This window comes from Xiphophorus maculatus, chromosome 1 (assembly GCF_002775205.1).
Source record: "Xiphophorus maculatus strain JP 163 A chromosome 1, X_maculatus-5.0-male, whole genome shotgun sequence".
Lineage (NCBI taxonomy): Eukaryota > Metazoa > Chordata > Actinopteri > Cyprinodontiformes > Poeciliidae > Xiphophorus > Xiphophorus maculatus.
The window spans coordinates 18,390,123-18,515,694 of NC_036443.1; the positions used below are offsets into that span (position 1 = coordinate 18,390,123).

The 125,572-nt window shown below is 36.1% G+C and overlaps 1 protein-coding gene across 2 annotated transcripts; it reads right to left on the minus strand.

Annotated features, from left to right (window-relative positions):
- Positions 1-34,439: 34,439 nt before the first annotated feature.
- On the minus strand, positions 34,440-92,650 carry LOC102218276 (opsin-5-like). Of its 2 annotated transcripts, XM_023330969.1 has the most exons (7): positions 92,343-92,650; positions 56,754-56,925; positions 45,787-45,874; positions 45,530-45,692; positions 43,414-43,541; positions 35,927-36,261; positions 34,440-35,824 (listed from the first exon to the last, which is right to left on the minus strand). In XM_023330969.1, the coding sequence occupies exons 2-7, from the start codon at positions 56,778-56,780 to the stop codon at positions 35,324-35,326; spliced, it is 1,242 nt and encodes a 413-aa protein (XP_023186737.1). In that variant the 5' UTR covers positions 56,781-56,925; positions 92,343-92,650; the 3' UTR covers positions 34,440-35,323. The 2 variants fall into 2 exon arrangements, with proteins under 2 accessions (XP_023186737.1, XP_014325237.1); XM_014469751.2 differs by lacking the exon at positions 56,754-56,925.
- Between the last annotated feature and the right edge of the window lie 32,922 nt (positions 92,651-125,572).

Genomic DNA, 125,572 nt, shown 5'->3' on the forward strand with positions numbered 1-125,572 from the left:
AAGCCCTTTGTGTTGCGAGACATCATTCTCCTGCTTCCCTATGGACTTCTTAATCTCCTGCCAGCTTTAAGATGATGTTGCTCCAGTGAATCAAGAACAGCCAGAATGTGCTGTTCTCATTCAGCTGGCAGTAAGTTAACCTCTTAGTAACATGTATGCATTTGTTCTCTTTTGTGTCCTCATTTGGAAAAGTAACTGTTTAATTTGAATATGTGAAACCAAATACAGAGCTGTAATATGAAGTATTTTCAAGGAAACATACATTTTTAAAACATAAATTTTTTATGTAAAGTGCTATCCAGTTTTTTAAAATGCATCTGGTTTATAGAAGCAAAAAGTAATTGTGCAAAATATACAGAAAAAGTAGAAAAGTTGAAACGTTTCTATGATTTAATAGAAGAAAAGAAGGACGTGTTCTTTTTAAGGTGAACATCTGTGCAGTTTGTCGATGCTTCATTTTCTGGAATAAGGATTGTACTTCTCTGACCCTGAAAGATGTTTGTCACATCTTGTTGTTACAGATATTGTGATTCTTAACCCACCAAAAAGAAAAAGAGACTTTGTCATTGGACTGTTGTGAAGTTAATAAAGTGCAATACTTAAGTTTGAAGGTTCTTTAATTTGCTTACAAAGAAAGTTTTCACTTAATGGACTACAGTTGGATAACTGCATCATTACTGGACTCTTAGTAAACAGATTGAATTATTTAGGTGTTCTTTCTGTGTTTCTCTAAAGGAATGATTCAGTAAGTTGCTCAATAAAAACACATTACAATAAAAACTTCTTTACTCTTACCCAAAAATCTGCAATTCATATCCATAATTTAAAGGGACAGTATTATATTTTCCAGGCAGATAGTGCCATTTTGTAGCACAATTAAGTAACTACCTTACCTTCAGCTGTTACAAAAATGCTCTCTATGTAAAATATCACATAAAATACATTTAACTTTGTAATTTAAAGCCTTGAAATCGGGCCTCTGTCTTTTTAAAATCTCCTGTTCTTTCTGAAACTCCGCTTACGGGAAATAATCTCAACAGTGCTCCACTATTAACCCTTTAAAAACATTTTTTTTTTCTGTCTTACCAGCATTGCAGATGCGCAGTTCCAACAGATATTTGCTAATTGCTGCTGGCTAGTCTGAAGGAGCTGAGTGGGGGAGTGGCGTGGGAGGGGCGGTCTGTGAGGTGAAAGCGCTGTAATTGTATCACCAATGATTTAATGAAAAAATACGTCACCTCCCTAATTGGTTATTAATTTTACCATCTCCCTATTTTCCTTCGTGGCTCCCCCACTGGTTATTTCTTCTTGGACTGCTTTCACAAGTCTGCCAATGCAAACGGCAGCATTTCCCCTTCGCACATGGCCTGCCAAGGTCAACTGAATCATCACTTCATGCAGCCTCGACATTCCCTTTTCTCTTCCCTCCCTGATAAATCAAATGAGTCAACTCACTCTCAGCAGCAATCATGGACAGGATTTAGTAAATATGTTCCAATAATTCAGTGCATTAATTAATATTTATTGTGCATATTTTTTTCTTAGCATTTCATAGGTCAACAAAATCAGTGGGGGAAGTAAACTAATAAGAGTAAAAAAAGAACTATATTTTTATGCAGTGAATCATATTCTAGATTTGAGAAGCATTGCAAGAAGAGACATTATGGAAATCTATTGCAAGTCAGCAATTTAGAAACATTGCTAAAATCAACCACAGTAGCCAAATTGTTACATTGAAACAATCACTGTGTTAATTTTTTGACAGGTGTTATTTTATACGCACTTCATGAAGTGAGAAACAGTACGCTTGTAGTTTTTGACATGGATTTTCTTTATTTTCAGCGTCGCTGGCAGCTGTTCAAAATGTAGGGTTGCAATTTTTATTTATTTTGGTTAACTATTTTTTTTTAAATAACTTTTTTTCAGATATGCATCATCAGGTTATTTAAAAATGTTTTATCTAAAATGACTAAAAGTGTGTGACATACATGGAATATGAATCCTGACATTTGTATCTGGGATCCCGTAGGTCACTGGTGCTCATCTGGCCAGACACAAGGAAGATTAATAAGCCAAGTGTGGGAGATTTAATCAAACAATCTATTTGAAGCTGCTATTACATTTTCTCTTATCTTACCATGGATGTCAACTCATCTAAAAACGTGGGTACAAAATTCTCTGCGGCCTGGTATGGATGGGCATGACATTTCTTACGCCACAGTATCAGATGTATAAAAAGGTGATGGCGGAATATGGTTTTCTTAGAGCTGTGTACCTTTATTTCCAATTGGCAAGGAAGGCAGGTACACAATCATGTGATATGTGATTTGAGGTGAAAAGAATACTATGTGCTTCTGTAATGATGAGATACAGTGCCTATAAAATGTATTCACCTCATTGGATGTTTTACACTTTTTATTGCTGTTGCAAATCAACCATGATCAGCAAAATCATCATGAAAACTGATCTAAACAAATTAATGATGATCAAATAAAAATATTTAGCTGAAATAAGTGACTTTAAGGCATTAATAAGCTGACTCTAGGTTCTCATTTTTTGGGACAGGCCAAACTTAACACTTCTTTTTCTCTATGACTAAATAAAGAAAAATTCAACCTGAAAACCATGACTGATCTGCACTCAAGATGAGCTCTGTAGTGGTGTTAAAATCTCTACAACTCATTAAAGCCTGTGGAGTTTTAAGACTAGGAGATTTAGTGTAAAGACACTCGTTAGATCTCTGTAGTTCCAATACTCTTGGCTTCACCAATTTAGTCTTACCCTCCGCTGTGCTCTCGGGTTTGACTGTCTGGTTCATTTTCATATTCTACACACTGCCAACTTCTCTTTTCCCACAGGAGGCTTGTGCTTACATTCCATTTCATCCTGAGCAGTTCCACCAATCTGTAACCCAGCAGGTGTAGACGGGTTACTTGGATGATGAACATTGGTTGGATCTGAACTACTCAATGGGTTTATAGTGTTGGCACATTCTCAAAACACCCGCACCACTGCAAGTTCTTATTCCAAGCTTCCGAGAATACACAGGAGTAAATGCTGCATCTTCTTTGTTTGGTCAGTCCATTTTATCTCATATAGTCACTTACATCTATACAGTTTGGTTCTCCAGCAGTGATGTAACCCAATATCTGCTTGGCTCAATGTGTCCTTTCCATGCATCAGTATCAGGGCGGCTCTGAAACACAACACCTTGTTTTCTTAAAGAAATATTATAACTTGCTGATTGTGGCCTTGTCCTTTAAATTTTACTCACTTGACCCAAATGACTTAGATGTTGTTCATCACAGGCAGACATAATAAGTATTGAAGACGCATCTGTATGATTGTACATGAAGATAAGTGAGCTTCAGAAAACAGTGGGTGTATTACCTTGAACACACTGATATGTATAGTGTTATTCAATGTTTATACAATGTGTAGTACATCAACATTAAGGTTGACCCTTTTATGAAATCTGTGTAGTGGTTCATTCTCTGACTTAAGTTGCACTTGACTGTGACATGCTTAATTTTATAAGCATGTCACATGTCTAAATATTTAGGCCAAATGTTTAGGCCTAAAACTCTAAAACATTTGGACTCTTTTTATATTTTCTGCCATTTAGTTTTATTTTTTTTTATTACAATTTTCTTTGGCACTAGTGGCCTTTATGTGACAGTAGTCTGAAAGGAAAAAAGCAAAGAAAGCAAGGATAGGAGTTGAACTCGGGCCTACCGCGTCTGGGTCTAAAACCATGATTTAATATTTCCTTTTTTTTGACAAGTTTGAGTTTATAGTTAATTCTTGCAATCTGCCTGGTTTGTTTTTCTCAGTGGATTCCTTGTTTTTTCCATGTCCCATATTTACAATGATTTTCAGTGTCATCTTGTGAAATCTTGATCAGTTAGCTTCGGTACTAGGTTGCACACGCTAACATGGGATCAAAATTTGTCAAATTAGTGACAGGCAGCCACATATTGGATCACTGCATAACTCATAAATAAAGTCCAGCTTGAGGACTTCTCTGCATATGTTCCCCTTCAACATTTTCCTTTTGCTGTCAAATAAGAAACACTTGTGCATTAAAATCATTTGAAAAAATGCATTGCACTGAAAATATGTGTGTTTTTCTCATGCATCCAGATTTATATCACACATTGTAACCTATATTTGCAATATGAAGACCATTGAAGAATAGTAATTTAGCTACACAATTGCATTTAATGAGGTTAGCTGTCTCAAATGTGTAAAGTTCATAACTATTATTATTATTTTGAGCGGTTTGAAAATACTTATTTTATGTGTCCTGATAACTGCCGCAGGAAAGAAAGTTAAGTTAAAATTCCTCTTATCCGCTGCTAATCCTTGGCATCGGAACTTAGCTGCAGTGCACAGTTTTGTGGATGATGACACAATTACTTCTCTTCATCTCATTTCAAGAAGTGAGCTCCGTTCAAGACATTCCATTGCTTGCTCAAGTCCTCAAATGAACCTCTGTAGGCCATAACAACCATAATGTAAATAATTTGGCTGTTTTACCTTGAAATCATGTTTATAAATGGTTTTACAATCTCTTTCTTTGACTAATTTTCAAATACACACTTATTCAAGACGAGAAAAAGAGAGAAACAAAATCCTCATAAGCTCTCAGGGCTATTTGACCTAGTTTTTTATGTATTTTTTGGACTCCCTGCTACCTCCCCACCCCATGGAGGAAAATAAAAAGAGACAAAGTGTTGTTGACAGGAGGATTTAAAGAGGAGAAATCATCCGGGGTGTGATTTTATGTGCTAAATATTAGAGAAGCCACAGCCGGCTGTGTAACTGTGACTGCTTATTTAGAAAGAATGCTGGGCCTTAAAACTAAAGCATGCTTGCTATCATCCTGTCCTGAGACTCCACATTAAACCAGTCAGTGCACTGGACATGAATACCTTATGCGAAGCTGCTAGTACTGTAATGTACAGAAAAAATACCTAAAGAAATGCACCTATCCAGCATGATAATAAAAATAGAATAGTCAAACATTCATTTATACATAAAATTGCAGAAGTGAAGCAAGCATTTAATTTTAACTCAGATTTAAAGTTTTGTTCCTGACATATGTCCTTTTTTGACTTATTTACAGCAGAGTTTTCCAGCCAGGTTTTAAGCAATCGTATTAGCCAAAATGTCAAATGACGCCTGAAATGTCAACTTTTTTATAGACTAAAACCTGGATTCAAGAAAACAGGAGATAATCCTTGTTATATAAATGATATTTGACTGGAGCTTTGTTGTTTTCAGCCAAGGTAACACAGGGTGAGTCTGTTTGTCTCACATTCTTCAAATATGGGCATTCTGACAAGCCTCTGTTTCCCTGTGCTTCTTTTTTGGCAATAAAAAGAAGGTAGTTTTATGGTTGAATATATTTCTTTTTTTTTTTTTTTTTTTTTTTTTTTGAGTAAAATATTCTGACTGGATGCTGCACACCAGCTCCCAGTCGAAGGCTGACGACCTGGACTCTCTACCGGAGAAACTGCGTGTGTATGAGAAGAACATTGATGAATAAATCTCTTTCCCACTTTTAAGCATTTTTACCCCTCATTTAATACACTTTAAATGGGAATTCATATTTTAGAGCAACAAAACCTAAAAATCTTGAAATTGTGAAGCTTCCATAAATTACAATACATACTTTAGAACATACTTTTCTGATACAAAATGGGCCTTTGGAGTCAAGCTCTATAAAACAGGAAAGCATTATCATACAGTATGTGAAAAATGAATTTGCATGTATTAAGGCTTAGTCTTAAAGAACGTTGCTCACTAAACTGTAAAAATAATACATTTTCTTAAAAAAATAAGACCATTTAAAAATCTGTTTGACAGATATATGGTGGCTTACCGAAGACACTAAAAATGGGCATAATGAGTACCTGCTTGGAAAACCTTTTGCCTAAGTTTATTTAACAAATGGATTATTGAATTTAATGGAAGGACAACCCAGAGTTGACAACACAGTTTATGATTTCTTTGACAGATAGCAGTCAACAGCATTGGTGAACATATGGAAAAATGTAAAAGCAAAAATTTATATTATGCGGAGACTCTCTGAATCTGGCCACATACCGTTGGCATTTCCTTTTTCTTTTGTTCTCAATCCAGCGTGGACTTTTTTCCCATACGTTATGATCTACTTATAAATGTTTATGAAAATGCTATAAAAACAACAAGAAAAAATTGTTAAGTGAACCTAATAGAGCCTATCATGCATGTGTTCTCTACCTCACCACAAAAGGTCAAGCCAATTACTGTCAGCTAAATTTAAAAATGGAAATAATGAAACACGAATTTTATTTAACATAAAAAGCGACGTTGCATAAAAATGTACTTAATAACATTTACAATGCAAAAGTCCTGTTCTTTTTGCTTACTTCAGAGGACTGTTGAATAACAAGCAGCTCCCACTCCGCTATTTTGCCTTTGATTTGCATTCAGCAGGTTTCTTTGTTCACTGCTAATTGCTTTCCACAGTGTCATTTTCCAGGAGAAATCTATAAACAACACAACATTTCAACACTTTTCAAAAACTAATTTATTTTGTCATCATCAATCTACAGTACTTGTCTGTTTAATAAGGGAATTCGATTCATCATCCTTTACACATGCAGCACCAAAAAGATTCCTGTTCACCTTCTGATGCTTACCGAAGGATGGAATAGATCTTTTGTAGCTACTGATTACATTCAGTGGATACAGTAAAGGGAAAATTAAATCAATTAGAGTAACTTTACTGGTACAATGGAAACATCATTTTTAGTTCGTCAAAGTGTGTGGTAATGTAGGTTCTAGGAGTTGGATGTGCAAACTCTTTCAAATGTTTATCAGGACTTTTCAAATCAGCACAGGGTCATGGCACTTCTCTTTCATACTTTCATGAAGTGATCAATAGAAGAGATCAGTTTTTGATCAATTAATGTCCCAACTATGTGAGTGAATGTAAAAGGTAATTTATTTTATATTTAGACACTCATTATGTAAGTTTTTCTGAGATGGTGATGTGTGTCAGTTTGAGCCTTTGTGAATACACAAGTGTGAAGAAAAATCCTGATTAGTTAAAGAAGAGTAAAGTGTGTAAAGAATAAACACTGGAGTGACTTTTATGAACTTTTGTGTATATATTTATATCCAACACTGACACAGAGTAGGGTTTTAGATTTACTGATAGGTAAAGAGCTAAAGAGAGACATTTGCAGATGAGAATGAAGTGATGGGAAATAAAAAGATTAATGAAATTCAGCGGTGCAGTGGAGAGAAAATGGAACTTGAGGAGTACTCAGGGAAATGAGACAGATGAGAGAGAAGGCGAGCTGGAAGGAGATGACGATCAGTGAGAGCAGTCAGTAGAAGAGCTTAAAGGAATAAGAAATCTGCTGATATGAAATGATGACGGACAGATGTGTTGACAGAGAGAGAGAGAGAGAGAGAGAGAAAGAGAGAGACACGAGATGACAGTGGAAATGCCTGAAGTAAGAAGAGCAAGAGATTGAGGGGCAGGAAGAGAATCGTGGTGGAAAGATGGAGGTACAAAACTGGTGGCTAATTCTTGGTGCATGAAACTATTATTCTGTATAACAAATGATAGCCCAGATCTATTCTCTAGACAAAACAGAGATGGTAATTCCTGTTGTGCTCCCTATTTATGCAAGCTATAATTTAGGCAATCCTGCTTAAGGGAATATACAGCAAACATGACTGAGTGTTAATAGCTTCACAGCACACGCACAAAAAAACCTTTCTGACAATTATCTTTCAGCAGCTATAGCTTTACCAAAAAATTAATAAAAGACATAATTTTTTGGGGGGATTTTTTTTTTTTTTTACTTTTTAAAAAATGTGATATTAGTTCAAAGTGAAAGGTTTAAACTGCAAGTATTTTTGCTAATGTTTACACTTATGAAGCCTAGGCCCAAATTCAAACTGGAAGACTCTTTTATCCCCACCGGGACCCGTTAATTGAAGCGACCTGCCCACAATCGTCGACCTATCAACGCCGGACCAAGCCACGTCACGTCCAATCATCAACCAAGTCCCAGCTGATAAGGACCTTCATTCATGGCGTCCTTCGCTCTCCAGCCGAGCTCAACCCACCACCACCCCTTCTCCTCCATTCGCCCGGTCCTGAGGCCCGCACCCCTCTTCAACCTCCACCACCAGTGCCGGGCCCTGGGGGATGACGTTCCTAACAGCATCGGGGATGCTCATCTGAAGCCTATCGCTAACGCTGCGATAACCATTATCCCCAGCCGGGGCCCGAGCGCCAAAGACTTTAAATTCTGTTTGTCAATAAACTCTTCTAATTGTCTTCTTAGTGGAAAGAATATCATGAAAAACATGCAGTAGATTTTATATAGATTCTAGATAATAATATATTAAATTTGCACATTTTTTTCAATACTTTAGCAATTGGATTATTTAAGACCTGAGTGGCATTTGATTGAGAGACAGGATAATTATTTACTATTTATTTCTTCATTATTGCAATGACTTTTCCTGCAGGTTATTAGAGAAAGAACTCATCACCTATTAAAGGCTGACAGCAATTCTGTTTGTTTATTTTCTGTCTCGAGTTTAACCAGTTTAACCTGAAAGCAATGTGTTTCAGTTGACTGCTCTAACAAGCTATTATAACTCTGTGGTCATTACTTCCTTGGTTTGACAGATATTTTATTTTTTTTAAATATGTATTTCTACACTTTAATTTGATACAAACTTACATCAGAAATCCCTAAATTTGCACATCTGTAAACTACTCAGTATTCATACATCTGTATAACGAAGGCCTCTTTGGGTTTGTAAGAGGATATTAGTAAACAAAGTGCCTCATGAATACAAAGCAACACAGCAGACAGGTCAGGGATGAAGTTTTGGAGCAGGGTTAGATTATTTCCTTATGTGCTGTCACAAATGTATAATGAACTGATTAGCAATTTATATTGCATGAGTTTACCACACTGATAAATGCTATAAAATGTCCTAGACAGAAAGAACTCTGTTCAAGTTCTTCCAGCCTTGAGTAAAAGAACACATTTCTCTGTTCTTGGGATATGAATGCATACTGTACGTTGCTGTTGCTACACATGTTGTCTTCTGTGAGGGATTTACCCCCCCTCAACAGGTGTTGTTTTTTTTGTGCTTCCTGTATTGTTGCTTTATTTAATATTTTGTTTTGATCATCCTCTATTTCCTTTGAGGTCATGTGCTGCCATGGAGGCGCGCCCATGAGCAGTGATGCCTAGGACCTGGTGTTTCCAATTTACCTTACTGGGAAGGTCCATTGTTTGAGAAGGAGAGATGTTTGTTTTATTTTTTGTTTGGTACCAGCTTATTTTTGTTCGTGTTAAATTGTTAGTTGTAATTCTGTGAATATCTGTTTAGGAATATTGTTTAGCACAAATGTTTGTTCTTTTGTTTACCTGGAAATGTAATTGTTGTCTCTGCCCCTTAATTAGTCCTGGCCATGCTTTAAAAGCCAGGTGGTTTGAATCAGAGTGGTGGCTCCCTCTTGTTTGGAATGTTTGTCAGTTTGAAAATGGTCATGTAATGTGCAATGAACGGATATAAAGAAAAGTTTAGAGCTCTATAATGGCTGGACTTGTCTGATTTTGGATCGCAAACCAACATCTTCAAAACAACTTTTTCTAAGACCTGCAAAGTTTTGGCCTCTGATTTTAGTTGACACATATTTTTTTCAATATTCTTTTACTTTTATAATTTCTCCAACAGAAAAAGTTCAGGGAAGGTTACGTGAAGTGCATGATAATAAGAGCTAATTAAACATATCAGTAACCATTCTTTCCCCTTGTTGTTGTGGGCAAAATGAAGATGCAGGAGTTTCATTAATTCAGCTTTAAACAATTGTTAACTTCTATACAAAGTCACATCTTTTTAATGGTGCTGGAACACAACTGCTTAATCCCTTAAAATTGCTGCGATGTTTTATATGTGTGAATACATTATAGCAGGGGCATCAAACTCATTTTCATTTTGGGCCTTATCAAAAATTTGAATGTTCTTAAAGGGCCAGTTGTGCCAGAATATATTGATAAAATCAGTAAATAGCTGTTTCCTCTGGATTATGAGATTGTTTTAGTGTACTTTTTGCAATCAAAATTACAGATTTTGTGATACCAATCTAGAAATGTTTGTAAGGAATTTTAAGATATTCACGCTAATGTACGATGTTAAATGTGACTTTTTATTCTATCGATTACGGACTATAAAATCAAATAAGGCTGAGGCAGCAGTCACTTATACTCAATGTTTTTGACCAGTTTGCAGTAAAATCAGAAAAAAATATTGAGATTTTTTTGATTTTGTATGAATTTTGCATATTTGTGAAAAACTGGAAGGGTTTATTGATGTAATTTGGAGTCCAGAGGGCCACATAAAAAGCTATGGTGGGCCAGATTTAGTCCCCTGGTCTTGAGTTTGACACCTGTGCATTATAGGAACGCTGTTAAAATGATCAGCAACAATGACTGAAGTGAAAATAAATGGGTAAAGGAGCAAAGAAAAACTTTGAAAGACTTTCAGAAAACCTTAAGAACTGCAATTGCAACGTCACTTTATAGGAAAGAAAGGGAAGTAAAATGTGTGTTAAGACCTTCCCTATATGGTGGGTAAGAAATAGATGAAAGGCAAAAAGTGAACTATTTTCTTGAATTATTAGGCTATTCTTTGAAATATCTTTTACTGTGTCATTAAACGAATTTCACTTAATCATAAACTTTTTTTTAAAATCAAATTATCTAGACATCATGCTGAGAGAAGGCTCTGCAATGCATTGCAAAGAGGCATGTACTGAATCCTAAGCTTAGTAATTGCAATGCATTTTTTGTTTCAAATCAGAACCTTTTTTTATTTCCAGTCTTCATCTAATACCTTAGATCTGTTCACAGTAAAATATATTTCTTCCTTCTCTATCTATATATTCTTAATAGTTTTCAAAAACTGTTTAGGAGAGAGGGGAAGAATAATATTAAATAGCTTATGGGTGTTTTGATGCCATCCAGTTTTGCAACACTGAACACAAACTAATGCACTAGCTGTTGAACAGCCCGACAACTGCCTGAGAAAACAAAAAGAGCAAATATATCTTCTCAGCATGTATTCATACAAGAATATAGTTTTTATTCAGCCCAATCTGTCATCATGCCATCTTTTTTCTCTCCAGCAGATTTTGTGAAGTGAATGGATGAACCTAAGAGTAACAGTCTGAGAGGAGCTGCTTTAAGTTAATACCCTTACTGACACCTTGTGACTACTAATGAGCGTCATGATGTAACACTCAGAGTGACAGACAAGTATTTCCTCGCTGGAATGGTGGAAGCTTTACTTGGTGTCATTATCGTCTCTTCAGTAGCTGCTGTTGCATGACTGCTGTTAGTTCCCAGCAGGACAATTCAGGTCAGTCAGGTTTACAGATAATTTAAAGGCATTACTCAGTGTAAATGTCTGCATTCACTACTTTGCAAAGGGCAGAGAATTACTTTACTTTGGAAGTTTCTATTTTTATTCTCTGTGAAAGTTCGGGGTGTGATTTTGCATGCCAATTGGCTTGGATGCTTGTTTGTTTCTTTGATATTTTACTAATCAAAAAAACATCAAGTCATACTGCTACCATTGTCTATAAAATAAATATTAATTTTATCAATAAATACTCTTCCGGAAGGATTGCAGAAAATGAAAAAATAAACTTAGTAAGCACAGAAATAAAAACAATGTCAACACATTAATAATTTATTTACCTTCTTGCTTTGTCATGCATACATTATGTTTGGGCTGACGCAAATTCACTCACCTCGACATGCTGGATGCTAGGAGGAGCTACAGTTTCCACAGTTCAACCCACTGTCTGATATACAGAGGACCCTAACTATTCACGGTTCAGAATTCTCTCATTCATCTTTTTGCTGATTTTCCTTTGGAACGTGATTCCAAATTATTTGTGGAAAATTAACCTGTTTATATATATATATATATATATATATATATATATATATATATATATATATATATATTGTGAAGTACTTATACAAATTTGAAAGAAAATGCAACTCAGCAAGCTAAAATACCTAGCCGCAAAGCTACTTGACAGGTGTTTGGCATCAATTAACCTTACCCACAAGACTGGAAATAAGAAAGACTGTAAATAATAGCTGTAAATAATAGCCACAACCCCTGAGTTAGGTGATAACTATAAAACAACCCTGCAATGTGAATCACAGCATAGAAATGATGCAAAATTTTGTCTAAATTTCCTTGCATTAAACAAATAAGTTTGATATGTTTAACTTTCCTCTGTTTTCCCCACTTTCAATCATAGAGGTCCTGTTTTCCCCTTAACATGTCAGTCATGTCTCGTGTCTGCCTGAGTAGCTCAGTCAGATGTAATGATGGATGTTGGCATCTGGAATTAGGCAATACTAAGATAAGCTTTATCTTGATAAGTGAGTAAAGAGATTAGGGGCAGGAATCCCTTCACCGTGAAGCTGTAGATCCGAGTCTGGGAGATTAGCTACAGTCTGTCTGACAGACAGATGGAAATCCTATCATATCAATGTTGCATAATAATGACAGGAGAGTTTTCCAAGTCTACATGAAGGCTGAAAATGCTTTTCCTTTGAGAATTTTCAGTCTAATTTTAGTATAAATAACAGTTTCTCCTTATTATGCTCCTACACCTAATTTGTTGTCAGGAAAAGTGCTTGGACAGCATCTCTGGAAAGAGGCCTGTGCTGAATACTAAAGTTCACTAATTGGGTATTTCTTGTTGGATTGCACAATATTATTTGAGCTTGAGTCTAAATGTTCAGGTTTATAGACAGGTAATGACTTTTTAAAAATCTATTTTGCAGTTCAAACTGAAAGTAAAAAAAAAAAAAAAAAAAAAAAAAAAATATATATATATATATATATATATATACAGTATATATATATATTTAAAAAGAATAAGCAATAAGCACCTAAAGGTCTGAGGCACCCCACTTCTCTCTCTTCAGCCTCATCTGAATTTCTTTGCTACACATCTCACAAAATGATGTAATAGATTTCATTGCACTGATTATGATCTTTTTTAAACTTTTAACATTGTGAAATACCCCAGTTTGTAAAGGTTTTAAACCACTCCAAATGGTCAAATGCATTAGATTTGTTTTTAAGTTGTCTTGATCAATAGTTCTCCTGGCTTCTTGTAGGATTGTCTAAAATTTCTGTTTAGTTGCTCTTTCACTTTTCTTCAGTGTATAGATTTATCATTTTAAGATAAATGATTTATTGTTTGTAATTTTATTAAGCTAATTCGCTCTGTGTGAATTGTTGAGGCAGAAATAGTGTTGGCCATAATGTTGTGGTGGTGCACCATAAACAAAAATTAAGAATAAGTTAAGTTGGTTTTATACTTTCCCCTTCATAAATAGATGCAGGGACACATTTTCAGACATAATTCTGATGGAAAAGCTCCATGCTAGTCATTGGCCTGACCTTCAAAATGAATTCAATGTTTTTATCAAGGACATTTTGATGCCTGGATCAGAAGAGGGATTAATTAAACTGTCAATAAATAGAAAATGATTAATGTTGTGGTGCACTTAAACTTAAATCAGTTTAAGTGCAGTGAGTTAGCTGTATATAGGAAACCTTCAACCACTTCATTCTTGAAGAGTGTGTCCAGGTTTTCTTTTGTCTAGGTTTTCCACTGAACCTAAGGCAGGATAGGCAAGTCAAATTATCTGTATAAAATAAATAAGGCTTGATCATAATAGAAAAATCAAGAAATTTAAAACAAGGATTTGCAATGTAACTAATAGTGTTTTATATCAATCCTATGACAATTTACACATGCGAGCAAAAGTAGATCAAAACTAGCTAGCATCCTAAAATTGATTTAAGATCATTGCACTGTTTGAAGTTGTAGATATAGAATGGAGGGTGGATAAAAATTATCAAAAAGAGTCAAATGATGCTGTGCAAATAACAGAAGGGAAAGAGGGCTCTATGTTAATACGGGGACATTCACAAAATTCATGCTCAGCAGCTGACACCAAAAATATAGTGAAAGAGAAAATACCCTTCTTGCTTACAAACTCTAGAAGACAAACTCCTATTGATTTCATAAGCTTGCATTAATTTGAAAGAATCATTGTCATTTTGCTGTGAGATACTAGCCAAATGAATGTGCAACTATTTTAATTTTTCAATCTGTAGTCAGGGCTCTTCTTATAAAAATCCTCTTTCAGCTGTGACGTAAGTAAGGAAAAGTGGTGATAAAGAGATTAGCAGGCAGCTCATCTATCTTCACGTCTTTAATAAAGAGGACTCTCCCACCCTCACCAGAACGAATCTTCTACACTGATATGTTAACCTATTGTGGTCATATTTCTACTCTTATTAACTATGAAATGTCATTTATTTTAGTAATTAAATGCACAAAGAGAAACTCACATTTTAAAGGCTGTCTACATAAAGCATGATACCATTAAAAACAGAAACATAGTTGATCCTCACAGTATTTTACTGAGATTGTTTTGATCATTCTCTGAGCTTCAATACATTGAAAGTTTTGAAATACATCAAATATATCTGCCCTCAAATTCACAAGTCATGTTATTCACAAGAAATATTTTATATTCATTGTAAAGTATTTAGTATCTGCATATATATTTATTCTGTATGCAATATTTAAACTTTCAGACTCTTGTTTTACAAAACTTGCTTATAATATTTTTAGATTGTATTTTTATTTCTGTTTGGCCAATATTTGTCTTCATGTTAAGTATATTTTTATGATCTCAGACAGTTGCTTTTCAGTTGCCCTGTTTGAGTCTCATTCACTAACTGTACAACTTCACTCTTCAGCTCCCTCCGCACATTTAATCTGGGATTTTCAGTTGCCCTTTGTCAGATATTCGTCTGTGTTTTTGTCTGCACCCCCCATGTTGGTGCTTTATAGTCCTCCATTGTTCTCGTGTTTGTTCAAGTTCCATTCACTTCTAAAAATATTTTCATTTTCCTCATTGTTCACCTGCTCATGTGTCTCTGGACTCTGTCTGAAATTTAATAGCTATATAGCAATACTGACTCCTAATGTCCGAAGGAAGCGTACATGTAAAAAAAAAAGACACTGCAATTACCAATTACTTCTGTTGTATCAGGTAAGTTATATATGTGTAAGATAATTTTTTATTTTAGCCATTAACCTTCTGTCCATAGTGAAGTTGGTATGTCTAGAAAACCAAAATCAAACCAAACTGCTGATCTGTACTGCAAATGGAAACTAGAAAATTTCGGAAGAAATTTAGCCGGGGCCTGCCGAGGCGCGCCCGTGGGGTTTGGGCACGGCGTCGTCGCTACAAATCGGCATCGACGCTAAAGAACGCCGCGACGTAATCAGTGGCACGCGGAGAACCGCAAGAACGTTAAGCGAGGTGGACGTGCACCATTCGGTACGATTTAAAATGTTGTCAAGGCTTTTATTTTGGAAGTTTTGTTAAACTTCATTTCAAAGGGACAAACTAATCCCATGCGTAATAGTCCTTGGGTGAAAATAGTTATATAATGCTCAAAACACAAGTAGCTGATGTAAAAATATTCAAGGCTTTTATTTTGAAATTTTCAGTATGCTTCATTTTAAAGTTCCGAACTAATACCACGTGTAAGAGTGCTTTGGATGAAAAAGTCAAATAAAGCCAAAAAGAGCAATTACGTCATGTAAAAATATTCAAGGCTTTTATTTTGAAATTGATGAAAAAGTCAAATAAAGCCAAAAAGAGCAATTACATGATGTAAAAATATTCAAGGCTTTTATTTTTGGAAGTTTTGTTAAACTTCATTTCAAAGGGCCAAACTAATCCCATGTGTAATAGTCCTTGGGTTAAAATAGTTATATAATGCTCAAAACACAAGTAGCTGATGTAAAAATATTAAAGGCTTTTATTTTGAAATTTGCAGTATGCTTTATTTTAAAGTTCTGAACTAATACCACGTGTAAGAGTGCTTTGGATGAAAAAGTCAAATAAAGCCAAAAAGAGCAATTACGTCATGTAAAAATATGCAAGGCTTTTATTTTGAAATTTTCAGTATGCTTCATTACGTCATGTAAAAATATTCAAGGCTTTTATTTTGAAATTGATGAAAAAGTCAAATAAAGCCAAAAAGAGCAATTACATGATGTAAAAATATTCAAGGCTTTTATTTTGAAATTATTATTATGCTCCATTTTAAAGTTCCAAACTAATCCCATGTGTAACAGTGCTTTGTATGAAAAAGTCATATACGGCCAAAAAAAGCAATTACATGATGTAAAAATATGCAAGGCTTTTATTTTGAAATTTTCAGTATGCTTCATTTCAGAGGGCCAAACTAATACCACGTGTAACAGTGCTTTGGATGAAAAAGTCACATAAAGCCAAAAACAGCAATTAGCTGATGTAAAAATATTCAAGGCTTTTATTTTGAAATTATTATTATGCTCCATTTTAAAGTTCCGAACTAATCCCATGTGTAACATTGCTTTGGATGAAAAAGTCATATACGGCCAAAAAGAGCAATTACGTCATGTAAAATATTCAAGGCTTTTATTTTGAAATTTTCAATATGCTTAATTTTAAAGTTCCGAACTAATCCCATGTGTAACAGTGCTTTGGATGGAAAAGTAAAATAAAGCCAAAAAGAGCAATTACGTCATGTAAAAATATTCAGGGCTTTTATTTTGAAATTTTCAATATGCTTAATTTTAAAGTTCCAAACTAATCCCATGTGTAACAGTTACTGAGTTAAATCAGTTATATACAGCCCATAGCAGCAGGTAGTTCTAAAGGCCAGTTCTCAGTCCTGATCTGTTTCAACTGAGGATAGATAGAACTACAGCGATGCGAATTTGTAGTCCTGACCACCAGCCAATAGCCTCTTGAGTTCCGTTGCCATGGTAAATAATGGTCTCAGCAGGTGTGAGCTGTGAGTCATACATGCTCAAACACACCATTGTGTGTTTGAGCCTACACGTTTTACTGAAAAAAAGCATTGGAAACAAATCCTTCGTGTTCGGGAACCGTAATACATATTCGAAAAGCGTTTCGAGCGTATGAGAGGTCAATGTGTCTTCTGCGATAGTCCCGAGATTCATATCTGTACCTCAGTCAGAGCATTTACAGTGATGAGAGAAAGAAATGTTGTGCCCAGATCTGAAATTCTATTCAAATACATGGGAGAGAGCCTCAGACAGCCTCAGAAAATCCTGTCGCATGACTTTGCTCTGAAGCACCGTGACAGAAAACCGTACGGTCTAGATAAATTTCGAAAACATTTTACCGGAGCAGACAGGCGTATCAATGTCAGGACCGATTTTGATACTAATCGTGCGATATTTGTGGGCGTGATGGCGATTTCAAAAATGATTTGGGCTGAAAAAGTTGTCTTCATCTCTCACTCTAAGCAGCCAGAGACGCACTCTAACTTTAGGAAAAATGAGAAACTTTGGGTCGCTTAGAGGCAAATTGTGGACAAACCGTAACTGGTATCGACGAGCCGTCTTCACTTTCGAAGAGATCACAGACGTATCTACAAAATGAAATTTGAATGGCATTTCTAGGTGAAATTGTGACGACACAGAAAATCCTCAAAAATAGGGTATTTCTAGGATTTTTCCCATTGACTTATAATGGGGTTTTTTTCGTAGTTTTTTGCGAATTATGTCGCCACGTTAAGCCCAAATCCCACCAAAAGTAATAGCTGGAATGGCGTGAATTTTCTGCACGTTTTGATACCTCATTTGTAGGTGTGCACCCAGCGGTACGAGCCGCATTAACGGTTACGGAAGAAAAATAAAGAAGAAGAAAGAAACACTTTCTCCGACAATAGTAATAGGTTCCTGCCATTGCTTTGCATGGCAGGCCCCAACGAGGCATTTTTTTGTCCAGTAGAGGAGAGATGATCTGTCCAACATGTAATGACTGCTGGAGATAGGCATCAGCCACATTTGTTCCCAGTTTTTGGACCATATTTTCCATTGTAAAACAAGGTGCAAATAAATGCAATCCTTTTGATTGCTTAGCTTAATTTTTAAGTGAAAACCAGCAGGATGGGCAACTTTATGGAATTAATGTCTTGGGAAACATACGTGCACCCTCTGTGAATATTTGTATGCAATGCAGGACAGCTAAAAGGCATTACATAAACTACATAAACTGTTCCTTTGAAAACATAACCTTTGAATTCCCATAATCTAACAGTACATAGCACTTTTTATCAAACATGTGGTTTTATGAAAAATATTCTAAAGTTGGTTTGACTGTGAAATTGCTGTTCCAAAGGAAGACTTAGCTGTTTTCTGAAAAAGAAAGAAGAAATGTCGGATGAAGTTAGCTGCTGCCTTTCCAGCCCTGCTGCTCTCACACAGGAAGAACTAATGGAGAGATGGATGCTGCTGACATTGCCAGTGGGAAGCCTGATATATAAGCATGTCAGTGTCACATCACAGGAGACACCACAGTCTCCCCAAGCTCGCTTCAGGCATGTCTCCAGCAACAGCTGCCAAACATGTACATCAGTTTAAAAAATATTTGTTGTTTTTGTCCACACTTTGTTAGCCAGTGTAGAGTGGGCGACCCTTGTTTCCCTTGTGATTACAATCTCTATCACAATATTATTTTCTCTGAGATATATCCAAATAAGGGCATCAAGAAAGACTTTTGGCTTCCTATGGTCATTAAGAGCTGTAAATACTACCCAAGCTGAAGAAAATAAACTTCAATAAGTGTTTTTTTTTTCTTGGAGAGCCCCAAGTGCTGATTAAAACATATAAAATCTTTCAAGTAGTTCCTGTCCCTGAAAGACAGCAATTTCAGCAGAGTGAGGCATAAACCCTCTGTACACTTTGTTTTCATCCATTTATCTTCACTAGGCTGAGATAAATGCTAACTGCTCATTTGGAAAACACCACTATGGCAACAGTAAATTACATTTGAGCAGTATAAAACAGTTTCTTGTTTCATATCCTGGCACGCACGTAAGTTTTGTTCTGTCAGTTTAGCTCAACTGCATTTACTCAAGTACTTAAAGCAGCTGCTGATGGAAAACTGATAGCTGGGAGTCATCTGATTTCTGTGAGTGTCTGGCAACTAAAGTGGACACATTCCCTATCCATGAGTTGGCTTTTCGGCTATCCACTGGCACTTGTTTGATCTGTAGGTTAAAACTGACCAACTTCTATTTAAGGAATAACAACCCTAACCCAAATAACAAGCAGGTCTTTTTTCCATTGTGTGGTATTAAGTGGTGCAAACACTTGGCAGCTAAGCTTAGCCTAAGTAAAGGTAAGAAACTCATAAAAATATTTCTAAGAACTTTGGGGATTTTGTTTACTAAAGTTAATTATCAGATGGAAAACTAACATTTAAAAGCTGTGTTCAAGTGAAGCTTAAGAGAAAAGGGGATTACTCGTGATAGCTTAGTCATGAATGTGAGATTTTAAAACCTGTTAAGAGATCAACCATCTGAAGCATTGGTGATTAAAAGGATTATCATTTTGCAATAACAAATTATACTAATTAGAAATGTACATAACAAAAGCCATTTAGGAGGATTTCAGCAGCAGAGGATAAACAAAAGATTATTGCACTAAAAGCAATAACCTTGAATCAATTCTTGAAAGAAATAAACAAAAAACATGAGGTTAATGAAAAAACGTAATTTATGAGAACAACTATTTACAAGTGTGTGTGTGTGTTTATGCAGGCATGTGGAAGGTGTTGTTTATTTTTGAGACAAAGAAGAAAAACAGAAGGCATCAGGTGCTGACCTGTGGAGGTGGTGATGAGGCTGTGTAGGTGTAAAAGCGAGGAGACAGGTTTTCTGTTTGTTTTGTTTTTTTGACTAGGTGGCAACTTTCAAGTCATTTTGTTTGAGTTTGTTTCAGATTTAGTTTAACACCACAGCTGAATTGCCTGAGTACAAATAAATGGTGTACTTTAGAAAAATAAGGAGTTGATGCAGAGAAATGAAAAGTTAGTTTTAGGTGAAAATAAACCTTTTTTATTATTATTTTATTTGGAAAAGTCAATTATCGTCTTGTTGATCCTCTCAAACACATCAAGAAGATCAATAAAATCATCAGGAAGGCCAGGTGTGTCGTAGGAGAGGAACTGGACTCTCTAGTTGGAGAAGAGATTCCATTAATTTCAATCTTTATTAAAGATGCAGTAACCTGGTCAATAGTAGAGATAAAAGAATTACCAAAATGAGGACAATGTTAATTAAAGAGTATTCTTCACTACCTCTCCATTATATGATGGACAGGTGTGGGAGCTCATTGAGCAGCAGACTGACTGCCACAACGTTGGAAATCATTCCTGTTAATCACTGTCAAACAACTTTTCCACACTAATGAATTACTTTAACTTGAAAATCCATTTTTAAAGAAATTTTCAATCTTTTTCTGGTTGTCAGGTGTTTTGATTTTGTAATTTTGAGAATTTCCCCATAAGGATTTATGTAATGTCACTGAATAAGAATCTAACATCGCAGAATACCAACCCTCAAGGATTGACCTTTGACACCTCTGTAGAGCCTTGAATTTTTCAAAGTGAATATTTCAGACATGCTTTTGTATGTAAAATGCAACAAAAACAGTTTCTGTTTTTGTGAAAATGTATGGCACATTGGCGTATCATGCTTTGACATACATCTCTGTCCTTTCCAGTCAGAAGAGACATGTTGGTAAATTTAAATGGCTGAGTGAAGATAGATTTCAGATAGATTCTGAGCAGAGGATGAAATCAAGAGAAATATTTGGATCAAAAGCAATTTGTTCTACCTCTACAGAATATGTAAGAAAAGAAGTTCATCTCTGGCGATTTGATCAAGCTATATGCAATGCACATTTAATAATTCAAACACATGAACTACATTGTGCCTATAATAGGGTAAGATTGTGAATTAGTTGGCTTCAGATAAAGCCAGATTTATATGAAAATTTAGCTTTGTTGATATGCTTTAGACAATAGTATTACAATTTCATTTTATTTAAAACTTTATATGAAATGACAAATCACCTACAGTGACACTGAACCAGAGTAGAACTTAATACATTTGGTTAGAGTAAATTTAGATTTTCTTATGGTGACTTCCATTTACTTAATTTCGGTAGCTCAGTTAATGATCACCTTGTTAGGTTTGTTTGGTCAAATCCTTATTTTCTATATTTTTTAATCATAATTTCTAATGCTCTTCTGTGTGACAAACTTAAACATCCCCATAACTTGAGTGCAGATTGTCATGTCTTCACAGTATGCCTTTTCTTTCTCATTTATCTCCCTTCACCTACTTGCTTAATCGTTCCACCCTGCCTCCATGCTCTTTTGGTTTCTATTGATCAATGTCAGATACTTAATTGCAGTGAGGTGTGACAATGTTCTCAATTTTCATTATCTACGTGTCTTCAGCATGCTTGTTCTTGTATGTGTGCCCTCCATTCACCAGAGAGTGTGACAGTCTTGTGTACATATTCAGGAAACCTAAAAAGATACAACAAAAGGTACTGAAGCAAAACCAAATGTGTAATAGTCTCAGTGGAACCAAACAACAGCATGAAAAACTGTTTTCCACTGCCCTTTTCAGCAGCTCACACCATCTGAGAGGGCAAACTCAATTATTCAAAAAAAAAAAATAAAGTCATGTCATTCTGTATGAACTGCATAATTTTCTTTGCAGCTGCAAAGTAGTTTGTCACTTGAAACAAAATGTTCTCATTTCAGTTGACTCCAGGAACAGAGTGTAGCCATTTTTATTTCTAACAGCCCTCAGGGAGACATCCACTGCAATTAATTTCTACAGTGCATAGAATATTTTACATTTATGTAAAGCTTCCATCAGTTTATACAACTTTTCACACCAGGACATCAAATTCTAAAGTATTTCAGGAATGTCTTTTTTTGTTGCGCCTACAGAAATCTTTGATATTGTTCAACATCAGCATTGTCACAGTGTTCTCATAAAAATATCTTCAGCCAATATTTCTTGTCATTGCAGTCAGGTCCATGTATTCTTTGTAGATGTTGATTTTGCAGTGTCATTACGTAAACTATGTTTGACCTTTGCCGGTTATTACCTTATTTTAACCGCTAAGCTCCTACAGGAAAAATTACATTCACAATTTATTTTCTCTCTGTACAACATATTTAACTCTTGATTAAAATATGCTTAACAGTTCTTTTTCTAAACTTGTGTCATGTTTTCCTGAAATGGCATTTGCTGATAATTTGACTAATTAATCTTAACCTCTGTGCTGAGCTCATTTCACTCATTTATTAATACACAACTCTGGTCTGAGTGAATTCTCAGTTCTGATTGGCTGCCGGGTGCTCCATTAATTCCTTGTAAAGTGCACCAACTGACTAGCTTAAATTAAAATGTCTGTTCACCATTTAAATGAATATGTTGGCTCAGTCTGCATATAAAAGCCTGGGATGGTAATTTGGATGGAGGAAAAGCATTGATCTATGCTTTCCAGTGCTATTCCATTTTAACACTTAAATATTTAGATTTATTTCTATTGCTTCAAAGAGCAATGGTCCTATGTATTTAGATTATTGCATCTAAATAAACCTCATTCGCATTGCATTTAGGTAGTTTCAGCAGAAAAGTTCATGAATAAATAACTAACTTCACCTGAAGGCCTTTTCAATAGCTTTGGTCAAGAAAGTTAAGTGGTTGGTTCAGTAGGTCAAAGATAGTTTTTTTGTGCATTTCACACATAAGAATAGGTATGTTAGGATTATTTACAAATAATTTAATTATGTGATATGCATGTGAGGTTTCATTTGAACTACTGAAGTGTACAGGTTTAGGGAGAAGAGTAAGGAGAAATACATGGATGTAAAGAAACTGAGTAATTGCTGGATTCAGTAGAAAAAACCCCTCAACATTATAAAGTGAAGTGACAAGATAAAAGCAAAAAATATTTCATCAATGACATAGCCATACATAGTTCCCAGCAAAGAAGTCTGTACCTTCATCAGTCATTTTTCCAAGCTCTCTCTTTCAGTCCTCTGGTGATTTACGTCACAGATTTATGTCCACTCAAAAAGAGTTACACAAGTAAACATTCAGACATTTGTTTGAGTTCACGAGTCTCTGTTTTGAGATGCCTCAAGGGTTTAATCCAGTTAAATGTGCACTTCTTAGATTATTAAATCCACCATGAGGAATGTCAGCTGAGAGTACAAGGTCAGCAAAATGTAAAAAACAGTCACAGAAGAGCTACATTTCTGCCCAAAGGAATGGATCACTTTCTAAATTTAGGATTTTTCAGTGTCCCAGTATAGCTCTTACAAAAAGCCGTGTGTCAGTAGGAAATGAAAACCTGCAGAGGCAGAAGGTTAATCATTTGATTAAAAACATGAAGTGGTTTGTATGCAAAGTATTTTATTTAAAAAAATCTGCCAAGTAATTTCTTACTTGGCCACACGAAAACAAGCTTCCTTTCCCCTGGCATTTATGTATTCTTCACTTTACAGAAAAAATAATGTCAACAGTATATGATAGTATATGATAGTATTACAATTTGAAAAATGTATTAAACTTAACTTCTTTTTAAACCAAGTGCTGAAAAAAAATGCTCATTATATGATAACAATGTCATTGCACCATTTCATTTAATAAACAAACCAATTATCAATGAAATTGTATTAATAATTTTAGTGTTTATAGCAGAACTATACAATTGAATGCATTTGCTAAATGCATTTATTTCACTCAGTAGCTATCTCAACAGGACTTGGAAAATAACCCAAACCAACAAAACCAGTGGCAGGTAGAAGTCTTTTACTGACTTGTTTTTATAAGAAAGTAATATTTTGTTAGGTGTTTGTGGCAAAACTTGCTACATCCTTCCTGATTATTTTCTCACAACAAGTTGAATCCACCAGGCCCCTGAGCTTCAACCAGGAGATGAAGCAGGGTATTTGTTTCTGACAGAAATACCCCTGGACAGATTGTGCTGGTAACCCATTCATTCATTTACTTTTTTTTTTCTTTTTTCTTTTTTGGAGAAAGTAACCAGAAAAGGCAAGATTAAAAGGGTTGTTCCACTATATAAAAAATTGACAAAAACAAACAAAAACGACAACTAAGAGAACAATAGATGATTCACGTAAGGACTTAAGAAAACAACAATAAGAAAGTTTGTATTACACAAATACACTGCAGTTGTGTGACACTAGAAATAATACCTCAGAGGTGAAGGTTGAATAATAAATCCACAGTGAACAGGAAAACCTTCAGTAATTGCTTTGTTTGATGATTAACCAGTGAGTTACAAGGTACTGAACGAGTAATGATGGAAAAATATGTTCCCGACTAACAGTGCCAGCTCTCCCAGCAGCTGATTTTCATAAACTCATAATACAATACAGGTGTAGTAAAGATACACATATCTCAGAGTGAACTTCAGGCTACTAATCTCTCTGTAGATCACTCTTTTGTTTTTTTATTTAGGTAATTGACAATAGATACAATTCTGTTTTTAGTGCTTCTTATCTCTTGTCAGTTTTTACACTTTTATTCAAAGTTTTTGATTCTTAGATTCTTGCGGCAGGTTATAATAAACTTGATCTGCAATGCACCAACTGATAATTTGACGACAGCCAGATTATGACACTGTGCTGCAGTCAGTTCACTTACACACATTACCATCCATCCCACCCAGGTGCAGACCTGGCAGAGTGAAAATATTTTGGCAGATGGTGTTCAGCAGGGACATCTTGTTAAGGTGAAGCAGGCAGATCTCACCCATCTGTCTGCATATGGTGCAACTTGCCCAGTTACATCCAAATCTGGAGGATTAATGCAGTAGGCCAGGTATGCAAGGACAAAATAGGAAGAGGAAGTACAGTACATAGAGCAGTATCCAATCACTAAAAAAAACTTTGCTAAAAAGTGTGCGAATGAGTTTACTGTTGTGGGAAGGTCAGAGATGTTACTAAACTGAAGATTAAAGATTAACTTTTAAACAGAATATCTTTTTTTCATGCATATTGAATTAAAGCCTGTTACGTAATGTTGGTGGTTTCAGTTGATTTCTCAGTCAGCCTTTGACTCGTATACGTTCAAAGCATGACTAAGTTCTGGGAAATTTTGATTCAGATGTCTGTGCTGTCCAGAACACCTTGCTGAGGCTCGAGGTTCTGACAACTGTTCAAGCCTGTGAAGCTCAGGAAAAAAGGGAGTAAGCTAAATAAAATTTTCAGCAAGAAAAAAATAAACAATCTGAAGGCTGCAGGAGGCTTGCCAACTTGCAGGCTTTAGTGTGAGACACTTGCTTTCAAGCTTGCTTCCTTGCATTCGCATTGTTCAAACTAATCTCGCAGCAGTTGAAGAAAACTTCAAAGACCCTCTGTTGAGAAATAAAAAGCAAGGAAAAAGGTTGTCTCAAGGGTGCACAATGAGACACTAAATTAAGATTTTGTTTTCCTTTGAGATGGGCGTCCTGAAAAATAGATAAATTGTGTCACACCTACAACGAAAGTTGTTTTAATACAGAGAATTTGTCCTACTGAAGTTACAGCATCTGCAGTCCCTATAACAGGAGTCTTCAAATCTACGTAGTTATTGAGGTTTTTCGTTTTTTTTAGTATTTTAACATGTTTTACATAATTTCTAGTTAATTGTGTTCAAACGTTTTTGGGAGGTAAAGTACAAATTAGAACTTCTTGTGGGATTAGTAAAATAATGTTCACATTATACAATTCTTTGGGATATAAAAACGGGCAGTGATTTAAAAAATAAAACACCTTGCAAATTGAGACCACACAGATCTCTGTCACTCTATGGATTCAGCTGACAAAGGCAATCAGAAAAACAACAAATATTGGGCATTGAGTTTAGTCAGGTACTCCAATACCGATAATTTAAAAATGTCTCAGTTGGGATCATGATCAGTTGAACTATTTAATCTAGCAGGTTAACAGCTAACCTTTATGGAAGATGCCCCCCTCCCACCTTACCCACACCAAAATCCTGATTAATATTTTTCAAATCAAGCAGAGAACATAATTATAAAATCAGCTTCTAATCCGCATACTGTTAAAATGATGATGTTCAGCTTTTAGTGCACATCCAGTGAAACACAAATGAGTGGAAAACAATTTTTCAGGTGATATTGATATAAACCTCCCACTGAATTATGCTGATTATCAAATCAAATTCAAGCAACAAAGGTGTGCAGCTGCCCATAATTATTATAATCAAACATAAATTATCTGATCACCCAAGATCTTCTCTTCAGCATCATTACTTACAACTGAGGCCTTTTCTTAGTAAAAGAAGGAATTTGCATAAATAAATTTCCCAATTGTCTTTATTTAACATTTTTATTCTAATCAAGAACAAACGATTTGCCCTTGGATGGATATATTTTACACTTTTCTTACAATCGTTTATATTTATTTCAACAAAAAATAGGTGTAAACATTTTCACAGTGCATTTGTAACTCCACTGACAACAATCATAATAATTTATTAAATGCAAAGTGATCATTTTAAACTCTATATAGATAAATATTTTCTTATATAAACAGACATAACTGTACAACATGTCACATTCACCCTTGATTGTGTCTTTGAAATTGGGGAAGAAGGTCTGCATAACATCTGATGTGTTATTTTGTCGTAATACATCTGCAAAGCTAAAATCTCCCAACAGCAAGTTGTTTCTCGTCCAATTGTTCTGTTTTCCCAAATGTGACTATTTTCATGTTTCTGCTTTCGTTCGGTAGTTATTCTTTTTCAAAAACAGCAATCATCTCGGATTTGTCACAAGTCTAAAGAGGTGCTTAGAGTACTTACACATTGAAAAATAGACAACTCTTTAGTTTTTCAAAATATGCTGATTCAGAATCTCACAGTCAGAAAGGAACTAGGGGAATCGGGTTTATCACGATCTCATACTCGCATCTTTCCAGACAAGACTCAACGTTAAGAAAAACATGCTTAACAAAAGTATTGATTTGATGCCTTGAGGGGAACTGCTGAAAACAGCTGAATTCATAATGCAGGGAGTAATGACTGCTGCACAGAGCTTGAGGCTCTCCATGAACACTGCTATATCAGCACTCTGATTTTGCTGTAATTAGGCTTCTGTGCAGTAAACAGCTCATCCATGCAAGTGTAAAGAAATGTTTGCACTTTTGCTACCTGGATTTCCTAACATTGAAAGCTCTTTGAATTCAAATTCAGCTACAGATAATGTATGTTTCAAACTACGTACCTACAGTCAAGAAAAATCTCCCATTGTTATTCAGTGGCACAGAGACATACAGTATTTCTCATATAAATATTGTCACTCTAATGGACTTAGTGCAAAGAATATTGTGGAACACTGCTTTCCAAATGTCTTCAAACATCCCTTTCAGATTTTGTCACGCTACAACTAAAACCTTAATGTATTTTTGCAGAGGATTTTAGGTCTTTGACCCGCACAAAATAAAAATTTCCAAATAAAAACGGTAAAAGTTGTGGCATGCATTAGTATTCAGCACTCTGCATTCTGATACCTCTACAAATATGCAATGCAATCAAAATGCTTTCAAAAGCTATGTCATTAATAAAACAAATATTTTTCTTAAATGCTTTATTAAATATTTATGGCTTTTCTGTGAAGGCTTCGCAGTAAAGGTGTGCGAAGCTGCATATTTTGGTGTCAATCTGATACCAAGTAAATACAGGGCCTGTATCACAGACAGCACTACTGATACCAATATATTTTATCGTTTAATTTTGTTACATCATCAAGCATCTGATCATTAGATGTTTTTGTGGTTTTTCCTTTGAATTATTTTGTTAAAACCTAGGCACTAATTTTAACAAAGTTGATTCAAAATATGTTTAAAACATATCAACACAATAAGCAGAAATAGAAAAACAGCACGGAACAGGTGTTTTTTTTTCTAAATAAAGTGCAAAAAAATTATAATTTGAGAACAAATCAAATGTTTTTTTGGGGAAATTTTTTCTTGGTAAAGCTTAGAAACTAAAATACAAAAATAAAATACATTTCAAGGGGGAATCTGAAACTAAAGTATCAATTTTACCTCACAAGTATTGATCTGAAGCTGATACCAACTTTTTTATCAATATTATGGATTGATCCGCCCACCTCTACCTCACAGTTTTATTTATCAACAAAGGTGAACAAACAACATTATGAAGACCAGTGAACACACCCTATAGTTAACTAAGGAATGAATATCAAACCGATTGAGAACCGGCCCCTTTAAGGGTTTTTAGAGAAGCTGCCAAGAGACCCAATATAAGCAGGGTAGAGGAAGCAGGAAGTATTAGCAATGCATTGCTCCACCTTGACCTTCATGGAAGAGTAGCAAAAAGAAAGATGCTGTTAAAAGAAAGCTCTAAACATTGTGTGTAAATTGTTTCTCCAAGCCATGTAAAACACAAGCAATTGTGAAGGAGGTACTTTGGTTAGCAGCTTAGTGAGGATGCTTTTCTACAACTGGTACAGGGGAGCTGGTCAAAGTTGGTGTGAAGATGGATGGAGCTAAATACAAGATGGCCCTGGAAAAGAAGATGCTGAAAAGATGGAAAAGAACAGCCAGAGCTACAAAGGAAATAATTACACCCAAGCACATTTATGTACTGTATATGTTTTAAGGGTTGAAACAAAGTCCAAATCAATTCAGAATCTGTGACAAAACTAAAAAACACTCATGGTAGCAAATGGTCATCTTTAGATGAGAAAGCTGACAGAGACATTTCTTAAAAGCACGGAGTTGTAATTGATAACATTTTCTAAATACTGTATATTGTGGCACTAGTGGCATTCATTTACAGAGTTACAGGCAAATAATGGGCAGAGAGAGAATGGCAAAGACATGAAGGAAAGCTTCTTTTGTTTTTAATCAAGCCACAGATGGACTGACAGCCTCAGTATTTGAGGGAACTGCTGTACCACAGTGAGGCCCTGTAATGGATATAACTCTAGTAAAAACTCAGTGAGGCGAAATTAAAATGCAAGCCACACATCATCATGTTCCTTTTAATTCAGAATAAGACACTGTTTAGTGTTTGCATGTCACTTAAAATCCCAATAAAAGACAATGACATCTGTAGCATTGCTTGTGTTATTTAGAAGTGTTTCTATCTCAATATAGTACATTTACACTATAACATGTGGGCACCTGATGTGTAACAATGGGCTGGGCATACCAAAAGCTTTGGAACTGACCAATTACGGCATATTTATGTAAGACTTGTCCGACAGAGAGTCTTATACAAATATGCCATTTGGCTCCATTTATGGAGGCATCGTCTTAGCAGTCTCATGGAAATTTTAGACAAGCTTAAGTAAAATAGACCCAGCTGCAGAGAACAAACCTACTAATCCGACAGCTTACACGCACCACAATCTCTTAATGACAGACATTTATGGAAACACTTTGAATGTGACTCTGCTAAAGCTCAAACTACATATAAATAAATAAAAAACCTTCATCCCCATTTCAAGACACTGGAAGAGACATTTTCTTCTTATTTATACAATTTGGCTGATATTCATGAATGGCATTTTATCTATAGATGGCATCTTTACAAACACATACTGTATATACACACTTATATTCACACATGCAGCCCTATACAGTATGTACACTATATTATCTTTATGAGTAAAGCCAGTGTACATGACCCAGGAGGGAATGGCTCATGATGCAGAATAAACACAAAGGGAGTTGTAGCATTTAATATTGAAGAAGAAAACAGTAGAAAAGAGACATCAGAAGCAGATTTTCACAGTTGCATTTCCTGGTTTCAGTGTCCATCTTTGCCCACAAAATGTAGGGCCAAACAAACCTTCTCAGCTCATGGCTTGAAGCCGAGTCTCTGATATGTATATTCTTCTCATGTTCATCTGCATATTAGTAGAAAAATATGAGCGTTGAAAACAGCATTTTGTCTTTGACGGAGAGTCTGAAAGTGACTGTAACCTTTGGTTGCTGCAGACTTAGCTTTAAATGTCTTCATTGATCCTCAAGTCTTAACAATTGTTTCCTTCTTTTGTAATGTCCCAGCAACAAACAAACCACCATCGGTGTGAAAACATCACAGAAGTACAATCATTAAGTTTTTTTTTTTTTTTTTTTTCTGGAAATGAATACCATACCAAGCCACGCTTTAATTATTCTTTTTTTATCCACTTTATTCTGAAGGTTACAGAACAAGATAAAGTAATGAGATGCCACCCTGCACATGTAGGAGTTGATCAATATGCAATGTAAAGTAAAAGCTGAAGCTGATGAATGGACTTTCAGCAGCATCTTTATAAAAGCTTTAGAAAAACTTCACTTTGCAAATGGTGTTTCTTTTTTCTTCTTTTTTAAAAACTTTTTTACGAATACAAGATTTTCACATGAAGCTACACGTGTCAGGTGAAATAAACTCAGGCTACAGACAGCCTGAGGCGTCGTTCACTTTATCTCACAGCTCAGTGTTAAAGGATTCACACTCAAGCCCCACAAGTCTCTGCTGTCAGTAGAAAACTCATAGAATAAACTCGTTTGGTTTAAAGACCACAGATGCTCGTTGGCCTTTATTCTTCTGTCACAGTTTCTTTTAACATAGCATTCACAAACTTATGACTAAGTATATTGACTTTAGTTAAGGGGTTAGGAAGCAAAAACCTGCCTGGGGATATGCCACATTGAGGGTTTGAAGAAGGCATTCATACAAAACACAGTTGTTTCTAATGTAAAGAGTTGCAGAGTGTTGCTCCAAGTCTACTTTTGGATGCAGCAATAATTTATGTTAGGGTAGGTCCATGTTATGCTACTAAGGGTTATGTTTGTGGACATGTTTTACTAAAACCACTACAATCATCAACCGTATTTACTGATAGAAAAAAATCATAGGCTTTACTGTGAATTAGATTCACTGAAAAATTGTTAAAAATATATAGTCATAAAGTATAACAAAAACACTTTCAGCACAGCTGTTTATTTTGTTTTAAGACACACTATAACAACTTTTAAAAGTTGTCATAGCAGCATTAGTCTATGTCCTCCACTTTGAAAGTAAAGAGGTAGAAATGAACATTTTGAGTTACCAGAAATTTGTACTTATAGTTACATTTCAGTGTCCAAATAAATGGACAAACACCTGCAGAAAGATGAATTTCATGCATTGTTTTTCCCAGTCTCTAATGTTCCTATTGACCATATATCAGTCACAACCCAAGTTACTCAGAAACAAACAAATCAAAAAGTCAAAAAAGTAAGTGGAGTTATATAAAGAATTGGGATTAAACACCTTACTTATTTTGTTATAATTAGAAAAGTACACCATGATGAGATCTGTTTTTTTATGGTGAAACCAGTAACATGCATTATTGTGATGCAACCAATTTTTCAAAACCAACTGTCTCCAAATCTTTCAGGTTCAGAGAAACGTGTCTATGTCTAAACTGCTTGATTCAGTTCTTTCACAAGATTTTCAAATTTAATTTAAATGGGGGGTATTATATATTCTTCAGACACGTAGAGCCACTTTATGGCACAATCAGTTACATTCAATTGTTATAAAAATTCTGAATATATTAAAAATAATTTGAGAACAACTTCAGAAATTTGACTTCATGTCAAAGCCGATTCTGACACCTTGAAATTTGCCTCTGTTCCTTTAAGAACCCCCCTTTCAGTACGTCATCCAAAGAAAGCTTCCCCATGCCGTCCATTGATGCTGTTTACAGCCATACTTAAGAACATTGTAGTTTGTGTGATTAGTTCAGCAGACTCACAGTTCCACCAGGTGCTCGCTGTTCTCTGCCGTCGCTAGTCTGGTGGAGCCGTGGAGCTCAGCTGTGGACTGAAACTCCAGGGTGGAGCTTTGGGGGAAGAACTAAAAGAACAAGCGCATTGCATGAGGAGGCGTTAAGGCTCTGCCAATTGGCTGCCACTCGAGATTCAAGGTTTTCTTAGACATGCATAAATGAGCAACAGTCTGGTTATGTGTTTGATGAGGGAATGACATTGTGACATCATACAAAACTCTAAACAGTTGATTTTGCATAATACACTCCCTTTAAGCAAGAGATTAACTGGGACATTTTAACAACCTTGATTTTGTTCTCTTAACCCAATTATTGTGTCTTTATGTTTTTGGAATCATTGTTTTATATACATATGTACTTTTTAAAGCCAGATCATTCAATCACATCAAGTGGTAAAATTGAAATAATCCAAGGAAATGATGCTCCCGTCAAGTTTCACCTTTTGTATGGTGTTTTTGGCGTGAGGTGTTATGCGTTTTCTCCTTCCAACATGGTATTAAAAACAATTACATTCAAAGACTTTAATTTTTTTCTCAACCAACAAGGCTAGATTAACCCACTGTTTCACGGGTTGTATAAAAGGTTTAGAGCAAACCCTTAACAGCTTAAAAAAAAACTTTTTCTTGAGGGGGAGTCTTGTGCAGTAACTGTGCAAAGAAATCTTTGTGATTTAGTGAATTACTTAAAGAGAAAAACTGTACTTGCTAATTCCAGATCTCTCTGAAGCTCTTCATGATTGCCCTTCAGCACCTGATTATTTTGAACTCTTCTGATTAGTTTTTTGACTTCTTTGTCAGAAATCTAGTGAGGAACACTTGGTTAAGATTGGCTTATGTTGAAGTTTTATTGTTTCCTCTTCAGTGTCATGGACTGTGGTCACTGGCAAATTTCTAAGTTTAATAATACCTCTGTAAGTAATCTTATAGAGCCTTTTGCATGGGTCTTTACCTCGGTAATGAAAATCCTTCTTATACACCATCAACTTGCACTAAACCAGCTGAGTTAATTTGGACTAATAGGAAACGGGATGGCAAATACAAACAGAGCAGTTTTCTTGGATTCTTAGGATTTTTTTCCCCCTACCATTTTTCTGTGGGTTGAACATGCTCTCCACTTTATTTCTCAAAAAGTAACTTAGGGATAGGTTTGTTGTATTTTCTATGTATGTGTTGAGTATGTACCCCAGGCTATGTGTAGTCATAGCCTTAGCTAGACAGTAGCCCTTCAATAACAGGCCTCTCGCAAACCCATGGCTAAATGTAAAAACTATAAAAATAAAAATATAAAGCAGGCAGAGGGCGGTGTATTTTTACTGCTGATTTTTTCTTTTTCTTTTTAATTTTATTTTATTGTTGAATTTGTTAGATTTCACCTCTTACTGAGTCATTAGGGAGTTGAGATCATTTCACGAGATTATCTGCAACATGTCACTTGATTGTTATGTCACCTCAAGCAGAATATAAGGTGATCATGTGAAACAGCAAACATCAAATATGAGCTGCTTCTGTTGTCAGGTAATTTGTGAAAACTAGAAAGAGCCAGAGCCTTCCCTGCATAATGAGTAAAGATATCACAGAAGCTACGCCAGTCAACAAAAACACACACTCAAGCAGATCTAATTCATCTTGTACATGGCATGTCTTTTTTGACTTCCGTTGATGACCTTTGCTGCCAGGAGAAAAGAACAAAACTGCCTGTTAGGCAGACAGTGCTCAGCCATGCTCAGTGAGCACTTTTATTCGGATAATGTTGGTATCTGCTGAGTCAGCCTTTTATGTCTCATGTTACCAACTTTTTTTTTAATAGTTGGTAAGAGAAGCAGTGAAGACAATATATCCATATGCATGCACAAGCATAGACGTTTTCTCCTGTTTTGTATTAATTAAATCAATCAGCGCCCTCTTGAATGTAATTTTTTTTTCTCAAGAGAAAATAACTGAAATATTTTTTTTTCTCAAAGTAATTACACATTATGAATGTGGATTTATTTATTTTTTGCTGATCTTGTGAGTGATGAAGACTAAACAGCAAAACCCGTTCTAGCTCAGTTAGAATGGATAAAATTATTTTCATTTGCTAACTGACTAATGGCAGAGTTAATTGGAGGGTTCAATTGTAATTTTATTTTGAGGTAGCATCTCAAACAAACAACTTCATTCACTTCATGAATAAGGACGAATTCAAAAGAAATAATGCAAGCACAATATCAAGAAGAGAATTGTGGATTTTCACAAGCCTGGTTCATCTTAAGTACAATGTTCAGATGCTTGAATGTGCCTTCTGTTTAGATGTTTAACACACAAGCAGCATGAGGATGTCCAGTCATCTTACGGATTATGAAGAAAACTAGTTTGGGTCCCAGAGTTGAATGAGTCTTATTGCGAAGTGTGCCTCTCAGTTGTAAATTGCTAAATTGTAAATTGTAATGGTTGTAATCACCATTCTAAAAATATTTTAGGTGTGCTTTTGTTTCTCCTGAACTTGTCTCTATCATGGACCCAGTCTGACCAACAGTTAACCCTATTTTAGTACAAAACTTCTTTTGTCATTTGAATCTGTCTTCTGTCAGTTGGAAAGGTGCTAATATGTAAGAAAACCAAAAAAAAAAACATTTATAAAATCTGCACAAGCCTGTTAGTTTAATTACTTTTGTGATTTTCTTTTGTTTTTTTTGTTTTTTAGAATGAGACAACTAATTGGGTAATCCATTCATTATGCATTTTTCCTGGCTTTGGTGCCAGAGGATCTAATTTTATATCACAAATTATAATATTTATTTAATTGATGAACCTATTTTTAAAAGGTGAACCTCAAGTTCGGCAAATTGTAGGCAAATTAATTGAGGCTTCGAAAACGTTCTTCCACAGCAATCGGGACACAATATTTACTTACTTTTAGATATGAGCAGCAACCCTGTTGTCCTTCAGTTTGAGGCATGCATTAATAAATACAAATATCCCATAATGTACAGTACTTGTAAAAACACATAAAGGGTTGATTAGGGAGTAGTCAGTTTCAGTATCAGTTCCTCCCTCTAAATCCAGCGTAAATTGATTTTGCATTTTTACTCTTCAGTCTTGTTTCCTAGATGTTGATTGTTCAGAGCAATAAAATAGTTGATGCTTGTAACTTTGACCTGACAAATCATCTGAACTGGTTGGCTTGCTTATTTTACTGTATTTGCATCTAACTGCATGATCAAATCTTGATTTATTTTTTTTTATATATAATTTTTTTCTATTGGCAGTATTAAATATTTGAGGCATAGAACAAGCTTCAAACTCAAGAATAATACTGAATAATAGTCTTTTTCATCAGTAAGTACGTCTTGAGCCTGTGACTATTCCTGAAATTGCAATTAGCCTTTTTCTTTTTAATCCAACGTCTTGCAGTTTTTTGTTGCTGGTTTCTTTTGGCAGCTTTTGTCTTTGAGGCAGCAATTTTCTCTCTTTAAAGAAAGTCACTCTGCAGCTCATTGGAGAGCTGACTGACAGCGACCTCGGTTTGCACAGATCCTTTCAGTATTCTGGCAGTCTGTTGAGGACTGTAATCTGTGAAATTTTCCTTGGCACCGGAGACTGTTTCAGTGCAAGGACAATGTCTGCAGGTCCGGTGGTTCTCTGGCAGTCCGTTAGACAACCTTGTAGAGTTGCACTCGTCAATGTGATGAGATTGCCTGCAAGTTCCCTTCTGTGCAGAGCTGTGTTGACAAAAACATCTGCAGAATGTGCTTCTGCAGTGAGCTACATCCCGACACAGAGACTTCCGGAAATTGGGCTTGAAGACCAGATAGACAATGGGATTGTAAAGGGTGGAGGACTTGGCAAAAATGGCTGCCAAAGCAAAAGCCATTGGTGGTACATCTGTTGCTTTCCCAAAGGCTGCCCACATGGAAACAACCGCATATGGACTCCAAGCTGTGAGGAAACCAATGCAAACTGCCACGGAAAGCTGAAAAGTAAACATGATGATACTTAAAAGACATTCCTCATGGGAAAAAAAGCTAATTAAGACAAAATAAGTGTTTCTAAAAAAGTAAGCTTATGGAGTTACCTTAACTATAAGTGCGTGTGCATTGGTGATCTTGTTCTGAGGAGACATGTGCTGCTGCACGGCCTGCCGAGAGCCTCGCACTGTCACCAAGATGAAGATGTAGGACAGAAATATAACAGTACAGGGAACAATGTAGCAGAAGAAGAAGAGACAGATGATGTAGCTCATCGCTGCAGAACTGTGGTTGGGAGCGTGCCAGTTGATGCAGCACGCAGTCCCATAAGGTTCAGCCCCATATTCTCCCCAACCTGACAGTGGACCCACGGCAAACACTCCGGCGTAGCACCAGATGCCCGCGACGAGTAGGGAGGCATGGCAGTATGAGAATTTGTTACCTGTAACGGGAGATGGCGGATAAATCAATGGCTATTAAAGACACAAAATGTGGTAAAAGTGTGAAACAGCATTTATTCAAGTGGTAGTTTGATACGGCGAATACATTTTTATTCCAACTAAAGTATATTTTTTTCAATTTTGAAAGGTTTTTCAGCACACATATGGCATCACATGTGTGGTGAATAATGATATATACAAATGTGAGTTTATCTAATGTGGGTAGATGTGATTTGAAAATCACTTGAAGGTAAAAAGAACAAGTTTAAAGTATTCTTTAAAATACTCTAGAGTCTAGACGTACAAACAATTCACAATAATTACAGCTACATCCAACTGATTGTCTAATATTTGTTTTAGCTGTTCAAAGACCTTAAACTGGGGCTACAAAATGTGGTTTTTGAAGTGATGAAGTTATAAACTTTAAGTGGGTGATTAAAACCAACAATAATCACGGAGTAGTCAAGTTCTTCCAGTGCTTTTCTGATGTAGTTTGTTTGTAATGGTACTGTTTATTCAGCTTGCAAAGCATTCAGTAAAATAGAGAAATTCTAAGTCTGGCAGAACACGAGCCAAACAAAGCAAGATATTTTCAACACAGTTTTTATGAAGGTCTATTTTTTGGTAACATGAAACCACATGCTCAGATTCTGCAGTATCCACTTTAAGCGTTTGCACCTAATTTTCCATAATGTTATATGAGAAGTTGTGCAAAATTTTTGCTGCAGCGCTCGTGCCCGAGTTTGAGTAAGAGGCTCTGTAAGAAATACTGCAACAGCCCTCACCGCATTCTGCTATAATTGATTTAGGCAAGGGCTTTTTCAGAGCACATTCAATGAAAAGGAGAACACGGACAGTCTTATCTGGCACCACACAGCCTCTTCAGCAGGATGTCAACCCCTCTTACTCTTCAAGCTGAGGGTGGGGGAGGCGATTACACCCAGTGGCCCTCGCTGAGCTGTGTGGACTTGTGGAAAGGGTATAGCCTTTACAGATGGATAGCTTTTTATCTGTGGTGGAACATTACTCCAGAGAACAAAACTCCAACTATCCAAGTGACACATCAAGGCTTAATCTCTTTTCAAACTGAACTGAATACCAGTTCAGAGAAAAATCCACACATTTTTGCTCCAACATTTTCAGCGATGATGTCTCAATCTTTTTTATTCTTCTAATTGCAATATTGAAATGCTAGCAAGTAAAAATTATTAGATAGTGCCAGTAGTCTTTGTTTTTTCAGATTAACATTGCAATAAACATTTAGATATATATTTGGCGAAACATTATATTAGAGAGATGAAAGAAGCTCTTATGACAAACTCAGATAATTATTGGTTTGAAGATAGAATCATCTGGATTGTCATAGGATGAAAACATATTTGGACTGCATTTGTAACAGTGATGTTTTATTTAGTCATTTAATTAATTTAGCCATTTTGACAGCCTATGCAGAAAAATGTGAAATGGACACATAAAAATTAGTGGAAGGCTGTAGTTTTTCTTTGTTTTTTTCTGTCTAAAGATCCAGCAGTGCTGTCCTCTTATCTACACATATCAACATATCGACTCCAATATCGGCAAGATGACAAATCAAAATTACTACTACAAAAAAGATAGCAACAAATAAGTACATATAAGTAAAAGAAATTAAAATAATAAAGTAAATCAAATAATAAACGTTAAGTATCAAAGGAAGAGCAAAATAAAGAAATAAATGCCCTGTTATGTTCATTCTATTTAAAATACATCTTCCATGTTTGCGTTAATTAAATAAATACTTGATTTTTTTTTTTACACTGAAATGCGCTAAAGAGAAGATACTGTATATTTGTTTAGTATTATTTTGTGTTAAAGCGTGTGTTTTTGTGGTTTTGTCATGAAGGTCATTTATTTCAAAATTACCCTAAATAAGATGTGTTATAAATTTTTAACTAAACATAACTTAGAGGCAGCAGGATGGCACAGGGTTCTTTGGCCTGAAGTCTCATAAAAGTGGAATAATTGGAGCTCATTTGCACTTCAGACACTATTTATAAGGCTCGATGTCTCTTGTGTTTTACACACTTCGTTATAGACCGTGTTTACCTGCAACTAAGCAAGAGGAGCTCTTTGAAAACACAGACTTCAATTATAGTGAGCAAAAGTTAAACCTGATTGAGGGCAGACAGCATATTTCACTCTATTGTAATTATGTCGAGTTGCAGAAAGACGAGGTGAAATTGAATCTGTTTTGACAACAACAAATTGTTCACAATATGAGATCTAAAAACTTACATTCTGTTGCATCATTGCAGTTAGGTCTGTGTCTCTAGATTTTTGTATCTTCTCAAACCAATGCAGGTTTTTGCTGCAGTAATTATATTTTGTCAAGCGATATCTAGTGTCTGTCAAGCACTGATAATGCAAACTAATAAATTATGTTCAAAATTTCCCTCTTCAGCGAACCCCTGTGGTGCAAACAGACTGGCATAAATGTGTGAGGAATATGAACAGAAACATCTCTATCTCAGTTAGTTATAATGTTTTGGGTGGAGGGCCAGTATCATAAAACCACTGAAATACAGACATGTGCTTGGATTGCTTTGATCCAATTTAGCTTTCTAATATTAAAAATATTAGCCTAATCAAAAGCTAATCAAAAGACCACATAGCAATCAAATTATTCCCCAGGAAGATAGACCACATTGCCCCAGTTTTAAAGTCCCTACACTGGCTCCCTGTAGTTCAGAGAATAAACTTTAAAATTCTGTTGTTAGTTTATAAATCACTGAAGGCTTAGCACCACAATACATAAAAGATCTGCTGCTGCTGTATCAACCTTCCAGACCCCACATGTCTTTTGGTTCTGGTCTGCTCTGCATCCACAGACACAAACATGGAGAAGCAGAATTCAGGTTCTATGCACCACAAATCTGGATCAAACTTCCAGGAAACTGCAAAACAGCTGAAACACTGAGTTCCTTTGAATCTAGACTAAAAACCCACTTGTTTAGAGTTCTTTTGAGACATAATAAATGAAACATTGACCACCATATCTGATGATGGCACTTGACAAAATGTAAAATGTTTACTGGCTTTCTCAATTGTTGACTGTTGGTGTCTTTTATGACTTTGTATTTTTGTGTTTTTGTGATGTAAAGCACTTTAAACTGCCTTGTTGCAGTTTAAAGTATAAGTATCAATCAATCAGTTGATTGATTGATTGATATGAATAAACCATCCTTAATAAACAGATAGGCATTTAGGGTTGCTGTATTTAAACCTTTAACTGAGAAACCTACTCTAAGTCAAGAATCCTTAATAAATTGCAGATTTATAACTAATCTACTTTTATTGTTTAAAAATGGTTGCTCATCAATAATGTGAACTTTAAACACAGTGATTACCTGTAGGAAGAGTTGCATCACTGAACCACCACTGGTTAAAGCCACTAAACATATTGGGCCCTCAAACTATGATCAAGATTAATGTTTTTGAAAAAGGTCTGCAGCTAAATAAAAAAAGAAACCTAATGTACCTATATTTTATTTTTCTTCCTAATTGTCCTTGCAGTAGTGAATAGGAGGAAATGACTTGTTGTGATACAGGCACATAGGACAACAGACCATTTTAACTGTAGCCAACCTCCATCACTTTGGCATAAAGAAAAAAATACCATGATTTTCACCTGAGAAACATGAATCAAGCTGGTTTATCTAAAGAAATGACAAACTTTATTGAAAGGTGATTAGTCTTTGGCTGAGTTTTGGTGCAGGTTAAGCAATCAGATGTTTTTTTTTAGTTTTTTGAAACAGCAGCAACAAATTAAAAAAGACATTTATATGTACAATTGAAATTTTAATTAGATTCCCCAATTTAACAAATATATTGAATAATAAATTAGGAACTTCTATTTAATTGTGTCCATCAAAGATTTTTCTGCCCTGGTTCCAAGCATAGCTGGCCTGTTGAAATGCGATGATATAATTTATCATGAAGTACAGCATGTCCCAAAAAAGCGCTGCCCTGCTGCAAAAAGTGCAAGGTGTTATTATGTCCCCCTGGATATAGGTGAGTTGCTTAAGTAGCATGGAGTCAGCTACTAAAGACTGCATGTCAGACTCAACACCAGGACTCGGTTACATAAACAGCGAAAGAGCTGCTGCCACTCAATTTACCTGGTAGATTTTTGGGACCCCAGCAGGAATATAAAAAAGGGACAGAATAACAGACAAGCAGTGACAATTTTTAGGCATCAAAGTCTAACAATTTATAAGCATCACCAGAATAACACAACATCTGGTGTGATAAGCAGAAACTAAAACTGGAACATTTAGTGGTTAAAACTGGACCTATTCATTTACAGAACAGAGATTTTAAATAGCACAGCCTGAGATTAATGATTTGTGTGTGTGTGTGTGTGTGTCTGAAAAGATAACAATTTAGCATTTTCTATGCTTTATAGCATTAAGACAGGAATTGACAATCATTATCTCATTTACTATTATTAGGATATGTAAATATTGTGATATTAATAATTTATTAGTTGATACCTAATAAACTTTAATTGAATATGGGCTTCAAGCAATAACAATAGTATATTTGGAAATATTAATGAACATTATTATGTACTATTTAGTGGTGCAATCACACAACTTAATATGTTTGGTGTATTGAAGTATTCCGTTTAGTAAAGGATAAGTTGTTTTTATTTAGCAATAACTTTTATTGTGCAGCTTATACTGTTGGCTCTGACAGATGTATTTGCACAAATATTAAGGATTTTTTACAAACAGTTTTTATAGTCATTTTATTACTACTACAACAAAATATTATGATGCCTTAGAATTTAATACTAACCAAAGAAACAATACATGGACTAGTCAAACCTGGAATTAGTTATTCGACACTGATTAATTAATCGTGTAAAACACAAGTTTAAAAAAAAAAAAAAAAAGTTGGATTCTCAGTTTTTACCAAATGTTACTTTAATCCAGGATGGCTATATTGTTAGACCTTTCATGTTAAATGGATCCTAATAAATGGACCATATAGTGCTTACTTACATACTGACTGACTTATACTAGAGCCACATTCACATTTATACACCAATGCACAAAGCAGTTGGCAATTTGGGGCTAAGTGCCTTGATGTGATGGGAGGAAGTTGGGATCAAACCTACAACCTTCCAGTTGCGAGACAACTATTCTCCTGACAGAGTGACTCCAAGCACAATAAAAATATCCTCCAAGTTTAGATGGAGTTTTGGATTCTTGTGCATGAACTCTGCTTTATTATTAACAGACCTGGCCCATAAAAATCTACTCTGAGTTATCACAGCTATTTTACAGAATGTTAGAAACTCTTTCTGTTCTCTACTCTTTGACAGAAAGGAAAAACAGACCTTTTAGCTATATTAGATTAGAGAGATGGGAATTATAAAGCAGCATTATAGAGAGTTGGACAATACAATGACAAGAGCCTGAGACAGAGAAGTGGTTTTATTCAATTACTTTTAAACTAAGTTATGGCTGGAGACAATCTAGCTGGATCTTATTCAGGATCAAATATTCCTGCCAAATTCCTGTCATTCACAAAAGTATGAATGACAGTGTTTAAATAAATGCAATTTGTTTACATACTTCATATACTTTAGTAAGTGAAATTAGATTATACACAGTTTAGGTTAATTGATTATCCATGTTTCAAGTGGCCATCATGATTAGTGAATAAAGGCTTGCCGTAACAAACCATCGCAGCTCCTCAAATAAACCTGAAATGCTGGTGGAAAGGTATAATGAGCAATTTGGAAAAAAACTGATGAGTCATAAAAAATGACTCTGAGTTAGTCTCTTGGAAAACCTGACATAGAAACATGGATAGCCTTTGGAAGTGTCCTTGGAAGTCCCTACAGAGTATTACAAAAATATGTCAACTGTTTGTGCTGCTGAAAGATCAGACTCAGAAAGATGTAATCATGCAAATAAAAGCTGAATAATTAAAGGGGCAAATGGATGAATTGTGCATTTGGAAAATCCACTACTTGGATAATTTACCGTCACAGCATGTCTATGCGAACTAAACAATCCAAGTTTTATTCCAACAAACAGTGAAAACGTTGTTATAGGAATTTTATATTCTGGATCTTTTTTTGCATAAAAGATAAAGCCAAAGAAACAACACTGAAGGTCTGAAGGCAAAGTATTTCAGGTCACACTATTATAATTATATTTTATGCAAACTATTAACACTGTGCCCTTTGTTGTCTAGAAAACAATATTAATTTATGCAACAAACTTTTTATATGTATTTTTTTACATATAAAAACAGAGGCTGTGAGTCTCTGTTGGTTCATAGCAAAAATGTCATGGGTTCATATCCCCGTCAGGTCAGAGTCTTCCATTATGAATTTTGCATGATGTTCCATGTAATAGTATCTGTCAATACATATTGTCAATAAGTTAACCTATTTTATTCAAAATATTTTAGTTAAAATGAAACTCACATAGACTTGTAATGCACATATTAATGTGTATCTCTTGTGAAATAAACAAATATATGCAACTAATAAAAGGGATGTGTAATATTGAAATGCTATGGGGAACACAATAGGGGAAACTTCTGATTTGGCAGCTATGTTGCAGTCATTGACACCCTCCAACAGGAGGAAAAGCCACAAAGAACATTGAAAACAAAACTGTTCACAGAGTGCTCCATCTTACCAAATTAATGGAAAGCTGACTGGAAATAAAATCATGGTGTTACTGTGCTCGAAACACGTCTCACCTAAACCCCAAACAGAGATTGTAAAGTATTGTCAAGAGGAAGATTAAAGACAGAAAACCCAAGAAAGCAAATGAGCTGAGCTGTCCCTGGACTTCTTGGCACTTCAGACTGAAAACAGAAGACCTTGTCCTCTTGCAGCAACATTTACCATATGATAAGGATAAGCGAAGTTTGGCTCAAAGTGCAAAGCAATAATAATAATTTTACATGACATATTTTTTGCCCAAAATTATAATAAAAACTTCTAATGTCTGTCAATTTTATGTGTTCTATTCGATCATTTCCATCTTTAAAACAAACTGATGATCACACTTTATATTGTGTTTCTGTGATTATGGTTGGTTTTTGCATGGAATAATAATAAACAGTATAAAAAGTGCTTTGATTACCATAGTTTGGACAGCAGACCTTGAGCCAACAAACACAAGAGAGCACCGTGAGATTGGACAGACTGCACAGGCCAAACAAAACACCACAAAAGGCATAGACAGTGCAGGTTGTCAGGTTAAATAACCACCTGAAAAGAAAGAAAAGCAGAAAAGAGCATATGTCACTGAATAACATCTTGGTTAAACAAATATTTATGTGAAAACTCTCTCTGGAAACATTTTTAGACAACAAGAGAGAGGCAATAAATGTAATGCCATTCTACTGGTCACAAGTGACGGCAGGCAGAAAACGACACACTTTGACTGAACACTGGTTGCTTTGACGCCTTACATCCAAAGATCCTCAGAGGATCAGATGAAGATATTGGAGAAGGTCACCAGCTGAAGTGGGAAACATATGGATAATAAAAATTGCAATTCTTGTGACGGTTTTAGTTTTTTTTATGCTAAACACAACTGTGTTGTGAATCTATAAGTTGGTGCCATTCTATCAAACAGGTCTTGTGGCTAGCAGTTTAAACCACTTAAAAGGCTCTTGGAGTACGTTGGCAGCTGGTTTTGGTCTTACTGTTGAATTGCAACTGCAATTCAAAATAAATTAATTATGGCAAATTAATTTAATTTGATCAATTTGCAAAACACTGTCTTTCACTGACCGTTGAGGCAAACTGCACTTCTTGTTTTAAATGTCTTCTTCTTCAGTGCATTTAATCCTGGAAAACTTCAGTTGTTTCAATTATGGTTTGTTGGAGAAAAACATGCTGGACAGTGTTTTTCAAAGAATAGGGATGATAGTCACCTTAAAAGATGGAGATACACTGTTGCTCTACTTGAATGCCAACTAGTTTTTTTGTATTATTTTGGTCCTTGTGTCTCTTTGGCAAAAACAGTTATGTTAAGTAAAATGCTTAATTCAATAGGTTTAGACTTTGTAACTGAGTGTAATTTCATTTTACACCGACTGGACAGTGACTATAAAGCATAAACTGTTATCAAGAAATGAGTAAAAATTTAAGTACTTTCCAGTACTGGATAATATCAATGAAGATTTTCATTTACTGAAAAAGTTTGAATCTACAATTTTTTTCTGCAGTTTATGAAATTAAGCTAATTCTATTAATGCCTATGGATGCAAGAGAAAGCTTCGACCTCTGAACTGTGGGAATCAGGCTGTTTGAATTGTGATAATCACACATGGAAAATGTCTGTTTAAGCTCCAAAACCACCAACTCTGACAATGGATTAATAGGTACATGAATAGATGGAAAAATGGAGAGATACTAAGGGTCAAATAATTATGACTCATTGGTGTTAGAGTTGTTTTTTCATTTGGATTCTGTTTTGATCAGTTGTTTAACTTTTTAAAATCCTGTCTTATTAGTTAATTTCTTTGTATTAGTTTATTTATTTTCACGCATTGCTTTGAGTTTTGTACTCTGGCAAAAGTTTGATTTTTACTTCTGTGGTCCCAGTTCAAGTTCTCTGTTATATAATAACCTTACTTCAGCTGGCCTTTTTTCTCCCCTTCAAAACTGGTCCTTGTCACCTGGCTCTCACTACCTGCACTGTCCTTCAGCTTTTTCCCCTTCTGCCTCTACAGTAATTTGTTATTCTGGTGTGTGGCAACCTGTCCAGGGTTTGCCTGCCCAATGACCGATGGAGATAGGCTCCAGCCCCCCCGAGACCCAGCAAGGATAAGTGCGTAAAGATAATGGATGGAGAGTTCTTCTGTGTGGTTATTCACATTCACCATTTCCTCTGTATTTTAGCTCGTCAGTTTACATTGTTTTTCACTGTTTCCTTCCATTTTCTAACCCTGTTCTTTCATGCTTTTTTTCCGTTCCTTCTTTTTGTGTTTCAGTAGAACAACGATCCCAAATACACATAATCACTGGTTTTGAAATGAATGAAACAAAATGGGGTTCCCAAATCCAAGAGCTCAGGGTTAGGGTTAGGTTTAAGTGGTTGAAATTTGTATACTTTTTTAAAAAGCTTGGTCGGCTGATCTATTTAAACAAATACTGTTGATACTGATAAGTACATGCAAATTTCTTAACTCCAGCCTGATTTAACGTACTGAAAAAGATCCCTGGTTAGCACCTCAAAAGTCACTCACATGTGAGCGTAGGCTGAGGGAATGGCCAGTGGAAACAGAGTTATAGTCATGCTCAAGTCACTGATGGCCAGATTGACGACAAAGAACTCTGCTGGCTTCAGAGAGGATTTCTTTCTATAGGCCACAAACAGCAGGATCCCATTCCCCAGTACGGACAACACACCTGGAAGACAGAGAGGTAAAATAATAGGGAAAGGTTTGTTAATAAACAAATCTTCGTTATGGTTTTTAAAAGGTGAGGAGTCTAATCAAGTTACCAAATATGGTGTAGAGTGTTCCCATGACGAAGTCATTATCTTTTGATATTCTGGACACGAACTGAAAAATTTCGGAGGCATTTCCCATCTTGAGCGAAAAAATGAGAAACAGAATAGAAGAAATTACAGTAAATAAAAATTTACAACAGTATTAAGTTCAAGGATTTCTGAAAACTAATCTGATTTGTTTGTCACAACTAACATACAGCCGTTAAAAGAGGTTTGAATGCATCAAAATGTTTCTAAGTAAATATACACTGCCTGGCCAAAAAAAAGTCGCCACCTGGATTTAACTAAGCAAATAGGTACAAGCCTCCTATTGGATAAGTACTGCATAGGCAATTATCTTTCAGCTGGCAACAAGTTATTTAACCCCAGCTGATGTAATAAGTAACTCCTCATTTCTTAAACAATCGTCTTCCAGGAAGAAATGTGGTCGGAAAAAAATCCTGAATGATCGTGATCGGCAATTACTTAAACGTTTGATAAAATCAAATCAAAGAAAAACAACAGCAGAACTCAGGAGTATGTTTAATTGTGAACGCAAAAGCATTTCCACACGCACAATGCGAAGGGAACTCAAGGGGTTGGGATTGAACAGCTGTGTATGGAGGAATGTTTGGAGGAAGAATTGTTCTGCACATCACCCCTAAAGCACCATGGCACAAGCAAAGTTTGCAGGTTGGAATATGGTACGGGTTGTCCTACATACAGGACATGGAACTAGCAGACTTCATACTTAAAGTGAGGATGACAATCTTTAAAGTGTTTACATAGTTTATAGTCACACCAATAGATAGATCTTGTTGTGACATATCTCACTTGGTTATACTTAACATTGGATACTTATTAGATCTATTCTGTTTTTATCATCTTGACAAGTCATTGTTCCACCAAACTAAAAAAGAAGAGGGGGACAAAATTAAATGCCATCCTTCACTCCAACATCAGTGTCAGCTCAGAAACCTGTGAGGGATTTGCATACCCAGCATGACCTGCTACATGACCCACTGCTAATACAGAATTCATTGTGAACAAGACAAGGTGCTGAGGTAATCTTCCTGAAATTATTTTTGGAGAAAATGTATTCATAGCCTTTCTATTTATCCAATGATTTTACCTGTATTTACATATTGAAGGAAAAGAGACAATCACCTGGGGGTTAAACAGGAGCAGCTTTTGGATAAATCAGAAACTCCACACAGAGTGGGTCTAATCTTCAAACACGACAAGAGATAATGTGGATCTTCAATTATGACTTTATGTGGCTTTTATGTAGCTCTGAAACAGACACAAATGGGTTTATGTAAAAGAAAACCAATATGGCGTGTATCCTGTTTTTGGCCTTATCGTCATGACTGCATATGTTTTCCTCTGAACTACAGCTGACTGTGAGACTCTAAGACTCTGGGCCATCCTGGCACCACTCTTCAAATATCTCACAAATAGCATCTTGTGATATTATCATACATCTGCCTTTTAGGTTTTTAAATGTGTTTCCTCTGATGTTTGGGGAGGTCTGGTGACTATAAAGAAAACAAATGGGACGTGATGGAACTTTACGAAGTCAAGAAAGAAGTTCACCAACACATGAGTACAGAGAGATAAGTTTCAGATGTGAACATTGACGTCACTTATTTTGTAATAAAATGAAGAGCATCCAAAAGTATTAATAATGTGGAAACATGATCAGCATGTAGAAAATTAGCCTCATGAATTTTACTCCGTACTATTTTGACAGCAGGTGAAATTACATGCGAAAAGTTGGCACTTAAGTAAATACTTACAAGTTTATATACAGGAATACCAGCATGCAAATTACTTTAAAATGATTCATAAACAATTATACTTCCAGTCAAACTGAGTTTTGGCAAAGGTACTAACAAATCCACAATATTTTTGTGAGTCATCAAGAAATCTAGTAAAAGCTGCAACACAGGTAATACCCATATAACATAAATTAGAATCTTGTTGAAAATTTCAATTATTTGAATAACTTATTTCACTAAGTAAAACACATAGAGCTGTCTAAACTCTTATCTACACTCAAATCATTGTATCCACATGAACTGCCTGTGCTGGCACACCAAAATCACAGAGGCCAAATCCCGTTCCCATTAACTCTACCCTAACCTACCATTTAACTCAACTATTGCTGCAACATTTATTTATCATTCAGATTCTGTATCACTGAAGATTTGTGCTGTATAGGTTATCTTAATGATAACCAATGGAAAACTTGATGGAAAACTCAATGGAGTTTTTCAAGAAAGAAATTTGTAGCAGCCTAGCTTAGTGGATTATAATATTTAATGCGCTATAGCTCCTAATGTGTGCGAAGGTCACACATTGTGGCGTCATTTAAAGATACAAATGGTTGTAAAAATTTAAACGCCCCAGACAAATATTTTTATAGGTCTTGTGGCTGTTAAGTAATAACTATCACTGTGCAAACATAGTGGACCTTTCCAAACATTAATCACTGCACTATTAGCTGGTTCTGTGTAGGCACATGGACTCCTGTGACCAGTGGTTACTGATGTCTAAGTTAGCACATAACAAAGTGCCAAGATTAAGGAGGCCATTCTTTACAATTTACTCAAACAATAACAATAATAACTATGCACATGCATTTCTGTAAAATATGGCAAATATTGTGATTATAATTCGCCATGCCTTTTTTATATTCTTTGAAGTGCTGTTCAGAATTTGTAATACTGTTTTTTCTGCTTCCACTTAATGGGGCTGATCAATATTTAAATACTGACATGCACCACTTGAGAAAGATGCATTATTACCGTTGACAAAAGCAAAGCAGTCAGCTAGCTAGTAAAATACAGTTAGATAGGATTGTCAGTTGGAAACAAATGCGTTGTGTTTTGCATATTTATAATATTAGTTATAAATATGCAAAACAAAGTGAAAAGAATAGTTTGCATTTCCACTCTGCTGTCATGAAGCCTTGATTCCACCCTACTTAAAAATCCTTAGCAGAAAATCCATATAAAAAGCAATTATATCATGACATTACCGTTCAGTGGAACATCCTCAGTCTTCAGCATGTTTTTTGCAGCTACTGTCAATCACATGTGACATATTTTCATGATATCATCTTCGTAGGTGATGCTTGTAATTTAAGCCAATCCATCAGCTTAATCAAAGGGGACTAATGCTTACCACAAACGGGAAAAGAAACCAACAAAAGAAAAACTGATTTGTGCAAAATAGTATTCTAAGATGATCTGTATCTACAGATTCAAAACTCTGTAAGTTATCAGTTGGAGTCAGTCTGCCTATTTAAGTGGTTCCTAAAAAGGTTGTTCCCAGCTTTACCTGAGCAGAACAGACTAGATTGAGTTCTGTGAAAATTCAGCAAATCATCTGTGAAAGAATAAGCGAACCTTGCAATGAACACTGACCTGTAAGCATGTGCTTTTACACTGATGCTTATAAAAAAATAAGACTTTTTTTTCTCTATTCCATTTAACTTTTGCTTTTGAAAGTAGAGGTCATTAACACAATTCACACAAAGTGAAAGGATATATTGAGATAAAAGGAAATATTGTTCCTTTTATATCATGACAGAAGCAGTGGGGGCGCTACACGTGTTTATTGTTCGGCAGCCAGAGTGAGGCAAAGCACAATAATGACATTTAACATACATGCATACATACGTACAAGATGATATTCTTTACTACTTCATCACTGTTAGACTGAAAAATATATTGATATACTGTCATCTACAGCACTTGTTTCATTACCGACACCATAATGAGAAACTTTATGACCATCACAGATTTTCAGGGTCCCAAACCAAGAAACTAATATTTACAGCCCTGTCTTGGTCTTTATAATCAACTAGTGCTGTCAACTGATTAAAAACAAATAATCAGATTAGTCACATTTAGGCTGGGGGGCTTTTCTGCATTGAGCTTGCATGCATGGATTCTCTTTGGGTACTCTGGCTTCCTCCCACTGTCCAATAACATGAATGTTAGGGTAATTGGTCTCTCTACATTGCCCTAGGAGTGAGTTTGTGTGCATAGTTGCTTATTTAAGTTTTCTCCTGCCATAACTATCCACTGACATCCATCAAAGGTTTCTACCTCCATGCCGGAGATAGAGACCAGCCTGCCCATGACCCTGTAAGGATTTTGTCAGTGTGGAAAAGGGATGGATTACTAACAACATCATATAAGCAGAGATGTGTTTGTTCTTTTATTTACTCCTTAACTGACAGTAATGCATATACTCTTCTGCTCTCACTTTGCTAGTTTGATACAGAAAACATTTGGAAACTACAACTTTAAATACTTTATTTTCCATCTTGTGTGATTGTTGACCACATCCCCTCATGCACCCTCTTCCTCCCTCTGCAGTGTCAGCAGTGCAAAGGGCATGGCTGGATTAACAGTTTGAGAGGATGAAGTCTAGAGAGAGACACTTTGAATAAGTGTGAGGTGGAGCAGTGAGGCAGGGCTCAAGAGAAGAGAAGAACCCATGCTCATGCTGATTTGTTCAAGAGGAGAAAAGTGGCACAAAGAGAGGCTGAAAGTCATAAAGTGCCTGTCAACCCGGTGCTGAATTGTGGAATTGAGGGTAATCATCGGAGAGGACACCAGTGACAACTTAAGCCTTGCTGTCATATGAATGGAACCTAGGGCAATGGGGCAATATTGCAGAGAGGAGTTGAGGGAGATATGGATGTTGTAAAAATCATTTGAGGCTGTAACAAATAGGAGAAGACTAGTGAGGGATGAGACAAATCCCATAACTGAAACTGTCAGAAGCATAGAATTGAAGGCAGAATGATGGCGATTACCCGCAAGGAAAATGGGACAGAGAAACAATAAAGTGGAACTGAAAGCATCCAACCAGTGCACACAGATGAGTGAACACCCTAAAGACAGCAAAGCCATTGTGAAAATCAAAAACAAGGGTGATTTTTCCACTGAATATATTTGGAAAGCGGAAATATATCAAGACCCCCTGGGTATGAGTTTACACCCACATTTCAATTTACAGATCCCCAGTTGAAACATAGCAGTTGGCAAGTTGGCAAAAACAGTTGGGGGAGTAAAACAATGTCTGAGCTGTATCCTGTTTCTTCACAAGAATTATCTTCACAGCACTGTTTGTTCATTAAATTGTGAGAATGTGTTGAATTAGATGATGTACTTTATGCTCAAAGCACTCAAAGAAAAATCTCAACTCAAGTTCTTTACAAAATGTAGCTAATGAGTGAAACGGTCTCCTTGACATCATGGTCATGACAGAAAAGTTGCTCTGCAAACAGATTCACATAAAATTCAATGTTATGTGAATTTTAGAAAGTGAGTTTATTTTCCCTGTTAAGAGTTATCATTTCAGCTACAAATTTAAACATCCAGATCTTTTTTCACAAGTACAGGCTTTTTATCAAATATATAAATATCTTTAAGGTTGTCAAGATCTTCATAGATATATTGAAAAAGTAAAAGTATGGATAAGTGAAGGAATTGTTTTAATAATCGAATGAGCACCTGGTTTTAGTTCTGCAAAACTCAATTATAATTGCTGTCAACTTCCATTTGGCTGCTCAAATCTGTTGATAGTTAAAGATTAAGTTTGTTTAAACTACATGCTGACACAAACAGAGGTGATTATCAACTAAAGAACTGGGATCTGAGCTTCAAAACAGAACTAGTGGTTGATAGAAGTAACTTCAGGTTCAGTTTGGGATTCTTAGTATTACCATGCTGGTTTAACTTACACCTGGATCTTCAGCATGGTAGAAAATGCTGACAGATCTTAACTGATCAATTATCTGAGAAAGATGTTAAGAACAACAGTGCATGAACGGGGTGCACTTTTGTTCCCCACTAGATCTTTGTGAAAGATGCCTCGGCACAATTGATGGTTGTGTATCTAAAACAAGGATTGATTCTCTGAAGTTTCTCACTCCTAGATTTTAAAGATTAAAATCTCTGAAACCTTCTTTGTTCCTTGTCTCTGATATTGAGTCTCTAAATCTAACACTCTGTGTTTAGCATGACTATGCACACTCCTTGATTCACTTCCAATACACTTTAGATTTTCATCGTTAAGTCTCGTTAAGTGTGATCTCTCAAAGGACGTTTTGAAATGTCAAACCTAGGCAAGGACTGGATAAGTGTATTAAATTTTTGCTTAGGTAGTTCATAAATCATTGTTCATTATAATTTTTTTTCATCTGACTTCAACAAATTCCTATCAGTTGCTTAGGTGATCAATAACTGACCAAGCCAAGAGGAGTGAAAAATGACATGAAATGAAAGCCTTTGTTGACTGAAGCAGCCCAGCAAAATTCAGGATGCAACTCCAAATTACATTGTTCTGCTTCAGTTCAATGACAATGAATGAAAGTTTTTTTCAGTTTACACACTTTTTTATTAAGATGAAACTTCTCTTGAGTTATTGATTTAAATATCACTATGCTTGCTATCCACTACTGCTGTTCAGAAGTTCTATTCAAATACTAATGCCTCTTTGACTAAATGCAGATCATTCATTGCAGTCATTTTTCATTCAGCTGTCATATGTCGTCTTCAATTTAAAATCCTAATTTATCATTGTGTGCCTGCTTTTATGTGATTTTCATCATCATTATTCTTCAGAAGCAATCTCTCAACTTGCAGTCAGCACATTACAGGAGCTGTTAACAGATGCATATTTGAAGAGTGTGTGTTGACTGGAGGAACGATATGTGAGTTGTAATTTTCATTTAAATTACAAAGCATTTAGACCTTTAACCACTTTTTAACTACTGAGCTATTAAAACATATTTATTCATACCTTTTGTCTTCCCAGTATGATTAGAGAAGAGTAAAGCAGGTTATCTGCAACTAAGGCAAACATAGAACTGAATCTGTCTTCTGGCAAAAGGTGCAAGAGTTCCTGATCAAAAGTTCACAAAGGCAAAATTTGCAAATATGAAGTTATCAAAAAGACTGACCTAGTGAGGTAGAATCATAGCTTAATGATAGTTTTAAAGATAATTTTGTGTGAACCTTAAAGAATTAAATGTAATCACCTAAATTTGGCCTGTAATCATCATAAACCATGACTGGTGTGACCCCCCTGTGATTTTTGATTTTATGATGCTGAGCGGCTGCATACATTACCTGCTAAAAGAAGAAAAATGAACAAGCTAAGAGCAATTATTAATCTATCTGTAGCAGATAACTTTCTACCAATCTTTATTTTGTATGAATCCAGGTTAGTTATTCCTGAAAGCTAAAGCTAATACCTAGTCCATAAGGGGCAAAGACCACAGCATCTTTCTACCATCTTCAAAAGCTATTTTATGAGCCGTTAAAGTGTTGTCAGGTTTACATTGGGAGACATATTTACCCAGAATTGATTATTATTTTCAAGGGAAATGGAGACAGGAGAATCAACATTGATTTTTTTGTGTGAAACACTTTCTTAGAACACACAACCATTTGCAACCACAAAAGTTTAAAAGTATAAAATCTGTCAAACTGTCCTATAATAGTTTTGTTTTTTACACCACTCCCCTTTAATATCAAACACTTATTTAATGCTGAGTAGATGATTGTTATATTCCGATTAACTCGGTTGCAGAAAATAGTTTAGTGATTTATTTTAATGTTATCTGACAAGTCTTGGCTTCCAGTAATTGCGATCGGCAGTTTTCTGTAGAAGAGAGTCATGGGGGTTAATTTGGCTCAGATTTTGCAGGTAAGTGTATGGATACAAGTCTTATTTGTTTCCTGAAGTGTTGTGGCTCTGGAGTGTTGCATGCTCTGGGTAAAAACACTGGCACTGGAATCCTGTTGGTAGCATTTGTTAAGGTGGGTCAATAATGATGTAGACCAGGGAAGAAAATATCTGTTTTGGGAGTTGAGCATTTTATTCACTTGTTCTTTTTCTTGCAGGGAAGTTGCTTGAAAACCAGATAAGTTACAGCAGCTCCTCTGCCAAAGGTAACTTTCCAGGTAGATATTCTGGAGATGACTGGATTCCATGAAGCAGGAGTTGAGCACTGAGGTACCTCAATGTGAGTCCCAAAACATCTAGCTTTACACAGGAGTTTATTCATTACTTAAATTTAAACGGGGACATAACGTGAAAAATGCTTGAGAGCTCTAACCAATAAAACAATAAGACACTGGGTGAAGAGGTCTGAATCCAACAGGTAATAAATCAATCACTTAAGGGTGTGACTGCTGACAGCAGGCTAACCCGATCCAAAGAGGAGATTTATTCCTCAGGAGAAGAAAGAAGAAATAACAAAAACAAAATCACACAGAGTCAAGGATCATGGTCGTGTTTTGTATAATAAAATTAGTGGTGGTGCATCAACTCCTTCCTCAATTCCTTGTGTAATCATTGCCAGTGTAACTCTGATCAGGGTTTTAAAATGGTGTTTCTATAAACAGCTCAGGTTTTTTGAGATGGGTTATTTTACTACAAAGGACACCACTTTGTCCCGTCTACACTAACCATTAGCTTCAGCCTCCAAGGCCAAATAATATGTCTTTATGCTAAATGAAGACAGCAAGAGAATCACCCACTGAAGGCAAGCTATTACCTGCTGTCAAAATTTCAACAAAAATGCAGTTAAAAAGCTATTCCTGTAAGCTCAAGTGATTCTTGACATAATTTTAAATAGAAATGTACCTAATTAAATTATTCAATGAACTAATCACTACAGTTACAGACACATTTGTGATCAGTTTTCTTTATATTTTTAGAGAACATGACATATTAATTTTAAGGCAAAGGAGAATAAAATTATGCTATCATAATGTCGCATTCGCTTTAGTAAAAAATGGATTTGTATTCTTTGTCGTGATCGATTTTTGCAGTTTTAATTTGGGCTGTGAGTCATGAAAAGATTGTAGGTCATGTCCTATCTAAAGGTCATTGAGTACTTCCATTCTGAGCCTCTTCTTTCCAATAAAAATAGGATTTGTCAATAAGTAGGACAGGATTATACCATATTCTAGAGGTCGTGTTCAGGGGTCAAAACTGCAAAGTTTTGAAGTCATCCTTCAACCTAGTCTGGGGAACGCAGACAGTGACTAGCGGGAAGACAGACAGGGGGAAAACCGGGCACAAATGAATTTTACAGTGAACTACATGGGAACCGGTCTGTGTGTCGTAACCACAGTGTGAAGAGTCATGGGTGTCATTCACTTATCTCTGCTAATGCATGTTATGAATAACTAAGAAAGAATTTGCATGAAAATCCCTCTAAAGGCCATTGTATCATAAAAAAAAAATATTCAAGTAAAGAGCAACTTATTATAGAGTACAACTCCTAAGTGCAGCATGAAAACTGAACTTTAAAATCTCTTTTAGCACATAAGTTCTCCGGTTATTTTTGCTTGCAATACTGATACTGCATGTCAATGTATCAGCACAGCTGTTGCCATGGTACAGACACGCAAATCAAGCAACAGTGTTAATCTGTGGAGGTTACACACACCTCTGTTCTCTTCTGACTTTGTATTTGCCCACTCTTCTTTACCAATTAACACATAAGTTCAAATTTTCCCTCAGAGATTATAAGTATGTCATGCTACTAAAAAAATTTGAATGGTGCTAATTTTATGTTTGTTATAAATAATTAGCAAACATTGTGGCTTTGAAAATTTCCTTCATTCTTTCTGTCTTTCTCAAAGTAAAAGGGCTCTGGTGCCCTTTCTGTGTATCTACACAACTTTAACAGAATTAAACATTCTGACTGAGAGCTGAGTTCAGTAATCTGTTGTTGTACTTCTTAATAATTTCCCTGAACATTGCAGATCTGCAGATACCAGCAACAAAGTCTCACCCACACTGTGATTACATCTGAAGTGTTTTGATTTAAGGCCAGAAAACAAGCATTTCAAGTCTCAAAACAGGAAACAATTAAAAAGATAAATCAGAAAAAAAAAAATATATATATATATATATAAACATCCTTGTAAAATGACTACAAACCTCTCACATTTAATACACCTTGTTCAGAATCATCACACCGCAACACGGGTAGCAGGAAGAAGCACCTATTTGCAGAGTGGGCAGAAACTAAACACATTCCATCTACAACATCAGTACTCATGTGTAAAAATACAAAGAAAAAAAAAATATTCTTTTCAAAGACAAAGCAAATACTAATCTGTAGAATCATTGTTTGACTGTTACATACCACAGTAAACTCACACACAAAACAAGATTTCAATTTTAAAGCTCTAAGGAAAATCTCAGAATAGTTTGTTTTGTCCTCATGGAGCTTTTAGCTCATCAACTGATCTGTGTATTTGAGATCCAGTTTGAAGTTTCATCACACGGTAGTTTAGCCATAATTTAAAGAAATAAACTTTCCTCTTTGTTATTTAGACATTCCTGTGCCACAGCTAATTTCTGAATGTAACTTAAGTGGTGAAACAGAGCTGCACCGTCTATTGAATTGATAATCGCATAGTAAATGCAAAATTGCAGTGACAAAAGACTTTTTATTTGGATTATTTGGTAAGTCATATTATTTCAAGAGCTATGCATTAACATAGACTCATCACTCTTGATGCTCACACCTCATATACACTAAATTTCCATTTTTTATTAGGTTCACCTGCTCAATTCTCAATACTAATAGCAAATCAGCCAGTCACATTGAAGCAACTACATGCACATATGCAATGTCACATAGCCAAGATGACTTGAAGTTCAAACTGAACTTCAGAAGTTACATGGATGATGGTATCAGGTGGGCTGCTACTCCAAATAAGCTAATGTGCAAAATAGGGCAGATTGGTTTGAGATGTTAGAAGGTCAACAGCTCCTCAAATATCCACTAATTACAAACAGATCATGCAGATTGCCATCTCTGAAGGATCTTACAGCAGGTGGACTACAAATAGTAACAGACTACAATGGTGCCACCACTGTCAGTCAGCTTTATGAACAACAAGTATAATTGAAACACTTCTACCTACCTGAGTGTTGTTGTTGACCATGTCCATTCCTTTATGACCACAGTAAACCCATTTTCAGATGGCTGCTTCCAGCAGGATAACGTGCCATTTCTCAATGTTCATATAATTTCAAGCTGGTTTCCTGAACAGATAAATGAATTCACTGTTCGGCCTCCAGAGTCCAACTGGGCACCTTTAGAAAGTGGTGAAACAGGGGATTCACATCATGAATGTAGAATCAAAAGTTTGATGCAACTGCAGGATTCTATCATGTCAACATGAAACAAAACATTTGAAGCATATTTTCAACAATTTCATGAATCTATGCTGCAAAGAATTATGTCAGTTCTCAGGACAAAAGGTTACAACACCTTACTAATAGGGTTTTGTAGTAATAGTTCTGCCACTGCTTGGAAAAGCAACGGCAGAACTTAACCCTTCCTTGTTTTGCCTGATTACGGTCTTTGCTGTCTTGTTTGCAAGACCACCTATGTGTCTTTAGTCGTCTTCATTGTCTTTATAAATGCCACGTTTCAGCCTCTGCACTCTGCCAGATTCTTAAACTGCTTTCACAGTTAATTAATTATTTAAGAAAGTCTAGCTTTGTTCCGCTCTGACATAAAGATCTAATACGCTGTCTTGTGTCCCTAGATATTGGATGACTAGATTTCACTCAATTGTTGGTGCTATAAGCCAGTGTGTCTCTTGGCCAGGTGTCTTTCGAAAAAGACATATTATCCCAAGGGACTTCCTGGTAAAATAATGGTTATATAAGTATATTCAAAATAACTGTTGCACCAAGATTTAAAAGAAATAGCTGTAAAGTGTTGATGTTGGTGGCTGAAATATGAAATCTTACGTAGAATGGTGGGAAAATTTTTATTAAAAAAAGAAATTATGAATTAATTGCAAAACATATAAGCATGATCATGTCAATAGGACATTGCTAATTTTTTAAATTTTTTTACTTAAGACATCACAAATGTGAATAAAGATTTGGAATAAAGAATTTTATCTTCAGTCATGAAGTGTAGTTCATTGATGAGGATTTAAGCACTGTGAGACTCAGAGTTAGGTGAAGGAATTAGTTTAATGATGTGCACAAGGTTCACAACACCGTGAAATGCAGGTCAGGAATCAAACTAAATCACCAAACTCAGGAAGACGTACAATGACGACCAACGACAGAACTATGACATGAATTACGACATTCATTCATCCATCCATCCATCCATCCATCCATTTTCTTACACCTTTGACCCTAGTGGGGCTGGGAGGGGTGCTGGTACCTCTCTCCAGCGAGAAATTTTGGGCAAGAGGTGGGGTACACCCTGGACAAGTCTCCAGTCCATCACAGGAACTATAACATGAAATAGGCTAACTATGAGAAGCTGGGAGCAGAAGACACAGGTGAGGTTAACGCACAGGATAATCAGGGGAACAAGAGACAGCTGGGGCCAATCAGGAGCTAGACAAGACAGCACAGGGACTAAATGAACTAATAAACACAAAAACCCACATCCTCACAGTGTTGTTTTACCAACAAAAATATATCTCATGTAATCAAAAGGCATTCATCTTTTTGCCCCAAATAACTCATAGAGTTGAAACCACAGATGCACATACACAGAATAAAAAGTCAATTTGTTTTCTCACTTACTGAAATTAAACCAGGCCAAGTTTCTCTTGTTTAAGTCAGTTAGAGTAACAAAGATTCTATTTGAAAAATGTTGCCACAATGAGTAAAAGAATATGTCAGAGATGTATGGACTAATGTCTTCAAAATCAGATGTTGCCACACATAAAGAATAGCACAAGTTAAACAATGACAGAAATCTGTTTTGGTCCAAAATGGGCAAATTAACCCCAGAGCAAAATCCAAAGACCTTGTGAAGACGCTGTCTAAAGCTAATAAAAAAGTTTCACTATTCACAGTGAAGCATGTCCAATACTGACATGGGCTGAAAGCCACTCAGCGATGAGGGACTCAAAAAGCAATCAGAACTTCGGCAAACTATTGTGAGAAGCTTAGCCAATTATTACAATTGAAAGGCAATGCTATCAAATACTGGAGAAATGTATGTATATCATGTGATTTTCAAGACATTGATTAAGTAAATCACGGACACTTATGTAATTATTGTAGCATTTAGTAAATAAAAATATTTGTGGTAAATTTAAATGACCTAACACAAGAGACGTTTGGACTTATTTATCTTCAAATTGTGAGAAAATATGTGTCTTTTCATTTAGTGTATATAAACTTCTGGTTTCAACTGTAAATGCTGATACATACATTCCTCCACTGTTCTTGAGAGCTGTGCCTCAGATGTTATGAAGAAAGTCAGATAGGCACAGAGTTCAGAAAGCAATTTAAAATCTGAAAGGTGCCCTATGCTGCAACAACTTGGAAAAACCCAGCAGGGGAGTTAGACTCTCAAAATGTGAGTATGAAAGATGTCATTACTTGCAGTGACAGTCACAGTCAGTGGTGGCTTTTTTCACTCACCACAGAGCCAGAAAATTTCAGCACTTGTGTTTTCAGTGTCTGTTGTATGTCACATTTCACACTTGTTACAAATCATCTGTTAGAAGGTCACTTCATCAACAACGTTTGCACAACAATGTAGGGGTTTCTCAGAACCGTTTTTTTTTTTTTTCTTCCAGTCTTGGTGTCAGAGTTACTGCTTTTTGGATTTTTAGTGAACAAGTTGATGTAACAAAGTAAAATTGACAATGTTTTTAAGAGTCATCTCATCTCTCCATTGCTCTCATCACCATTTAATGTCTTCAGCTTTCATTTTCTTGTTTTCTCCTTAGGGCTTTCATCCAGCTAGCCCCAGTTTCAGTCTACTTTCTTTTATATTGTTTTTAAATATTTACTTCTGTAGCTAAATAATGGACTTTTTGCACATACCTATGATCATCCAACTTTATTAGATTTGAACAAATGGAATTTACATAACAAAGGCAAAGCTAACAAAAATCAGTTTATGAAGAGTTTTTTAGCAATGGACTGACTACGGTATATTAATAAGAACTGTATATTTATTCTAATAAAGATCAGTATCGGTATGATGATGCTCCTAATGTTGTGTGTAACTTTTTAACCTTCATACAAATTTTAATTATACACTGTAAAATGTACGATAAAAAATGGTAAAATACCAACAATTACTGACTGTAATATCCAAAGCATTATATTACTGTAGAACGTACATGGAATTACCATAACTCAACATTGCTATGTCTCGCACAGTCTCTCGTGAGAATTGTGCGAGGCGTCAGGACCAGAGGCCAGGAAGGCGAGCCGTGAGGGTGGTGTGGAGCTCGATGTGGAGACAGAAGCAGACTCGCAGATCCTAGCTGTGGGCATGGAGATGGAGTGAGGTGCACCTGATGCAGTGTGAATCGGGTGATTGTGGCATCAGATTCAGAGCCCAAACCATGCTAGAATGATGAAGACTTCGGGAGTCTGCTGAGCTGGCAATCCAGTAGTTGGTGAAGAATGACTTGGAGCAGTTAATGTCATCATTTGACTCTGAGCCAAAGTTACCTGACCCATGCTGGACTGGTGCAAGGCATCTGTAGCCGGCTGAGTAGAAGGCCCAGCAAGTGTTGCTGTGTGTGACTGCGGCACTCGGGCCATGGGATGCCGTTGTCCACGTGATGCAGGAGGATCATGCAGTGTCAGAGCAGCTTGTTTCTCTAGGCATCTTGGACCTACCTCTGGAGGGCAGATTGCCAGCCTGGTTCCCCCGAGGATACATTTATGATCCTTTATCTCATAGAGACTACTATGAGCTAGGGACACAGAGGGCGTAGGAACCAAGACAGGCATCGATTGGGCAGGAGAATATCTTCCCTTCTGGTGATTAGGAACGATCCAGGCAAAGAGATCATCATGGTCCTCATAAAAAAAAGTCCTTCAAGTCCTCCTCTTTCAAACGAGGAGGAGACTTGAACCTGAGTCCAGGTTCCCAACTGCCTCTCCATGCCAAAGGTCATACCCACCACCTCAGTGAGAAGCCTGGACTTTGACCCTGGTCCAAAGGAACCGTTTACTTGGCTCGGGTACTGGCAGGATTCTTTTGTCAGGTTTGGTGATGAAGGAAATAAAGGTGTGCTAAAATGTGAACAGCGGCATGGCACAAACCTAGAGACTCGACTTGACTTAACTTGACAAGACATGAGCGTTCACCAAATAACAGACGCAAGGCGCACAAGAATCCCGCACCAGACAATGGCAATACTTGAACTTAAATATTACGCGAGACAGGTCAGGGAATTAAATGATCAGCTATCACAGGTGAAAAACATGAGCTAAACTAAAAGGAAGAACATTGAGTGGGAGAACTAACTACTGTGCAAACAAGAAATCAAACCTAATATCTGTAAGATAACAGAACCTATAAAACACAAAACCCCATGACAAAGGCAAAAACATTGACATCATGACAGCAATTCCCGAATGAAACAAATTTGCCATCCCATCGTGATTGATGGAGATTAAGGCAAAATAAATACAGAAAAAACATTATAACCACAAAATATTGCCTACACCTTTAAAAGTCTGAAATGATCAAACCTTTTGTATTTTCTCTGTCAGAACGTTCCCCAGTGTTTCAGCCTCTCATTTTCTCCCACAACTAGCCAAATTCTCAAGACTTCTCCGGTCTGTCCCATGCTATATATATATAAATGTAGCTAGCATTTTTTGACAAAAATGTGTTCCATTTTCATTTGAGGCCTTTGAAAATGTCCAAAGCACATTTTTGGCTTCCCCGTTGTGTATCCACCCCATCACTCCAGTAGTTTGGCTTGAGACATTTAAAATTCTTTGGAACAGGTTTCCAGAAAACTTGATACAGTGTTTTGTGATGGAAAAGGCCAAAACCCCACTTATGAAGAGAAATGATCTGTATTGTCATTTGTGCAATGATGGCAGTCTGTGCTTCTCCTGGTAAGTAAGCCTCCATGGAAGTGGCCAAAAAGTGGCTGCCAAATATTCACAATCACTGCAAGATGTAAGAGAAGGTGATGTGGTGGGGCCAGGATATTACTCACTAGTCAATCAGTTACAAACTCAAAGTGAAAATGTGAAACGGTCGCCAGCACCAAAAAGAAGGCAGCAGAAAAAGGTGTCTGATGAAGATGACACAGTACCACTTGAACAAAATGTTGCTGTTCAGGCTGTTTAAAGTGGGACATAAAATTCATGGCAGTAACTGAGACAACAGAAACGCAAGAGGAGAATAAACTCCAAACAAAGATGCTCAGTGAAAAGACTAACTTCAGCTCAGACAAGGTAAAAAAATCTTAAGAAGTGTACATACTACTCCCAAAGAAAAGACATAAACCAAGGAACATATCTGCAAACCATGGCAAAGGAGTGGTCATTCCTCTTCAAGGAGCTTGGTATGACAGCCCACTTCAAAGAGCTTACCAGAGTAACTCTAATAGAGACTTTTCTTACCAGCGCCAAAAACAAGGGAAAATGACTTATTTACTTTTTCAGAGCCATCTGTGCACAAAAGTCCAAACGGTTCTTCAAACCGTTATAAAACTGAACATTCTGAGAGGACAGAATGTTCTCAGAAAATTTTAAAGATATGGTTCTTCTTTCTCACTTGAACGAAATAGAGGGGACACTCTTGCAACATTGTATAAGTAAATATTAATTTTCAGTGAATGAATTTAAGAAAAACATTTGACATAAAATGCACTGTCTAAAGTTTGTATAAGACTTTAAATAGTAAGGACTATTATTTGTTCTCTACATTATTAATTTTTTGCAGGAACCTCCTGTTATGCCTCTAACAGGTTCATTCTTAGCATAGACTGCAAGGTTGTCAGTGACTGATTCCCAACCACCACCTCCACTGTATGTATGATGTTAGGAAGCTATTACTGTTTCAATATCCATTATCCCATGCAGCATCCACACTTGAATTACTTCAGAGGTAAAGACTTTTTGTTTTAATTGTCTCATTTAGATGAAGTCTTATTCTTATACAGTGGTTACTTTTCATGTATTGTGTTCACATAGGTGCTTTCATAACATTAATCCAGATAGGGGCAAACGTTGAAACCAAGAAAAACAAGAAGCAACTCTCAGGGAACCCAAAGGTCCTTACCCTCACCACTGAGCTCTTTGATCATGAGTGGAGAGGAGCATGTTAAAGACGGACCAAGTTCAAATGTTAAATGTTATAACAATACGTTTCTCAATCTTGATGGTTACAATTTACAATATTTCTTAGTTTTTAGGGTCCTTAGAATTTATTTGAACAGGCTTATACATTTTGCTGGAATTACAAAGGCATGTGTAGATAATAAATTAAAGGCAACAGCTACTTTTTTGTTATCTTTGTGAGAGGCTGTTCTTTTAGTTAACTCAAGCAAGAGGGGAAAACTGACCTGGATTCTATATTCTAAAATTATGCAGTTATTTGATTTAGATGCTTATAGCTCATGTCTGCACATAGACATAGTTTAGGGTCTCTCAAGGTACTTAAGCCAAAATGTATTTTATAGCTATAAATCCTATAATTATTTAAAGTGTAAAACATATATAAATCATGATCACCCTTTAATTGTTTTTCAAAGCCTTTCTAGCTCTGCCACTTTTAGAAACTGAGGAAGTATCTTATTTGAATGATGACGTGTAATGTTGATATTCTGTGCCTGATTAGGGTCAGGTTTTTGTTATAATTAGGAAAGGGTGTTTTTTTATTAAGCCTCTCACTGCATTTAGAGATTGAGTCATTAGAATATGTCTAACAGTTGTGTGGCATCAAGACAGCGAAGGATGAAGTTAACATCCACATTTTCCCAAAGAACTTTGTGATGAAAACAGGTGAGATTTAAATAAATTATAAAGAGTGGATGTCTTAACAAAAAAATCTGTGTCATCTGTTAAAACAAGACAAGAAATAAAGAAAAGACATGCACTGTCTGTAAAGAATCGACAGAATAAATATGGTGGAACAGTTACTGAATACTACACGAAGCATAAAGAGGGACGGACAATGACGAAAGAATCAGAAGAGGCAAACAAGGTACCAAAAAGACAAAAAAATAAAAATAAATGGGAATTTGATGTCACTTTAGATTAGTGATTTGCTCATGTGGCCGAGCAGCGCAGAGCTGGATGCGTCTCCAAACAAGCAGAAAGGCAGCCGGTGAAGCAAAGACTGTATTATTGACATTGGGCTGCTGGATTGCCTATTCTGGAGTAGCTTTAGCCTAGCCACCTGTTCATTAGTACCTGCATTATCGGTTATCTGAACTTGAACGTTATATTGTAGTTGTGAAATCTAGCATATTAATTGGTGATTTTGATGGTTGAATGATTGTTGTATTGTGAATATTTTAATTGACAGATTTATTGAAGTTAGCAGTTATTTATTAATTCAACATTTAATTATTTAAAATGGGTCATAAAATGTTAACTTGAAAATTTATATATTTGTAAAATAAATATTCATGATTAATATCAAAAAGTTAATAAATGTAATATTTACATTTAAAAGGTAAATATTAATTTGAAATGTTGCATTTTAAAGTTTAAGAACTTAAGCTCAGTCATTTTGTTCATTTAACTTTAATCACTTTGTGGCTTGATTCACAGTGGTTTGTTTAGTATCATTTTCATGGTTTGCTTAGTATATTCTTTGCCATCTGAGTGAAATTAATTTATGTAAACTTAAATAATACAGGTTAGTAATATTTATTTGTTCTTCTTTTGGGTTTGTTTAGGGTTTTTTTTACCTGCTTCTGCATCCAACTGTAAAAGAAACATTCTGACACACTGATAAATAAATGGAGGATAAGTGAAGAAAACTGCTTGGTGTTTTGAGTGGAATCCAGTTAATAAAAAAAAATCTGTCTCAATGTATCCATCCCATTTCAAGTGGGAAAGCTCCACAAATTAAAGGAGAACTTAACATTATGCTCAGACTGTCATCCAGTGTCAATTAAAATAAGCTCTGTCCGAATCCACTGTTAGTATTGGACTGGGACACCCAAACCTACACGGAACCTAAAAGCAAACAACCCTCCCCACCCCAGAAAACTCAGGCTATGTTTGCTTGCAAAAGGATTTGGACCTAAACTAAGCTTCTACAATGTTTCCTGTCTATTGGTTGGTAAATGAATAAAAAGCTACAGAAGTAGAAGGTTCAAAGTAAGAATAATAGGTTGCTTATAGATCTCAACGCTTAGGACATCCTTGACTGACTGATTCGGTCAAAGATGTGATACTGTAGTAATAAACTTTAACAAAAGCCTACTTGGAGTAACTTTTAACAAAGGTGGGTATTTTCAGTATTGAAATGAATTGATGATTCATTAATCATCCACAGAAGTGATTTAAAATATATTTGAATCAGTTGTGTTGGAACAGAAACACATCTACAACATGTGGGACACCAGATGCCCCAGGCTAATGATTGTTCAGCTCTGTTTAATAGGCTCTTTTTGAAGCTGAGGGTTTCAGGGTTGACAGCAGGGACAAAATCTTTAGCTGTGGTTGAGTCAACTGACTTCACTGGTGTAGCTACACTGTGCTTTTGTTTAAGAGTCTTTGATGTTGAATGCTTTAAGGGTGGTCTATTTGTACTTTGCCAGTGGAACATTGTACAATTAAAAATTCCCCATTTATTTTGATAAAACAAGTAAAATATAGAAGTATAATAACTTTCTGCTGATGGATATTGGATATTGAAATGCTTAGAAAATGGAGGGCATTATCCATGGCTTTTCTACAGGGTTGTTGTTTCAAGGTGGGATCTCTGTAGTTAATTGCCTGATGTTCTTTGGATTTTAAAACATTACAACCACAAACTAAAATGTTTTTATTGGCACCCTCTCCACCACGTAGTGGACAGACAGCAGAGCACCTTCTCACATAGGCTGCTCCAGCTCCGCTGTCGTAGGGACAGATACAGGAAATCCTTCCGGCCACATGCCATCTCACTGTACAATAAAAGCTAAATCATTGTTCTGCACTGATCAGTCCGATTTTGCACAACTGCACTGTGGCACACTTGCTGTACATATATTTAAATATACATATCTGCATTTTTTGAATCTTTGCAAGGACTGCTCTAAGTTGCTTTTTATATTAACAGCATTTTATATTTTTACAATTTATAGCATTTTATATTTTATTTTTATTTTTTATTTTATCTACAACTACTACTCAGTGGTAGTTGTTATTGTGTCTTGTCTCTATGCTGTAACTCTGAAGTAATTTCCCTTCGGGGATGAATAAAGTACTTCTATTCTATTCTATAAAATCATAGATTTTTTTTACAGATAGGGAGTCACTCACTTCTGCATTAATTTAGAAGTAAATAGGGATACATGTATTTTTTTTCTTACAAAATACTGAATATAATTACAGAACATGGCAATAAAGATCACACGCAGCTGCAGTACTGAAAGAATATATTTTTCTACATTATTGTCTTCTTAGATCCAACATTGCACATCTAAAATCCATCATGACACACTTCATCAAACCTTGAATACCTCTTGCTGCCATATAATACTAACATAACACTTCACTCTTAGTGAGCAGAGGTATTTTTGACTCTTCATAGTTTCCAGTGCTCATTAGTGAGGATTTTATTCCACAGTTTGGGTCATTATAGCATACATTCTTTTCCTCTTCTTGGTAGCCTGATGACCCAGCATTAAAAATAAAGTGGATGTCTTTTTCAATAAAGCTTAGAGCTGGCTCTGACAATGAATCATCCTTTAATTACGTTGTTATAGGTCCAGGCTGTTCGGGGAGTTTCTATGATGCACCAAGCTCCACATATATACTCTAATCTTTTTCTATCATTTCATATTTATGTCATCATTGAATAATGCTTTAAAAATAAGTTAGAAAAATATGCACTATATAGACTCTGTACTTTCACGTAATGATAAATGCAAAATATTACCTGGGTTTTTCGACTTTTCTGTCTTGCTGCTTTACCTCAAGCAGTCTGGCTTAGTGACTGCTAAGGAAAATTTCTCCTCTCCTCAGTTAATCACAACATATTAAATGTTCCACTAAATGTTAAAAAGGCTTTGGTTCTTCTATAAAAAAAATAAAAGTCCTAGGATAGCAATTTGGTGAACTGACCCTTAAAAAATTAAATGTACTGATTAGACATTAGCAGCATATTTTATCCTATTTCTTGTCACTAATATAAACTGAGTTATTCATAATTAAATCAGATAACTTAGTAAAGGAGCAAATTAAGTAGATTATCTGAAGAACAGAAGAGTCTCTTTAGACTGACTGAAGCCTAAATGATATTTACTGTTAAATCAACCAGTCCGATTTGTTGCACCAGGGGAAAAATAAACCAGCTGTACAACTTGTGGAAAGAATAAGCACATTTTTCTAAATAAAGTCGCAGTTTTTTCAAATGACCTTTGGACATCTCTTTATAATGTGGAAATCTTATAACCTGCTGAAGACCAGATCTCTTTTGACAAACACACACACATGCTGCATACAGGGACGTTGCATTGACTTCCATTCATTTCTAAAGCCTAACCATGGACCTTACCCTAACCCTTAGCATTACCATTATATGCCTATCCTTAAACCTAAACCTAAGCTAAATTCAATTCACATTTTAGTCATAACCTCTATCCCAAAAATAACACCTGTTCTTATGGGGTCTGGGCTTTGAGCCGCAGAAAGAACAGTAGGTCCTCACAACATAATATTTGTTGGAAAAATGGTCCTTACAATACATCAAATACAAGGTCTCACACACTCTCACACGCACATGCCCCCAAGCCTCGACACATAATCATATAAACTTTTTATGCACTGTGAATAAGATGTGCTATTGCCAAAAAGCATGAAGTTTTGACTGGTTTACAAGTCTAAGTCTGACAATAGGTTATTATGAAGACTCAGTAATTTAGGTGTAAAAACCCTCTTTTGGCTGAATGCCCTGCAGTTCTTATCTCCTAGTCTGAAAGAACAAAAAAAATACGCTTGGCGTCCCTGTTGTTCATCCACAACTGTTTGTTTCCATGAAAGTCTTTTGGGCAAACTTCTTGAATGGGTGAAAAACAATTATGCAGTCAATTGTATTCAAAAATGGAAAAAATATATCATCCAAGCATCTTCAAAGAATCATTGTGGATGGTGATGCTGAGGGCAAAAATGATCCAGTCAATTTTGCAACAAATCTGAAGAGAAATGTAGACTCCTGCTGTATGAAAGTCTCATGACTGTCATGACATGCTACCAGCTCAATTCTCAGGTAACCTGGGCAATATCCCACTTTAACATGTCCTAAATGGTACCATTAGTTGTCAGCAAACAGTGCTAAATTAATTTTGTTTACATATGGCTCTCTTTCTGACCACAGGTTTTCATGAAAACAAACAGTTGTTGAACTACATGGACACCAAGTTTATCTTTTTGAGTAATGGTCAGAAAGGCAGGAAGAGAGGCATTGAAATTGGGGATATGATTCTTTTCCTTTATGAACAACGGACGAGATTCTTTTAAATACATCCTTGTCCTTTTGCTCTTTGGTTTTGCTCTGTATCCAACAAAGTCTCCTTTTCAACTCCCCTGGGATTTCGGGTTCATAGTTGAGGAGTCATTTGAGGTTTTGAGATGCAGCTGCTCCCAGTTGCAAGAAAAACCTGGGAGCAACTCCCCAAAAGTTAAAAAATAACAGCAAAAATCCTTCCAGCTGCACAGCACCTAAAACCAAAGGGAAAAAGTGAACATGAAATGCCTCAACCAAAAGAATTATGAACCAATGTCTACAAAAAGAACAAATCAGAAACAGAGAAACCACCATGAGTGATGTAAGTCAAGAATCAAGGGAAAGTTAAACGGAGGAATTTTTCAGACAAGTCAAGTTGTCACAGAAAGAAAGCATAATTTCACAAAAGTACAGAGCTGGTATCACTCAACACCCATGGTTTTTGTTTGCCCTGGTCTGGATGTCCTTTCTTCTCATCTTAGAGACTCCCCAAAGATATCAGCTTGTAGTACAACTGAAGAAGTTTCCTAGTTACAGTGTGTGGACAGGGGCATAATTTACTTAATATTCAAAATGGGGTAACATTGTTATTCTGGTTATCCTTTTGTTACATCTTCATTTCATTTCCTTTTTTTTGTTAAATTTGTTTTGCATTGGATTTTTACAAACATATATATTGGGTTGTTATGTTAGCTTAAACTCGGGACTTTAAATAAAATATTTATTCTACTACTAGACACTTACTGTAATGTCATCATAGAGTAGAAATAATTAGTGTTCAGTTATTTAAAAAAATAATCAGATGTTCCTACAATAAAGGATTACGCCAGTAACTCATCTTGCATGCTTTAAGCAAAGGCTTCAGGTACTGAAACATCTTACATTGGTTTTTGGTTGCTGGTTTTTTTTTTAATTTGATCAAGATAAGTTCAGCTTTCAAAACTCCCCCATTTTAAAAGCTATCAAGAAAAAGAATCAACTTCAACTCCATGGATGTAATTATTGTGTTCACAGTAATTACACTTACCCTTTAAACAATTTCAGTAATTATACTTGCCCTTTAAATAATTTCAGACTCTCACAATCTAACCCATAATTTATCTAATTAAATAACTTTTTGTTTGGCCCCACGAACAAAAAACACATCCAATAGGATATTTTATTAATTTTTTTATAGCGTTAATCTGATCTGCTGACTACAAATACATATATCAACCTCCAAAGGGGGAGATCACATCTATAATAGTAATAGAATAAAACGCTTTTAGACATTGCTGAGTCAGGTGAGTTCAAGGTTGTTGTTTGATGTAGAGATGTTATCTCTAGCTTTGACGTATGAGAGCATTGAAGTAACAGTCAGTGCATTCATTGAGTTCCTTCCAGTTAAGAAACTCGTCTCCGCAAGTCTGCATAAAGAAAGTGGATATATTGTCAATATAAAAAACCCATTTTATATAGTGATTGTCATCTATCATGATAAGTTAAAGCTACTAGAACTGCTGAAATCCAGGCTTTCTAAACACCATCCATGTTTGTGCTCAAATATTTGACACTGCCAGTCAAATCTCACACAAAACAGTTTTTTAACTTTTTGAGTAGAGTGTTTTCTATTTTGCTGGTCTAGATATAATGAATGGATGTCCTCAAGACCATTTTAGAACAAAAAGTTTGATCATTGTTGCCCCTGCTACTATAATATTAAAAATTAAACTAATAAAAGTAAAATAGGTTGTGCTGTGTCTTTACATTTTCCATTTACGAAGATACACATTTGGCATTAAAAATCTCATCCTAAGAATTTACAAATAGTGGCCATCTGCATCAACACTCTTTGCTGGAGGTCAGAGTTGAACCAGTTATGAAATTGTGTTGGGTTCCACAAAAAAATGTATCCAAAGGCAGTAAATAGCCCCTGGGCAGCATTTCTCTCCTGATGGAACTGGTAAGGAAACAAGGGTTTTCTTTTTTATGTCAGTTTCTGAAGCAAACAACAAAAAAACATTTTCAGGAGTGGATTTATTTATTTTTTAGCCAAGATTGTGGGAAACAAATTACTTCCATCCGGGCTATTCGCTTCCAGGCATCATGAGCCTCATATGTAATAACATCCTAATTCCTTCTCCACCACTAACACTTGAGGAAAGAGTGGCTGCTGCAGGACTGTTTCTCAATAGAAGGAAAAAAATTCAAAGAAAGGAACTGCAACTTTTTGGATTTTTGTATCATTAAGAGGTGTGGTTGTCTGTAACATTTAGACTTTTTTGTCTCAGACTAAATGTATCAATTTCAATGCCCAATTGCTGAGACTCAGGAACTACCCTAAGCTTCGCCACACCTCCCAGTTCAGGAAAGAAAATAGATTGAGAACTAGGTTTGAGAAGAGACAAATTTTCACTCATTTAATGTCAATGTCTCATCTTTTGCCCTCCTCTCCTCAGCAGCCACTGGACTCCTTCAAAAGCCTCCCATTGTCCGCTATAATATCTAAGCCACAAAATGACTGGAAGCAAATTTCCCTTATAAGACGACGATAAAGGCAAAATTGTTTTATCTGTAAACCTATGAAAACAGCTGGCAGAAAAGATAACTCGATGCAAAGTCTTTGGAGCAACAATGACAGAATTAAAAAATAATTCAGGTTTTACACGTCTTCAGTGTTCAATATGCTGGAGTTTAAAATCAATCATTTGTTTACTTAAAATATTTATTTAAAGATGTATCTAAATAAATGTACAAAAAGAAATAACAACCAGTTAAGTTAAAAACAAATTCAGAATAGACCATTTCAGCAAAGTGTTGCAACCAAATAACTATTTTGTATTATATCTCTCTAAAAAGTCACAAGACTGCAGCAGACAGACAGAGAATGTATGACAGCTTAAACAAAGGTGGTATTTTTCAACTCTGAGAGCCATTAGACTTGTTTAAGGTCATCTGGTGAATGTAACAGCCAGCACTTTAGCATGGCATTAAATATGCTGTGCCCATTCAGCTGTGGAGATGCATTTAACACACTGTTAATGCAGCAAAGGCCAGATTCTAGAATCCTCATATCTATCTGTCCATCCTTTCATTCATATTTTAAGAAAAATAACAATGCAAAAATAAGCCCCTGATCAAATTAACAATATTATGGTTAGACTCTATTTCGTGTAACAGTATTTATTCCCTCATAAATGTCAAAGGATAAAACAATTTAGAAATCTAATAAGATGACTCTGGTTAAAACATTAGCTCCAACTCTGGAAAAAAAAGCTTCATTAAATTACTTAATCTCAAATAATTAGTTTTGGTTAAAAATATCATTATGGAAACTTCTTAATATCTTCAGGCTATAACCTCACATCCTGCTGGAATCCCATTTAATCTGATCCATGACAATCAGTTTAAATACATCAGCAAAAGAGAAAGTTGCAGAAATACACAGTGACATCTGTCAATCCATAAAGCCTGTGCAGCACTGTTTATCACCAGCGACACGTTTTTCTGCCCCATTATAAAACCACTTCGTATCACCAAAAAGAGACACAACACTTAAGAAAATGCTGCTTCAGAAAACTATGGTTGGTATCCACACAAGAAACCAAGATATTGAGCAATTCTCGCAAATACACTACAGTCAAGGATTTCCAGTAAAATAACTGTGGTCTAGTCAATAATCTGCTCTGAGATGTCTGCAGTATTAGAAGAAGAAGCTGTCACTCAGATTTGTCTGAAGGCAGACTGAAAAGTAACTTCTCTCCTCTGGATGCATTTTGAACAGGAAAAGGCTACATACACAAACTAATTCATTTGTGCAGATTTTTTCATTGTCTCTTTTTTCTTTGTCTTTTGTTTGACTTTTTTTTAAATAGTTGTTAATTTTTTTTTGATCCATGAGAAACTCTTTCAGTTTGCTCCTATATAACTACAGTACATGCACAACAAACTGACATTAGAGTTTGATTTGATTTGATTTGACATTATAGGCATGTCAAAAATGTCAAATAGGAACACAGGAAGATGAGATGGAACCCTGGATTTTGTGTCACCTTGCTCCTGAACAAATTTATCCAAAGAAAATTGCCTCACCTCCACACGTATAATTATAGACAGCTCTAATGATCGCGGATCTGAAGGAATTAAATCCAAGAACTTAACATAAGAGAGCACATTCTTCATCTTTAAACATGTGAATTAAAATACAACATAAATTATCATCTAAATAAAGTTATTCAGCACATTAAACCTAGTCTACAACTTGTGGTAAACCCCTTACCCGTCACTACACTTTTACTGTTCTCCTGAAAACATAAATAGTGTATTTGTCACTTTGAATTATGAGATGAAGGACAATTTATTCAAAATAAAACTAGAACTTCAGATTTGTTTTTATAAAACAGCTCTAAAATGGAGAGTGGCATTTGCAGAGTTAAAATGAATGAACACAAGTCCTAGAAAAAACACAAACAAGTTAACTCACTGAGTGGATACAGAAAGAGCATATAACTCCAAGCAGGGCCGGGGGTCCTGTCATCTGGTTAAATGGCAAAAAGTGAACAATTCTGATCAGGGCTTTGTTCTAATCTCACAGAGCACACAACAAATTAACCATTTGGCCAGCCGCTCTGCACGAGGATGTCATCAAAAGGGAATAAACACAAAGCAAACAATGGTGGTGTTGTTCCTCTTCTCATTGTGAACTGCTGAACTGACCATTGCTACAGAAAACAAAACACACTGATCACATAAAGGTTGTCTAGCAAGACAGTATTGTGTAAGACTGACTATAATGAGCCAATTGTTTCTCTAAACCAGTCAGTAAGTAAAGCTTTTATATGTTAAACTGGGAAAATTAATTTGTTCGTATCGCTGTACCTATACTTGAGATGATGAGTAGCAGCTGGCTCTCCGGACCAGAAATCACTATGAACCAGTTCCAGTCTGGATCACTGGAAGATGATTTCTCTGCTGTCTCTCATGAGATGATTTAGGCTACCCAACAAATCCTTCCACGTTTGTATGTTATTTGTATAAAATATTGTAATTTGCTATATGGAGAACGTTTTAAAGTAAGATAAAGATTAGATCTGCTTATTCCATTTTTTTTTATTAATCTTTGGAAACATTTTTAAAATCTAAATATTTTCCTTTTTCATCATTCAGTGAACATGCAAGAACAAAGAGAAAATAAGCGTCTCTCTCATGTCTCTCTCATGCCTTAGATTTAACTGTTTTTATCTTTTTATGCATGCATTTTGTAGTTTCACTCTATAATTTCTCTTTAACAATGTTCTTCTTTTGCCAAATTATTCTTTTTGTTCTGTAAAGCTCTTTGAGTTACTTGTAATTTTGGTCACACATAATAGGTCTCTTGTGTTTTATAGCAATGAAGCGTACATAAAATATATATTCTTAATTACTTCATTCTTCCTCCATAAAACAAGTATTTTGTAAATTTTCTATACCACTGTTGCTATTAAAACAAGGTTTGATTTCCCTCTCTAATTTTTCCCTTGAAACTCATTTCAGAACATGCAAGCCACACTTTGTTTTTCTGTTCTTATTTGTACTTAAATTCAAATCCTTATATTAACATTTTTGACCTGCATGTATCTGGGAAAGTTCTGGATTCTAACAACAAAAACCTAAGGAGCAACAGAGTTGCTGCAGCATGGCTTTTCCCCCAGTTCATTTAACACATACATTTTGTTTTACGAAGAACAATTAGCTCTGGTAAGAATTTAATAAACAATCTTATTCACATTCATATCACAGAGAAAAATAATCAAAACGTATGTGTTAGTTAAATGGTTTAATGAAGATCACCGCTGAAGGTGTGAGTATGTACTGAATAAAGGTGTTGATATAGAGCTGCAAATTATGAAGCATCGACCTCTTTCACCATTTCTAATGTAGTCATTTTCAGATGTAAGGAATTGTGATGCTGTAATATAAATAATAAGAACCATTTATATATAAATATAAAAAACAGAAATGGCGCAGCATGAAACAACAAGCCGTCCAACATCATGTTATATTTTCACAGCAATGAGATATATTGTATTATTCCAAAAAAAAAAGAGAAAGGATCTCACAATTTAAGTTTTACATAAATAAAGAGTGTGTAGATGATCTTATCGTTGAATTGTTGACATGGGAAAGCTTTGGCAGGACTAAGTTTAAGATTATGAAGAGTCCAGCTTGTCTTAAAAATGAAGACCAGTGCTGCGAAAAGATCAAGGGAACTATAAATATAGAAGGCAAAATTCACCTGGGGTGTGGATCAGCAACCCAGTGGAAGCTGGGGGTGAATTCCCTGTTCAACAGCTTTCTGATCTTTTGGCAGAGCTCTTTCTCCACACTGTCAGACAAGATTTCTACATCACTGAAGATGTTTTTGGTGTCCTAACTAAGATGTTTATAGAGATTCAGTAGTCCTATTATGAAGGAAATCCTAAGATACTTAGTCTCTCTGAACAATAAATTCAAGCTAAAGCTTAATCAACTTTAACCATAACTAATGAAAACTGAAGCCCGTCAGTTAATACGAACAACCCAGACCAACTGGGGGTCATTTTTTAATTGCAAAGATGTCCTCCTTTGCCCTGTGTCAACAAAAACCTTTCAGATTTGTAACAAAATAAAACTATGCAAAAAAGGGAAAAATGTTAATTGTTTTTAATAATTGTTTTTATAACAAAATCACTGTTGGCACAACTGTTAGTATGTTAGTATCACTGCTATTAACATTTTGCACAACCCTCTTGTCCCAGTAGAACTGCACATATGCTTCCTGTAAAACATCTCAGAAAGTTGGAGTATACAGAGACAAGGCTCTTTGGCAATTACTTTTTGCACAATTTGTCTTGGGTTTTTTTCATTATGTTCTCGTGTCTTCAGCTTTCCCCGAATTTATTTTATCAGATTTGTGTGAAGGAACTGAGATGGTCATTAAAGAAGGTTGATTTTGTGACCATTTCTTTGGTGATGCGGTTCGATGTTTAGGAATGTTATCCTGCTGAAAAACAAACAAACAAACAAACAACAACAACAACAAAAAACTAAAAAGACAGAAGCCAATTTCAGGACATCAAATTGCAAAGCTAAATTTATCTAAGTTATGTTTGACATAATTTCATAACAAGTGATGGTAACATAGTTACTTGATTGTGCTATAAAATAGCATCCAACTAAATCTCCAGTTAGTTATTGCATTCTAAAACTCTTTTAAGTCTCAGAACACAATAAAATCAAATAAATTTCTGAAACTGAAAAATACTCTGTTTACTTCTGACCAAAGTAAAGAAAGCAATGTTTTTATTTATTTTTCTTCATCAAAATGCACTGACAACACACCAGACTGAGATTTTTAAACCCTGAAGATGTACCGATCCATTCTCATTATTTATTATTATTATTATTATTATTATTATTGGATAGAGTTTCATCCCTAATATTTATTAACTGCTCAACTCTTCCAAATTTCTAACGTTTTCTTCCACAGAACCATACACTGATTACGATTAAAAGAAACATCAGAAAATTGTCATGGATTTGAAGTAAAACCTCGCATTCTTTAATTGATTCACATCAACTTTTACTCTGACTACATTTACCAAAACTGTTGCATTTTAGAGTAGTGAAAACCATATACATGAAACACAGTAAAGTGTGGACATGTCAAACAAAACCCACAGATTTCTCCAGAGTCTGTCCTGTTCGTGACACAGGAGTATTTTTGATCCTGAGCAGATTGCCATTATGTCTCTGCTTTCATTCACTGAACTAAGAAAGAGTTTAGGCTGAACAATCTAATCCTAATGTTGGTTAATCACATTGCTACAGGGAGCGAGATAAAAGACAAATGATTATATCCCCAACCCCACTGCACCCTGATTGTTTTTGCCATTTCACATGGGGTTTCCCCTTTTCTTATTAGTGGCTCCTGCTAGATGATCTGACTGCAGTGTTGTAGGAAGGGATTATTTTTTTTATGTCTGCCTCCATGAAATCATTTTATTCTGGTCCTTTACATGGAATTCTAGGCAAAAAAAAAAAACATACAGTAATGGCTAGAATGTTTGCAAAATGCAGGTGAGTGAAATTAACCAGCCAATTAACTATGTTCTTTTTTCTTTGTTTATTCAGACACACAGGATCGAAGCATGGTTGGATTAAAGAAAGACGGAACGAGGGAAAGGGATTAGTTGACCTCTGTGTCAGTGTTATGAGCTCACAAGTTGAAATGAAAAAGCCTAAAATTGATACTTTTTCCACAAGAAAGGGTTGTTGTCCTTTGGGTTCGAAGTCTTTTGTCTTTGTTCACTTAAGGATGTAAATTTAAGGGTCAGTAATAACATGACAAGAACACTGGACACTTTATTATGTATTTTTTGGTAGTACTGAGTGGGATATCATTTTGCATTAATAAGTGTATCGGGTACAAGTTAAAAAAAAGTACACTGGAAGACATCTGCAAAGATAAACCCCTCTGTCCTCTGTACGTTGACTGTAGGCATTCATAACACATTTTCTTGACATTTACTAGTTTATTTTCATGTCTGGATGCACCTCAGACTAATTTATCATACCGATACAAGTAGAAGGACAAAATGATGAAAAGTTGTGGTAGTTAATTTTAATAAAAAAAAAAAAAACAGAAAATGTTTATAAATATGTAATTGTTCAACATTGTTGATTTCTATCTTTTGTTAAACTACTACTGAACTTCACTCTGTTTTGACTCTTATAGATTTTGTTCTGTTTTAAACATGAGTGCAACATAATAAATAATGCCTGACTGAATCCTATTACCTTGGTGCACTTTAGTGTGGGTTGTCCACTTTGCAACCAGCTTAATTAGCAGGATATGCAAAGAGGTTTGAGTGCTTACCTCATGCTTGTGGTTATTCTTACCATTTTTTGTATTTCCACTGCATTAAGCTCTAGCTCTAGGCCCATGAAAACTGGTACTAACTGAGTCAAAGCAAATTTGTCAGGAGTTTCTACCATACAGTTTGCTGTTTCACTATGTGTGCTAACAAGCAATTGAATACCAAATGAAGTGGCTGATTAGTGTATCTGGGTATGATGGTGGCTCAGTTGGTAGAGCAAGTGGGTGCGAATCTGGAGGTTTCTGGTTTGAGGATAATTAGAGATGTGCCAGGAACCGCATGCAGTGTAAAATGCAAGAATAAACAAGTTGGAAACATAGCATTCAAAGGAAGGCAGCATCAACATTTATCAAAGTAGACAATTTTATTGGCTGCATTTTAAAATTTACATAAGACTGCCTCTTTAAACAAACCCTTTAGGTTTGGCTGAACTGAACAATAAACCTTTATTTTTGTTTCTCAGATTATCATCTAGAGCCGTTTAGATTGTGCATGGAAGGAATTGTTTGTCTGTCAATTTACTTCTGCAACATCTAATCATTCAGGTCATGTATTTGTGGGTAAATAGTGAGACAGAAGCCATTCCTGACTGAAAGTCATTTGGGAACCTACTGGGAATTTGCCAAAAGACATTTGGAAAATTCTCTGCCCTTGAGAGGTACTTTATTTTGATTAGTTTATGGCTGAACTGGCTTTAATGTCCAACACCATTTGTAAAAAAAAAAAAAAAAAAAAAAAATTGTAATTGAAAGTTACCTTGGGTATTTTAAGCTTGCAGAGAAACATGAATGTGGCATGATTCTAATGTGGGAATATATTTTCTGGGAATTTGGCTATAAAACTGATAAGGAAAGATGTAAAACTGAAAAAAAAAGCAAGATGTAAAGTTTAAAAACTGCAAAAAACATAAGAATGTCTATAGCAGTTCTTAATGTTACCATATTTACCAAGAATTTCAAAGTGAATTTTCATGGGAATATAGAATAATTGAAGAAAACAAAAACATAGACCAATATTTCATAGTTTTATATAGTAAGTGAGCCAAATAGCATCTTGCAGCTCTTGAGCTGCAGTGCTTAAGAGCCCTTAACTAAAGCTGTGCTCTTATCTCAAAATGGTTGAAGCCAGAAACACCTTAATTTTTAATTAGCTGTTAAAATAAAACCATGAAGGGAAAAAAATTATCTGATCTAAGGGACAATTTTTATGCCAACACATATCCTCATAAATTGATGTAGTGCAATCTCTTCAGTACCACGAGTACTGAAGAGATGAATAAGACTGAAATTTGTTTCTTGAACCATCAAGTAAATTACTGTGTGTGCAACAAACCAAAAATATCTTATTGAGACCACAAAACAATGTCCACGGTAGGCCTAGATAAAAAAAATGAGAGTTATAAAAATGATATTTAGTTGCAGGACCAAAGAATTGGCAATGGTTGAAATGCAGGCAGAATAGTAAAAATTAATTTTAGCCTAAGACTGGAAATACTCTTAGGTTGACAACAAATAATATTTTAAAGGCAATAATCAAATGATCAAAGGACGACCTTAAAAATATCAGACTTCAAGCTAATTAAAATTTTGTGCACGAGTAAAAGATGCTGTAAAAATGCTGTGTGAAGTCATAATCTTGGGAATTAAATACCAGAGCAGTATTAAATAATTTGTATTTTATTGCCCAAATATTTTCCAAATAACATGTTGAACCTTTAAAGTGGCACTAAACTATATTGCTCAGACAAAAACAACAACAAAAATATATTATTACGTTTAATTCCAAGTTGTGGAAAAAAATATTAAGCGGATTGAAACCTTCAGGCATTGTTTAGAGAACTGGGCAAATAATTAAATTAGAAAAAAATAAAGCTGGGACAGCTCTGTCGGGTAATAAAATGATGATGTTGCAGGGCAACAAGTTAAAGAAGATGTACATATTACTTTACACGCAGCCTTTTATATAGAAACTCACATGAAACTTAAGTTTTAGGCCATTCTTGTTTTCCTTTGCTTTGTTGAAAATGTAACTAAAGAATACCAAAGTTGCAAATAATCTTTACAATTTTACATGATATGACTTGTATACTGTTTCTTTGTGACACTTTCTTTAGACTATTTTTGTTTCCAGTAGTTTTAACTTGAATTTCAATGTTCAACACCGGAAATAAAATAAGCCCAGGGTGATTTAAGTCTTTCAGAGCAAACAGCTATTCCAAGAAACAAAGTAGCATTGACTGGATGTTCCAGCAACAGGAAACTTCCCAAATAATCACGAGTGGGGTCAGAGGTGAGAAGACTGCACAAACAGCTTCCTTGACCCAAATATATTGTGTTTATTTGGCATAGCCATCCTGTCGGTCTGTTACTTAATGCTTGTAAAACTAGAACAACATAGACTGATTTTGTCACCCTGAGAATGTAACATCTGTGTAAAAGAGAGTTTCAGGACTTGTTTCTATAAACCTATGGCTAATTGGGTCTAGCTGGCTTTTACTGTATTTCTTAATGATCATCTTTACTTATTTTTGCCTTTATTAATAAAACTAATTATAGTATATTTTATTTATAATGCGCAACTCTGCAAAACTGGAACCTACGTAAAATGAAGCTGAAGTTTTAAACTATCCTCATCTTCCTTTGTTGACAAGGACTAAATTTATGTTTCTTTGTAACACTTTCTTTAGACTTTTTTTGTTTTCAGATTGTTTTTATGATATTTTAATATGAACTTAATGTTCAAGAGAGGAAATAAAATAATCTCAGTGTGAACGATTTATTGAGACAAACACTCTAGCCTATTGTAAATAAATGAATTACCCACAGGAAACAAAATAGACTTTGGTTGTTGATTTAGTTCAAAATTTCAACATTACACTGCCCACAAAAATACCTTGTCTCATCCACCTTCTCATAAAACTCTTGGGACATATTTTCAAGTCAGCACACCAGTCAGTGAAAGCAGCATCGACAGTAGAGATTTCCACACCTTGACATTATTTTTTACTCTTTAGAGCAGGACATGCTGCAGAGTTGTAAACACATAGCAGTGGTCAAGGCGGGAACACAGCATGAGTTGTTGTTGTAGAACAACATAAATCTGATCCCAGTCTGAAGGTTTTATCAACAACAGTGATCCGAATACCTGATGCACTCGTCTCGCTTTCCACCCTCCGCCCTGCTTTTGTTACCCATTTTAAATTTCATCCTGAAGTGCTGGGCATCCATTTTCCTTCACCCTTAAACAACTTCTTGCTGTGCCATTCGCAGACCTCACACAGCGACGTAATTACACATGTTGAGAAAGGAAAGGTGGCAGTGAATCAAGCTCTGCATCAGACAGACAGAAGAGGCTCAGTTTCAGAGGGAATGCAACACAGACCCGATGTAATCTTTCAAACCTCAAAGTCATGAGAGGAGAAGCTGAGACACCAAGGGATCAAACATGTTCTGCTAACTTCAAAGCCAAAGTCAGGAGGATAAATAAGTGTTATTTTTAAATGAATAAGTACAAAGTTTATACAAATGCACAAAGAAGGGTAAAGTACATGAGGCACTATACAGTTTTATTTAGTAAATTTTGAATATTAAGTTGAGCATTGTTATGGAGCGAGGGATAAAAACAACCATTTGGGGAGTTTTAAAATATAAATAAGAATAAGAGAAAAATGTGTACAGTGAATTTGTTGCCATGGACCCCGCTTATGAACACATACTTTTTTTAAGTCCCACATAGATTTTCAGAGATTAAAATCTTTTCCTCCATCATGATTGCAAAGCATCAGGTCTACCAGAAAGCTGTTACAAAATTACTTTTGGACACAGTCACAGGTTTCTCTTTTTGTAAACTGGATGCTGTTAATAAGTACTTTATAAAGATGAAACAAAAAAAAAGATGTTTTAGATTTGCTGCAAGTCAGTGGCTTGATCTGTTTGATTTCCTTAGAAAACATTGTTAAATAATTTGAACTGAACCAGATTGTTTGATAGCTAGAATCAAGTTGAATGTATGTGTGATGGAATTCACGACTTGTTTGTAAAAGTACGGAAAGAAGACATTTGTTGTGAACTGGAACTATGCAAATAAATTGAGTTGAATTGAAGCAAGTCTCTTTTAATGCTTAAACTTGAAGAAGTGTATTCAGTACTTGATCCTGATGCAACTACAAATGAAAGGCAAAACAACCACAAACTATAATCAAAATCTTAGACAAGATTAAGACAATCAAAAGTGTAAAAGTCCATCAAGCATTTTTTAAACATCATTGCATATTTTCTTGGATGATTAAAATAAAGGAATAAATAAAATAGAGAACCAGTCCCTTTACCATTTAGGAAACCAAAGCCATAAATACACACAACTCTGGTTACAACAAAGTTGTGGAGAAGGCAGCTGCTCAGTCTGGATCGCAGCATACTGTTGCAGTCACACTTTTATTTTTAAACTGGCAGTTTGTGTCACTTCAAAGAGAGCAGACCAAATGACAAGAGTGACATGAACCTGTCACAACGAAGCTTCTTTATAGAAATTGTTTATCTTTTAGATCTGTTTCTCAATCCTCATTTTTCCTTTAATAACGCCACTCAACAGTATTTGTTTGACAGTCATGATAATTCAAGGAGAACCAGGGTATGTTTTTGTTTTGATAAGTCTTTCATAACCTGATTATCTAAACCATCATTCATCTCATATTAGTGCCACATGTCAGTGGACATTTTATCCAGTTTGTCTAATTATATTCACTGCTGTCACACTGCAGCATTAACTTGAACTCGTGAATACTGAGCCTCTTCTGTCCTCAGACCTCAACAGTATCGCAAGCTGGAGATTTGAATGGGGGTTTTTACACCAAACAATGCTTAAAAAAAAAAAAACGTTTGGAGTCAGTGACATATGTAGATTAAGAGCAAGTTAAGATGAAACCTTAACCTGGTTCACGGAAACTAGTAAGTCATTAAAATGATTCATATTCAGCCCCACGTTCCTTTGATCCTAAATTTAACCTGAACCATCTCCATTCGACAAAACTGTGAATATTTAAGTCAATGTGCAAATTAATGCGTATGCCCTTTAATACATTTCAAAACAGAGACGAGATCCATGTTAAAAAGTGTTTCATTCAATATGCATTAAGCCAGAAAGTGAAAGTTGAAAAGTTGGCTGTGAGTATAATTAATCTGCACTTGCAGGAAACTATTTTATGCGAGCTGTGGCAACAAAGTGATGCTTGGCCCTCTGCCAGCTGGATAGATTTAGCTTTAGCTCTTCAGTGGGTCTCTTTTAGAAAGAATATAACCAGAACAATGTCTCTGATAAAGTTTAACAATAGATTGTATTTTATAAAGAACTCAAACTTATTTTAAACACATGGAGTAAACGTCAAGCCCTAGCTTAACCAGCATGTTAAACGCCTTGAATAAATCATGAACAAAAATGAATCACCACATAATGACAGTGAAATTTGACGTATGTTGGATATGCTCTTATTTCTAAACAAATCTGTAGATTTTGTTCAAATTGTCTACATGCTTTAATTCCACTACTGCTGCACAGCTGCAGCTGGGAAATAAAGTATGTTGAGCTAAACAGTTCTCTTGCTCCAGACTGAAACTGTTAGCTATTAATCTTGCTACACATTTTTCATTCATAAATGGTTTCCCCATAAATATTAAGATGCAATGATGCAGCCAGTTTTCAATGTGAGATAAGAGCAACAAGTGATTCAAGCAAAAACATTTCCATAGATCACAAACAGCGGCCCTAAAGATATTTTCTTTTGAAAAGTATATTTTAAATCAATTTTCATTTTCACTCAGTGAAACAATCCGTGACATTTTATGCTTTGGTTTTAGACTTTTGACTTTTCATTTGAGTGCAGTTCCTGTTTTATTTTAATATTCTACTTTCTCTGTGTGTTGTTGGTTTATGTTTTCCTTGATCTATCTTCTCACTTTTAGTAAATATTTATTTCTCACCTTTGGCTTTGGTCATGTTTTGTTTAGTCCAACAATCCTATTTAATAAATTTGGAATATTTTATTTTAGTAACTCAATTCACTGAGTCCAGCTCATTATACAGATTAATTACACACAGAAGGTTTTTTTTTTTGTTGTTGTTGTTGTTTTTGAGTCAGTATTTTAAATAATCATGATGATTTTCTGCTTACAACAAATGAAAACACAACATTTAAAATTACAACATTACATCAGACCAATAAAATCATATGTATGCCAAAATGGGGCCTGAAAATCATGTTTAATACCTGCTTAAAGCTTGTTATTTTTAAAAGGTTCTTTTAATCTTACTGATGAATAGAAATATCCTTTGTTGTCCCACAACAGGGAAATTTCTGAATATTACACATTGTAATTTATTGAATGACCTAGCCTTGGAAAAAGTGGGGCAGCCTTTCTTCATGCAGATTTGAGCGTGGCAACACACACTGACATTTGGCTGTTTGGAGCCTTTGGCCTGCCTCCCTCCTGTGGAAAGCCCATTGGACCAGCTGTGGGACACGGCACCAATCACGGCAGAGGATTAGACCCTGCACCTTCAAAAGGCTCCGAGGGAAACATATTCATGGGACAGCCTTGGACTGAATTTGGAGCTTGTCCCTTGTTGCTTATTAAGGTCTGTGTGTAGTGAGGCTTGTTGAGACTTTGTGGTCTGACTGTCAAAACTTTGGTTGTGCTAAAGCTAAAGCCTGAATAGCCTGAATGAGTCGGCTCATAACATCTGTTTTGGGATCTTCTTGAGCAGGATTTTGCAGCTTCACAATTCAAATAGGCTGTATTTAGTTTTGGTGTAGCTAAATAAAACTTTAGAGTCCCTGATTTAAAAAAAAATACAATAATCCAAATTTTAAGAAGTATATTGTAAGAAAATCAAAATTTTAAAGAACCACCACTTTATATGTATTTGTATGGTTTAAGAACAACATAAAACTTTTACAAAAAGAGGATGTATACATTTTCTTCTATGGTAAACATATTTAGGGAAAATTATGTACAAAAAAATGTAAGAAATGTTGCTTCAAAATGTCATAGATGGTGATGTTATGGGGAGGAAGAATTTCTGGTAGCAGTCAGTCTTGCAACCAATCTCAAGAGTCCTCTGACTGAAGACATTATTGCACACTTCAAAGTGCTTTATGATGTAAAGCACTTTGAAATGCTTTGTAGCGGAAATGTGCTATACAAATAACATTTCATTGATTTTGATTGATTATGACATGCTAACTGCTCAAAGTCCAGGCAGCAGACCGATAGTCCTTCTGGATCAAAATCCAGAAGGAATAGACAGTATAAACATGCAATGACTCAACCAAAACATTATGAACAAAAGTCTAGAGAAAACATATCAGAAATAACGTAACAGAGCTGCTCCAACACGCTGCCACAAGATGACAAGAAAATTACATTTACTGTACTTAGAGCAGCTAACACAAAAGTTGGATTTCCTCCTCTCATATGATCTTCTATGACTTGCTATAAGTAATATTCTGTGATAAAGTCAGGTATTTCAAAGAAAAGAATAAAGCAATAAAGTCCCACCTTCTGATGGGCCTTTTTTTTAACAATTTTTTGAAGAAGTTAACTCTCCAACTTCTAATCTTTGTAAATCTCTGCCAAAACTCTTCTTGCTGTTTCATACTTTACACAAGATATTATGAACTTATTTCTTTTGTGTACACCATCAACATTCATTAGTGCATGTTTTTCTATGACGAAATTGCCACCATTCATTAATAGTTGCCTTCAAATTGTTGCATCCTTCAAGTGTTGTTGCCATAGTTTCATAATTTTTTTCCTTACTCTGCATTTTCCCTCAGACTTTCGTCATTTGATCTGAATATCTAAGGGATTTTTGCTTACAGCCCCATTTTGATATTTTATCTGTCTTTTCATAAAGAATACTCAGAAGTTGTAAATCAGAAATACTGTATGTCCTTTCTACTGGTGCAATTTGACATGACATGGATAAGATTTCTTAGACTCTAATGCGTAAATAGGCGTGTGTGGGTGTGTGTGTGTGTATTATATATGTATTAGTGTATACAGACATAAATTTTGTTCAGTTACATAGTATTAATTCCTTGCAAAGTCTTCTTATTCTAGTTGAGAGTGCTGCTAAGAAAGGGTGTCAGAAAGCTATTAAAGAACTGGAGGAGGAGGCACAGAGCTTTGGGCTGTAGCTGAAGAGGAACAATAGTAGTTGGGGAACAAATAAGCAGGGAGTGGTAGGTAGAGATCCCAGCCATCTCTCTTTCACCAGGAGATGTAGTGGGGTTAAAGGAGCAAAGCATTAATGACTAGTGGTCCCCCGCTGATGACCACGTATGCCTAGTGAGGTGTTCAAGGGGGCACACTTCATCGTATTTGTATCTCCTAATAAAATCTTTTGCTTATTACTCTACACATGCTGTAGGCATGTGGTAAAAGCGCCTCAACTGTTCTTCCCACATTGAGGCGTTTTAATGTCATGAGATCTCTGAATGAGATGTTACACCAATATTTCTTACTAAGTGAATGTTCACTTGGTTATAAACAGTAGTGTCAGATTTCTGATAACATAGTGAAAACATGCATATTATGTTGGTGTTATTTAACTGTACAATTACTGAGCAGGATTTTGCATTTTAAATTTCTATCACAGCAAATATTGCAGCTTTAATTTCAGATTGTTTTGGTACAATAAGCTGTCCAAAGTACAACAACTCCCCTCCCGGCTGTACGCTGGGCTCTTCCAGCCAACACAGATAATGTGCATCTTCTTTAATTGTTTTTACAAGATACGTCCTGCAGCGAAGCACTTCTTTTAACAACATGGTATTTTCAATTACTTGAGAAAAGGAAAAGCGCTGGATCCCACTGAGCTGCAGCAGCGCGGCACTCGCTGTTCAGTGATCAGTGCTTTCACTTTGATTATGTAATGTTAACTAAAGAGCCAAATTAATTTGTATTTTCACTGTATTGTTCTAGCACCCTGTGTGGAAGCAGACAGGATTTTCCCTCATGCCGATATCGTTACAGGGTTAATGAATGTTACACAGCTGGGACAAATGATATGGTGAAAGCGTCGCACATAGCAGTTCACTGGTTAAAAACTGGATCCAGTTCGGATAAACTGCACATAGACGGAGAATGCATCACCCGTTATTAAAATGCTGCTGATGTTGAGTCCCGCTGTATACTCCAGACTCCAGTTTGAATATTATTTATAAATTAAACATTTATGGTTGATGCATTTTACTAAATATTTTTGACAAGGTATTTAATCCCAATACCTTGTTTAATCCCAACATGTTTCCTACTTGTAAAAAAAGAAAAGGAAATATGTAAGCAAATTTCTGAATTCATCCATAGTAATGAATTTATTGTGCTTCTACAGCAGTAAATGTGAATTTAAAAAAAAAAAAAAAAATATATATATATATATATATATATATATATATATATATATATATATATATATATATATATATATATATATATATATATATATATATGGATCTATAAGAAATTTCCATAACCTATATGGAAAAAATGGCAAAAAAAAGTTTAATTCTGGCTGAAGCTGCCTCTGCAAGATATATTTACACAGTTATATGTTTGTACAAAACTGCAGCACACTCCCTACATACACAGTGGTGAACAGAATATAACCAGAATACTGACAGGAAAACAAAAGCACAAACATCTCTTGCCAAACCCTGAGGTCTCAGTAGAAGATGATAAATTACAGCATCATCAACGTTAAGGGGAAAAACACTGATAATGTTTCAATGGCAGCTTTGTGCTTGACCTCATATTCAACCACACCGTGTGGGAAAAAGAGATCATGGAAGAATGAAATGAAATCATAATGATTTGGTACAATCAGGTTTGTGAATAGACTGTACAATTTCTTCTCCCCGTGGAGGTTAAGTGGTTTTAAAATGCAAGGCTCCTTTGTTAAACACTAGTCTTGCTTTGCGGAGGGTCCTCAGAGCAGAAGTACTGTTCCCTATTATGAAGCCACAACTGAAGACTTTGGTTGAAAAGATGGCATCCAAGTGAGACAGCTTGTCAACACAAATCTTCATAGGAATATTTGAAAAATTATCAATCATTATGTTTTCCAGTGTGTTTGATTTTAAAAGAACTTTTTCACTATTATTAAAATTTTTTCAGTAGATTATTTTAAATTGAGAGAGTTTCATTACTAATATTATTTATATGGTTTGCAAATTTGACTGTTTTGCAAGATGGGCAGACTGGAGCAAGATGGGCAAACAATAAACTATCTGCATTTGATGTGTGTTTTAAGAATTACAAAAAGCTGTTACATTTAGTTTTATGCTTGACATGTAATAAATATAGTGAACCAAACTAAATTTTAGAATATTTTTTGGCTACCAATGACCTTTGTTCATTAGTAGCTCAACAGGAAGCGGGGAAGAAAGAAATAAAGAAGACATGCAGCTAATGGCACTGGACTGGGAATTGAACCAGGGACTTCTGCATTGAGTTCTGTAGCCTCTGTAAAAGATGCCCTTTCTATAACACTGAGATACCTGGTATCCCACAATCAAACTCTTTATTTTCAGTTTACAGAGAAAAACTACTTAACTCCACCTGCATTTTCTTTCAGTAAGAACCGGAAACTGAACAAAAGTTCACAGCAATAGATTGAATCAAGCAGCAGTAAGATGATAGGGTCAGAGTTTGGCCTAAAGAAACACATTAAGTCTGTGTTTTGTCGACAGTTCAGGCTGCAGGTGGAGGTAAAATAGTTTGAAGAATATTTTTTGGAACCCCTTTGGCCCCACTAAGTGTTGTTTAAATGCCATAGCCTAAAAAGAAAATCATTGCAGACTGTGTCCATTATTTAAATGACCACCATGTTCCCATTTTCTGACATCTCCTTCCAGAAGAATGGTACAAGTCGCAAAGCTCAAATTATCTCAAACTAGTTTCATAAAACCTCTTAAATGGCAATGCCCTTCTGTTACCATCTTGTCTATAATAGTTGCAATAGCTCATTTTATGTTATACTCCACAAATTATACTATATGTTCTTGTGAGGTTCATTTGTCAAGCTGAAAGTACTTTTTGAAAATAACAAGCATAAAGCAGGTATTGAATTACATTTTCATTAGTCTTATATTTCTGCATTAAAATGCTTTCATTGGTCTGATGTAATGTTCTAATCTTAAATGTTGCATTTTCATCAGCTGTAAGTGGAAAATTATCATAATTAAGGCTTGAAAACACCCGTCTACAATTAATCTAAATAAAGTACTTCACTTAGTAACTGAAATAAATACATTTTTCAATAAAATTCTACTTTATTGAAAATCTACACAGCTTTAACTGTATGACCCCTCATAGTTTAATTAACCTAGTTTTATGCCTGCGTGGAGCACTATCACACTACGTTCTTATCAAGGCACGTTAAATTGTTCTTTTTAGAGATTGAGAGGGATCGGTTTTATTTTCACAAACGATGTGAGTTCTCTGATTATCTCATCTACAGTACATGCTTTGTGTAAAAAGGTAATTTAAACACCCAATGGCTGCCATAAGTGTAGAGAAACATAGTAAGTAAAGTGATCAAATATCCAAATGCAAAATCTTTAATCACACCTGTCTAGTATTTACTTTAGTAACATGTCACATTGAATAGTTCATTCCTAACAATTTTTCTGAGACTTGATGCTTATTAAAATGTCTTTGCTTAGGTTTACTTTATAGCCTTTGCTGCTATTTTTAATGAAGTAGTGCAAATCTGTGACTATTGGGACTAAAAAACAATACATGCAATGCAGCTACTGGGATAAAAAGATGTCCACGACAACCCCGGGTTTGGAGGGTTTTACTATGTAACTGTGGCATTGATTCTAATTTTAGACCTCTTCTCTCAACTTTAAAACCATTTCCTCAATAAAAGGCGACACTTAAAGAGTATGTATTGTGCTGGTTAATATGAATGAATCTGTGAAAGTGCGAGGTACAGCTGGTTTAAACGTAGGCTGACTGCTGCTGCTCTGTGTAAAGTTGAGTATGTATTTAACAGGTAGATGCATGAGTAAGTGCCCACAAGGGAACAATGATAAACCTCCATTCATTATGCACTCCCACACTAAGTCAGTGACCTCTTCCTCTGAAATCTGCGTACAACCATGTTTTTCCATATTCTACTACAAAATAAATCAGAGCTTTACTCTTTAGTACAACGCTTTCATTTTTTCAACAAAAATAAGAATACAAGCCTTTTCCAGAATGAAAGTAAAAAGGATTTAAAAAAAATAAAGGAGCATTATCTGAAGAGATAACAGCACAGATGTGATGCATCTACCAGGCAGCAAAAACAGGATCAGCGTGTGGACTGTGTCCAATAAAACATCACCTTTCCAATTCAAAAGGGACTTCTCCTTCAGCTGCTCCATAAACCTGATTAATTGTGGGTTCAGACCTTTCAACATACTTTCAAGGCACTGGCTCTATGGTGTTAGAGTGGGTCTTTATGGGTTATGTCATAGGTTATTTATATAAAGTAAAATGCCTGTACCTACTTTATAAAAAAAAGACAGAGGCAACCACTGGGACACTTGCACCGAGCCCCGCCACACACAGATACATGCAGCCGGCTGCCAAAAAACAAGTAAGAAAAGCAAAATCACAATTTGCCAGATGAAAAGGATGCTTTCAGTTGTCCAATGTTGTATTTCTTCTTCCTTTCTTTGTAAGAAATCATTTATTTAAGAAAATATACATCTTTGTTTCCCAGGTGACAATCATGTGAATAGTTCTCAGTGAACACTGTAATATTTCACAATAAAAGGCATTGAATAATGCTATCTTCTGTAACTGCTTTGTTTAAAACAGTAATAAAACATGTATACTGCTGCAAAATCGGTCTGACGTCTTAATTGGTTATAATAATGTTATATGCATCATTAATACACTGCTTTTTTTTAAGACAGTGGGGTGAAAAAGACTGAACAAACACCAGCTAAGTTTATTCTTTTTTAAACTAAATGTAAAGATTATGCAGAATATTATCCTTTTTTCATAATTCAGTGTCCCGCCTTACCTTAATAAGACAGATGTAGGGCTCCCTTAGTTTCTACACAATGACTGTGGGAGTTCTCTTGAACAGAAATGCTTCCAATTAATCAAATTCCTTTTCTTTTCACCGAGGGAGAAGTGGAAGAATCTTCTTTTACCAGACTGATTGAATGAACTTCTCAGATAAAAGGAAAGACAAAAGATGGATCATATGATGATGTACTTGCAATATATAATGAGGCTGTTATTCAAAGTTACAGGGGACGTGTAAAACAATACGTGCAATGCATCTACTGGGATAAAACAATGTCCACGACTACCCAGGGTTTGGAGGGTTTTACCACAGTGTGTGGTGTTGAATGAATCGGTGAAAGCGCGAGGTATTTTTCTGTCCAGTTATTTTAACTCCCAATGAACATTTTCCTCCATACATGTCCAGAGGAGCATTGGGTAAAAATATAGCAAATTCAAAGCCACTGCAGGAACATTAACTGTTGGTATTGTGACATTTTCCTACTTTCTCTCAAGTTTTCATTAAAAGAAAAAAAATCTGGATGTTACAAAGGCATCTTTGACTGTTGCTTTGACGTGCAGTTTCTCAGCTGTGCTCCCACTCTGGTCCTGACCGCCACGTGACTCTAAAATAAATTTGCCGTGGAGAAATGGGTATTACAGATTTCCCCGCAGCAATAATGACAGCAGGCAACAGCTAAGCTTGGTGTCCTAATGTTGGATTTTAGACATGGCCTGACTAATTATTATTACAGCTGGCAACGTAATGCAGAATATCAAACAGCAGAATATTTTGGACGTCTGCTCTGAAAAACTTCACTTGACGTGTGTTGCTCATCCTCTTAAAATGATCACACCTCAGTCAAAATACAAAGTGTATCTGCTCCACCTATTCATGCTGTTTCTTTGATAACCCCAACACAAGTAGTTGAATTGCTTATCCTTAAAGTTAAAGAGTTTAAAGCACATCAGCACTCCATGTAATAAAGATTTCATTTAACTCTTATTAAATATGAGTGCAAAAAAGCTTGAAGGTTATTATTTTTGATTTACTGACGTCTTTACAGTTGTGTTGTGCAGTACTTTAAGAAAGTTGCCTCAAAACTGTGTAGAATATTTTGAGCTCAGACAGTCTTTTTATACAGCAAGTCTTTTATGTTGTATTTATAAAATGTGATCATGTCATTCTGAATAAAAATGGTTGCAAAAGTACTCAATGTACTCCATCAATTCTAGACTTTTCATGTAAAAATCATTATTAGGCTCTGTAGATCAAACATCAGTCATTCAAAATTAGATTATTACACCATGACTTTATGTGTTTGATAAAAAAAAGAACTAAAATCCTAGAATTTAGACCGGGTGTACTCTTTCTTTCAAAGACTCTAACTTGTTAAGGGTGACTTAGAAAGAGATCCATTCAAAAGATACAAACTGAGCATAAACATAAGACAATGATGCAGCAACAGTGTTAGTTTCTGGTAGTTAAAGCTCACGTTACAGAGACATGTATATTTAGGCAGCTGCTTTAGGAGGTTGGGGGGCATCTGTTTGTGCTGCAGAGATTCCAGTTGTGAACATGTTCATTGCAAAATCTAACAAACTAGAGTGACAAAAAGGGATTCAGCACGTGCATTAATTTGTTTTTCTTAAACTTTCTATAGATTTTTAAAGCAAGTCTCTCAGAGCAATAAAACTCCAAGGGACAGGGCTTTAACTCAATCAATTTCTCCTGCACAACAGATTTAAGATCTGGCTCAGTCGACCTATACTGAGTGCGTGTGCAATAGATAGTAGGGCCAACACATTCATTACGGCTCATCTAAACATCACAATTTATTGAAGTCCTGCAGGAGACAGACATGATGTGGAGCTAATAATATCATTTGCATTAAATGTGAAAGCACAAGAACCAGCAATATGTAGAGTAACTCTGAGGTCAGTGATTAATATTCATTACGAATCGCTGAAAACAGTGACAGCTTGACCTAACTACTGCCCTGTTTCTTGTTGACAAAAAATGCATACAGAGTAAACTTCTCACTAGTTTTAGAGCAGTTTCCTGAATTAATATGTAAATGTATGACTGACTAGGTCAGATGCTGTTTGAACACCAGTTAGAGTCAGACAAAGTCTTCATTCCCTTACCTTAATGAGAGGGTATACCAGAGTTGGCAGGGGTTCATGGGTGTTGAGTCAGGTCCAAGCTGGTCAAACCTTCGCTCATGTGTGCCAGTGACGGAGCCAGCAGAGGTTAATGCAAGCTGAACGCATAGCCACAGGGAAACTCTGGTGTGTGTGCTGCAAAAGGATCCAGTCTCCAGTCAGCAGCAGCAGCAGCCCGTCAGCTCAGGGAGATCCGACAGGCGGTGGTTAGAAGCAGACTCGACTCTGATGCTCCCTTACTCCTCTTTCCCCCTTGCCTGTTTCTCTCTCAGTCTTCAGCTCCCACTCTCACCCCAGTCCCTTCTCTGCCGCTCTGCTCTCGCTCTCCACTTAAATCTCCTTCCAGCACATGAATTCTCCACACTGCATCTCCTCCCTCTCTCACAGGAACAGACCTAGGTACACAGCACTGTCAGTCTCAGCACTTCATGCTCCGCACTTTTTTGCTTCACACCTCATGCCCTCTTTGTTGCCCACTGCTGTGATTCCAAAAACTGTTGTTTTTTTTTATTATTTCTCTCATTTATAATAAGATTTAATTTCTATTATGAGGTTTCAGTGAGTATTGTGCTGCATATGGGGCACTACAAAACACTGAGGAGGCAAAGATTCAGAATGAAAGATGCAAGGAGAGAACGTTGGGATAGAAAGACGCCCGGGCGGGTTCTCTGCATGGAGGGATTGAGACTTTGAAGTGCAAAACGTCATTGTTAATCTTTGCCAACAAGCACAGTTTATTGCCACCAGCAAAGGCAGCGCTGCATGTGCCGTCGCTCTGCAGATTATCTGAATCTACCGGTAAATTTACTACTGGTAAATAATATAAATTGAATCTGTGTCGGAAGACCTAATGCAAGCAACAATAATAATGATAAAGAAAGAAACAGAAAGGCAGATAATGGAATGAAGACGTGTGTTACATCAAAGAATTAATACACCCCATATATTCTGTTCTGTTCTGTCCAGCCGAGGACACAACTGTAAAATATGAAACCTATCACTACAAAGCTGTTTGGAAAGAACGCAGCATGTTCCCATCTAGTTATCTGCAGGCTGTCTATGTTGTCTTTGCATTTAACTCCTGTCCACCTGTTCAGTCTTGGCGGCAATATTTTGATTCTCCCAGAATCATCAGTAAACATAGACAGCAGCATCAGAGTCGTACCTGGTGAACGGCCAAACAGCATCCTGACATCTGGTGTCTGCATTTTACACAAAAGAACAAAGAAAATAAGATGCAACAAGTTTGAAATTCATAAAAATAAGAAGACCGCTGCATTTGGTGGGGAATACATAAAACTCCTAACTTAAAGTACCCCAGACATCCCTGCCTATAAATACTCCATCTTAACTTTGGCTTTTATTTCATGAAACTCTAATGAAAATCTCTAGTTTTTGAGATTGTAACCCAATTAGAGGATTTCAGACAACATGGTTTGATGTCCTTGGGCAGAGTACTGTCCCAATTTGGCCCTGATGTTCTCATCGCTGGGAGACTCATGACTATTGACATACTAGGATTTTATTGTATCTCTTTTTATTAACATGCATTTTACTTTCAAAATGATGAGGGGAAAGAAGTTACAAAAAACTGGGCGCATTCCTTTCATTTCTTTGTGTTTGTTTAATCAGAAACTTGGAAGAACTGTCAAAATACATTCACTTGGAAAAAAACTTAAACGTGGAACTGTGTTTTATTGTCTTTTATGAGCTTTGCGTTTATCCTTTGCTACATTTTAATTAATTTATAATATTGGGACAAAATATAATTCCAACACAGAAACTGGTTTAATGGATAAAAAAAGATTTGTCCTTTTTACCTGTTTATTGATACATTTTCTGCATAAGTCCTTCTTAAACTGATCCTGTTTTATGTCATTAATTTATCATACTATTTATATACTACATATATTTAACATACTCCTATTATGTTTTTGTTTTATTTTTGTAAAGAAAAAAATCTGTTCTCTTCATAAATACAGACTGTGAAACAGTTCAATATTGTGCTCGTCCAATTTTAAGAGAGCAACTAAATTACTCTTCTTTTGTGTCAGAAAAAAGGGTTTAAAGTGCTTTTAGAAAACATTTTTGAAAGCCTCATTGAGAATTAAATGAAATATTTGAAGTTTTCTGGTTTCAAAATATGATGATTTTTCTTCTTTTTTGTAGACCTGCATACGTTGCAGGGAACTGTAACTAAATTTACTTAAACTGCATGAATCATAGATCACCGCAATATTTGATTTTTAAATAATAAATGCCAGAAAACCTTCTAATCATCACAAATATCAAGAATTGGTCATTCTCACCAGTCCGATATCATAATGAATAGCACCGATAACATGTTTGATGGTGGGGGTGTTTTTGTTGTTTTTTTTTAAATCGGGCGCTCCCACTCCTGCATGAGACCAGCACGGAGTTTAAGTGGCGAAAGCACTGGAAATAAATCATTTTAAAATTCCATCATGGAGATGATTGAGAGAGATTGTAGGTATTCATCCAGCCTAGCAGACTGTGATGTGTTCTGACTTTGACATTATAGGAACCTACACAAACTTTGTGTAAATGAATTTAATGGTTCAGTTGTTGAAAAAGCCATTCCAGCCTACTTTTTGATCAAATTAATCAGTTCCTGAGTTTCATCCAGATATTTAAAAATTAAACACAAAACAAATTAATGGCAATGTTAGGAGCTTCGTAACATATTCATAGACTATGATTAATAATGCATCGTCTTTGTAAGTGACCATGCAGGTTGTACAAGTTCAGTCTGATCTTTCCTGATGCTTATTCGAAGACATGCATTCTTTATCGCATGTCAGTACAACATCAGGTATTTTGTGTTAATATTACATTGTTTGTGCTTCATGAATTTCATCTTTAAATCAACTTTATGTCGACACTTCGGTTGCTATAAGGACATAAAATTGTTAGTTGAGCTCTGGATATGCTCATTCCTGGAAATTCTCTCTCACTGAGTCCCTCTTACTTCATGCTTTCTTTGTCTTATTCATGAGTTGAGGAAAAGCAACCCTTCCAATATGTGGGTCACTATACTCTGTGCTTTGCTGTATTAAAGCCAGGGAAATTAAGAGTTTTAGGAATAAAGAAACTCAATGAGGCAATAGAGACTCATAGTGGCTGATATGGGCCACTTATATGTTACTGTTCTGATTCTGAACACCAGCATATGCCCTGTTTACTGCTTCAAAAAGGTGTCATAACGGAGTGGGATTTCAGAGCTAAGAAAAAAATATTGTATGTTGACAGCATTGCTTTACGAGCTATTATGATAAATTAACTATTTGAGGTGATGGATTGTCAGCTCCATATTTGAGAGAGAAAGAGAATATGGGTGTAATCAGCATAGTGGTTAAATTAGTTAAAACATTTATATTCACCTGTTCAACTGTTCAATCTGAGTCCGGTTCTGCTGTTGAAAGGAAGGTTGAACGATTTCCATGTTCAGCTTGTTGACAGATAAAATACTTTCCAAATAAATATCTGGAAAAAAATACAGAAACATATCATCTTCATTGCTGTTGCACAAATTTAGAGTGTCCAAAATTTCTACCACAAACAGGTGTTGACATTTAATATTCACATGTTGGAGTCAAGCCATTAAGAACTGGTCTGCAGAGAACAAAGAGACCTCTATAAAAAGAAACATTTTCCCAAATGCACTGTGACATCATTGGTTACTATATATTTTTTCTAATTTATTCATTTTTACTGTTATACCTTTGGTGGTTTATTGGTTTTCATTCTTCTTTCATTTTTCTCTAGTAGTGTAGCTGATTGTTACTAGCTTAGCGAGTTTGTCGATTAACATATTTTAACTGATGGCAGGGATCTGGGTTTGTTGTGTGTGTGTGGTGTGTTTACACTGGAGGCCAGGACTCAGCAGTTTGCTCCTGCACACCCCCTCTTAACTAGTCCATCAGCAGGATGGACTAGTTAAGTCATCATTTTTGCCAATCATTTTTGATGCCTCAGTGTCAACCTTAGTGGCATCTCTAGCTCTCTGCGTCTCTGGTTAATTCTCCTAATGTTGTTTCAAGCCTCTTGTTAACTCTGTTTCTGCTCCAGATGTAACCTCTGGAGCTACTTCCTAGATTTCTGTCTTTGAGACGCCTCCGAAGCGCCCTCTCCACTGTCAGCTCTCCCTCTAGTCAGATAATATCTGGCTTGGTTCAAGCCAAGCTGGATGTGTCTCTATTGGCAGCGTGTTCCTCACTTTTGCGTGTGTGAATCTGTGAACAGGCCATGATCATGCGAGAGGTGTGGTCAATGCACACGCAATGCACACTCAGAACACATGAGCTTTTTTTGAAAAGGAAAAAAAACTCCAAAGAAGCATATGTACATCACTGCAAACTAATGTAGCGTCAGTGTTTCACAGTGGGCGACGCAAAATCGTAACTCGCTTTGACAGACTGTTGATCAGAGCTGCACTGTTCCTTGCGTCTTCATTGTGTGACCATGTGCTGCTTCCAGGGCTGTGAAATCATTCTGCTCCAAAAGTTGCATGTGCTCCCAGCGCTCCATGATTACATCCTCCACACTGAGCAGCTCTGTGATTGCAGACGCCATGTCTGCTGGTTCACAGTGTTTGACATGTTGTTGTTTAAGGAGCTTGTAAGGACCGGCCTTCCATCAGGCAGTGATGTAAATTTTCTGATAATCAGGTGGTTCCCTTTCTTTGTAATTTTAATAACCATGTTCTCTGCTATGCTACAGCTCCAGAGAATACCGTGAATACTCAGGCTGGTAAGCATGGCCACCGATAATGGCAGTGATAAGGAGATTTATTAATAAATCTTATTTTGATATGACACACTGTTCCAATTTAGAACAAATCAAAAAACACAGAATGCATTATGTCACTATTTTGTTCAAGGGTCAAAGAAAAGGAAATGAACGTTGAGACTCTCGGCAAATCCAAGAGTAAACAAACAAATAGACACATCGTTTTTTAATATCCACCAGTTACGTAAACACAGGCCTTCCCATCAGCTTAAGAAAGAAGACAGTCTTTTGACATCTCCGGCACAGCAGCTGTGTGACCTTGGACAATGATTCATGAGTTCAAAAAGACGACAACTTCTCAGAAAACCTTTGTTACCAGGTTCCTATTTCCCTCAGTAAATAAGCCAATGTTTTTTGTCACCACAGCAGAAAAAAAAGATTTTCTGTAATGTTAGGATGTTTCTCTGCCATTAGCACAGCTGCAGCATACATGAGCATGATTGACAGTGCTGAGACAGTCCTAGCTCTGATTGGTGATTTCTGACCTGGGAGCGGTGCATTTTTGCAGATGGCGGTAGGACCACAGGCAGGAGACAGAGGAGCTAGAATTTTTTTCTCACAGAGTATCTGTTTCATATTATAACACCATGACATACTTTTTAAAAAATCACCTACTGTAGCAGCTTTAAAGCATGACTATGATAAGCAAGGTGAAAACATGGAAAAAAAAATATGTTCATCCTCAATCTATTTGCATAAAGCAGAGGAAGAAATTACTAACTTCAATAAACAGAGACTTGAGAGCCTCTCTGTGCTCTGAAGAGATGAGCTTTTCTTTTTGATTTAAAGATGAAACTCAATCCACATGCTTCAGTTATGGCAGTGATGAATTTGCATGTCCATTCCAGTCAAATCCCTCAGAAGCAGCTTATCTACTCAGCCAACAGAAACGAAGTGATTAATGACTAATTGAGTTTTACAACTTGACAAAGCAAAGACAGTGACCTTGGGCAGGAGTAAACAAACTGCGTACATTTGCTCCAGGTTTGTTCAAAAAGCCACTAATCGCTCCAAAATTATTTCTGCAAATACAAGACCTCATTTACATGAAAGACACAGCAAATCTTTGTCTTTGCAATTTATTTTTATTTTTTTTAAAACACTTACATGGTGCATTGTGTGACTTGGCAGTACACAGCAGTGTGTCAGTTTAACAGTCAGATAGAAAATGTGTTCTCATCCATCTTTGCTAAAAGTCAAGGTGTTTCTCAATTTCGCGATCTCTTCAAAAATAGGATGAATGAGTATTGTGTTCAACAGTTATTCCAAACTTCTGTGCAATCTTTTATTTAAGATATTCTATTACTTATTTTATAAACTGTGCAAGACATGGAAAGACCCATTCATAATGTTGCTAATTTGAATTCTGTAATAATTTTTCTTCTGTGCATTCTTTATTTTGTTATATGTGCTTCTCTTACCTACTTGTTCAGAAACTGCATTACATGTATGGCTGCTTGCTCTCTTTATGCTACCTGTTTCACTATTCTTTCATGGTGGAATGGCTTTACTGGCATCACTCTATCACATAAATTGCTAATTTTGCACCTGCATCGTCAACCGGTGTTGCAAACACCATTTCATCTTCTAGAGTTGTAAAGCAACCTTAAAATCTCAAGGCAAAGCACCTGGCAAATATTCAAAAAGCAAAGAGAAAATTCCCATTTCAATTTTTTAGATTGACTTAATCTATTCTTTGACTCAGATTCATTTTCTGTCTATCTTTTCACCGTCATACCGAGTATGACGGTGAAAAGATAGACAGAAAAGGAACGCTGGCAAGGCACTTTAAACAAACTCTGTGGTAGCTGGCCAAAAACAATACCTCATCGATGATCTCAAGATTTTTATTACAGCTGGATGAAAAGGTCAAAAATTTAATCAATTCTTACAAACAATTTGCAGTTTACAGCTTTAAAAAAAACCCATTCTGTTTCAAAATGTATTAGAATGACTGAAAAAACTGCAGCTTGTTTGATTCGTGCCCAGACAGCATATTTTACACGTAGGTGAATGTGTGCCTCGGCACTGGAAAGGTGCTGCAAAAATAAGGATGATTAATGACAAAGACAAATGTGCAGAACTGGTAATTTAATCTAATTGGTGATTTAATTAATTACTACATTTTACTGAATATAAAAATTGTCTTCTATATTAGATAATTAAGCAATAATCCCTATAGGAATCTGTTAAGGGTTTCCAAGTTTAATCCCTTTCATCATATGGTTTAGCCTGAGTTCAAACTTTACGATTCTGAGAATGAAATGTGGAAAGAGCAACGGCGGCACACCTGCCAGGTAATTCAAAGCTATTGAGTTATGCTGTTATGCTTCCAGTGACTGATGTACTGCCCAGCTATCAAGCCAAGAGCCAACCAAATAAGTACGTCTGGTTTGCTGAACAATTATCTGGATATATCGGTTTTCCACCTACATTCTTTTGAAACCTTTCTGTTTGCCGTCCTCTGCTGATTTTCATTTAATATGTGGATGTATTAAGACTAAACAGAACCAGAAATCTGTACAAGAAATTTCTGTCTCTCTCTATCTGTCTCCGTTTCTTTCTCTCTCTGTCTCTCTCACTCTCTCAATAAGAGAGACATCTCTAAGTATCAAATGCAAAGACAATCTGACATTGTGGTTGTAGCAACTGTCTAATGCAGTGTTTTAGCATTATTATTTTTTTCTAAGACATTCAGTGATTTAATTTAATAAGACATGTCCTCATTCAAAGTTTTAACAATTCAGCAATCAATGTATGAAGTCAATAGATTTAAATTATTTCAAAGGTTTTTGACTTTCTAAATGAGCAATATACGATTATCTAAGAACTATTTTATAATTTACTGGCAGGCTACATATTCAGATGAACCACATACAGTTAGGGCCAGAAATATTTGGACAGTCACACAAGTTTTGTTATTCTAGCTGTTTACAAAAACATGTTCAGAAATACAATTATATATATAATATGGGCTGAAAGTGCACACTCCCAGCTGCAATATGAGAGTTTCCACATCCAAATCGGAGAAAGGGTTTAGGAATCATAGCTCTGTAATGCATAGCCTCCTCTTTTTCAAGGGACCAAAAGTAATTGGACAATGGACTCTAAGGGCTGCAATTAACTCAGAAGGCGTCTCCCTCGTTAACCTGTAATCAATTAAGCAGTTAAAAGGTCTGGGGTTGATTCCAGGTGTGTGGTTTTGCATTTGGAAGCTGTTGCTGTGACCAGACAACATGCGGTCAAAGGAACTCTCAATTGAGGTGAAGCAGAACATCCTGAGGCTGAAAAAAAAGAAAAAATCCATCAGAGAGATAGCAGACATGCTTGGAGTAGCAAAATCAACAGTCTGGTACATTCTGAGAAAAAAGGAATTCACTGGTGAGCTTGGGAACTCAAAAAGGCCTGGGCGTCCACGGAAGACAACGGTGGTGGATGATCGCCGCATACATTCTTTGGTGAAGAAGAACCCGTTCACAACATCAACTGAAGTCCAGAACACTCTCAGGGAAGTAGGTGTATCTGTCTCTAAGTCAACAGTAAAGAGAAGACTCCATGAAAGTAAATACAAAGGGTTCACATCTAGATGCAAACCATTCATCAATTCCAAAAATAGACAGGCCAGAGTTAAATTTGCCGAAAAACACCTCAAGAAGCCAGCCCAGTTCTGGAAAAGTATTCTATGGACAGATGAGACAAAGATCAACCTGTACCAGAATGATGGGAAGAAAAAAGTTTGGAGAAGAAAGGGAACGGCACATGATCCAAAGCACACCACATCCTCTGTAAAACATGGTGGAGGCAACGTGATGGCATGGGCATGCATGGCTTTCAATGGCACTGGGTCACTTGTGTTTATTGATGACATAACAGCAGACAAGAGTAGCCGGATGAATTCTGAAGTGTACCGGGATATACTTTCAGCCCAGATTCAGCCAAATGCTGCAAAGTTGATCGGACGGTGCTTCACAGTACAGATGGACAATGACCCCAAGCATACAGCCACAGCTACCCAGGAGTTCATGAGTGCAAAAAAGTGGAACATTCTGCAATGGCCAAGTCAATCACCAGATCTTAACCCAATTGAGCATGCATTTCACTTGCTCAAATCCAGACTTCGGACGGAAAGACCCACAAACAAGCAAGACCTGAAGGCTGCGGCTGTAAAGGCCTGGCAAAGTATTAAGAAGGAGGAAACCCAGCGTTTGGTGATGTCCATGGGTTCCAGACTTAAGGCAGTGATTGCCTCCAAAGGATTCGCAACAAAAAATGGAAAAAAAACTATTTTGTTTGGGTTATGTTTATTTGTCCAATTACTTTTGAGCTCCTAAAATGTGGAGTGTTTGTAAAGAAATGTGTACAATTCCTACATTTTCTATCAGATATTTTTGTTCAACCCTTTAAATTAAACGTTACAATCTGCACTTGAATTCTGTTGTAGAGGTTTCATTTCAAATTCAATGCGGTGGCATGCAGAACCCAACTCACGAAAATTGTGTTACTGTCCAAATATTTCTGGCCCTAACTGTAAAAGAATAAGAGTCTCTTTCTACGAGGTCCATGACTAAAATGTCAGTTTCTCTCTTTACCTCCGTTCAATGACATCCTTTTTATCCTTTTTGTTAATTATGACTTTAGCTAAAGAAAGCAAAAAATAAAAATAATATATGTATATGGTTATTTAATTACATTCACTATGATTGATTTGACTTGTGTAAACAAGAAGCTTTAGATATAAAATTGTGTCAAAGGGTAGATTTAGAAAAAGACTTTTGATCATTTACAGTAATATGATTGTGCATACTCATAATTGTAGCATACAAACTGCCAATTTCACTTTTAAAGAACAAGTCAAAATGCCTCCAAAGTCAAAAGACAAGCTTAGACCATCCTTTATAAGTCCTTGAGATCTACTGATTCAGACTGCTTTAAAAGAAAGTCAGGCGTTAAGGTGATGTTTTAAAATCTTTTCAGCTTCAGTGATAGTAAGTGTGCAAATCAATACAAAGTAAACACAGTGACACAGTTTGCTAAATTAAACACATTTAAAGGGACCAGTGGTAATGTGTGCAGGATGAAGGATGCACATAATAACTACTGTATATCTCCAGCCTATAGAGGCCCTGATTATAACGCAACTTTTTTGTTGTTTATCTTGAGTATCCACATGGATTTGGCATCTCGGGAGGTCAGAAAAAATTTGCGAGACTGGGTTCTGGAGAGGAAAACTTTCAGAACACCAGTTTCATGTTTCCGTGTGGCCATGTAAGCTGCGTCTTTTTTAAAACTATGACGTTGAAGCTCCATCTCTCTATATTCCCTCTCACAAATAACAAACATGGCACCCTTTGGTGTTTTTTATGTCATTCTCTGGGAGTGTTACGGTGCCGCCGATTGACGTGGCAAACCTTTCTGTAGGGCTTCATCTTGTTGTTGGACGCACATTTTTTTCTTGTTTACAAAAACAAACAGTTCTCATCTTTGTGTGTGCAGGACCTAAGTGATCCCGGCTTTACTCATCTTAGCTTAACATGCAACGATGCTGAGAACCTTTCTTTATGGTTCTTGACTCTTGAATCCTAATGTGGAGGTTCTCTTCTTCATCCCAGCCATCTCTCATCCCTGCAGGTACCATTCAGCAACAAGGTCACATTCCAGCAGGACAGACAGAGATACGAGTCTTGGCATGCAAACAGGTAACAGAAGTTGGCATGGAACGGCCTAGGGACAGAACCTTTCAGATGATCTGTAGATATTGCTGTAGTTAATGATGTGAGTGAGTAATGAGCTACTATTGCTCCAAGTTACCTCTCACACCACTGAAGTACAACCTCTGTAATTAAACATGGGATTAGATCAAATGATGAGTCATTTAATGCAGAGCGGGGGGGTCAAAATACATTTAGCAAATTAATAATGTTTCCAGTGTTGCTTTAGCAGTGGATGTTGCTATAAAGTCTCATTAAGCTTTTTGGGATTAAAGTATTCATGACATGATATGTGGTTGTTTCCAAGGACTTTTTTTGGAGGCACTAACTGACTAGTGCTATCTACAAGGACTGCTTCGCTTGGATCTAGAACTTCATTAGTGCCTGTGGGTGGCTTGCTGCAGGTCAGGGCATCGATGGGTGGATGTTCTCTGTTCAAGGAAGGCGGTTATTAATTTTGTAATACTTTTATTCTGCCTTCTATTGTTTTGCCTTTTTTTTTTTAGCTCTTTGCCATCCCAAGATGAACTCACAAGTTGGCATTTTAGGGAAAATTGATAAGTAAACACAGCTGACATCCTAAAGAACCTAAGGGGTCAATAGTCAGCAAACATTCAAAGACAGTTCAACTGAGGGGAAACCAAAAATCCAAGTGGTATCACTTTTTTTTCCTTTAAAACATTCCATGCATTTATATTGCACTAAATAAGTTTTATTGATTACTTTTGTAAAGTAGTAATATAATGAATGAGGATAAGTAAATATAATTGTTTGTTTTCACAAGTCATTGTGTTTCCTTTGGTTTGCAGGTTTTATTTACTCTATCACAGAGAACGTTCAGAGAAGAGACTGAACTTCTAGGTTCAGTCTCTACTGTACCTAGAAATTATTACGCTTGAATCTAAGGAAATCTGCTATGATTCTGAACTGTGAGCTCCTACGTCTAAGACATTTTGCACAACCTGGATTTAGTTGTTGTAGACAAACCCAGGAACATCAGCATAGATTTGTTTTATAGTGAGGAAAGCATATTTTAGTCCATGTTGGTACATTTCCCTGTGTGGATAATAACATTGTTGTACCAGCCAAGTCTTTGGCTTGTCCTCTGGGATTGATTGTCACAATTTTAGACCAAAACGCATTCATCTTACTGATGGTTGGACATTTCTATCATGTCTATACTTTATCTGAACAGATAAACACAGCACCCTACAGCATCTGGAAATTGTCCTCCAGGATGATTTCTACTGACTATCCAATTCTGGCAAGAAAGCAGCGTGTTTAAAGTTAGGCCTTAAAAAACATCCACAGGAATGCCAACCGATTACTCGAATGTATCTGAAAACCTGTCAGAAGTTTCCAAATTAATCCAGGACATCATCATATGGGCTTTCCCTTACTGTTTCAAGAGACTTGAATCATTCTGTGAATTTCAGATTTTGAAGACATGAATAAATAAATCTCTGATATATTCTTTATCTCATTATTGTGTCAGTTAACAATTATAAATGTTGGTCATTCTAACTAACCTAAAGATTTAATATCAAACAGTGAGAAAAAAAAATTCTCTTTACTTTGTGTAGCTAAAACTTCTGGTTCCATACACCCACTTTATTCATACATGTGAACTTGAAGCCACAGAGAAGCTACAATTGAAGTTGTGTAATTGTGTTTTTCTTTCAGCCTTTCACAAATACAAAACAGCAGTTACACCCTTTCAGATTCTTAAGCACAACTTCAGAAATTGTGTTCTATGAGTCAGGAGTTTCATATTTTGTGACGTTCAGAACATTTGCTTCGGCTCAATAGGAGCAAAACTATGAATGTAAGAGGTTTTGATGTGTGACTCAGAAAACAATTTCTGGATTTGTACATAAGAATCTGCAGAACTGTTGTAGTTGTTTTGTGCTTGAGAAAAAGAAGAAAATGTATAATTACGCAACTAATACAATACAGCATAGGTGTCAAACTCTGGCCCGCGGGCCAAATTTGGCCCGCAGTGTAATTATATTTGGCCCGCGAGGCAATTTCAAATTAATATTAGAGCCGGCCCGCTGGTATTATACGGTGGCAACACTGTGACGCCGCATTCACCGCGTATACTACAAATCCCATAATGCTCTGCTGTTTTTTGGCAGGTCAGTCAGGACAGAGGCAGACACGCCTCCTCCTCTGTGTCAGTAGCACTTATGGTAGCGGACATGGATGTATTAGGAAGGTGGTGATCCGTCTTCTTGCGCACTCCTTGGGTTGAATGCCTCTCCCCCAAACCACACTGCGACCTCAAACTACAGCTGTCACTGTGTTACCCTACCAAAAAATGGCGAAAAGAAAGACAGAAAATAGAACTTTTCTGGACAGGTGGGACACAGAATATCTGTTTACATGTGTATGTGAGCAACTTTTCTCCTCAGTGAAGATGACAAAAACGTCTCACAGGAGACGTCTGACTGACAAACACCTTTGTTCGATAATGACGGTTTCCTCAGCTCAAACCCTGAGCCCCGACACTGATGAACTGGCATCCAAGAAAAGATGCCAGGTATCTGGCTTTGGCTGCATCAGAGTAGATCAGTGTGTTGCAAAATGAGCAATAAATAAGTTTTCTATGCACCTTTTCTTGTTACTCCAAGGCCTGAAGGGTTTATTCATAGTTTATTTAATGATTTATTCATAGTTGTTATGTTATTTTATTTTCAAATTTATTAGCCTGTGTACGAAGCTAATTTTGACATTTACCTCAGAAAGGAGGCATTAAATTTGTATATAAATTTTATTTAATATGCCATTTATATGTTTTATTATTATTATTTAGCAATTCAATTTTGCACACCTGCACTTTTAAGTTATATAAGCCTTGCTTGTTCAATATTTATTGTTAAATCAAGACTTGTTTGGGTCCATATTAAAAGATTCATTTGTTCAACCTTGGCCCGCGGCCTTTGAGTTTGACACCCCTGCAATACAGCATTCTCTGTGACTTCAGAGTCACAATTACAATGCACAAAGTTTTGCACCAGAAACACCTCCACAGTCTGCAGTCATTGAGGATGGACTTTTGGCCTCTCCTCCTTGCCGGCAAGCTTATTTACATAGCACCACTCAGACACAAAGCAATCCAAAGTGCATCGAAAGGCAGACCAAAAGTGAATCATAAAAGCATTGCATAAAATGTTAAAATGCGCATATTAATAGCAGAACAGAACCTAATGTTTCAAGCAGACTGTTTGATCAAATGCTGCAATAAACAACAAATATTTTCAGCACTGATTTAAAGGAACCAGCATTTTCTGTACATTTCAGAAATGTCCAGTAGGTGTTGGATCTGGAGTTTCTTCTTTACTCTATCACCATGGACTGAGAGGACACTCAGTCCATCACCCTCTCAGTATCTGGACTGAGAGGGCACAGTTTTCTGTATATGATAGAGTTGGGCTTTGGCTCGTGGTCATTCAAAACCATATCTGTGCCAGAAAAGCATTCAGTTTTGATGAATTCTACCAACTCTGCCAAGAAAAGCATTTAAATCTCCAACCAGAACCACTAAAGCTTGAGGATGGCTATTTAAGGCCTGCTTGCTAACCAAACATCAGTGGAGGAGCATTTAAACCCGATAATGTGTAATTGTGAACCTGCTTTGATCATGGAAAATTGAAACCGAGCCAAACTGACGTAGCAAAGTCTTCTTTTAAAAAAAAAAATTCTTAAAATACTTTGTTTCATGGTCATTGAGCCTGGTTAGGTTTCTAACCCTCTTGAGCCCATGGACAGTATACACGTCTTTTTTTACATGTATGATTTGCAGCGACGTAGCGGCAAGACTCCGCCTCCCCTAGTCTCACTTTCATCTTGTGCTTAAACTATGAGGGGCCGTTTAGGACAAAATTTACGTTTTGTCTCTCACACACTACCAAAAACTCTCGCATACTCCAAAAAAGTAGCCACGCACACTCCAAAAAATTACGTTTTGTCTCTCACACACTACCAAAAACTCTCGCATACTCCAAAAAAGTAGCCACGCACACTCCAAAAAATTACGTTTTGTCTCTCACACACTACCAAAAACTCTCGCATACTCCAAAAAAGTAGCCACGCACACTCCAAAAAATTACGTTTTGTCTCTCACACACTACCAAAAACTCTCGCATACTCCAAAAAAATAGCCTCGCACACTCCAAAAAATTACGTTTTGTCCCTCACACACTACCAAAAACTCACGCATACTCCAAAAAAATAGCCTCGCATACTCAAAAAAATTACGTTTTGTCTCTCACACACTACCAAAAACTCTCGCATACTCAAAAAAATTACATTTTGTCTCTCACACACTACCAAAAACTCACGCATACTCAAAAAAATAGCCACGCACACTCAAAAATTACTCACGCACATTCAAAAAATACTCAAATTGCGTATACACACACTACTAAAATGTCACACACACACACACAAACGTTAACTTTCTCGCTCACATACACTACTACCAGCTCGCTCACATACACTACTACCAGCTCGCGCACATACACACAAACGTTAACTTTCTCGCTCACATACACTGCTAACAGCTCGCACACACACAGACGTTAACTTTCTCGCTCACATACACTGCTAACAGCTCGCACACACACAGACGTTTATCTCTCACATACACAAGACTAAAGTTGAACACACACACAGTACTAAGACTCGTTTTATGTATGTGTGAGAGCGAGACTTTTTATGAATGTGTGAGAGCGAGACTCTTTTTGAATGTGTGAGAGCGACACTCTTTTTGAATGTGTGAGAGTTGTCACGGAAGAGGCGGGGCATAATTTTTGGATCAAACTGCGCATGCGTAGATCCTAAACTATAAGTTTCGATTGTTGACTCACTGTATGTTCTATTACTTAGTATATTTGTGCTTTTAAATATATATAGAACGTTTAACTTTCTTGTAGATTAAATGTGCTATAGAAATAAATGAATCTGATTGATTGATTAAAAAGAGCAAAATTGCTGTAGTACAATCTGTCCACTGGGTGCCAGTATTACAGGAATTATTAACCGGCGCCAACTAGTGCCGAAGAAGAAAGAGTTTGCTATACCGAACATGGCTAACTCTAATTCGAAACGAGAGAGAATTGGTCAGGCAGCTGCCATTTTAAACACCATTCTATCTTCTCCGGAGGCAACCAGCACTTTGACAGGCGCATTAAACGATTCAACAACTGCCCGCAGTGCTACAATCTGGCACCCAGTGGACAGATTGTACTACAGCAATTTTGCTATTTTTAATCAATCAATCAGATTCATTTATTTCTATAGCACATTTAATCTACAAGAAAGTTAAACGTTCTATATATATTTAAAAGCACAAATATACTAAGTAATAGAACATACAGTGAGTCAACAATCGAAACTTATAGTTTAGGATCTACGCATGCGCAGTTTGATCCAAAAATTATGCCCCGCCTCTTCCGTGACAACTCTCACACATTCAAAAAGAGTGTCGCTCTCACACATTCAAAAAGAGTGTCGCTCTCACACATTCATAAAGAGTGTCGCTCTCACACATACATAAAACGAGTCTTAGTACTGTGTGTGTGTTCAACTTTAGTCTTGTGTATGTGAGAGATAAACGTCTGTGTGTGTGCGAGCTGTTAGCAGTGTATGTGTGCGAGAAAGTTAACGTTTGTGAATGTGCGAGCTGTTAGCAGTGTATGTGAGCGAGCTGTTAGCAGTGTATGTGAGCGAGCTGTTAGCAGTGTATGTGAGCGAGCTGTTAGTAGTGTATGTGAGCGAGAAAGTTAACGTTTGTGTGTATGTGAGCGAGCTGATAGTAGTGTATGTGAGCGAGAAAGTTAACGTTTGTGTGTGTGTGTGTGACATTTTAGTAGTGTGTGTATACGCAATTTGAGTATTTTTTGAATGTGCGTGAGTAATTTTTGAGTGTGCGTGGCTATTTTTTTGAGTATGCGTGAGTTTTTGGTAGTGTGTGAGAGACAAAATGTAATTTTTTTGAGTATGCGAGAGTTTTTGGTAGTGTGTGAGAGACAAAACGTAATTTTTTTGAGTATGCGAGGCTATTTTTTTGGAGTATGCGTGAGTTTTTGGTAGTGTGTGAGAGACAAAACGTAATTTTTTTGAGTATGCGAGGCTTTTTTTTTGGAGTATGCGAGAGTTTTTGGTAGTGTGTGAGAGACAAAACGTAAATTTTGTCCTAAACGGCCCCTCATATTAAACTGCACATTTTAAACTACACACCAGTTTTTAAATTGTGTTAATAGGCCAAGTAAAACCGGAGTTATGCTAAAATAAGTAAACCATATTTTTCCGAATGTCAGAGAAATGTTAAAAACGGGCTTTTCTGGGAATGTGACAGGAAATGAGCTACAAACGCAAAAAAACGAAACGCAACATTAGATTCCTTTGTTATTGGAAATCTCATATCTTCAACAAATAATTATGGGCTGTATTTTATTGCTAAGAAACGAAGTAAAGTTGCTCAAGTTACGGTGAAAGAGAAGCGGAAACGGAGTAGCGGCAAAGGCAGTGAGATCGCGAAATTGCGAATTGCGAATAAAGCCTGACTTAGGATGATTATCTGGTGATAGAAAGAAAGGAAGAAAATGAAAAGAATAAGTGACATTTAAAACTATTGCACCAATTGGGTGATACTTTGCATATCACCTCGATATGCAAAGTTTGGATATCGGGGTGATCGGTGGCATCCACTTCGTAATTTGTTTTTAGCTTAGTGGTTTCTGTTCTGTATATAACGGATTATGTGAAGAATGAACGCAGCCGCAGTCTGGGCGCAATGAGGATTGCCACGATGACGATGGCTGATCATTCTTATTAGCAACTGACAGAGAGTATCAGAGAGTGAGAGTACATGAGATCCAAGCAGGTGAATGGCGGCGCTGCGCAGCTGCAAGGAGTCGATCACTACGGGGTGAGGCAGAGCCACTCCCCCAGCAGCTAGTAGTAAACAGCTTACAGCCACGGCTAACTTTGGGAGCCAATGTTTTTCCTATAGTCCAAAAGACCTTCTTTAACCTTGTTCCCCCAAACAATTACACATTTTTTGTCATCTTGTTTTGACCTATGATGTTTTTTCAAAAATTGCATACAAAGGAATGAGGAATTGCCTTCATTTTCATGCTAATATATGTTGTAAAACTGTGTTGTTTGCAATATTTTTACATCAGTTTAAGAAATTTACAGTATATATTGTAATTCTAAATTATAAAAAACATTTGTTGTGAATATTTGACATTTTCACAGTGAAAAAATTACAATTTTTTCATATCGGATTTAGTTTTTCTGTGACTCAAGGTCCACAATGCAGCCACAGTATGTCCAAAAGGAAAAACTAAGTGTAAATTCATAAAGTTCATATTGTCCTGAAAAAAATTATACCACATAAGGCAATATTATATATGATATAATGGTTTCTATTAAGGTAAAATCAAAATTGGTCAAAAATGACCATATGTACCTGGGCTCCAGAGGGCTAATAATCATAGCATTTTTAGAAGCCTAAAATTAATGACACTCATGCTTATGAGTATATAAAAACATGTGAGCTGTAATTTATGGGATAAGATGGTAGCTCCAAAACATTAAACAGGAACTGAATGGGAATATCTAAAAAACAAAAAGCTTTACGGAGTAAATCTAAATGATCATTTTTGCAACAAGGAGAAACTGAGCCAATTCATAGCACTTAACCACACAATTGCCTTTAACAGAGTCTGACTAATTAGATACTAATAATTGCTCTGCTACAAGATGCTACTGTATTTCACTCTCCACAGGTATTCAGCCTCATTTAATCCCATTTTAAAACTAAAGCACTCAAAATGGAACCAAAGGGCTAAAAAGTGTTATATTGTAATTCTTATTGTTCGGTGGGGATTTGGGGAAATACTGTGTTGTGTAGCTGTTTGATCACCTTGGTCTAAGCGATGGTGAAAATCAAATAGTAATATAGTTAAAACATGCAATGTTGAGTCATTTGCCCTGATTGAACACAATGTTCCTCCCTGAAAAGAGCTTTTTCGCCTTGTTTAGCACAAACATTGTTACTGAATCTGTGAGCCAAAATGATTGAGTGGTTCAGAGAAACATTGAGCCAACATCTCTTCTGCAGCCAGACAATTTTCTATGACAGCACTGGTATAGTTATGCAACACTGCTGTAATTATACAAGCTTTGTTGCCATGGCACATGTGAATATTTGCAGTGTTTACGAGAGCACTCTTTCTGTTTCTTTTTGTGTGAAAATGTTTTGTTTTTTTTCAGCTCTCTCTGGTTTTACAAAAACCTTCACTTTTTAGTGTTTAGCGACAAAAACCTTATGATTGAGCCAACAATCTGTAACAAGGCCTGCAAGATTCACTTTACTAGCATTCTCTTGATAAGGTAATATGTTCCTTTCATTCGAATGCTCACACAAGTGCGAGCGACAGCCTGATATTTAGTTTACATTCGTATCCATGAAGTAAAGGGTCACACGAGATGAAATCAACAGTTGAAGTTGTCTATTGTGATATCTTGTTTCCGTTTCTTTTGCTCATGTGTTTTCATTTTCTCTGGCTGTGCAGTTGTAGCGAGTGCTGTTTCCCAAGCACTTTGTCTGCACCTTTGAGTTATTTACTATCGGAAAATGAGCGAGAACAATGACAAATTTAGCTTGTCTCTTACTAAATAAAGAGTATTAGTACTGGTTAAGCTCAAGACAGAGTAAGTGAAAGAATACACAAAGAAAAAACATGAGCAAGAATAACCATATTTTGGCATTTTTGAATCGTTTAATTTTTTTCCCACTCTGCTCCAGTTAGACTCTGTACATTACAGGTGGAAGTGCTGATTGGCTCAAAACCAAAGAGCAAGGATTTACAAAACAGGACAAAAACGCATTTTTTCAAACAATCCTTCATTCAGTCTAAAATCATCATAAACAAGCACACAGAGTCATTGTTACACTGCATATTTCTCTCATGTTTTGAAAAGACACCAGGTTGTTCTTTTTTGTGGGAATTCATTAAAAACAGGAAAATCATGGTTTTTGATTCAGTGTTGATTAATGTTAACATGTTAAATTTAGGCAGTCCCGAAACATCACTAAGACCAACGAGCAATGTATATTTTTAAGTGACAACGTTTTTTCAGCCTAAAACATTTCAGCAATTTTGTTCACATTACTTACATATATCACATTGTATGGGAGAAATGGAGTGATGCAGGGAGATATGGAAAGGCAGCATCATGATCTGCAGAGTAGCTTTTTAGGTGATTCCACAGCATGAACGTATTAACTGAATACGCAAGCAGATCACACACAATCCAATAAAATATACAGTACACCGTTCCAAATTATTATGCAAGTGATATTTTCTCAGATTTTCTTAAAAGGTCAATGCAAATGATGGTCAGTATAATTTTCAAGTCATGAACTATTACAGTATAAATCAAATTGTACTGAACAAAGCTCCCCATGAGAACAGTATTTTTTTTTCAAAAGTAAAAAACTCAAATTGCACTGTTCCAAATTATTATGCACAGCAGATTTTCTAAACATTTTATGGATTATAAAGAACAGTCATTCTTTGAATGTGCAGCATTAAGTGAACACTTGTACTAAAATCAAAAGCTATTTCAATCCAAAACATCTTAACAGACCGAGTTACATGTTAACATAGGAGCCCTTCTTTAATATCACCTGCACAATTCTTGCATCCATTGAACTTGTGAGTTTGCGGAAAGTTTCTGCTGGAATTTCTTTGCAGGATGTCAGAATACCTTCCCAGAGCTGCTGTTTTGATATGAACTGCATTCCACACTCAGGTATTCTGCTTGAGGAAACTCCAAAGGTTCTCAATAGGGTTGAGATCAGAGGAGGATGGTGACCACACCATGAGTTTCTCCCCTGTTTTGCCCATAGCAGCAAATGACACAGTGGTATTCCTTGCAGCATGAGATGGTGCATTGTCATGCATGAAGATGATTTTGCTACGGAAGGTACGGCTCTTCTTTTTGAACCATGAAAGAAAGTGATCAGTCAGAAAGTCCTTTGCTGAGGTCATTTTCACACCTTCGGGGACTCTGAAGGGGCCGACCAATGAAAAATGACTCCACCACCTCTTTGCTGACGTCACAGCTGTGTTGGGATGTGGAGCCATCCACCACCAGTCCATTATTGCGTCCATCTGGACCATCCAGGGTTGCACAGCAGTCATCAGTGAACATTTTATTGCATTTTATTTTTCCATTCCCAGCTTTGTCGCTTGTACGCTTGAGAAACAAGTCAACATTTTTTTAAACCTCAAACTACAATGCCAATGAGGAAAAAAAATTCCTCAAATGTTGGTTTTTTTTCTGTTAGAGTGCTTAAAGTGTGCACAAAGTGAAACATGTTTCATATTCAGTTTTCTTATGTATGCATAAATGCATCATGAGAAAGTGAGTAATATAAAATTGAATCATCTTGTCGATGTTCATTTCTTTTGAAAAGTCCATCTTCAAACTGATTTTTAATAACTCCCAAAACCAAATCTCTTTCTCTTTCTCCTCCTCCGTCACGCATTGTGGGCATAAAATTAAAAGACATTCTCAAGTGTTAATTTGTGCAGGGCAGATCGCTGAGATTGTGCTTTGTTAGCAAAACGTGGCAGTGAGAGCTGTGCTCCGACCATCCAATTAGAAAGAGGGAAACTTATGGCGCCACTGTGGGCCTTCAAGCTGGAAAGGCAAATTTGAAAGCTGACTGATTAGAAAAAACATTTAAATTTATGCAGGGCAGTTTTCAAGACCATGAATGAAATCTGTTTGGACGAAACAAGGATAATCCACAAACATGTACGGGGAAGTGGCGCAGGCAAGATAAATGTTACAAAAAAAAAGATAGTGGACTATTGATGCAATTTAATTGAACAAACATTATAATTTAGGTTGTAGATATATGTTAGGGACTCTGACAGAAAGCAGCCCACCATCAGTAAAATCCTTTGTCTTGATTAAGTCTTAAGCTTTCTGTGTGTGTTCTGATAAGAAGTCCTTGCAAATCTGCATTTGTCAGTTTGATTCACATCTGTGTCTCTGCTCCTGTGAGCAAAGTTACATAATCATAAACCGAGCAGAGAGAAACATAACAGGGGGAAAATAGTAGACAGTAGGAGATGAGATCTTTTTCCCTGTGGCTCAGACCCGAGACAAGATCCTTAAATAGCCCCCTTGTGTTGCTCAGAGAGTCAACAACAATCCACTGTATGTTAAAGTCAAAGATAAGAAGAAATAAATCAGCTGCCTAATGTTTGCCTAACGGGGGTTTGATAAATTGTCGACAGCATGGCTGGCTGGACAGCTGTACGTGACTACCTGGATGTGCTAATCTGGAGTCTTACATCTGAATAGCTTTGAATTCCTGCTGAACGTGTATGATAGACACGAGCGTTTCATCTGTAAATGGCTGTTGAATATTTACAAGTGGATATCGTGTACAGTCTGATAACTGTAAAGACAAACTCTTGAAATGTTCAGTTCTACATCTGGCCACTGTGGCTCCTTTTTTTCATCTCACCAGCCTGTTGTGAAGTGACTTCTCATTGTGCATCCTGGTTTTTAATGTGCATATCAGCAATAATCCTTAACAAGGTCAGCCTCCTGTCAGGCACTGCCAGCTTTCTGCGTTAGTTTATCTAGCTTCTTTCACAAAGTCTCTCATTAAAACTGCAGTGGAGATGAGCACACTGACCATCACCACTAAAATTAATGGGTCTTGACCTTGATAGAGAGATCAGTCAGCTCTACCACTTCAGGAAAAATGAATGTTCTAGAAAACCTCAAGATCTTTTAAGCTATTCAGCTAGAATCTGCTCTTTTTGCGTCAAACAGTGATGTATATTTATGACACCTGCCATAGCAGTAGTGAGAGTATTTCTGAAGGTGCCTTGAAAACAAAGGGAAGTCAACGCAATTTTTTCAAGAGATCTTGAGTTGAAAAGAATGATGATACCTGAATCAGACGCATCTAACAAATAAATCTGGCAAAATGTGCAAACTCAGAAAGCAAAATAGTGAAATTTATTTCTGTGCCAAAATATTCACTCCTTGAACATGATAGTGGCTGCAAAAGACTGGTGACTGTGGTAGAGATTCTCCTTCAAGCAGTATAACAACTGTGAACTTAGATATATATATATATATATATATATATATATATATATATATATATATATATATATATATTATGCAAAAAGACTGGTGACTGTGGTAGAGATTCTCCTTCAAGCAGTATAACAACTGTGAATTTAGAGCTATTATATATATATATATATATATATATATATATATATATATATATATATATATATATATATAATAGTATGTGTGTGTGTCAGATTTTTAGAATTTAATTTGTAAGAAAAGTCTTGAAACAATTTAATATTTTCCTTTTCCTTCACTAATATTGACTATGTTGTGTTGGTTATCTCATAAGGTTTTTGGCTGCAATGTGGCTAAATGTGGAATATGGAAAAGTTCAAGTGTTATGAATACTTCAAGACACTATTTCACTCTTTGAATACTTTGATTGAAATAGGTATCAGATTTAAAAGGAATAGAAATGTCCTTTTAAGTGTAGTATATTCTTGTATTTGTCTCTCAGGTTGTATTTTTCACGCAAAATATGAAACTACATTTTTTGGCCTCCCGTCTTTTTCAAGCTATTTCCTGGGAGTGAGAAATTTCAAACCATATCCAGGCATAAGTTAGCATGGAATACCCATGTATTTCTTTAAAAATACATCATATTCATTGGAATAATGGTAAGAAATGAATTGAGAAAGTGGGCTGTAGGTGAAGCCTCACAACAGGTTTAAGAACCAGGGAGCAGAGAGGTTCAGTGTTGGCCTGATATCCTCCTCAGTGACACCTTCTTCCTCCGGGTATTGTGAAATCCAAAGGACATGTCGAAGCAACTCTTATCAGGTTTTGCAGCACATGCACACGTGCACACACACTCAGTAAGACCCCAGTTCAGGTCCCAGCTAAAGAAGAGTGTGCACCAGACAGGTGTGTGATGACAAAACTGCTGTGGAGGATTAAGTTGATGCCTATACCCTTTCAGCACTGATCCAGTATGGTTGTGTTTTTCCAACAGAACAGAAAACCCAAATTAAAAAAAACTGATATCAAGAGTTTAATAAGTATTTTAATCTAACAACCTGCATATATGAGCGGTTTCATACGATGTCAACTCTTATATGAAGATTTATCTTCATACTATGGAGCCGGGCTTTGTTCATGGTTCATTTGAAGGGAGGTTATTTCTGTCCAGCACATCACGTGGGAGGTCCTTCAGCATCACACATGAACAAACACTTTGCATGTGTGCCCATTGAGGACATGACATCTGACACTTGCAGCGCATGACACTATTGGGACTACAGCTAATGGTGAGACACTGATTAATGTCAAAGGAGTTTTTGTGAGAAGAAAAGCTGAGATGTTTAAAAAGTAGTTATTATTCTTCTCCTTAGAGATCATAGAGGAGAGATCATTATTATAGACCATTAATGCTGAATTTAAGTAATAATTTTTGTTGTACTTGTTGTAAGTAGTTTAGGTATTTTTTTCAAAAGAATCTAAAAATAATAAAAATTTTGAACTTCGCTGTACATGTTCACTGTAATGAGACTGTTTTGTTTTCCCACTATTTTCCATTCATGCTTAAGCAGAAACCGCTTTTTTGTAGCCGGTGCTCCAGCTCCCCAGTGGGCGACAGGTAGTAACAGGAAGAAGGGAGAGATAATGCTGTCACATAGAAAGTGCAAAAATTCACGTAGATTTGAGTTGTTTCTAAACAACATTCTCATGGGCCTTCATAAGTGTTCACAAGTGACTGGCAGGGAGTTGGCACAATTGGCAATTGTTTCTTTTCCGGGGTAAGCAGCGGTAGAAAGTGGGTTGAAAGGTGGACAGGTAGCTGGGCGAAGGAGCAGATTGCATGTAAGTTCAGTGCAGCCAGATGATCGGCGAAGGTAAACCAGCAGACTTTAAGAGAGGAAGGAGAATAGTCACTGGAATATTAAAAGTGCTAAGGTGGGACGTTTTTTGTTTTTTTTTACCACACTAGGCGAGAAAACCATCTGCTTTATGGAACTGCTCCTCTTAGTTGTTTCTGATTGGAAGTAAATTTGAACCAGCTGGAGCCAATCCAGCCCTGTGGAAGGTAGGAGGAAACACATAAACAAACCCACCCTCCTGCACAAAAACTCTGCAGTCCAAACAGTCTCCTGAAGAGATCAAATTGATCTCCTGACTGCACTTTTTACAGGGCCATTGCAGCACCTTGATTACTTTTTTCAGCTTTTCTTTTTTGCTGCAGTCTAGGAATAGCAATCATGTGCTAAAGATGCCTTTAAATTTGACTCCGTAATAATATAGAATAAGCAGGAATTAACTGTCGACTCAGATATTACAAGGTGTACCAGCATTGTGGAGTAAGAACGTGCCCAGATTATTTCTGCTCCTCAAACAGGTTTTATAGTCTGTATTCAGTTAAGTACAGAAAACTGACTTCTTTGGTTCCTTTCAAGTAAACAAACAAACCTGACATGTTGATTTTTACACACTTGGAAATACTGGATACATACAATTTTTTGTTAAAACTGTTCATACTTTTAATTTGCATAAACTGTCATCTAGAATTTGTGTTCCTGTGTCTTATTTCCTTTTTTTATTTTTAGTCATGGGAATATTTATAAAAAGTTTTTGTATTGTTTATATATCTACATGTTATTTCCTCTGCTCCTCCTTGTCACAATCCCTATTCAGCTGCAAAAATTCAGGTTAACTGGATTTACCTAATTCAGTTCCCAGTAATTATCTCCCCAGGATTTTAGACTCCAGTTTTCTCTTTGTCAGATAATCTTTCTTTTTTTTTTTTTTCTCCAAGTCAGTTGTTTCCCTTTGTGTTCTTTGTTGGTCTTATGGTACCTTTTTCTTTTCTCTTCCCATAGTCTTATGATTTATTTTCCATTTCCTCAAGAAATAGTAATCTGGTGAACTGATGTCTTCTCACACTTGCTCTTTAAATAGTGGCTTAATGCCATAGACACTTAGTTGCATACTTTCCTGTCCCCCTATACTTTCTCGCTGCTACTTAAGTAAGACATGGCCTGTTGTGTCATTAATTAAAGTCAATTGTGCAGCAGAGAGAATTTCTCTTTTTTTCAGCCTGGTGTAGAAAATCTGCCTCTGACACTATAAGGCAATCAGACCCACCATTCATTGTCTTTATCTGCCAGGAAAAAAAAGCATATTTAATTTCAAATTGTCCCTTATTTTAGATCCAGAAAATCACATGGCTTTCCCTCTGTAAGCTTTTCAAAGTTTCTTTCCACATTTCCCATGGTGGAGAAAATTAATAGATAACTTTGTGACACAATACTGTTCAGAATTGGGCTTAATGGGATTGAACTGATTTTCATCAGACTTGCCACCGTCTGCTTTTTTATCATATAATTGGAATTTAGGTTTCTTGGCAAAGTCTCCCAAAAAATATAACCTGCAAAGCGATCCCTATCTTTACAGAAGAATATTTACCTTCTTTGATTAATTTTATTTCCATTCTTTTGTATTCTGCTCACATGCATGCACACCGCAGCATTTAGATCTCCAACAATGCAATACTCGCCCCTGAATGTATTTTCTGAGAAACATCTGGAGGGAGCAGATGTTTCAGTGTCCAGGGGAGAGCTGAGCGTCACGGGTCATTTTGTGCCTTCCGGGTGTTTTAGATGCCTATTAGCCTAAGCTGAGAACCAGAGAGAATTGATTTACTCCAGAGCAGAGAAATATAATTAGCAGTGATGACGATTGAATGTTTTTTTGCTCAACATTTTTTTGTTTTTACCACAACACACACCAACTGAAATGAACATGAACAAATAAAATGAACGCATAAAAAATTCTGATGATTGTGGACTAAGTCAAAAACACATTTGTTATTTTCATTATGAGCCAAATGAGAAAAAAGCTCATTACTGCCCGATAGCTGTTGCTGTATCTTATTTTTTTTTATTTTAATTTTTTTGTTTAAACCCATCATCTTATTAAAAGTGGAGTATTTATGAGCTTAAAATTCAGGTTGCATTATTGTTAGAACTCCTCAGAATAGACCATTTCAAATTATATTAATTTTTATTAATATTAAATGTTTCAACTGACTTTCTCTTCTACATTTCTGTAAACATTTTATAACTTTTGCAACTAGAGTTTTATTTTGTTGTTTTTTTCACCTAATTATACAAAGTTGTTTGTTTTTGGATAATTTATTTATGTAATATGCTTTAAGTCTTGCAAATTTAATGTATGTGCTCTTAAAATACCACAATATTTGTGTTGGTGATTTCTTTTGTTTTGTTTGTTTATTGTTTGTACTCTTTCTAACTGATAAACCTCCTAAGACATTATGCTTTTCACATTTTTCTGCAGTTTTGGTTTAATCTTATTTTATAGTTTTACAGGTTCAGTTTTTTATGATGCAAGTTTGCATTGACAATGGAGCGTTGTCAATAGAGTTTCCTTGAAATTCAGTTCAATTCAAAGTTAATGAAAATGAACGTAATCACACAAAAACATCTTACATTGCAATGACTTTTAGCCTTGCTAATGTAATTTCAATTATGTTAGATGAAAGAAAGTGTTACTGAGGACAGTACAGCTGATACTCTGTTATTCTGCCTGAATTAGAAGAGCAGAAGTCTGCTTTAAAATTGAGTGAAGAAAATGTGTTTCGCAAGACCTGGAAGAGTTCAGCCAAATAAACCGGTTGCTGTGCAGAAATTATTGGACACTGGCCCTGTGTCTATGAGGGCATGAAGGGAAGGACCGGAGTAAAGTTTTTATTTATTTATTTTCATTAAAACCCCCTTCTTGCTGCTTAGGGCATATAGAAAAAGACTGGCCAGAGAGTAGAGATTGTTCACCGTGACTCCTTTGTCAAGCCAGTGGAAATGCATTCTGAGATCATTCATGTCTCTCACCCACTCAATGAGTCGATAAATTAATCAATCAGTTTTATTGTTCTTGATGGGAAATGGTTTGCAATCAGGCCTTCAGAAATAATACAACAATATAACAAGAAAAAGGAGTGTTTAACAGATTTCTAATCACTCGAGTGCCTCTGTATGTATGGCCTGAGGGAAGCAGTTCAAAATTTTCATGCAGACAGTGTTTTTCGCTTCTTTTACCACCTGCTATTCATACAGCCGTTAATGAGGTCTGTAGGATGCCCATCATTTAACTAGCCACCTTTGCCAGCTTGGTTAGGTTTATGGAGTCCTTAATTTTAAAGTTTATATGCCACACAAAAGTGAAAAATTTTGAAATTAATGTGAACGTTTTTGATTCCAAATTAAGCTTTTTACAAAAAAGTGGAGCATAAGGTTAAAAAGCATAGGTGGTAAAAACTCAAACTAAATGTAAAAAAAAAAAAAAAAGATATAAAAATAACTTTAATGGCAATAATGAATCATCCAAACATAAAAACAAGTGAAAACCAAAAACACAAACACCATCTACTGTATCATGACATCACTAATCTTTGACACATAATGTAACACTCTGTGATGCTGCTGCTGTCAAATATCCTGGTGTTTGGGTTCTCAGAGCTAGATTGGAAGTCTATACTGCAGTCACCGTCTATCGTTTCTATCGTTTTCTATCGTAAAGTTTCTCTCATCCTTTATCTGGTGTAGAATGGCTTGTATTTCAAAGCACATCACATTAATCACAACTGTCCTATTTCAAGTAGCTCAAAGCTCAAAGTTAATTCTTACATTGTGTGTGAATTATGAGACAGTTATTTTTTGTTTTTAAGCATATGCACTGACTGATGGCACCTTTTAAATTCCGTTGTCCTTGTGACAATGACAATAAAGATTTATCTTATCTTATCTTATCTTATCTTATCTCTATCTTAAAGCACTCTCTGTTTGTTGCATTGTGTGGGTATTATTAGTGTCCTGCCTACACATCTGTCCACGATGATGCTGGGAAAGTTGACCAAAGGAGAATTCGGTGGGAGCATTTTCAGCCAATAATTGAAGTTTTTTCCGTGATGCACATCACGTGTGCAGGAGGACAAAAGCTGCTAGTGCCTCATAACATCATACAATCTAATCCATTGCTTGCAAAGACATACAAAAATAAAAAAACAGATAATCCCCTTAAATCCATCAGGTAAATACCACACATCTATTCTACAGCTTAAGCAGCTTTAGTTAAATTTGTTATAAATTACAACATTGAATTTCAAAAGCCCTCTCTTTAATCGACAGTGCCTTTGAGTTCCTTTGAATGCAGGAATCTACAGGGTATGATGTAGATTTGTAAGGCCCTGAGTCAGTATTGTGTAGTGCTCCCTTTTGCTCTAGTATGACTAGCAGGGTTGCACAGCTGCAGACTAAAATTATTGCTCATTCTGGATCGATTATCAAGTCTTGTCACAGGTTCTTAATCAGATTTAGGGTCTGGACTTTGACTGGGCCATTCAAGCAGATGACAATGCTTTGAGCTAAACCATGACTTTGTTGCTTTACCTCAACTGATGCTCTAACTGAATACAAAGTCATAGTTTGCACTTAAAAAAATAAAAATAAATAAACCATGTATTATTTTGCTTCTACATCATTATCATGTGCTACCTGGAGTTTGTCATGTCAAAAATGTGGAAAGGTTCAAGAGGTACTTCTGCTAGACACTGTAGTTTGGGTGGGAGACTAATGTAGATGATTATAAACTGTCAAGCCCTTCCAACCCTGTAATGTGGGACTAAAGGCTCATTTCCCTCATTCATTTTCTCTGAGTGTTTGTTTTAACTTATATGGTCAAATGGGCTGTAGGTGAAGTTAAGTTTCAACCTTGAGGATGTGCTATGTTAACTTATAACCCTAACAACTGACTTCTGCAGCTCATTGCGAGTCATGTCACCCTCTCCAGTAACATAGATGCCAGCACCCACTACTTATGGTCAATTACAATATATTTTCATACTTTATAGGGGGTTGTTTGGTGGGAAGTTTATGTTCAAGGACATGCTACTGTTGAGTCAATGATAGCAGAACACTCTCTTTATCTTCACAAATAAATTTATCCACGCCAAAGTCTGTGAAAACCTCCACTGATTTCCTTACACAGCATTGAAGAACAAATCCCATAAAAGAAAATTCAACTTCCTCTGAGCATAAAATCAGAGGCATTTTATTGGCTTATTGCTGAAAATATGACCATAAGCAGCTGCACAGTCACCTGTTGGGTAAATTGACATTTCTACATTAAAAAAATTTATGACTTACATGCTTTATAAAGGGCAGAGTCTGACCAAAGTCTTTGAGATTTAGGCCCTGTACACATGGATGTGAGCACAGTATATTTTAATAAATGATTAAGACATTTGTAGGTTGTAGAAAGGACCAGAGTGCAGAGATGGATGGAGGGAAACTGGAAATATTTCATAATTAACAACAAAAAACCCTCTGGAGCATAAGCAGCTTGTGGAGGAGGAAAACTGGTAGACTGAGGAAAAATTATTAACACTTGAAGTTGAACTGAGACTGAGAGAAATATCCAAATAAGGAAAAAGAGCAAAACTGATCAAAGTAAACAGAACAAAACATTGTATAAATACAAAAACTGAACCCAAAGGAAGGAACTGATATGGCAAGACTTTTCTGGCAATTATATCAAGTATAATATAGCTAAGCCAAATTGGATATAAACACTGAGGAAGTGGAAAGGAGACAAACACAACTGAAACCAAAGCCAAATGAATTATAACAAATATTTATACTACAATAAGTAGTTACTGTTGCTGCTTGAGAAACATGACTGTACTCAAACTTCCTTTGTGCCGTCTTCAGCCCAGTACTTCAGCCCAGTCTCAGTTTAGCAAAAAATCTGTCATCATTTGAAATTAGAGATGTCTTGGTCTAGTTATGATTGCTCACTCTCAGAATTCATCCATGTTGATGGATGTACATCCATGTTATTCATGTTCTGTGTGTTTATCTCAGGTGGGAGTGTCAACCTGCAAGACCTGGCTTTACACCAGATGTGGGAACAAGTCATAGTATTGTAAGTCACAAGCTAGTCTCTATTTTTTCCACTTAAGTTTCAAGTCGAGTCCCAAGCAACTGCATGAAAGTCCAAAGTCAAAGCATGCAGGTTTTGAGTCAAATCCAAGTCCTAATTTTTAAATTTCAAATCTTACACACATCATTTGACTTAATAAAAAAATATTTATAGTGATAATCATTTTGATGTTGTGCTGCAGTGCATTGAATTCAGACTGTGGAGAATGTTGCAGCAAGAATTTTAACATGAACAAGCAGGGGAGCTCATATTACTCCTGCCTTACCTTCTCTTCACTGGTTCACTGTTAATTTTTGGTTAAATTTCTTGGTAATACTTTGACGGGTTGTGAATAAATCTGTCATGACACCATCATAAACATGACATAACACCTGTCATAAACATGAATAAGTCTTCATGAGTATTTATGACTGTTGTCAAAGTGTCATTTGGTAAATCAAGACACTTAATACAAAGTTGACATTATTCAAAATGTCTTCGTTATGACAATTGACATTAACCAAGAAATCACGATCTGACATAAATTTGTTATAAAAGTATTACTGATTAAACTTTAAAAATTATGTAGCTTTATGTTATTAAAACTAAAGTTTAATTAGTAATACTTTTATAACAAATTTATGTCAGATCGTGATTTCTTGGTTAATGACAAGTTGTCATAATGAAGACATCTTGAATAATGTCAACTTTGTATTAAAAGTGTCATGATTTACCAAATGACACTTGATGACTACAGTCATAAATATTCATGAAGACTTATTCATGTTTGTGACAGGTGTTGTGTCATGTTTATGATGGTGTCATGACAGTCTGATTCACAACCATTCAAATAAAGTGTTACCACATTTATTCTTCAATCAGGAAGCTTTTCCATCCATCTTTTTTCACATGACAACACTCAGTACAGTGCTAAAGTGAATGATAAACTGCCGGAGCAATGACCTCATGTCAGCCTCAAAATGTCATTTTATTTAGCATCAAGATGATGGGGCTGTGATTTATTACTCCAGCATCTTCCACATGGGTGAAACAATACAGCAGCTGCAAAGTTAAAGTCCGTCCTGCTCATAAAAAAAGAACAACTTCATCTTGGTGATGTCAACTGGGGAATGTGACCATGAGGCTATGTGACCATGAGGCTATGCTATGGCTGTGCAACGCCACGGCCTTGAGAGAGGGAACATATCGCTGGTGATCTCTCTTCCTCCTTTCTGTCCCTCACTCTCTTTGTGTTTTTCTCTGTTACTCGTTCTGTCAGCCTTCATATTCCTCCCGTTAACACCTCAGCCTCCCACTGACTCGCATGGCTCTGCTGCTGTGCTCTCTGTAGCACTTTGTCATCACTTCAGGTCAGAGAAATTTGTCGATGATGCGAAGTCCAAGGTCACCTCACCTCTGTGGATCCTTGTCAGAAGATATTTAAATACATGCAGCTGAATAGCATCAGCTGCATGACCAACAAAGCTATGACATGCATTTTCCTTTTAATTTATTTACATTTGTATAGTGCAGCAGAGTCTTTCTTTGTGGTATTAAGTTAGATTAAACCATTTTTCAGTGGTACATAAATTTTACATCTATTTGGTGTTTCAAGGTAGTCTTACTGGTACCTATAACTGCAATTACTGACTATTTGTGTTTGTTTTTAACCTCTTTAATGGCTCTATGTGTGGTTCACAGGATTCCCAAAACTTTAGATATGACCTTGTAACCCTTTCCAGACTGATAGATCTCAATTACTTTCATTCTTTTCTTCTTTTTTTAATGCCCAGTGTTGGAGGATCTTTTAGTGAACATCATTTTGTCAGGCAGGTCCTATTTAAGTGATAACTTGATTGAGATCAGGTGTGACAGTAATCAGGCCTGGGTGCAGCTAGAGACAGTAAACTCAGGTGTGATAAACGTTACGTTATAAAAGTTACGTTATAAAAGTTACGTTATATTTTAACAGAGGTGGGCAATTTTTCACACAGTGCCATTTAGGTTCTTTTCTCCCTTAACAATGAACAGCATGTAAAAACGGCATTTTAGTTAGCAAAATGCATTGAGGTTTGTGGTTAAAACATGACAAAATGTGAAAGTTTTAAGGGTCTGAAAACTTTTACCTGGCTTTTTAATAATAAAAAGAAAAACAGTGACAGTTTCTGAGAATGCTACTACATGTTATTCACTGAGAAAAAAAGAAAGAAATCTACAGCATCTGCAGGTTTTTGTGCTAAAGGATAAACACAAAAGACAAAACAGTTGAATAATTTTGCTTGCCAAAACTGTGAATAGATTTTCAGACTCGTCCCCACATTGCTCAACCCCCTATGATAACTAAAAATGGTTGAAGCTTCCAAAATATTCCCCACTCTGCATGCTTTGTTTATTAAAACAATGGTCCACCCATAGGATTGTTGTGTACGCTCTGGCTGACAGTGCAAGTTAGATCCATTCGAAACCAAAAAGGCACACTGAAAGTGACACATTTCCGACTTTATTTGCATTTTGATGCATCAAAAGCTGGAAATTTATAAACAAGAAAATTTCAAGTCCAGGGTTGAGAGAACA

Bases quoted from the DNA above. Each gene is read 5' to 3' on its own strand.
- LOC102218276 (XM_023330969.1), bottom strand. From the start codon at position 56,780: ATGGACATGGTCAACAACAACACTCAG. The intron at 45,693-45,786 runs GTAACTTGATTA...TCTGTCTTCCAG, and splicing joins AACACTCTACACCATATTTG to GTGTGTTGTCCGTACTGGGG. The intron at 43,542-45,529 runs GTGAGTGACTTT...CTTTCTTTTCAG, and splicing joins CCCTCAGCCTACGCTCACAT to GTGGTTATTTAACCTGACAA.